The following is a 144,179-nucleotide window of genomic DNA, read 5'->3' as shown; positions in this document are numbered from 1 at the left end:
TCTGATGCATTTATGCATGCTGAGATGCTCTTTGTGGAGATTTATCTTCTTAGGCCTGTAATTATTGCTTAGGATATAATTCTACTGGCAATCCACTGGAAGGTACAAAACCTTCCTCTGCTCTACTGAGCACAGGTAAAGCAGTAAAACACAACAGGCAGAACCAGAGGGAGCATTCCCACAAATTAGGAGTAGGAGCAAAAGTGCTCCTCCGTGATTCCCAGCCTGGGTGTTACACATGCACAAGTCCCATGTTGGGTAGGAAACAGTGCCACTGCGCTGCTTCTCAGCAGCATGAACATCCCCTCTGGACATAAACCACAGGTGTGCACAACGGGGTATGTAAGGTGGCTGTATAGGCTCAGCGGGAGAAGGTGGGGCAGTGCCAAAGTCATCTCTAGTGGAGAGAACAACGGAAGCTCCTTGGAACCTCTCCAAAGTCCTGAAGCTGGTTATTTCTTTTGATGAAAAGAAACTTCCTTTCTTCTCTCCCTGTGTGCGAGGGTGGGATGGCCCAGAGCCTGCTCCCTCTGTCTGTGAGGTCCTGGTGCTTTGCAGGAGCAGGAGATCCCAGCTGGGGGAGGCGTTTGCCCACCGGTGGTCCCACCATGTGCCAAGGGAAGGTCACAGCTCAGCAGGTCCTAGGCAAATAGAGGCTCATCCAACACATCTGCTGGTAGCCATCTGTGGAGTGGGAAGATGCTTGGCTGCTGCCGGAGGGGCATCTCTCACAGTAGAAACTTGTTCTTACCAGCCAGAAAAACCCAAACAGAAAGCGTGGGCTGCTGTCTCAGCCATGTGAGTTGATAGGCTGAAGTGGCCTACTTTTAATAGAAGAGGCACTCTCAGGTGAATATGTTGAATCTTCTCTTCCTTGGGAGAACATGTCTCATTAAAATTTTATATGCCCTTTGGGTCTTGGTGGTTTATAAACGAAGCATTCTCAATGCATAAATGAGAAAAGACTGGATTAGCACGAATTTCTTTTTCCAGGGGAAAAAAAGTAAAGGAAGAAAAAAAAATCACGGATTTACTGAAAATACATGGAAATTTATATACACATTTAGGAGTTTTAGTCAACAGCAATGTTGTTGCTCTTGCAGGGAATTAGAGTAACTGGTAATTTCCTGCGTCATTCCTTCTTTCTCCCTGGGGTGCTTTATAACATGACCTTTGAATTGAGGTCCTGAATGTGTTGCTGGGATAGGTGGTGCAGCCTGTGCAGTGTAGGTCACTTCAGATGGGGTTTTAAGGGAGCCTTCTGAACTAATTATCCATGGCAGGGGGATTGGAACTGGATGATCTTAAGGTCCTTTCCAACCCAAACCATTCTATGATTCTATGATTTATATGGCTACCTTGCATTACATGGGAGAGGACTTGATGACTCAAGTGGTCCCTTCCAGCTTCCCATTAAGGAAAACCAGTGGAAGAAATGTTTGCTATTCTAAGGCTCTTTTTAATTGCCATGAGGAAGCTCTCATATAGTAAAGAAAATAATAATCAGTCATAATACGGCATATCATTCATTATACCTTAATGCTAAAAAGAAGGCTTGATGTCTTTGTACATAACATCTGCCTTTCCTTTACATCAAAAACAAAGCAAAACTTGCTATTTGTGCTGAGCTTTTTTCAAGCCCAACTCTACAAAAACTCATTTCCTAAAACTACAAAATGTGTTTCAAGTCTTTAAGGAAAGAATAAGAGATCTTTGGGCTGGTAATCTAGGGTCTTGCTAGAGACTTGTTAAACTACTCTAGGGTCTTTAAAACACTGCATTAATTCCTGTGCAATCTTTTCCATCCTTCCCCAATATCCTTGTAATGATTCAGATTGCTTTTTCTATCGTGTATGGCTATTATTCATTGTGAGGCATGCTAAAGGAGGAGTAAGGCCCTGCAGTGCTTGTTGTGCTAACACAGAATAGCAGCAGCAACCCCAGCTTAGTTTGTCCCACGGCCTCCACACACTCACACACCCCCATACACACAGACACACACGCTGATGCTGGCATTTCCTAACTGAGGCTTTTTAATCGCAGTGATATTTCTGTATGGTTTTGGTATGCTATAGCCATATTATCTTTGGCAGGCAGTCATACAAAGATCCTGATCAAATGAACACTGCAAGTTCTGGAAGAAAATGTCTTCCTTGTAGAAGAACAAGATCCCTGACTCCTTTGAATAACCCTCTCCCAGCACCCATTGGTGAGAAGCTACTTCCCCATGTCTCGCCTTTCTTAGTATTTAACAGGTACAATCACCCTTCTGGCAGCAATATTGAAGATCTGGCAATTTTCAGAGCCTCTGATATGTGGCATCCCACAGAGCTGCTTAGTGAACCTGGAAGTTATAGAGATCTAAAGATCAGGGAAATGCTTGGAAGTGTGCTTGCTTGGAAAGGCTGGGTGAGGTTCCCATGTCCTGCTTTCTCCACAGGCCACTTGAGATTTGAAAACACTCTGATCACATTGTTAGATCTCAGATGCTAATGTGCTCCAGGTTGTCCTACACCCTGGGAGCTGATGTGTTCTATCACAGAGAGACACAGCAGTAAGTGCTTACGAAAGGGAAACACTGCAAAGGCTACCAGTTGTCATTTGTTCAACCTGCAGAATGGTCAGCACTGGTTATAATGCACCACCACACCTCCAGTGCAATCATAGAATAGTTAGGGTTGGAAAGGACCTCAAGATCATCTAGTTCCAACCCCCCTGCCATGGACAGGGACACCTCACACTAAACCATCCAACACAAGGCTTCATCCAACCTGGCCTTGAACACTGCCAGGGATGGAGCACTCACAACCTCCCTGGGCAACCCATTCCAGTGCCTCACCACCCTAACAGGAAAGAATTTCCTCCTTAGATCCAATCTAAACTTACCCTGTTTAAGTTTGAACCCGTTACCCCTTGTCCTGTCACTACAGTCCCTGACGAAGAGTCCCTCCCCAGCATCCCTATAGGCCCCCTTCAGGTACTGGAAGGCTGCTCTGAGGTCTCCACGCAGCCTTCTCTTCTTCAGGCTGAACAGCCCCAACTTCCTCAGCCTGTCTTCATACGGGAGGTGCTCCAGTCCCTGATCATCCTCGTGGCCTCCTCTGGACTTGTTCAAGCAGTTCCATGTCCTTTTTATATTGAGGACACCAGAACTGCACACAATGCTCCAGGTGAGGTCTCACAAGAGCAGAGCAGAGGGGCAGGATCACCTCCTTCGCCCTGCTGGTCACGCTCCTTTTGATGCAGCCCAGGATACGGTTGGCTTTCAATCCCAGAGGCAGAAACAGAACCCCTGCACTAAATACAAATAAAGTTGAGAAAGGGCTTCTGAGATGTAAATAAATAAAACCATCTGCTAAAAATTGACCTCACCTCTCTAACAAAAGCCCTCCCAGAAACAGAGGGTGATTGCCAAATGTATGCTTGCTGCTTAGGGAGCTGTGATGAGCGGCATTTACAGACTCAGAGTGGATCCTTCTGGGGTCACCGGTTCTGAGGGCGGATCCGTTTTGGTTCAGCACTTGAGCCTGAGTTGTGGCACCCTTCTGGTCACCCCTGTTAGGAGACTGGAGATCAAAAGCAGGCAGTGGGATACCTTTGCTGACAGCAGGCTGTGTTGCCATACCCATTGCAGTAGAAAGATTGATGTGTTAACTTTACCCTGAGGATGCCTGGTGGCCAGGCCCAGTCTCTGGTTTCTTTGTTTTACATAGCATGAGTGGAGGGAGTGTTATTCCCTCCTTAGTACCTTGACAGGACTTCATAAAATCACAGAATGGTTTGGGTTGGAAAGGACCTTCAGATCATCCAGTTCCAACCCCCCTGCTATGGGCAGGGATGCCACTAACCCAACATCATTTAAGTCAATAGGAATATAATGTCATATGAGAATGAGATTTGTGTGCATTGGATACCCGTTGCCTTGTGTGCAGGCTGGGTTTGCTCAGTGCCAGCCACTGTCTGCATCCTTCGGTAATCTAAGCCCTTCAGTTTTCTAGGGATGTCGTAAGGAGTGAGAAGAGATTAAGGAAGTGCGGGGCCAGGCTGGCTCATCAGGAAGTCACAGATATTTGTGATTGAGAAGCCCAAGGCCCATTGTTAAAAAAGATATTTTTTACTCTGAGTCTTTGACTACGATTTTCAAAGACATGTAAGTGCTGAGGAGGACTTCCAAGAGGTCTCAAGCAGAATATAGAACTGTGTCCCGTGGGTGCAGTGGACCTAAGCTGGAACAGATGCAACAGGAAGTAAAAAGAGCTTTCTGATGGCAGGTGTGGAGCGCTTCAAACTCTCTACTGAACATAGCCCCTGCCAGGAAGCCTGGGTAAACTTTGGCTGGAGGATAAGGAAACAGAAAGAGACAGCCACAGGACAGATGTTTTATGATCTTTCCTGGGTCTTTCGCTCTGCAGAGCACAGCCAGAGCACAAGTGATGCCCTGGGGAGGGCAAGATGCCCCATGGCATCCTTCCCCTTCCCGCAGGCTATCAATACTTCCTCCTGGTGTGTGAGATAAACTACACAGGCAGCATGGAGATCAGAGCACTTCCAATAGTCAAAAAGTGTTTTATGGCAATGTCACCACCCAAATGTAAAATGTCTTAAGAGAGGAAACTATCAGCCATGAGTATCTGTGGCCAAAGGCTTTCTTAAGATTCAAAAAGTTCTGAATTGGCCAATAGAGATGAGGGAATAAAAAAATACCTGCCCTTTTCTTGGCCCGATATTACTGGACAATTCTATCACATTTCTTGCTGGAACTTCCACACCTTGGCAGCATGCCCGTGGTAGCATGGGCTTGGCACCCTGGTCATTTGGGTGGCACTTATGGCAAACAAAGTCATCATCCCCCTGTTTCCTGGTTCTGCAATATAGCTCAGCTGACGTGGGTATAACCACAGCTGGAGGTGTCAGCACCTTAGGGTTGAAAGATGAGGATAACTAAAACCTCACCTGCCCCCTTTTTAAAAAACTGATAAAAAATGATTGAGTTGAATCACTTTTGTGCTGGAAATTTTCTCTTGTAAACTTCTGGGTAATAGAGCACTGTGTACCAACATATCTACTACCTCCTCCAATTACTGGCAATGTGAACAGCATAATTTTCATGGCAAGGTCATTATGATTCCTCTTGTTTACTCACATCACAGCCCTAAATTCTGAGTTATGTTTCCAGTCACTACAATCCCCCCTTCTCTTCTTAAAGTATCAGAAATATCTGAGAGAATGATCATCCAAATGTTTTCCAACTGCTTCACTGAATTTGTTGGCTTGCTGGCTAAAAGTGTTTGAAGCCAATATTTGTTTCAGTCACACTGGAAGTTCATTTTCCATCAGTTCCTCACCACTTATTTCTGGCATTTTGTCTACTAAATTTAAACTCCATTTCTCAGTCTGTTTGTAAGATGTTCTTTTTTGGCTTCAAACTGTTATACTAACTAGCTACTAAAAGTAACTACTATGCAAAGTATTGTGCTAAAGCTAAAAATGGGCCATTTGTTTAGAACTGGGCAAACTTTCAAGCCAAGTGATACATTCCTATTAAAACCTTACTGTGTAGAAAAAGTTGTCACAGACTCTGTCTTTATAAGCAGTACAGCCAGCTTTTCTTTTGCTTTTTATGAGGAAGCACGTTTCCCAAGTCAGTGTATCTACAGAGTTGCTCTTGTTTCTATTCAACTCTGACGTCTCCACAGGTTATTTGAGACCCACCAAGTTTTTAGCTTATTTGTTTTTGAGTACTGCTTGATACCATTTCCAAATATCATTTTCATTATTATGCCTCTCATCCTCATTGTACCAGTCATTGGGGAGTTATGCCTCATTGTACCAAACAAGTATTTACTGCAACAGCAATAGGTCTGGAAGTCACCTCTATGTGCAACCTGGCTGAAAGCACCGTGCCGAATTCTGGGTGTTCCCAATGGGATTGAGGAGAGAACTTCCACCACAACTGTGCATGTTCTACATCTTGAGATATTTATCAGTTCAACTTTCTCCTTTAATAATCCTCTTTTTCATCTACTGAATGTTGTGAATTTTCAGCTAAGAAAGAGTCAAATTCTGCATCTGTTCTTTTTTTGGGTGGTATTACCATTATAGAATCATAGAATCATAGAATAGTTTGGGTTGGAAAGGACCTCAATGTCATCCATTTCCAATCCCCTGCCATGGGCAGGGATGCCTCACCCTTGCACTTTTGTTTTCAAAGGCAATCATACTATATCTCTATGCTAAGTGATTGACAGGAAATCCAGTTTAATCCATTGCTTGTGGAAGAAAACTCAACTAGAATTTAAAGTAGATGAAGCAACTGTGAATTATTTTGCTGTTTCCAGGTGGACTGTGCACAAGTCCAAATGAAAAATGTCTTTGAAAGTTGACTTGGTCTTGCTGATACCAGACTGATTCTAATAATTCATCCAAAATACGGGATCTTATTGACATTATCAAGTACAAGGCTTATGTCTATAATCCTCAGCTCCTAGCAGTCTTTACTATCTTACACAACACCTGGGTTTGTGTATGAAAATTCAGGAAAGCATCTTAATTTGTATAAAAGATGTGTTTCAGCCGAAGCATCAGTAGGACATGTCATTATGTAAAGGTACCGCTTCAGACCTCTGACAGATGTCAGCTTTACTGAGTACTCCTGGGTAAGGTTGGGGATCTCCGCTCTTGGGCGATGGTATATCCACGGGAAAACAGCAAATCTCTAAAAAACAGTTGATAATATAAGAAATCCTATACTTTCAGTTAATCCAGGTGTAATTAAAAGAAAAAAACCCTACATACATTGCCTGTAAACTGCTGCTGATCCCATGTATTGAAAAACATGAGTCCAATCTCATAAAATGTGAGATTGATTGAAGTAAAACATTTGGTCTTTTTCTGAAGCTTGTGTTTCCCTGTTATCCACAGTTTTCCTACTTCATTTTCATGTTTGCCTTCCCAGCCACATGGGCTAGAAATTTAAAAGGAAATTAAGACTCTTACACATTAAGTTCACCTGATGGACATCTAAAGAAAATATTCATTACCAACATCTAAAGAAAATATTCATTACCAAGCCACATGTAATAAAATCTTTCTTCAGTGCCACGGTGTATGCAGTGTTGTTCTTCATGGGCTGGCTTCTTTGAGTGTTCGGTGTGCATTGCTCTTAGGTGGCAAATGTTGAAAGCCTATGCAATGAGCACAATGCCATGGACTGGCCTCGTTACTGCTGCAGGTGACACACTTGACAAGTAGTGTTACTTAAAGTATTTACATTAACCTGCTTTCACAAGAGATTCTGCTTATACTTTTGGCCTTAAAACAATGCCTTATTATGTTTTTACTATGACAAACACTATATAATTAAAAATACATTCTTTGTCCTAATACCTGAGACTCTTCGGAAATACCAAATCTATTCTAAGCTAAAGGAGAAACTGCCGACGCAAGAAAATAGAGTAGGCCTTGAACCAATTAGCATCACATGTTTCCATTTAATATATTTATTACAGTTCCAAATATAAAGTCAGCAGTTGTGAGTTACATAATGCTATCATTCTGTGGATAGCAGGACTGGAACTGTGTTTTCAAAATAAGATATTGTTTTGGCTCATAATTCCAAGAGCTTTTTCACTTCTGCTAAGTTTAAGGAAGCAGAATGAGGCTGATCCTGATAGCTTAGAAGGAAACAGGTACAAGTTTTGTAAACTAGTAGCTGAATACTAGTTCTATAGGTGAAGAGACATTCCAGTTGCCATCAAGTTGTGCTGGACACCATTGGTAGAGAAAGTGGAACAAATACACAAATCAAATGACTTTACTGCTGCTTAGGGTCTGCCACAACCCAGGACAGATCCAGAGCTTGCAGCTGGTGTTCTCTTTGTATTTTGCCTCACTCCAGATAATGCAAGCTCTCCACCTCTCTCAGCACGAGCAGGGTATTTGCCAACACCAGCTGATGTCCTTAGGGAAAAAACTGTGTTGTGATTGCTGCTCTCAATGGGGCAACTTTCTCTAGGCTGCAAAGGTGACTGTAGGATGCCATCCTGGAATGATAGATTGGATTTTCCTCAGTTAAAGTTAACTTTCTAATGCCCCAGATTATCAAAATGAAGGCTTGCAACGTGATTTCTCAGCACTAGTGAGGGAGCTTAAATCCATTATACCTCAAACCTTAACTTTTATTACACCTTGCTGGTGTCACAGACCTATTGCTAGTCCCTTAAGGCAATTTTCTGATGGATGGCAGAGCTAGTGAGAGACTGAAAGTCTGAGAGACAAATAATTATCTATGTTGACACTGTTGAGCTACTATCAATGTACATCCACAGATTTATGTGGCCTAGAGAGCAAAGCTTAGGGAAGTTCTCATATCTTAAAAAAATAATGCAGCTCATTGTGATCTTTCCTTTCTCCTTTCCTCCCACACTTCTTCATCCCAAACTTTTGTTGTACCTTCTCCTCCCCTTCTGACGCTGTTTTCCATAATCGGTTACATTATGCTTATGTTTGGTTTTGTACTGGTACATACCATCTCACCATAGACATTTCCGTATATGTTTCTATATAACATACCATATGAATTTCTGAACCTTGATTTACGTGAAGAACAAAAGGAATAAAGTCACACATTTGGTTAAGAAAACTAAAGGAAGAGTACAAATACGGAAAAAAAGAAAGACTGGAAGAAATGACATTTCAACACATCATTCCAAAATCTCCTGTTCCTGGGTTCAACCTGATTCATGGCTGAACTCTTTGTCAAGATCCTTTTCTGAAGACCCACTCTCTTTGCAGAGCTGGCATTTTACATCTGAAAACAAGCACAGAAAGAGGAGTTGTGTTCCTGTTGAACATAAGGCCAATTCCGTTCATTTCCATGGTAATACTTGAGCAATAAGTGACTGATATATATATATGTGTATATTTATATATATATAAAAGAAAAACTCAGATCTAAAATCTGAATTGATATCTCTTTCCCAGTGAAAAATACTTTCGATGTCTGATCTCATGCTGCCTAATGCCTGACAGTGCTAGGGACCAAATCCTAATTACTGGCAAATCTTTTATTTAAATCACCACAAAACTTCAAATATCTGCAAATAGAGTACTTGAAGTTTTCTACTGTTCAGGACAAGGACGATACCCACAATGGGCTGAGCTTTGAGTATATGATTTTTTGGCCGTATCATTCTATGTTAGTTAAATAGAACAGTGGGATTTTGAAGATATTGTCTCTGGGAATTCCCGCAGTAGTTACCGTGGATTAGCACACAACATAAGCACAGTCTTATAAGTGCTAATTGTTCTAAAAAGTAGGATATAGATTATATGCCTGATGCGCAGCCAACTAGAAAATTGCTTTCTTATTAATGCTCTAACCAGAGGAGAAAAAGCCTGTGACTCAGGACTCAGATAGAACAAAATCTTTTCTTCTTTTTGTTTAGTTTTTCCTCCAGTGACAACAATAATAACAACACAGGCTGCTCTTTTCATAAAATTGAATACATTTTCTTGGTTGCAACACAATGACTTTGCTTAGCTTTGCCTGGACTCAGCATGGCACTTGTCTCTGTAGATTTTTATTAGCATTTAAGGTTAATCATCTTTTTTTTTTATGGTAATCAGAAAATTGGATTAATTTTTCTTCCTTTCACGTGAAAGCCCTATCCAAATGAAGCCAATGGGGCATGTGCCACTGACTGCAGCACTAACACCGCCAAATTCAGTATGCTACCCACGTCATGTACCACACAGCACAGTTATGGTCAAGGCCATGGTAACTTGGGAGGTGGGCTACTAAACTGTCCCAGGTCCCTTATCCTTTGTGACCCATGTCTTTGTCTGCAGCACAAGGAGAGAATGATGGACTTGTTCCTTCACAGACATCTTCTCCTGGGGAGCGCGGGGTGATGAGTGCAGGGGTCAAGCAGAGGAAATCTTTGGGGTAAGCATCAACTTAGCTCCAGAAGACCTGAGCTCTGTGGTACTGCATTGACCTCTTAAGAAACCTTCACCAAAGCACAGAGTGCATTTCCTCAGCTGGAGTACGGGAATTGTAACCATCAGGATTCAAAGCTATACAGATTGAAGAGTGCCACTGAAATCTCTCTTCTGGGCTGATCTTGTTTTTCTTTGCTTCACTTAAAGAACGTATCTGGATATGCTTTTGTTACTGGAACAACCCCTGGAAAGCACAGAGTGACTGCAAGTAATAAAACCCATATTTTATTAATGTACTGTGGGTTATTACAAAGACATGGTTGCAAATTTGGAAAAATCTGTTCTTATTTAAATGTGATAAACAATCTGGGCTTGAGATCTGCAAAACCATTTAACAATATTTCTATCTCCAATTGGACATTGGTTCATGCTGATAGATATGAAGAATAACTTTATAGAAGTTACACTGAAGAAAAATGAGTGTAAGAGAAAAACTAAGGAAAGGAATCTGAAGCAGAAGCCACAGCCTCATGGTACTGGAAAAAAGAAAGTATCTGTTGAAACTTGTACGGGAAGTTTATCTTCTGCACTGACAATTTGAGGCTGTAGTTGAGGGTGCTGGGAAAGTAAATATTATTATAGGAAGAAAAAGAGATTGTAGGGTCCTGACAAAGCTAGATGCCAGCAATTTGATTCATTGCCTCAAGTAATACTTGCATGTAAACAGAAGCTCCCAAGCCTACTTCTCCATAGCACTGAAAACGTTCGCTGTTTTCTTTTGTCAGCTGGATGAACGTCATGTCACAGTTTGTTTAAAGAAAAAGCTTTATATTTCAGGAACCATGTTCCCTATTAAGTCATATGAGACCTGCCTGTGTAGCAGAGAGCGCAGCAAACTGAGATCTAGGGTAATCCTCACCCTGAGAATACAAGCGTAAACAAAATACCTTTTCTAACAGAAAAAATCTCTGCCTTCCTTGGACATACTTTGTGATGAAGCCACAGTGATTTTACCTTCTATAATATAGAGAGATCTTTAAGTGGAGAAAGAAAGGCTTCCATTAAAGTTCTCTCTATCGAGTCTGTCCTACAGATGTTATTTGTTCTTTGTCTCGCCACATCCACACCAGCAGTGTTAGAATTCAGTGATATTTGCACACAAACTCTAGAACTCTAGATATCTGTCACAAATGTACTGGTAATATTTTCCTAGGGACTTGTGATATTTTTGCCTTTAAATCCTCCCTACTCCCAATATTTAAATTCACACGTTCTTTGGGATTTGCTATACACATTTCAGACACATCCTTTATCACTTCGTAGTGGTGGTAAAGACAAATCATCCAGAAAAGTCCAGCTCCTCCAAGAGAACAGTAAATAACACGAGTCAGTTTCAATTACCCTGTTGTATCTTGGGAATGTTTTGGATATTTCTGGCTTGGTATTTTCCCAAAAAGTCAAAATTGTCCAGAGACACTAATAAAAAACAAATAAGGAACAATCTGTTTCATTTCTGACTGGAGCAGATCAGAAAACACTTGCATTTATTTTTCTTTGGTCCAAGTCCCAAACAACATCCCTCAACTCTCTGTTTTGGTTCTGTGATGCTAAAGTCAGATAAAGAATGAAAAGCAGCCAGATATTGAACAAACATTTCTCAGGAAGGTGGCTGTGATCTCCTACCCATGATAACCCTATGGCTTACTCTCTTTTTAAACTAAGGGGTAAAGCTTTTGTTATGAACATCAGCCTGTAACAGTTCTGGAATTTCTAAAGCTCTATTAGATACTCTCTGATTAGCTGAAAATAGAATCACTTGAATAATCTTTTTTTCAATTAAAATGTTATTTTTATTAAAAATTGATGTTTCCAGTAAAATATTTTCAGTTTTCTCTCTTTTTTTTTTTCAGATTGGCTCTATGCCTGTAAAGGCAACGGTGTGTTTGTGGGCTGCATGGGCTAAGGCCTGAGACGGAGTTCTGCCAGTTTATAATTCCAGTAAAGCACTTTTATAAGAATATAAGGTACAGACAGACAAAAAAAAAACCTCTATTTTGATGTTTCTGGAAAAAAGAAAACTCATAAAATATGTTGCCCAGGCTAAAGAGCAATGACCAGACTGAAGACATTAAAATCAGAGAAGGTTTCTCACCTTCTCGCCTGGCAAAAGGTACAAGTGAGCAAGGCTTTGCTTTCATCAGATTGCATTCAGAGCACACTCACTGCTTTTCTTGCAAAACAAGACTGAATGCTTTGCAGATAGCAGACTGAAGTTGGCATCTCTCTAAACCTTTGCCACCATACACTAAGAAGATGATCTTCATTGCCGGAGAAAGTAGAGATTGCCTTTCAAACGCAGTCCTCTGAAAAGGCAGCTGCAGCTCCTCACCCAATGATTTCTTCCTGTGCTTCTGAACCTGAGATTTACCTATTTTCTCCTTATTTACCCATTGGAAAAATCTGCTGACTTCCACAGTGAAAGCATTTTAACCAGAGGATGGGAGGAGAAGACAATGAAAGCATAGGGGGAAAAAGCATTGCCCATTTGTTAATTGAGATGGAGGCTGCTAATTGCCTCACACCTTCATGCCATGTGTTTCAACAGAATGATAGCCTTTTCCCCAAACCATGTCAAAGCATCAGTCAGCACAGACAGCTTCCCGTTCCATCACTGCTGTCTCCACAGACCTCCCGTGGTTGTATGAGTGGTGGAACAACCTGCTCAGCTTTATCCCACATCGTTGTTACACTTAGGGGGTCAGAAGTGAGCATGTCATGTCTGAGAATTGCTTTGGGTAGTGAAACTGGCAGGTCTTAGTTCAGTGCCGTGGTCCAATGGCATGGGAGAGGCAAGGTTCATCGAGGCATGACAACCACAGCACCACAAGGATGTTGGTAGACATAAAGGAATACTTCCTGCACATTGCAAAACCTGTGCCACTTTGACAAGAATTGCTATTTTCTTTCACTCTGGAGGATGATAAAGAGTCCCTAGAGCTCACTGGGTCTCCAAGCGGGTGAGCTCATGATACTTTTAATAATCAGAAGTTATTCACACATGTCTAGGCTGATAGACTGACAGCATCTACCTTCAGGGTGGAAATTGCTTTGAAGCTATAACAGCAGCAATGAGGGATTGATGTGGAGAGGTGCTGGGTTTTCACAGCTCCCCCAGACTCTGCAGGGATTGCTCTGTGCCGGTGCAGGAGAAGAAGTGGGAAGAGAAACTGAGTTAGGAACAAACCCAGTGTTTCAGTTTTCTGCCTTGTTTTCCAGGAAGCAAGCTGTCTCAGCCGGGGGCTTTTGCTGGAAAACATTCAAAGCAATGAGGTTATTCAATTTCTTTCTCTTGGTTTGTGCATTTTGGGGATTTAAAGTCAAGAAGAACAGATTTCTGCCTGTAACAGCCATGGCAGTGCAGGCTTGCATGACACAGCTCAGCAGTGACAGCCACCTTGGGGCTTACAGTAGTGTCCTTTGGGGGTCTTCAAACCACCATGGACTTCTAGGGGAACAGGAGAACCACCAGCTGTACCCCTTGGACACTGATTTCAGACTTTGCAAGGAGGGGGAGCTTGTGATCTGCAGCCAGGGAGGCTCCTGAACACAGATTACAAGTTGTACAGACTAAAATCTGTAATTACAGGTTGTAATTTTCACCATTTTCAGCATGTGGATTTTACTGTTAATTTTATTGCTTCTTCAGCTATGTAATTTTCTTCTTATCCCTCGAATTCCCTATGCTTTACATCCTAGCAGGGTGGCTGTACACTTTGTTTATGCTGGTAAATCTAAATTATATTCATTTACCCCATTTGTATGGAAGATAAGTGGCAAAGCAGGCTGAAGAGAGGCGGTAAGTCAATCTGTGAATTAACCTCCTGGTTAAATGACATAGAATGTGACAGGACAAATGCATCATGATCCCTCTTTGGTTTAGAAACGTAAATTTCAACAAGGGAGATGAGCACAGTTTATAATGACCTAGAATGCTTGCCTTAAAAAATGATACCCCAGATGTTGGCAGTCAGACAAGGATTCAGCCTCTAGAGTCTCAACAGTATGCTTGCAATATGAAAAATGTGCTCTTATCAAGGAGCAGAGACTCCAGGCTCAGTATTGATTTAAATTTATGAGCATATTTCAAAGGCAGCAGAGGGTTTATTTAGTGCAGATGACTGGCTGAAAACAATATTTAGCTTGCTTCCCAGGGTCGAGCACAGAGGTATATGTGCAAAACTGAACATGTAAAGCTGTTCCCATGCTGTACTAGGGGAAAAGCACAAATCCTTCCATCCAAATGACAGAGAAGACAAATCACACTTCAGCTTTGAAGGAGCTGCTCTTGCACAGGTTTGCTTTGAGTTCACGTGCGGTACTACGGAATCAGCTGTAGTGACAGCTGCAGTCATAGGATCACAGAATCACAGAATAGTTAGGGCTGGAAAGGACCTTAAAATCATCCAGTTCCAGCCCCCCTGCCATGGGCAGGGACACCTCACACTAAACCATGGCACCCAAGGCTCTGTCCAACCTGGTCCTGAACACCGCCAGGGATGGAGCATTCACAATTTCCCTGGGCAACCTATTCGAGTGCCTCACCACCCTTACAGTAAAGAACTTCCTCCTTATAGCCAAACTAAACTTCCCCTGTTTCAGTTTTAACTCGTTACCCTCTGCGACCGTTGATTTTTCGAGTGCAAGAGCATTTCCCCTGTGCAAGCTTTGAGATGATCAACCCCAGGCTCTGCGCTGCTGGGGAAAGTCGGTGTGGTAGTAATTCATATGGGCTCTATGTGTTTGAGTGGGTGCTGCTTGATGGTGCTCCTCCCTTTGCTGGCGTGCATGCTTGGCCGTGGCCAGGCCCTTGGATCTTCCTGTGGTGCCTTTCACCAGGAGGAGATGTGTGATGCCCCTTGATGTCTGAGTGCTGGTGTCCATCAGAACCCGCGAGGTCCCAGCCGTACTCCCCGAGAAGCTGCTTTGAGGAGAGGGCAAAAAGAAACAGAGAACGGGAGATGACTGACAGCAGCCTTTTAGATTGCTTTTGTTAATGCACCAGTAATAAGATAAGCTTTACCATGAAATGTTCATGGAATCGAGACTTTGATGGAAATAGGCTTCTGGGTTAATATAGTTTTGACAGATAAAGCAGAATGAAATAGAAAGACCAGGGGAACACGAAGTATGTGAAGGCAGACATATTTTTCCATCCCAGCATTCCCGGTCAGTTGCCAGAACCGACAATAAATGCTCGGAGCAATGTAGAGATATTACAGCCTCTCCAGCCAACGACCTGGCTTCATTTGGAGCTCGGCTCAAATGCCTCTATACAAACTCTTGTAGTAATGGGAACAAACAAAAGGAATTAGAGATATGTGCACGTCTACGGGGGTATGATATAATAGGCATCACAGAAATATGGTGGGATGGCTCCTATGACTGGAGTGTTGGAATGGAAGGTTACAGGCTCTTTAGAAAGGACTGGCCTGGCAGGCGGGGAGGGGGAGTTGCCCTTTATGTTAGGGATAGGCTGGAGAGTATGGAACTCTGTCTGGGGGCAGGTGAGCAGTTTACAGAGAGTTTGTGGGTCAGGGTTAAAGGGAAAACAGCCATGGGAGACATTACTGTGGGGATCTGTTACAGGCCGCCTGATCAGGGGGACTCTGTGGATGAAGCGCTCTGTAGAGAGATAGGAGCAGCCTCACACTCACAGGCGCTTGTCCTCATGGGTGACTTCAACCACCCTGACATCTGTTGGAGGAACGGTACGGCCCGGCGCAAGGAATCCAGGAGGTTCCTCGATTGTGGAAGACAACTTCCTTCTGCACGTAATAGAGGAGCTGACGAGGAGAGATGCCATGCTTGCCCTCGTGCTCACCAACAGGAAGGGCTGGTTGGAAACGTGATGCTGCAGGGCAGCCTTGGTTGCAGCAATCATGAGATGGTCGAGTTCGAGATCCTCAGGACAGAGAGAAGAGCATGTAGCAAGCTCACTGCCCTGGACTTCAAAAGAGCAGACTTTGGCCTCTTCAGGAGCCTGCTTAGTAAGGTTCCATGGGATATAGCCCTGGAGGGCAGGGGGGCCCAAGACTCTTGGTTGATATTCAAGGATCACCTGCTACAAGCTCAGGAGTGCTGCATCCCAACTAGAAGGAAGTGCGGCAGGAGGGCCAGGAGACCTCCTTGGATGGATAAGGAGCTGCTGAGGAAAATTCAAAGGAAAAAAGAGGCTTATAAAAGGTGGAAGCAAGGACAGGCGGCCTGGGTAGAGTACAGGGATGTTGTCCAGGAAGCTAGGGACCAGGATAGGAAGGCTAAGGCCAAGTTAGAATTAAACCTAGCCAGGGATGTTAAGGATAACAGGAAGGGATTTTGTAGTTCTACTGCAAATAAAAGACAGACTAGGGACAACATGGGCCCTCTCCACAAGTTTCAGGAGAACTGGCTACCCTGGCTTTGGAGAAGGCTGGGATTCTGAATGACTTCTTTGCCTCGGTCTTCACTGGCAAAAGCTCCAACCACACCACCCAACTCTTGGAAGGCAGACGCAGGGACTGTGAGAATGAAGACCTTGGGCCCACTGTAGGAGAGGATCTGGTTCGACAGCATCCTAAGAACCTGAATGTGCGCAAGTCCATGGGACCTAATGAAACCCATCCTGTTGAATGTCCCATCCAGGCGCATCAAGAAGAAGGTCCGTTCCAGAGCTGGTGTCAAGGAGGTAGAGGCACCAGTCTCTCCCAGCATCAGCAGGCAGGCTGCAGCAGGACGAGCACAGGGCTGGGCACCTGCCCCGCACAGCCACAAAGAAAATGCAAATGACAGCTTTTGGTAAGCCAAAACATTTTGAATAGAAGGGACAATGAGTTTTCTAAGTTTTTCTAGATTAATTTAATAATTTAACAGGTACTTATTTCCATTCCCTACAATTAGGGAAAATCAAAATCTGGCATCTTTTTCAAGGTATATCTTCTTGTTGCAAGGTCATCTGTAGTAATTACAAATCAAAAACCCCACAGGGTTCTTCATGGTGATCTAGAGGGGGGGTTTAGAGAGGCAAAGAAATCAAGATTGAAAACATGGCATAAAAAGTCTAGCTTGTTACTTAACATCTTCATACTAAAGGTCTTTGCTACTCATATGATGTTCATCAGCATGACAGGAAAATACAAGAACTCTGCGCAGTAGTAAGTACAAAGTGTCTGTCTTTTAAATTGAGACATTCTCCTAACCTGAGAAGTGTTACAGCATAACGACACTCCAAAATGAACTAAGCAGAGATATGTATATTATATACTACACCCTATTTTGCAGATAGACCCTGAAGAAAGAATTTCTCACTTAGAGGGAAACTAATTATATGACCTTTGTATTTTGAGGATCCCTCTAGAGAATTTTAATCTCTCAGACAGCATGAATGGTTCAAGTCAGCTCTACTTACAATCAATTACAATGTGCAAGCAGATTTATTGTTAGCACTGAGCCAGCACAGAAGGCACCTTGATAGAAATAATGCTGTTTACACTGCAAGCTATAATATGTCTTAAGATTTATCCTTTTCCTGATATTAATGAGACACCAATCCTGATCAATATATGAGAACAGTAAAGGAGATGAGATGCATAGGACAGAGGCACTGAATGGGGAAATTGCAGTTTAGATGGCAATAGAAAAGGAATACAATGAAAGATCAGTGGAAGTATTATGAAATGCTTGTGTTGCCTCTACTCTATGGAGATTTTATATGTGCATGTCTCTCAGTCATTAATAACTAACAGACTCAGGAAAAAAGCTGTACGTCTTTTCATAGGCTTGCCAGCTAAAGAGTCCAATAAGAACACTTATCGCCTTTCCAATCATAAAATAGATTAGAGATAACTTAATTAACTCTGAAAGGTGTTTTCAATGCAAGCAAGAGACTCTCAATCTTCACCTTGTTCCGCAGAACAAATGTGCAGTTTCTCTTTATAAGGCATCTTTTCTAGGATTTGAATTATTTATTACTTTTGAAAAGTTCTACTTCTTTTCCTTTGCAGAAGTTAGATTTTGCTGTGGAACTGGCTACTCCCAATAGCCATTAAAAGTAGGGCATCAAATTAGAATCATAGAATCATAGAATAGTTAGGGTTGGAAAGGACCTCAAGATCATCCAGTTCCAACCCCCCTGCCATGGACAGGGACACCTCTCACTAAACCATCCAACACAAGGCTTCATCCAACCTGGCCTTGAACACCATCAGGGATGGAGCACTCACAACCTCCTTGGGCAACCCATTCCAGTGCTTCACCACCCTAACAGGAAAGAATTTCCTCCTTAGATCCAATCTAAACTTCCCCTGTTGAAGTTTGAACCCGTTACCCCTTGTCCTGTCACTACAGTCCCTGATGAAGAGTCCCTCCCCAGCATTCCTATAGGTCCCCTTCAGATACTGGAAGGCTGCTATGAGGTCTCCATGCAGCCTTCTCTTCTCCAGGCTGAACAGCCCCAACTTCCTCAGCCTGTCTTCATACGGGAGGTACTCCAGTCCCCTGATCATCCTTGTGGCCTCCTCTGGACTTGTTCCAGCAGTTCCATGTCCTTTTTATGTTGAGGACACCAGAACTGCACACAATGCTCCAGGTGAGGTCTCACAAGAGCAGAGTAGAGGGGCAGGATCACCTCCTTCGCCCTGCTGGTCACGCTCCTTTTGATGCAGCCCAGGATACGGTTGGCTTTCTGGGCTGTGAGCGCACACTGAAGCCAGCTCGTGTTCATTTTCTCATCGACCAGCACCCCCAAGTCCTTCTCTGCAGGGCCGCTCTGAATCTCTTCTTTGCCCAGTCTGTAGCTGTGCCTGGGATTGCTCCGACCCAGGTGTAGGACCTTGCACTTGTCGTGGTTGAACTTCATAAGGTTGGCATCAGCCCACCTCACAAACATGTCGAGGTCCCTCTGGATGGCATCCCTTCCCTCCAGCATATCAACCGGACCACACAGCTTGGTGTCATTGGCAAACCTCCTGAGGGCACACTCAATCCCACTGTCCGAGTCAACAACAAAGATGGTAAACAAGACCGGTCCCAACACCCATCCCTGAGGGACACCACTCGTTACTGGTCTCCAGCAGGACATTAAGCCATTGACCACAACTCTTTGAATGTGGCCATCCAGCCAGTTCTTTATCCACTGAGTGGTCCACCTATCAAATTGGTGTCTCTCCAGTTTAGAGACAGGGATGTTGTGTGGGACAGTGACAAACGCTTTGCACAAGTCCAGGTAGATGACATAGAATCATAGAATCATAGAATAGTTAGGGTTGGAAAGGACCTCAAGATCATCCAGTTCCAACCCCCCTGCCATGGACAGGGACACCTCACACTAAACCATCCCACCCAAGGCTTTGTCCAACCTGGCCTTGAACACTGCCAGGGATGGAGCACTCACAACCTCCCTGGGCAACCCATGCCAGTGCCTCACCACCCTAACAGGAAAGAATTTCCTCCTTAGATCCAATCAACTGCTGTACCCTTGTTCATCAGTTCTGTAGCCCCATCATAGAAGGCCACCAAATTGGTCAGGCAGGATTTCCCCTTAGTGAAGCCATGCTGGCTGTCACCAAGCACCTTGTTGTTTTTCATGTGCCTTAGCATGCCTTCCAGGAGAATATGCTCCAAGATTTTACCAGGCACAGAGGTGAGACTGACTGGTCTGTAATTCCCTGGGTCTTCCATTTTCCCCTTCTTGAAAATGGGGGTTATATTTCCTTTTTTCCAGTCATCGGGAACTTCACCTGACTGCCATGATTTTTCAAATACGATGGCCAGTGGCTTAGCAACTTCATTTGCCAGCTCCTTCAGGACCCGCGGATGGATTTCATCAGGTTCCATGGACCTGTGCACATTCAGGTTCTTAAGATGCTCTCGAACCAGATCCTCTCCTACAGTGGGCCCAAGGTCTTCATTCTCACAGTCCCTGCATCTACCTTCTAAGATTTGGGTGGTGCGGTCGGAGCCTTTGCCAGTGAAGACCGAGGCAAAGAAGTCATTCAGAACCTCAGCCTTCTCCAAATCCTGTGTAGCCAGTTCTCCCGAAAGCTTCCTCAGGGGGCCTGTGTTGTCCCTAGTCTGTTTTTCGTTTGCTATGTACCTGTAGAATCCCTTCCTGTTATCCTTAACATCCCTGGCTAGGTTTAATTCTAACTGGGCCTTAGCCTTCCTAACCTGGTCCCTAGCTTCCTGGACAACATCCCTGTACTCTACCCAGGCCGCCTGTCCTTGCTTCCACCTTTTATAAGCCTCTTTTTTCCTTTGAATTTTCCTCAGCAGCTCCTTATCCATCCAAGGAGGTCTCCTGGCCCTCCTGCCGCACTTCCTTCTAGTTGGGATGCAGCACTCCTGAGCTTGTAGCAGGTGATCCTTGAATATCAACCAAGAGTCTTGGGCCCCCCTGCCCTCCAGGGCTATATCCCATGGAACCTTACTAAGCAGGCTCCTGAAGAGGCCAAAGTCTGCTCTTTTGAAGTCCAGGGCAGTGAGCTTGCTGACCGCTCTTCTCACTGTCCTGGGGATCTCAAATTCGACCATCTCGTGATCGCTGCATCCAAGCCTGCCCTGGAGTACCACATTCTCAACAAGCCCTTCCCTGTTGGTGAGCACAAGGTCAAGCATGGCATCTCTCCTCGTCAGCTCCTCTATTACGTGCAGAAGGAAGTTGTCTTCCACACAATCGAGGAACCTCCTGGATTGCTTGTGCCATGCAGTGCCGTTGTTCCAACAGATGTCAGGGTGGTTGAAATCCCCCATGAGAACAAGGGCCTGCGAGCGTGAGGTTTTTCCTATCTGTCTGTGGAGTGCTTCATCCACAGGTTCTCCTTGATCAGGCGGCCTGTAACAGATCCCCACAGTAATGTCTCCCATGGCTGTTTTCCTTTTAACCCTGACCCACAAACTCTCTGTAAACTGCTCACCTGTCCCCAGACAGAGTTCCATACTCTCCAGCCTATCCCTAACATAAAGGCTAACCCCGCCTCCCCGCCTGCCGGGCCTGTCTTTTCTAAAGAGCCTAAAATACTTTTGAATATCCTGGTTAAGAGCTTAGAGGCTTCGCCAGTGACTTCTACATTCCTCCTGATTAATCATTCTCTTCTGATACCTCTCATTTGATAACATCCAGCTACCTCAGCCATATGCTGTGAGATTCATTACATTATAACTGTTTAGCTTATTAGATGGTGTAACAGATAGTTATGGTTACTGCTTAACAGTATGTTATTATGGGCTTTCTGCTCCATTGAATGTTAATACTTCAATTTCTTATTAAAACACTCTAAATTGTGTTTTCCATAAGGCAAAGAACCTTTTTACATCATCAGAAATGTGAAGTAGGTGCTGGAACAGTTCAGTAAATTTCCCTAAAAGACTAACTGGTCTTCCCCATATTTATAGAGATGACTTTACTGTTCGTTATCAGAAAAGCAAATACTGACTCAGTCCTAACTCATAGGTAAGAAAGGACCACAAAAGGACAACTTAAATCCTTGGTAATATTGGGAGCATCAGACATAGAAACTCTTGCTTTACTATTGCGCTAATGATTAATATAGGTTTCAAGAAACACAAGACAGGCAGGTCTGTATCTCCAACCTGAGTAGATTGGATATCAAACTGAATATATCAAACTGAATTGGATATCATCTGAAACTGAGTTCAGCTTAGAAATGGCAGTTATCTTATTTTCCATACATGACAGATCCTTAGACCTGGACTAATGTTACGCCTTTTCTTTCCACATCAGTCTCTGACCACAGGGGACATGTTACACAATTCCACTTGGACTGCAGGTCATGAATTAAATGAATAGCTTATCCTTGAGATTTCAGTAAAAGATTTTTTGATATTCATCATGTTATCAGCTGATTTTGCAAGAAGACCTTTTCTTTACTATTATTTCAGCTTCAAGAAAAAAAACAAGAAAACATTGAGACTTTCTTATAATTGTTTCAAGACTTAATAACTCCCAGTATGGAGCTGGACAAAACCATTTCCTTTAATTATAACTGCATGCAAAGATATTTCATTAGCCTGGAGATTGACACAGATCCAAAGAGTCTCTACCTCGGCACATCTCTTACGTTTTCTGCTTTTCTGTTGAGAACATGGTGAGACAGGACACTAAGAGATACAAACACCAATAGATGGTCTCTGAAAATTCATATGGGGGTGACCTAAAAGCCTATTTTCTTCTGCCCATTGTCCCTTTGCTATTAGAAGTTTCCATAGCACATTACAAGGCTTTTGACAGCTCTGCCACCATGTTGGAGATGTGTAATAGCCATGGAGCCTGAACATCTTGGCCCTTGTGGAGTCTGTGAGTTGGAAGGCTCTGCAAATCACCCAGTCCCAGATATCTGCATAAATATGGAGACACCATCAGGAAGAATTTTGTGTGATGATTCCCTTGAATCAAACCTGGTCAAATCCAAAAAGGTGAGCCCTTCCGCTTACTGAATGGGCAACTTTGATTTGATCCACTTCTGCGTCCACACCTAAGACCAGAAGTTCTTATTCAGGCTTTGAGATATCTGTCATAGTAATAAAAATAGTAACACATCGCTAGTTTGATTTCATTTCCAGAGACAGACTCTGATGGTGATAGATGTGAGCAAAGACAGTAGGTGGCTAAAAGCAGCCTTTATGGACTAAGCATTACGCAGGCCTTATGACCCTTTTGCTGATCATGTTGAAAACATGCTGGTATAGCTGGGGGCCTTATAGAAAGATGAGTCTTATATTCATATGGGTAAGATTAAATAAATAATTTTCTCTTCAACAGCTGTAGGAAATGCTTAGATGTACCCTTTAATGTCCCTCATCAATCAGTTCAGATTGTTTTTAAATGGGGATCATAGGGGAGCCATATGCTCAGAGATATTCTTAACACATTGTTTAGTTGAACAGAACTGAACTTGCTCCTTAGTGGGCAAATTTTTCACTATAATGCTGTATTCTGATTGAATCTCCTAGCAGTTGGTGGTTGCCTGTTGCATTGTATGACAAGAGCCATTTCAATGATCTCCAAAATGAAGTGGCAGAACAGCTCATCTTGCTTTCTCCTAATTGCTTCAAACATTTCCATATGTGAATGACAGCACAAAGGCTTTGCAGAGAGCAGTGATAAGGGTAGCTGATTAGATCAAAGCAGAAGACTGTTGTGAGATACTGTATTCATTATTTGAAGAAAGTCTTTCTTTTGTCACAAGACTCATAAATGTGTCTTGATCTGCTTTTTGGTCTCAAAGGGAGAACAGGTCCTTCTCAGGCGGGTTCTTACCCCTCTGAGCACTCAATGTCTGTAAGCTTCACCCCATCTTCCCCTTTAAGGTTCTCTTTGATGGGGTTCAAGCTCTGCAACAATAATAATTTGGAGATCATACATGCAGGTCCTGCTTCAGACCCCTTTAAGTGCTTCAAAAAGGAGCAGTTCTGTCTGAAAAGATGCTGGCATCGAAACGGGCACAGTTGTTTTGAGGGAGAAATACTCACAAATGTCTATTTTTTCCCAGCCTTTTATGGCTTGTGAAGGAGGCTCTTGGAAACAGAAAGGGAAGAATCTTCCAAGTTAATTGCAAAGTTTCCAGCTCAGTTCCCTTCATCCTGGAAATGTTAAAGACGAGGGTAGATCTTCATCTGCCTCCTGGCTCAGTGGTTCCAGACATGAGTACAGCACAGGGACAGCAGATACCTAGAGAAGGTGAAACGTGTGCACTCAAGTCATCTGCCATGAAATACCCCAGAATGGAAAATGTTCAGGTTTTCTGATTGTACTCCTTTGTGTGGAGGTACAGAAAGTGTAAGCCCAAGAACATATGTCAAAAGAATCAGCAACAAAGGCAAAGCTTGTGTCCCAAGGCCTTCACTTGCTCTTGCTCTTGTAAGCTCTTGAAAGTGAGCAGGTTTCTGCATGAGCCTTAGCACAATGACTGGAAAAACGTGATATTGCAGCCTTCAAATACATACAGGGAGCCTACAAGAAATTTGGAGAGGGACTTTTTACAAGGGCAGGTAGGGGCAGGGCAAAGAGGGAATGGCTTTAAACTGACAGAGGGGAGATTTGGATTAGATATCAGCAAAAATGTTCTTCACTATGAGGGTGCTGAGGCGCTGGCACAGGGCGCCCAGAGAAGCTGTGGCTGCCCCATCACTGGCAGTGTTCAAGATCAGGTTGGACGGGGCTTGGAGCAAGCTGCTCCAGTGGAAGGGGTCCCTGCCCATGGCATGGGATTGGAACTGGATGAGCTTTAAGGTCCTTTCCAACCCAAACCATTCCGCAATTCTATGATCACCTCAAAGGAACAGGAGAATGAGCAGTCTTCAAGGCTAACAGAAATGCTGGCACTGGGCATTGCATACATATAGCCTGTTTCTTCTTTCAGAAGTGTGTAAATCAAGACTGAATCCTTCCTAAATAAGGGATAAAATATTATAAGCTGCTGTTCACAGAGGAAAAAAGGCAAGAACACTTCATTTTGCTAACGGCATGTGCTCTTTGCAGCCTCTAGTAACAGCTCTCATTATGGGAGATATTTTATATAGCAACATCTGGTTACATAGTGCAAACAAAACAACAATTTACACACGGGCATGTGAAAAGGTTCGACATATGGTATTTATTTATGAATTTCAAAGAGATGGCTATGAGGAATTTACAGTCAAATATTCCCTGTCAAATATCCCACAAACAGGCTGTATAACATTGGATTGTTTTGGTATATTAATGCATGATGCTGAGCTAAGGTAACCTCTAACTGGCAGACTTAGATCAAGCACAGATTAATCACCATTTTCACAGAGAAATCCAGCAATGTTTTCTACAATAAATATTAGCCACAAATTCAGAACTGAGAGAAAAATACCCCAATTCATAGAAAAGGATTATTAACCGAATAATACATGCTTTTTACCTTATTGTAAGAAGCTTCTTGACCTGACATTAAACATCAAACATTAATACCAAGTTTTGATCTAGAAGTGCTATGGAGTGTCCTCCATACCAAAGGACTACCTTACGTTGCTTAGATGGAATATTTATCAAAGCACTTTCCTAATGCTTGCCCTGCCGAGAGAAAATGAAATGTGCCTGAAAATACTGAAATTGTATCAACGTCGGTGATTTGGGTGAGGTCATGATAAACTCAGCTAAGACAAGAGTATTAATGCTCTGCATCTACATGCACATCTGCTCATTCTCGTTTTTATCTTCCACGATCCTGAGTCTATCAAGTGGCCTAGGGAATAAAAGATGCATGACTAAGTAACCTCGTTGTTACTAAATTAGAGATCTCTAATGTTCATTTTGTGCCCTTATGGGAAAAAAAGTATCATTTTCCAGTGATCAAGAACCCTAAATTAGCTGATTTCAGCTACTTTACCCCGAGTTGTCTCCAAATCTTACATTGAAGCCTGAGCTGGTATATCCAAACACTTTTTAAATGCATCAGGCTGGTGAGCTTGAGTAACTGTAAATCCAAAAATAAATGTGAAAATTCTGTGTATCAAAGCAAATTTCTACAATAGAAACATATCAAACATTAAAATTAGAATCACGTTAACCCTCCATCCTCAAAGCATGACATTTGTCATAGAGGAATGAGAAGCTGTAAATTTGGGATGGAGTTTTGTAGTTATCCCTTTTGATCTGTTACACAATACAGGCTAGAAAGGGAGTTTTATTAGGTTATTTCTACCCCAAAATTCATAACTTTTAAAGGCATTCTCACTTCTCTATCACATCTGTCACCGGTTAAGTTATTCCAATAAAGTTTAGCCTTGTTGTTAAAAATTTGCAGCTCATTTCTGTTCTGCTTTTTATTTATCAGTTGGTTTCAGCTACGAGAGCTGGTAATTCCATCATTTGCTGAGCCAAAAGAGCCCTCTGCTGTTGGAAACCTACTTCCACCCAGGGGACTTTTAGCCCACAGCCAAGTGTTCAGTTGTATAGTGCAGAAAACCAAAGGGGATTTTAGTGTTTGGAAGGCAGTATTTCTTATGCTGCTATCCTTCTTGTTGCTCTGTTCTGAAATGTTTCTCAGATTGCCAGCGGTTGTATGGGTTGGCATCGCATACATTGGCATTTCAATTGTGAAATTCAAAAGTACTTTCTCCTCATCTCCCTTTCTCAAACTTTTTAAGTCTCAGATTTCACCTTTAAATAGTTACCCTTCAAACTGACATTGAGAAGAATGTCTCGAGTTAAGTTGCTCTCTTTAGTGTGAACCAGTCAGCCACAAGATGTGTATGTGACACTGTTTGTTCACTCTTATAGAGAAGGCATCTTTCTGCGCTATGGCTGGTGCTGTTTTGGACTGCCTGTCATAGCATAACCACTTGATCCAGAGTAAGAGAATGACATGAAGTTTAAAAAATGTAAGATGATAGTACCTGCAAATGCTGTCAAGGGTAGCAACAGGCCAAAGGCTGAAGCTTTCTCTTTTATTTTCATGGTTCTCATAAATAAATGGCTCTTATTAAAGGTGTGGAAATGAAACTTTAACAAAAGCTCTGCTTCTGCAAAGTGAAAGCATTTTGCTGATTGAAACTTCAGGTTTATGTTCTTTGAATGTGAGCTACGAGAGCTGTTTCTATTCTGGCTGCTGTTGCACTCACCCTGGCGGTGGACTTTAATCCCCTTGGGCTTTCCCTTGTGTACTATCCTGCTATGGGGGCTTCCAGGGGCTGAATTTTGCAGAGCAATCCATGATGAAACTCACAAGGAAGAAACAAGGACCCTTTCAGACAGGCACAGGAGTGCCAATACGCTGTCACAACCTTCTGCCCACCACAGGCATTAAGGGAAGAGAAAGGAGGAATGCACAGGGCAAGCTGGCTGCAGACACATCATTAAGGACAGTCTTTCTCCCTCTGACAGCTTGGAGAGTAAAGTGGAAGCCAGGACTGTGTCATCTATTCCAGCAAACCTAGGCAGCCAGGATGAAATACCGGTTTTCTTTGCACCAGATTTACAGCAATTTATATCTACATGAGCTTCAGTCTTGTATACTACCAGCATGCCTGGTGTACGCAGCTCCGGCAGCACTGATGGGTCTCAGCATGAGCCATGCTGGAGGCTGGGTAAATGAACATGTCCCTGCAGCTGCTTTCATTAGTAATTATAAGGGGCATTTATGTATAATCTCATTTAAATGGATCCATCACATTTGAGATAATTCCAAGGAAATGCTCAAGAAGCTGGAAGTAAACAGGCACCCTTGAGCTATACAAGCTGACCCTGGTTCAGTGCTGTCACTGGTGGCATTGCAGAAAGGACCATGGATCTTACGTTATAGTGCCTCCTGCATTGACGCCCAACAGTTAATGTGAACAATGACCCAGTCACAGGATCTTCCTCACCTTTTCCTGTTGTTCAAAGGAGATTCCAACGTTCTAATCTATTGGTCCAAATCTTCACAGCATGTTAATTGTGCACATGTGATTAATTTTATCAGGGCTCTGGATGTGGTTACCAAATCCCAGTTTGCTTCTCTAATTACCCTGTTTTGTTAATTAATTAGGCTTTTCTATCCATACTGTGAGAACGTTTTCTCTAATAACCTTTGTTCCAGTTGTCCTGGCTCATTGGAGTTTGACAGAGAATATGGAGCCTGCAGAGTTTTAAAGTTACTACTGATTTCCTTTCCCACATTCTTAATTTTATGAAATACAGAGCGCTGATGCTCTGGGTAAGGAGCAGCCCGTAGCTTGAACTGACTTGTTAACATACAACAGCCGATTTATGTGGAGAGATGCATCACGGACAGGTGTCCCTGTCCATGGCAGGGGGGTTGGAACTGGATGATCTTGAGGTCCTTTCCAACCCTAACTATTCTATGATTCTATGATTCTATCATATCAGTCACCATAAAACTCAGTCTCCATAAAACGTTATTAACGATAATTTTTATTGCAATGGGTTCTTATGTAACATGGACTGTCATAGAATCACAGAATGACAAACTGGTTTGGGTTGGAAAGCACCTTAAAGCTCATCCAGTTCCAACCCCCCCAGCACAGACAGGGACAGCTTCCACTAGACCAGGTTGCTCATCCAACCTGGCCTGAGCTTCTGTTCTGGTTTTGTGACAGATATTTGGCCTGATCTTTGCGGTGTCTGTCTATGCACAGCTCTGCTCAGCATTGCCCACAGACTTCAGGTTAATGCACCTTGGGAGCTCCAAACCACTGATGTCCATCTGATGTCCCCAGAGAGCAGCGGGCTGTACACAACAACATACTAATAGAAGAGGGAAGGAAAAAAAGAAGGAAAAGTAGATCACAACTCAGTATTCCAACAACATGAGGGAAATGATGGAAACCTGGTGTTCAGCAACACAAACCCTGAGCTGCCACCATTAGTTGCTCTTGAAACACTCAGGAGTAGCGAAGTGGTCTGAAATAACTGACAGTGACTCTCTACAGCACATTTACCCCAAAGCTTTCACTGAAGTCCTGGTGAAAGCTTGGCATCGTGATGGACAGACAGCACTCTTGGGGAGGCCATCAAAAGCAGACACCCTTGCAGCTATTCCTGCATGAAGACAGCTTCTAGGCTGTTCACTGGGCCAATTCACTGCCTGTCTGGGGGATATGGCAGTGTTTTCCAAGCATCCTCTAAAAATTCCATTTACAGTTTAAATTAATCCATCAGCCTTGGGCTTGTCACAGGATAGATGCTGAGGGAATCTGGGGATGCAAACAGGTCGGGACAGGAGGGATTCTTTTAGAACAAGTATCAATAGAATCAAGAAGCAAGACCACCCCTGGAACAGCATCTACCCATAGGGAGAAGGAAACTCACATATTCTTATTAATGACCTAGGATCACTATTTGCATTGAGCTCATTTGCATGTTATGCTTAAAGGCTGGCTTGGCTGCTGCTGCTGTTTATTTGGTATTAGGATCTGCATTTATTTAGAGATGTAATAGTCGCAATTTAAGCTAATATAGTCTGACTGCTATTATGTGATGGAAGGGTTAATCATTAACTCTCTAGAGCCACACAGAAAGAAGAGTCAATCCCCCAGGCAGTCACACATATCATCCTTCTATTAAGAAAAGAGCTGTCTGATGACATCAGCCTTCCAGAATGTCAACAGACATTTTTAAGAGTTTCTGCTGCTTTTGTGCAAGAGGATTCAGCTCCTCTGAGCTTCTGTAAAGGGAGTTAAACATCCAATTATAACAATTTTTACCATCCAGATCATGAGCCTACTCTTCAGAATTAGCTTGAATTAATGATAAGTGTGGAGAGAGGAGAAGTCACACATCATTATCAGCTGCATGCTCTTCTGGATAAAACCAAATCCCTGACCTCATTCTTAAACCCTCATTAGCAGCACTCATGAAGGAAGTCAATCCACTCTTAATCCCATCGGCAGAGCTTGTCACAGCAGACCAGGGCTGTGCTGGCCATGTCAGAGCATCCATTAGGCTCAGGTAGCCAGTGGCTCCTTGTGGGGAGCAAAGGCGGTACGATTTGCATGAAAAAGAGTTTGGGAATGAGCTCCAAGGCCTTGGTGCTTGACAAGCCCTGGGGCGATGAGTTGGAACCTTGAAGGACAGGGAAGGTAAACAAGCAAGCCTTGGGAGGACGGACCAAGATGTAGTTGTGGCAGGAATCTCGTTTGGAGGCCAGAGGATGTGGTGGCTGTGAGAGGGTCTGCAACATTGTGATTGGACCATTTACCTGGAGAGTTTTAGAGGGGCCAATGAGATTGGACGTTGGATGTATGTGCAGGCTGGGAGAGTACCTAACAAGGGGACAGAAAGGGCTTGGTGGTAATAAAGGAGGATTTGAGTCTCTGCATCAACTTGAGTCCGTGTCGCGAAATGCCACAGCCCCTGCTGCCACACCTCTGGCAATGCCGGGCAAAGGCTCAGCAATCATAGAATCATGGAGAACCATAGAAAGGTTTGGGCTGGAAGGGACCTTAAAGCTCATCCAGCTCCAACCCCTGCCACGGGCAGGGACCCCTTCCACTGGAGCAGCTTGCTCCAAGCCCCTGTGTCCAACCTGGCCTTGAGCACTGCCAGGGATGGGGCAGCCACAGCTTCTCTGGGCACCCTGTGCCAGCGCCTCAGCACCCTCACAGGGAAGAGCTTCTGCCTAATATCTAATCTGAATATCTTCTCTGTCAGTTTAAAGCCCCATTCCCCCTTGTCCTATCTCTACTTGTCCCTATAAAAAGCACCTCTCCAGAGTTCTTGTCAGGCCCTTTAGGTACTGGAAAACTGTTATAAGGTCTCTCCTGAGCCTTCTCTTCTCCAGGCTGAACAAGGCCGATCCTGTATCTTTCTATTAAAACATATGCATGTAACACGCTTGCTATATGCAGAAAATTATATTTCAAGTATAACTCAAATATTTGCATGTTAAATGAAATACCCTAATTTCAGTGCAAAGTATAAACATTCAGCCTCATTTGCTTTGGAAATTACCTTTTACATGGATAACTATTAATATAGCCGGCATCCTACCTAGTGGTTTTCTTTCTCTTCTGTGGCAAAGGAAAACCGTGATCATGCTTTATCACCACTTTAGCCATGAAATTTGCACTGATGTGAGACCTCAAAAGTCCTGTTAGCTGGAAGGAGACTCTTATAATCCCTTTTATAAACAGGATGTCTGTGAAACTGGTTGGTTGTTTACAAGTCATAGGCTCTTCAAGAAACAGTTCAGAGAACAGACTGCAACCAGGTGATGCTATTTGAGCAGATGCCATGATTTTTCCTGCCTTGTCCTTGTCAGGACTGTGGAACTGACCATTTGTAGCCATCTTATTAATTGATGTTCCTAATGTAAGTGTTCAATACTGGAAGTATCTGGTAATATTGAACCTGTGTTCAACAGACAAATGGACATGAAAGCACAAGTGAATAATGCTAATAGCTCTTATCAGATGCTTAAAAATGCAGTTTTTATTAGGAAAATAAACAGAAAGTGAGTTACAGAAATTAAAAGCAATGAGTTTGGGTTCACACAGCGAGCCAGTGTGAGAGTCAATGCTCAGCTCTGTTATTCCTCAGCTTTCTCTGCTCGTGGCTGGACCACGTGTTGTTGCTAGTAAAAAGAAGCTGGACAAAGGGAAAATATGCAAAGAGTATTTCTGTGCCTGGGGAAAAGAGAGAAACTTAGAGAAACAAAGAGTTTTCCTCTCTCTTGAGTCCTAAATCTGATTTTGAAAGAGTGTGGTATTGCTGCTTATTTGTTTAAAGAAGAACACGCATTTCTGATTCCCCAGAATTAACGTCTGATATTTTATTTATAGCAGCATGGTTACAGTCCACTCTGAAGAGACCAGAACCACAGCTGTGCCACTTTAAACCTTTCTTTATAGCACAGACATTTACTTTCTGACAAGCAAATGAAAGAGACTGACAGACCAAGCAGAAATGTCTGTCTGTGAAGGCAGTGTTACCTCGATAGATGGGTTTAGTGTGAGGTGTCCCTGCCCATGGCAGGGGGATTGGAACTAAATGATCTTATGCTATTATAACCATAACTATTCTATGATTCTGTGATTCCGTTGGGCTGAATAAAACCCTCTGGTTTTACCTTATTTTCTTAGCAAGAAAGGTATTTGGAGATGTTTGAGATGCTGAGAAAACCAACATTCTAATAAATGGATTAAAGAGCCACGTGAAATGAAGGCATGGGCATTAAGGACCACGCTACAAAATAAAGGGGTTGCCTGAAAAGAAATCATGATTGAAAATCAGGGGATTTTTAATTGCTGTGTCTTGAAGTAAGTCTATTTTGGCCTGATGGAGCTTGAAGCTGGCTGCATGCCTCAGCACCGCAGGGTTGCCCACCAGGCAGGGCTGCACCACTGGCTGCCGGGCTCCCCGGCACCACAAGCAGGGCTCTGTAAACACCATCTCATTAAAGCTATTTGAAAAGAAAACTGTTGTAAATTAGAGCTGGGAGTGCTGTTTGCACAAGGTTTGCAGCCAGTGGAATTCGCATTCCCAGCAGGTCACAGGCAGGATGAGCTTGTGGTTTGCATCTGATCCCTTGCATGTGGTTTACCTCTGCTGCTGTTGCTGATGAGCAAAAGCAATGCTATATATGCAGGAGTAAGTATTTAAATACTAGAAAGTTTAAATCAGTAGCAACCAACACCCACTTCCAACAATCTTAGCAATTGCAAAGATTTTATTTAATGATTATCAGGGGAATTTGGCTGTCTGTCTGGAATTTACTGGGTCTTGCTTTGCCTTTCCCTACCCTACTGTTTTGTTTTAAGCTTCTGGTGTTTTCCAGGGCATTTTCAACATTGCCTTTTAAGTATTTTTTCTTTCGTGACAAGTAGGCAGGAGGAATTTACACATGATTGGTCGAAATTACAACAAATATTTTCCATTGCAATTACAAGGTTGGCCTCATACAAATTATTTATGGAAAAAATACACTTAATGCCGTTACCCAGATTTTCCAAGATAAAGGAATATGAAGCTAAAGTTGCACTGTAATCCATTAGTCTGGTATGTGTGATGCATCACAGTTAGAAGCGAACCATGTAGAGAGTAGCTGTAAGTGATCCTGCAGCTGACCTGAACTTTTAAAGCTATTTTTCCACTACCAAGGTGAAGATAGATCTGTTACAGCAGAAGAAAACTTTCCAGGAACATCACATCCTTCTTCCCTGTTGTGCTGGCCCTCAGGTTGCTTAGACACAGCTCACCATGCTGCCCTGGAGGCAGTAGATGTTTGCAGATATGGGAAGGCTCATGAGATGGAGCATTTCACACAGGAAAATGACATTGGACACAGGAAAATGACATTTGCCTGAGTGGATTCTTGAGTGCCTTGAATAACTAAACACTATACTGCAGTGAATTGTGGATCCATGCAAGGAGGTGTATGGGCATGTAAAGAAGATGACTGCTGGTGAGCCTCGTACCTACCTGATTCTCCTCCTTATGGCTCAGAGCCCTTCACCCATGTTCACAGATTACCAATTGCTCAGGAGAGTGAAGGACTTTTCCACCCTGCTCAAATAGTGTTCACCAAGGTCTTGAAGCAAAGTGCCTACTGAAGTAAGAAACGAAGTAATTGCAGCCCTGGGATTAAAGCAGGCAGTGGCTGACTGCCCATCTTGTCATAAAAGTTCAGGGAAGATGATCTGCTCCCAAAGACTGTGTTCATATTAATTTATGAAACCAATCGCGACACATACTCACAGCTGTTAAAAAGCCCAGCAGCTCTTAGCTGCAACCTGAATTCCACATATGGCAACTTCATTGGTAGGAAAGGCATTGTGAGTGAAGTTTCCTTTTTCCTCTGCACTTCAGATGAATATATGTGATTTAAATAAAATGTGCCTATAGAAACCCTTCCGTTTGGTGATGTGTTGCCTACATGTCTGGAAGCTCACTCAGGAAGAGCCTCAGGCAGTCTGCCTTCCTCCCCTGCCTGTTAGTATTGCAAAGGGTATGGAAATCAAGCACCAAAATGTTGATGCAGAAATGGCAGCTTTGGGCAGTCATTGTTTCTTGCATGAATATAGCCGCAGTACTTCCCCTCTACACACCATGGGAGACCTATGACACAATATTTTGACCAGGGGCAGAGAGTCTGGAAGACCATTGCAGCCTTTGGGAAAAGGGAGGCAGATATAGAAATAGGAAAAGAAACCCCAAGCTTGCAGCAGGTGTCTTTGGGGGACTTGAGGCACAGGTAGCCTGTGCAGACAGAAAAGATACTGAGCATCATTTCTTCTACATCTCCATTGTATGTCCCTTACAGGGCTCTTCTCTAATGACTGGACAGGATGCCCTGAGAAGCTGTAACTGCTCCATCCCTGGCAGTGCTCAAGGCCAGGTTGGACACAGGGGCTTGGAGCAAGCTGCTCTAGTGGAAGGGGTCCCTGCCCATGTTGGGAGGTGGAACTGGATGAGCTTTAAGGGCCCTTCCAAAACAAACCAGTCTGGGATTCTATGACTTGATGCCTATGGCTGCTCATCACAGTGAGTTCAGTTTTTCTTCATATCTTCTGCTCCCCTGATCTTACTGAGTACCCTTGGCTCTCTTCCACATTCCCAAATTGCTGTCTTGGCAAGAGGATTCATGTGCTTGGGTTGGTCTAAAGCTATCAGTATGTTGAGATACCAGCTAGCTAAACAGAACTGAAAACTGTTAAATCCACAGTGCAGATTTCCATCTCTAGAGTTACTAATTTGGCTGTGCTTTCAGTATTCAGCCAGTTTTCATACTATGTGAGAGGGATTTATTTGCCAACTTGGTTTTTCCGTTCAGTTCAAATGAAATCCATCAGCTGTTCCAGCATCCCTAGGATGAGGGCTCTGCAGATGGACGCTCATCTCAGAAGACAAGACAACAGACAGCCTGGTGACAGTGCAATACAATGGGACAGGCGTTTCCAAAGACTGTAATAAATACGCTATCTTCCACAGGCCTTGAGGGAGCAAGGATGGAAAATGATGCCTCTGAAACCCCCCTGGCAGTTTGAGTTTGTTGGAGATAATCCAGATGTATAGGAAGGGTGTGACATCTTTGATATAATCACATTTCTCACATGAGTGTTTGCAAGCGATTACTGCAATTTATAAAACATCACAAATTCATATGGGTGTAATCTCATTTAAAATACATGTAAAGTACCCTTAAAACCTGAAGCTGTCAGTCAGCATTAAATAATTAAAATATGCTAGTGGATGATGGAGTTCTCTGCAGAGAGGGGAGCTAACTTTTCATTTTTTGGCAAAGAGGCCTTTGGTAATGTGCTCTGCAAGTGATCTGGAGCCTCTTGTGAGCTTCTGTCAGGATTTTGTCCAAAGTGAATAAAATACAGACGATGAATGTGTTTGAAAATACATGTTTATAGTCAGAAAAGGCATCATATTTAATACAGCTTCAAATCACCTGTGAAACTAGGTGGGAAAGATAATTATGGTGCAGTTTTATTCCTAAATAAACATCAGGCCAACCACAAGGCTCAGGTCTGCAGAAGTGCCCATTCCCTGGTGTTCAGCCTTGCAAGGAGGTCTGTTGATCCCATTCCAAAACTACACATCGTCTGAGATTTCCCATGGAATAGGGGCCTGAGACCATGGCCACTGAGAAGCAGAGAGGAGCAATGAAGCAGAACAAAATCACCAGCAGGAAGGCAGGTCTCTGCAGCAAGATTTGTATTAAAATCTGTGATAGTGACACTGAAGCGTCAGGGAACCTGCTTGACTCTAACGCCTCACCCTCTGGAGAAGCAACTTGTTTTACCAGCCCTCTGAGTTCAGCCTCTCCCCTAATATGCTGTGGTCAAAGCCATACAACATCATAGCCTAAGAAGAGGCCCATACAATGCTAACATTCAGGGACCACGGGCAGGAGAGGAAGAGAAGCTCATGAGCAATAACAGCACATAACAGCATCCTTAGAAACACCATGAGAGTTCTGAAATCACTTTGTACCAATTTTGATATCAATCCAGTTATAGCAGTAAAAAAGAAATAAGAAACCCATTTGTCTGGATACTGTTGCAAAGGAGACAGCAGTTCTATCAGTCACAAGTGATTTCTTTTAAAAAACAGTATTATGATTTTTATTATCATTATTTCTGTGAAAAGCCATTTAAGTCCTGATGGATGCTTCTGGAAATTACTCCCTACTCAGCTGACAAGCTTATCTGGTCTCAAATGAAGCCAAGGTATTTTACTTGGACTGTGTTTCCCATAACCAGTATGAAGCAAGCAAAACCAATCTGAACTGCACTGTGGGGTGTACTTGGCGAAGTTTCAGTATTTCTAAAACTCAAGTTCAGTAACCCAAATGTTAGTGATGCTCTTTATGATTGAACTCTGTTGAAGTCGATAATATCTCGAACAGTGTTGATCCCACTAATGAGTAGGATATACAACCACATTGCGAGAAATAAACTGTGTCTTAGAGATCTTATAGCTTAACGTACAACTGGGATTAAAAAGGGAGATGCTGGTCTCCCAAAAGTCCATTTTAATCTAAACTCTTCTGTGTTTTTTGGAAACTAAATACATTGAGATAGATTTAAAACTGCAAGGCAATTTTCATCATCCTACTTCCTTGGCAGAATTAGGGTGGAAAAATCAGTGCATTTCAAATAATTGGGCATTTGTGACATGAGGTGGCAAAATATTCCCTGGAACTTTATGTTATACCACATATTAGGAAACATCTGCATAGCCTTAAAGGTTTTACTCCATCTTTAGAGCCTATCGCTTCACCTTTCAAACATGCTGGCACAAGCCCTTTTTTAATGGCTACAAGCCAGGTTCAAGCAAGTTTATTACACAGCTGTGAAATCATATTGGCATATCCGGTAATGTAAGTGTGACATGAATCTTTTATGCCTTCTGTATGAGAAGTAAAAACTCATTTGAGAGCTTTTCTTTCCCCTAAATCCTGAATTGTCACTGTTTTCATAAGTGAATGCACTATGGAAGAAACTTCCAGCATATTCTCAAAAATCTGTGATTATGAAGATAAACAAAATCAGCTCTTCCCACCTTTAAGCAAATACACTAGCTATAAATAATGAAACATCACTAAATTACATTGAATCTGTTTGGATTTGAACATAAGCTATGCAGAGACATAGCTATCATAGGAAGTATCACATTATGTATTTATTCATCAAGATGAATCACAGACATGAATACAACTTGTATCTGAAAGGAATAATCCCTTGCTGTTCTGTCTTTAAAATGCAATCCTTAAATACAGAAATTTTAAGGACTGCTGGTGTTGCATTTGCCAGCTCTATTGTATTTAGCGTAACAAAGGCTATTATATTTACATGTCATATTCAGTTCTCAATGACTTTTGTCCATGACTTCTCAAGCTACACTTAAGCTGTGGAAATTGAAGAAATCCCAGGAAAAAAGGCTTTTGAGTAGGTTTCAGACAAAATCCGCATTGCATTTCCCTGCTGCTGCCTGGGATGTATTAAACATATTGCTCACACTTTGTGTGGCACACGTACAGCCAATTCTGCTCCAGGAAATACCAGACTGAAATGCAAGAGTCATTACGTTTTGAAATTCAACTGTTGGCAGGTAGGTGATGTCCATGGGAATTTGCTGGAAGTGGCTGTTTTCATACCAGTGAGCTGAAAAGGACGTTCCAGCAGCCTGGTTGTGTGCACAGCGGGGGCATCTCATCCCATTTTCTCCAACTGTTCCATAAAGCTACTGTCATCCAGTCACCTCTGTTGCCTTAACGCTGGCTCAGTCTTACAGTTAAAATAAAATACTGACCAAATTTGCTCATTTTTGAACAATGCAAAATGCTCTAAACCATCAGCTAATGCAGACCTACAGTCAAATGCTGACAGAGCAACCAAAAGTAAAAATATATATTATTAGATCTCCTTTTTGTACTGTTAGGATTACAGATTGCTTAATCACATGGCAGCCTTTTCAGTCTCTTTCCTAGTGATAATCCTGCTGGCTTCGATCCAGTAGTGGCTGCCAAATGCCAGGGCAATGTGTTGTCAATATAAAATCTACAGGCATTCTAGAGCATGAAGAAATATAGTTCCCAGCATAAAAAAAAAGAGAAAAGAACTATGGCAAAAATGCCAGAAATTCTTTTTTGGTTTGTTTATGTCATTGGTTAATGCTGATTTCTTAAAATGCTTTCTTCTCATCTGTTCAGCATGGAGGGGAAAAATAAAGCAAACTCTGGAAAAGAGCAGGTATTTTTCATTTCTCCAGCAGAACCGGACTGATGCAGATGCATCTGATTTAAATATCCCTAAATAATAATAATGATGATGAGTGCAATCTCTGCTCCACATTCAAAGCATTTCTGCCATGAACTAAGCCATCACCTAAGATGATGCCTTCGGGATGCTCAAAACATAAAAATCCCACAATTCCATTTCTTGCTAAGAAAAGGATTCCTATAATGAAAACGATATCATAGCACAAGGAAATACAAGAGAACAAGGAACTTTTGTTTCCATGGCAGTCTGAGCTCTTTCATCAGGCACAAGCACAAAGGCAATATGCTGAATGATTATCTGAAGGTCATGTTGCTCTTAGGAGAAAAAGTTAGAGAGAATCCACTGAGCTAATTTCACCAGTCAGGATGCACGCTGCATTCCCAGCCAGTTAAAATAAGCAATTACTAAAGGAAATAATTGCCTCCATTAATGTAATCTGTTTATTTTAGTTCATTTTAGAGCCTGTTTACCTAAAGGAAAGAGCAGAGTGCTCGTGAGGGAGGGGAGCATAACTGCCTCTTCTTTAAACTCACTTTATTTTGTACCATTACTTGATATGCTCGGTGATAAATGTTAAGATCCTGTGTATTTTTGGCATCCCTCATCTGGTAAAATAACGACATTCCCTTTAAAGTCAAATGCCTCTTAAACATGAGTAAAATGTCTCCATATGAAAGCTTGGCTTTGTTCCTAGTCATTTTTGACATAAGAGCCGCTGTTTTAAGGCCTTATCAACGAGTGCAGATAGGTTTTATATGCCTAGATACCCCAGGGATGCACACAGTGTACACAAGTAAGCAGAAGGACTAGAAGAAGAAGCTAGCTAGTACTTGTCTCTTTTACATATGTAAGAAACAGACATCCAAGAGAGACATAAATGTTAAATACAGCTTTCTTTCTATTTCCCAATGTCAGTTTTAGGTTTCTGTTTCCTCTGTGGTGGTTTGACCTTGTTGACAGCAGGAGTAAATGCATTATGAGGAAAAGAAAACGAGTGCTTAAAAAGTGTAATTCTATTTTCTTGCTCCACTCTGTGCTCCATGATTTACTACAAATCTGAAGTACAAAAGGAACAGAAACTTTACTGGTGTTCGGAAGGAAAGTTATTTTTAGGGTTGTTTTGCTGCCAAGGCATATAGAAACCTTATGTCCTATCTCGGAAAGTTACCGTGGAATTACAAAGAAAGAGGGATACCTATTTCTTAATCTTTTCTTCCCAACCAAGTTGGAAGAGTCACCAGGCACTTTAAAGTCAAATTAAGCATAAATGTGTGATCATTATGTAGTATAAATACAAACGAAGATCTTGGGCGAGGACTGTGCCTACACATACAACTCTACCTCTCTTCACTAAAAATGTGCTCCCGAATCTGCACTTTACAGAATCACAAAATCATTTAGGCTGGAAAAGACCTTCAAGAACAAGTCCAGCTTTGACTCCGGGACTGCCAAGACCACCACTAAACCATGTCCCTAAGTGCCACATCTACACGTCTTTTATATACGTCCAGGGCAGCCTGTTCCAGTGCTTGACAACCCTTTCAGTGGAGAAATGTCTGCTAATATCCAATCTAAACCTCCTCTGGTGCAACTTGAGACCATTTCCTCTTGTCCTGTCTCTTGTTATGTGGGAGCAGAGCCCAGCCCCTCCTGGCTCCATCCTCCTGTCAGGCACTTGTAGGGAGCGATCAGGTCCCCCCTGAGCCTTCTCTTCTCCAGACTGAACCCCCCAGGTCCCTCAGCCGTTCCCCGTCACACTTGTGCTCCAGGCCCTGCACCAGCTCTGTTGCCCTTCTCTGGCCCTGCTCCAGCACCAAAATGTCTCTCTTGTAGTGAGGGGCCCAGAGCTGAGCACAGGATTCAAGGTGCAGCCTCACCAGTGCCCAGTACAGGGGGAAAATCACTGCCCTGGCCCTGCTGGCTACACTATTGCTGATACAGACCAGGATGCCAGTGGCTTCTTGGCTGCCTGGGCACAAGCTGCTCGTGTTCAGCTCCATCAGTCAGCACCCCCAGGTCCTTTTGTGCCAAGAAGGTTTCCAGCCACTCTTCCCTGAGCCCATAGCATGGCATAGGGTTGTTGTGCACCAGAGTGGAGCACTCTCTGCTGATTGTGCCAGCCCTGGAACCACTTGCTTTGACAACTTCAAGAAGTTATGGCTGTTGACAACCAGATAGAGAGAAACACAACTGCAGAGCTGTTAAGGGAAAAGCCTAGTTCTCCCATACACAAACCACTAGTTCCACTAAAGCCATATAGTGTCAAAATGGTACGTGTGAAATAAGAGCTGGGAAACACCACCTCAAGGCAAAAGAAGGGCAGGAAAGATTGGCTTACATGTGCCCTCCAGCTGCTGGCACTGAGCATCTCCAGCTCCAGGGTGACATAAGAACTTGCCAGGCTAAACATAAGTTCTTGCCTGTGTTTAGGGGCAAGGGGGAGCTGCAAGTGCCTCTTTCTTCCAAGGTCGTTGTTGAAACTGGCTCAAAATACACGGCTTGAGAAGTGTTAACCATCATCTTTCAAATAAGTACTTCTTGGGAACAGAAATCAGCCCTGCTCATTTGCAGATAACAGCACATTGTGTTTCACTTCAGCAGGATAAAGATTTAAAGCATAGTGTAGAATGACTTACACATTATCACTGGCGTTAGTCCAGGAGAGGAGGATAATGCTGGTCACAGTTGTTCTATAAAATATTAGTTTGCTCTATCTCCTTCCACATCAACTGCAAGCTTTTTGAAAGCTGTTGTGATACTTCACAGGCAAAAATAATGAACAGCCCTTAGGCCCAAAACATCTGAGCCTTCAGTGATCTTAATACTCCAAGAACTAAAAACACCTTCGTTCCTGTAAGTTGTCAGTTACTCGGATGCTGACAGACAGAAAAAAAACCATCTTGCAGTGAGGAACACAAAAATTCTGCGCAGAGGCAGACTTTTGTGTGGTTTTCCAGCTGGCTGGATGCATGCACATCCCATAAAGAGAGGTGGGTCTGGAACTAGCAGCAGTGCATCCATATTAACAGAAAGTACTAGAATTCAAGAGAAAGAAATAGGGGGGTGGGGGTAGGGGTGATTATTGACACAGGACGAGACTCAGGAATAGATATTGATAGGTAAGTTTGGGTGAATGATAGAATCATAAAATAGTTCGGGTTGGAAAGGACCTCAAGATCATCCAACTCCAGCCCCCTGCCATGGACAGGGACACCTCACACTAAACCATGGCACCCAAGGCTTCATCCAACCTGGCCTTGAACACTGCCAGGGATGGAGCACTCAGAACTTCCCTGGACAACCCATTCCAGTGCCTCACCACCCTTACAGTAAAGAACTTCCTCCTTATATCCAATCTAAACCCGTTACCCCTTGTCCTGTCACTACAGTCCCTGACGAAGAGTCCCTCCCCAGCATCCCTATAGGCCCCCTTCAGGTACTGGAAGGCTGCTCTGAGGTCTCCACGCCGCCTTCTCTTCTCCAGGCTGAACAGCCCCAACTTCCTCAGCCTGTCTTCATACGGGAGGTGCTCCAGTCCCTGATCATCCTCGTGGCCTCCTCTGGACTTGTTCCAGCAGTTCCATGTCCTTTTTATGTTGAGGACACCAGAACTGCACACAGTGCTCCAGGTGAGGTCTCACAAGAGCAGAGCAGAGGGGCAGGATCACCTCCTTCACCCTGCTGGTCACGCTCCTTTTGATGCAGCCCAGGATACGGTTGGTTTCTGGGCTGCGAGCGCACACTGCAGCCGGCTCATGTTCATTTTCTCATCGACCAGCACCCCCAAGTCCTTCTCTGCAGGGCCGCTCTGAATCTCTTCTCTGCCCAACCTGTAGCCGTGCCTGGGATTGCTCCAACCCAGGTGTAGGACCTTGCACTTGGCACGGTCTTAAATGATTCCATAAATCTTAAGGAAAGAATGCTTGGAGTGGAAAGAGAGTTATTTGTGGCAACTGCAAGAAGTGAAGGAATGGGTATGGCACCTCCTGAGGTTCTGCACAGTTCTTACCTGCAGAAGTGGAGATGTGCCAGCAAGCCTGACACTTCTTGAATCCCTTGAGTACCTGCTGGGTACATTCTCATGGGTGACCACAAACAGCTCACCAAGCTTCTCTTCTGGTCCCAGGAGTCACACTTAGGGATGGTTTCTCCTGTTGCCAGCATGCTGATGTGCTGGCCTTTCACTTGGTGAGGAGGCCCTTGCAGGGACTCCCAGCTAACTGCAATGCATGGAAACTTCACTGGGGTCTTCAGTGTTTTGTAATACGCCAGAAAATTCAAAAATCATTAGGGGTGAGATGACAGAATGAGGTGATAATGCTGCCTCTACATGGCTTGGCCCCTAATTTAACTACCAACACCTCACTTAAATGACATGAACATAGAGCAATGAGTTACTGGATACAGGAATGATAAGGCATTGTGGTGGGTGAGCTGGGTAACATTTGGTGGATGTTTGTATCACTTACATATAATTTTTTACATACATGAAATAGGTACGTCTGTTATTGCCAGAATGCTTTGCTGCTATAATTTATGCTGCTATATCTATGTACATACAGCTACTATGCATACTCACCTCCTAAAGAGGTCCAAATCCAATATAATACATTGTCTATATGTACAAATTAAAATATATAAGATAAATTAAAAAAATAAAGCCCACACAATTCTCTCTTTATAGATAGAAAAGTTATTATATGGGAGAGAAAAGACCTAATGTTTACATACATCGAAATTTATACATTTAAAGATGCCAAAAGCAAATAATGTAAAATTCCCCCTAATCACAGTCCTCATTCTTTTTATTTATGTACTTTTGACTCGATATGTTATGAAAACACTTCTTGTTATGTTTGGAAATGTAAATCCTCTCCCTGTTCTATGCATCCTTCAACTACTGCAATGAGTTCATAATTTGCAGCTAAAGCTCCTTTAGTAACTGGAAAAACGGATCATTAATGATGCCATGGAAAAGTCTATTTTTCTGTTACTTCTCTAGGTATGTGAATGTCCACAATACTTGCAAAAGAGTGACTGTGCTGCAAATGGTAACAGGATTATGCCAGTTTTGTGTAGCCTGTGCTCTGCCCTTAGAATTTAAGACCAAGGGAGGAGAGGACCAGGTAATTTGGAAAGGGAAAACAGAAGAAGAACATCTGTGAAATCACTAAAATGGGATGTACAGGATATTCAGCATGCCACCAGATACAGGGAACAAGCAGTCTGTTGCACACACCATATCCAGTGGGTCATAGCTCCCTCATTGCATCCAGTCATTGCACGCTCTGTGCCAAAGGGGACAATGCCGTCTATTTCAGATGAAGCTATCTGAAGAGTTTGATGGGAAGCAGTGAAATCAAAATAAAATAAGCAATTCAGTAAAGCAGTGAAAAAGCAAAGTGTGTTTTATTGTAGTTTTAGAAAATGAAAATTTCTATATCTAAAATAGCAAAAGTCATAGTTTCCAGATGTTAAAACATGTAAAACTGAAGGATGACAATAGAATTGCTGGTGAAAACATATTTTCATTTGTCTTTTTAGAAAACAGTCATCATATAATCACAAAATTGCTTTTGGAGCTAGTGACTAGAAAGGAAGGATGACCATTAAATATATGGGACTGGATCACCACAGTCTGACGCCAAACACACCAAGAGATATAAGAAGCAAGATATGAAATTGTGATTATTACGGTATTAAAGTTATGAGAAACACACATGAAATGTGATTGCAAAGGCAGAATAAAGAGTGGGAGAACAGATGTAATGCTGTCTCTCAGCTGACTGGACAATGGCAAGATATACAATATACATGATGAAAATATAAGCTGGTGTTTTCAACACAGGAGTAAGGATTCATATTTCATGCGAGCCAAGTGCTGCACGTTTCTTTCAGCACAGAAGGCTGTTTTTAGAAGTATGAAAAAGATGAAAGATAAGATTTTTATCTTCAAACAAATTGATTCTATTGAAGACACTGGGTTGCATGTGTGCAGCTGCTAGCACAATACATCCTAATCTGTTTAGAAGATGTTCCAGAGTGAATAAACGTCAAGACCATTCAAAAAGAGTGAGAAAAGGGGCCACTGATGAAGCAAGTCCTTGTTTTTCAGGTGGGCCGAGTCCAGAGATCTCCCATATACCCTAGGAGAAGCCTCCTAAATAGGCACATGTTGAGTTTTATTAGTTATAGAATCAAAGAATCCCAGACTGGTTTTGGGTTAGAAGGGACCTTAAAGCTCATCCAGCTCCAACCCCTGCCACGGGCAGGGACCCCTTCCACTGGAGCAGCTTGCTCCAGGCCCCTGTGTCCAACCTGGCCTTGAGCACTGCCAGGGATGGGGCAGCCACAGCTTCTCTGGGCACCCTGTGCCAGCGCCTCAGCACCCTCAAGGAAGAATTTATTACTAATATCTATATAGATAGACTTGTATATTACTTATATTTTTATGTATATTGATATAAAATAAATACCTAAATACATAGTCATATATAACTTATATTTTTTTCTATATAGATATAAAATATTTAAATATATAGACTTATATATAATATTTTTTATAGAAAGTATGTAAGTCATATATATATATAACATATATATATAATATACAGAGAAGTGAGGCTGAGATGAGTGCTAGAGAGGGATCCTACATTTGTAAAAACTAAGACCTAAAAAATATAATACCATGAAAGGGAATACAGCACAACATATATGGAATGGAGCTCATCTGCCACCGACCCACATCATATGCATCTTCATGTGACCCAGGGTCAAAGCACAGGCAGATGAACCCTGCCAGTCACAGGCAGGGCTCATCCCAGCTTCTGTGTGCCCACCCCATCTGCACAGCGTCTCCTGGGGCAGGAGGAAAACACTTGGAAGACAGGCTGGGAGGCAAAGGCTGGCTGCCAAGTTTACTGTTCTCTGAATAAGTGCTCTCTCGACCAGCTCCGCACGGGAAGGCTGCAGAAACTGTTGGGGGATTCAGCTGAAACTCTCCCGTAACTCTTACTTTGGAAGAAAGCAGCCACAGCAACACAAAAGGCGTGAAAGGCAGCAGAGGGCAAGCAGGAAGCTAACCGTGCTGGGGATCCCACCTGCCAAACGCCGGCGCAGCGCAGCGCTGGTCCGGCTGTCTGGCTGGGGAGCCCGACGATCACATGCATCCCCGTCCTGCCCCCTCCCTCCGCAGCCCCGTCCCGCTGCGCTCCTCGCAGCTCCTGCTAAACTATCCCAAAGCGGAGGCGTTTTACACAGGCGGGATCCTGTAGCCCTCTGCGTCTCCTTCGGGGGGGATTTGCTGCCGAGGCTCTTTTCTCCCTTTCCACATAAAGTTCTGGAGCTTGCAGAGATTGCTGCACGAGCAATTAGTGATAATGAGTGCCCTTAGCAAGAAAGGCTCGTGTACTTCTCAACTCTGCCTCGCTCTCTGCGCCTTTGGGGTGGCATTGCTGAGGGACATGTCCCAGGCGGTACCCATGGACGATCAGGATTATTACCTGCAGGAGATTAGCAACAGGGATCACTATTATTCCTTTCCATATCCCGGTGAAGAGTTTTTCCCTTTCACGGAGCAGCCTGGAGAGGAAGGACCTATCCGTGCTGCAGATAAAGAGGAGCACCCCCAGTTCAAACCGAGCAGGAAAGAGTTAAAAGCGAAGAAAAGCAACAAAAAAGGAAAATCCATTCTTGAAACTCCACCAGGTAACTTTCCACCTTCTCCTCCAGAGCTTGGAGTCTGCTAATCTCATGCTGACTGTGACTTTTAGCATTAATGAATATCCAGTTAATAGCAGTCTTGGTAATAATAACAATAACCGTGGTCGTGGCGATGATGATGACACAGAACAGAACTTTTATAGGCTTTTTAACCCTTTCTTCCTCAAGTAAAGACATTTTAGAGTGGTGATTATTACTTATGCTGCGCTCTAGTTAGTATATGGATTTTGCCTTCTTACTTACGCTTGACAACTGGCTTGCTGTTAAAGTTGTTGTTCTATAAGCGAAAGAGGAGAGATGGATTCTGTAAAAGCTGATTGTATATGTGCCACCTTACTTTGTTCTTTGCCTTTTTTAGTCTATGAGAGGTTCCTGAATTACTTTACTTGTAAACCTGTGAACCTTGCTTTCAGATTTCAGTTTAAAGGCCTCCAGAGGAAGATCTGTAAAGATCTTCCTGTAAAAGACTAAGTCATAACAAGTTCAATTTAATTACTGATCTGTAAAATAAAGAAATTAAACAGCCACAAAAATGACTTACACTAAAAAAGGGCACCCTCAATCCCATTCTCTATTTTCTGCGTTTGATGGGATGAAAATATGCAACTATTAAAGTCTACAGAAACTTGATCAGCTTTTACCATTCAGTTGTTCCTGGAAGAAGAGTAATTTCTTTCTGTGCTTTCCACATATATGGTTGGTGCTTTAATGGCTTAGGATACCAGTAAATTTGGGAGTGAGTTTGGTCCATGACCTTTAGATTCGTAAATCCCTATAGCTGCATTCCACTTTTCTTCAGAAGGAAACTTTTAATGTTAACAGCTGGAGCATAAGGAGCAAAGTTTGCAATTCAGAGCCATTAATACATGGAGTACAGGAAAACAGCAGATCCAGGGTTGTAGAGTGACTTTAGCTTTTGCCAGTTACATCTGGGAGAGAGTAAACAAAATACTTTCCATTTAATATTAACACTAACAAATTAATTACCTTTTGATTAGCAAATAGATGTGCTCTTAAAATAATAAATACTGATAAGAAAATACCATTTCTGAAGTATGGAAAACTGTGGGGTGGGCAGTTTGAATTGCCACTGAAAATATTGCCTGGACCATGACAAGGACTATTTTATTGGCTTTATTATGTAACTATGTGCAACACATGGATTTTAAAGCTACCTAATTAGGTATCAGGCTTTTTCTTCTTCAGTGTGGTGCAGACAATACAGATTTCCAGCCTGCAATGGGATGTTCTGCAGTTCAGCTCTGCTTTCACCTTCCCTATTGGCATTTTCCCGATTTCCTCAACCCCATGGCTTCGCACATACTCCACCAAATATGACAGCAATAATGACAGCAACCAATCTGCGAGGGCAATGTTCATTTCTCTTTACAGATAGGCATCTTCCTTGTTCTTCACCCATGGCAATGAGCACCTTACAAGTGCAAAGAAGGCAGCAGCAGTACCAACAACCACCTCCTTCACTGGGGAACACTCATCCCTTCCAAACCTGATTTAGTTTATGCGCTGCAGGTACAGAAGTACAAAATTCAAACTATATAACACTGCTGACCTACTAGGGGAGCATACTGAGGTCTTGCATGTAGTCTGAATTTGGTTATGGAATCACATTCATTTTTGTATATAGAAGAAAAATAGACCTCCTTAAGCCTTCTCTAGAAAACACTTCATTTTGTGCCAAGCAATTGACATGTGCGGAAGTCTTCTAATTTGCTGGTTTTTAACTTTCACCCTACCTGGCTCTCTGAGTCCAGGGAATCATTTTATTTCTCCGTTCCATCAGGTAAGGCCCTTCCTCAGCCTCCTCCTGTTCCGCAGCATGGCCAAGCAGAAAGTCAAGAGGAACCTGGCAAGGGCTTGTGATGCACGACCAAAAGCACCTGGAAGGAGCTTAGTCCCTCTTGGCTGATGCTCTTTTGAACCAACTGAGCTACCAAGCTTTCACCAGCTGTGTGTAATGAGAGGTTTTAAAGCCTATGAGCTTATGAGGCACTGGAACAGGATACCCAAATAAGTGATAAATGCTCCATCCCTGGAAGTGTTCAAGGTCAGGTTGGACAGAGTCTTGGGTTCCATGGTCTAGTATGAGGTGTCCCTGCCCATGGAAGGGGGTTGGAACTGGATGATCTTAAGGTCCTTTCCAACCCAAACCAGTCTGGGATTCTATGAAAAACAATAGCCAGAGGTGTAACAAATGTCTGACTCCCTCCACCAAACTCATTCCTTGCTCCAGCACATAAAGGCTTGACACCAGCTCAGCAATCTGCCTGTTAGACTTACTTTAATATGGGAAAATGCTGTATTTCCTTGGGAGCAGCTGCACTATTTTAACTGAAATAACCATAATAAGCCCTCAGGCAAACACACAGCAAGAGGATGGTTACCATTTGTTAAAGATGTAAGTGAAAACAGGAGGTTTTTAGCAGGAAGTGCCTGGCGTTTTTAAATGCAGCGTTAAAAGCTCTAGCTATAATACTTGAAATGTCTCCTTTTAACTCTCCCAGATGCAGGTGAGGGTCAGATCCTGCCAGTGCAGTGACCCCAGTGCTTAACGCCATGTCACTCTGTCACCAGGAATTGGTTTGAAATGAAGATCTGATAATCCCAGGTGTCTAAATAATGATATATGACTATAATTTATCACATTTGACCTGTTAAGAGGACAGCTAAAAGTAATAATAGCAGCTATCAAACAGATATCCACGACTAGTAACTCTAAATCTGGCTGTGTAAATACGGGTGCCATGTGTATGTGTATGCTTTAATATGTTATTAAATATATCCAGAACTGGAATCAGTGTATTAGACATGGAATGAGTACAAAATCTGGGGTTTGTGAGCTTCCCTGACAGCCAGGGCATGAGGGATTAATTAGTTACAACAAACAATAGTTTGGCTGGAAGCTGGGATGGAGAAAGAGGAGAAACAAGAAATGTGTGATCTGCCCTTTGGCTGGGCAGCTGGTACTGATCAGCCCTAACTTTGAATCAAAGTTGAAATTGAACATAGCAGTCGGAAGGACACAGCACAGAACAGATGACACCGACTCCATTTATTTGAGCTTATTACTCAAGGTAGAGAGAATATATACATTTTACCTGTGAAAGATTAATGTAGAGAGAAATCCTATTGATGATGTTGGGGTTGCAATGTATGTGGGGATTCAAATAATTATTAGGATCAATATTTGCAAATACTTGATCCAGGTGACAGTTCAAAACATCAGTCAGTCTCTTTGCCCTTTAAACAGCTCATAAATGAAGCGGTATCAGGTCATCCTCGGGAGGTAAGCAGTTGGATTGACAGGTCTCTGTATATACGTATTTCCATTTTCTAATTCCAACCTTATTTATTTAGGCTTCTATCCAAAGCCTATTCAAATCACTGGAAAGAGCCTTGTTAACATCAATATTTTTCTTTTATGAGGCCTTTAATAGATTTAATATATGCCTTCTCAGCTATGAGCTGTGGGGCAGATCCGTATAAACGGTTTGGGAGGTCTGCCTGCATATAGGCAAAAATCACTAGGAGGTTCATGGGGTTGAGATCCATGTGAACACTGCTCAGTGCTGCAGATTGCTGTGGGTTGTGACTGAAAGGTTCCCCCTTTTTAATCCTATTGCACCCAAATCTGCCACAGTTATATCTGTAATTACTTTTATTTGATTTACAAAAATAATACTTATTAGAGAGTTCTTGTTCTGGCTATACCTCTGTACTTAATGCCCTCAAAAATAAAGGGGTAATGTTTATTTGTATGGCAGGATGGGGTTGACTGCACATTTATTTTATATTTCACAGATCTCACAGTATTTTATTTCTGTGTAATCTCTGCATAATGTATGTTTGTATGTAGTTATGATTTCGTAGAATCAGAGAATCCCAGACTGGTTTGTGTTGGAAGGGAGCTTAAAGCTCATCCAGCTCCAACCCCTGCCACAGGCAGGGACCCCTTCCACTGGAGCAGCTTGCTCCAAGCCCCTGGGTCCAACCTGGCCTTGAGCACTGCCAGGGATGGGGCAGCCACAGCTTCTCCGGGCACCCTGTGCCAGTGCCTCAGCACCCTCACAGGGAAGAGCTTCTGCCTAAGAGCTCAGCTCAGTCTCCCCTCGGGCAGGTTCAAGCCATTCCCCTTGGCCTGTCCCTACAGGCCCTTGTCCCAAGCCCCTCTCCAGGTTCCCTGCAGCCCCTTAAGGCACTGGAGCTGCTCTCAGGTCTCCCCTTCAGGAGCCTTCTCTTCTCCAGGCTGCCCCAGCCCAGCTCTCTCAGCCTGGCTCCAGAGCAGAGCTGCTCCAGCCCTCGCAGCATCTCCGTGGCCTCTCTGGGCTTGCTCAAGCAGGTTCATTTGGACAAAGGACTTTGCCTTGTCTCATCTGCTGTTTTCCCCAGGCTTGATGAAGCTCTTTAGATGCACCACTGTTTGCTTGCTAAATATATGTTTTTTTGTGTAATGTTGCCAGCTGCTCAACACTGTAATTCTGAAGGGTTTTGGTTAGTTGGTTTTTTAAATCCATGTAGTGTATAGGAATTTCCTGTCTGGCTCAGGACCTCACTGGATATGTATCTGAGGAGGAGTCAGTAAAGGAAGGCAAAAAGAGGATAAAATGGCCAGTGCAAGCAACCATGAAAATTATCTTGCAGAAAAGATTTGCATGTATAAAAATAGTACTGGTGGTTCATTAATCGAGGCATTTATCAAGGGATGAGATAATGAAGGCTTGGAGAGAGACATCAGTGAGTGACTGAGGAGGAAAAGCTGAATCATAGAGATGTTATTTGGGAAAAACTGGAAAGATTTTGCTGTAAAATGGTGATGAAGACATGAAGAGGCTATGAAGTTAAAAACATGAATGTTTATGGTGTTGCTGGCATTTGAACGATGAATTTGTTCACTGGGATGAAGAGATGAGTGATATATAAGACACTGAACAGATAGCTGAAAGTACTTAAGAAAAGGTCACCAAGACACACCAGGTTTCCAGCTAGAACAGAAGGAAACACAGAAGGAAAAGGTAGCCTGTGAATCAGCAGCACTGCTTGCTAGAATTGTGATTTTGGATGGGTTTAACTAGAGCAAAGATGGAAAAGGGAGCAAAGATAGAAAAGGGGGAGACTGAAAACAGACAGGCAGGCTGAAGTCTTACCTAGAGAGTCAGGAGGAAGTCTGGGAGCAAAGAGAGTCATCAAAGCCAACTTTCCAAAGACATTTGAAGTGCAGCGTCTTGAACTTTGCTGGCACATTGATGGTACGGTAATGCCTCAGAGCTCTGGCTAGGAAGAAGCTATTAGACACACTGGCAGGGTGCCTTCAAGTGATACGCGAGGGCCACAAGCCAGATGGAGTGACTGGTATGGGTCTGTCAGGGAGCAGAGCCAGCAAAGGCTGTCAGCGACGTGTCAGGGAGCTTAGAGGAAAGATGTGAAGGGAAATGGGGCAGGAGCTGGAAGTACAAATGAGATTCAGGGGGAACAGGAAACAGGTTTTTGGGTTAGGGAGCTGAATCAGAGGGTAAAATGAAGGTTGGGGGATGACTGCTTACATAGGCTGTTATTTAGTGCAAGCTGCTTAGTGATAAATGACTTGTATAAGGACTAAGAAGAAATAAGCACAGAATTACCCGTATGCTGGGTAATTACCAGCACTGCTGTTTTCTAGCCCGTTTGTATCACTTCTCTTAAACCCTGTAGCTGGCTCCATTCCTGAGAAGCCGAGAGAAAGTGGAGCACTCCTGTGACCTAGAATGTACATTTTAATTATAAAGCTTTTGCTTATAATTCTTATGCCAGCAACTTCTCAGAATGAACTCCCTGGCCCTAGGTGCATATTCCATGAATTTTAATGTGACCTGTATCACATCCTGATTGCCAGATGTGACAAGCAAAGATGAAAACGTGGCTTTTAATGAGTGTGCTTTCATCTACCAGCTTCTGTTTTTCCCTCAGCATAACATAGCCATTCCACTTAAGAGCCCGTACTTTAAAGAATGCCACAATGAAAGAAGACAAAGGATGAGCAAGACTGAGCAATAAGCAATGCCCTCAAAACTGGCCAAACCTTTTTGATTAGCATCTTTCCTTACTCATGATTTCAATGAATAATGTAACATGAGAAAAATGAATCAGAATAAACACATTTGATTATGCTAGAGAACACTTTCGTACAGTAATTCTCCCATCAGCCTTCTCTGAATTCAAATTTAAGGTGAGAAAAATACCTCTTTTTAAAAGGGATGGTTTCACTGAATAGATTTTAATAGCATGAATCCGAGTCTAGACTTGTTCCTCAAATACCAACATATTGCAAGTCACTCATTATTTGAATTCATTCTTGGTTTTTAATGTTATTCTCTGTTCAGTGAGTTGGTTAGACAGGTCAATCAGACAGTTCACAATCAAATTTCACTTATTTCCTTTGGTTTTGGAATGAACACTTCTGTCAGCTGTGTGATCATAGAATCTGTCAAAAAGATAAAGTAGTGGAAGTGGAAGGTATGGTGCAGAAGAAGTAATTTATTGCTTTTTCAATGTTGGAGCCTTTTTTTTCTTGGGATTTTTGAGCCTTGCCCAATTCATTGTGTTAAAAGCAGACTACCAACAGGTTTGTTATCTGAGTACAGAGCTGAGATTTGGTTCTCATAATCACGCATAACTGTTGCTTGTATTTGTATTGTTATGACACAAAGGCTAAATTAGACTTGGCCTTTTTGTCAGGGTTACGGTGAGTATATATCTTCTAGTACTGCTTGTTTTATAAAGCAAGGGTTTTTAAAATGAACATGTAAATATGTGCCTTTAACACTAGGGTTTTGGGTACTCAAGGAAAATGGGAACAAACAAAGCTCTGATGTAGTCCAAATTATTTGCCTTTTACAATCCAGTGATTACACATGAAAAACATTCAGTAGCCCTAACTCAGTTCAAACATTCACCACAGAAAATAGAAGTTGTAGGAATAGTCACTCATATCGGAAACACACAATCACCTTTAATCTTTCTGTCCCAAGGACATACCTTACTGGACAGTTTGGTCCTATTTAATTTAGTAAGCCATTAATCAGAGAGAGCATTTGAGTTTCCTTAATTTTTGTATGAGATTTCATTCAAGGATGGTCACAGCCATCATATCTGTGCAGTTACATCTCCAATGTAGAAGTTACTTCTCAGTAAACTGCCTGAATACACTGTCCATGCACAGACAAGAATAAAGGGCATGGACAGTAGAATAAGGGCATTTAGAGGACACTGTGGCCAGCCCCAAATGGGTCTCTAACACTGCTGTCCGATTATCTTTCTTTTAGGGAATTCTTTTCCTGAGCCACAGATGATGCTGATCACTGAGCGCATCTGCCTCTTTCAGGGGCTAGCCTTGCTCCTCCAGAAGCCTTTCTCTGGCTATTTTGGTTGACTTCAAAAGTGTTTGGTGGGGTTTTTACATATCCGATCAAGTGATGAAAACCACCACATTAAACCGTTAGCAAAATACACTGCCGTGTTAATTCATTATTTCTGATGCAAGCACATTTCCAATTTCCTTGTAGCACAGCTAACATTTGTGAACATTCGTGATTCCATTCCCTTGCGGTTTTATCATCCCAGTGTGGGAAAGAACAGGGTGCTCTGGGTGTCTGCTGTGTGCTGGAAGGGATGGAACACCACCAAAGAGCAAGGAGGTTTATTTTTCATGCAGTCACAGGCAGTGCTAAATCAACTTGACAGGTGTAAAAGGAAAACTGCTTCTCTTTTCTACCCATAGCTAAAAATGGCAACCAAAAAAAGGTGAGAAAAACAAGAGGGGGAATTAAGAGATGCCAGATGGTGACTCAGAGCCAGAGTGCCTATGAAGCCATCAGCGGAAGTGTGTGGGGATCGTTTAAAGCTTCTTTAGGGTACTTGGGTTTAGCTGTGAATCTCTCTCGCCCTGTTTGAATTGAATTATGAAGGGTAGTCTAGTGAATCTGCCAAGAGATACCTAAGTGCCCTTTTGGACATAAAATACTTCTGGTAGGTAACATATTGGCATTGGTGAGCAAGGATTTGTACCATTATTATAGGCTAAGTGGACACAAGGAAAGATAGGGTTTACCTTCCTTATTTCCACAGTGATCTGCATCATTTTTCTAAGCAAAAAGAGGCTTTAAAGTGACTTTCTGATTCTGGAGGGGTGCTTAAAGGATCTTTCTTATAAAGCAGAATCAGGCCAAATATACTGTAAAGTGTATTTTACAAGAATTTCTTACAAAATATTACATGATATACTACTACATGTCAGAGCTGAGGAAACATATTTTACCCTTGGATTAGGAAAAGTGAATGATTTCCTGTTCCAGCATGAGTGAGCCCAAACCTGCACTGCATGGTCTGTGTGGGGCTGCGTCACTGTGTCTGTTGGGATTTAGATAGTGCAGAAAATCACAAAAACTCTGTCAAGCTTCAGCAGACCATAGTGACTTCCAGTAACTATTGCTCATGGATGGAGTATCTTATTTAACAGTGGAAGCTCCCAGAATGAGGATTAATCCCCTGTTTGCTTGTGGTTATTTAAAGTGTGAGAATCCTGTAAAAGTACAGGTCTGCAAATAACAGTAAAACCAGTTCTGCTCCTGCTTTCACACAAGCATTGGCAGGATACTGTAGTTGCAAAAGTGCTGCTGCATCCAACAGTCCAATCAAGGAATGTAATAGAAGTTTTTGTATACATAAGTTAAGCATAACTCATAGACTGGGAGCTTACATGTCTTACTTCTGTCTGCTACATAGCGCATTTACTCTGTAGTATCTAGCTACATAAAACATATTACTCTCAAAGTGAATAGTGAACCTGATTAATTGAGTGCCTTTGTGGCTTTTGGTTTTTGGTTAATCACAGATTTATTTTGTGGTTTATCTTTTCCTTTGTTGTTTTTAATGAACTGCCTGACAGAATTCTTGTACTACTGTACGTCAGTCTTGGATTGCTTGTGAATTATGTGATGTATGCAGCTGGCAATAGTGTTGTTCTGTAATCAAAATGACTCCCAAGGACTGAGTTCAGCTAACAACACAAAGTAGATATTCATGAAGTCAATATTAAAGGATTAAGTGTATTTTTATAGTTATAAACTTCTAAAAATATGAGCGTTTTGAAAGAGGTATGACTTTTGTGCTTAACAGCAGATTGCAATCTAAGCTCCTACCCTTAGAGATACAGTCACAGGTAGTAATCATTTTGGTGGTGGTGATGGAAATTAATTGATATTTCTCTCTTTCATTCATTGAGTGCTAATACAAATACCAAGATAAGCATCAGGGTAGGATTTCTCATCCCCTAACCCTTAGGTTGGAGACTCATACTCGTCTTTGTCCTCCAGCCTCCATTCAGCTCCTTCTGATGTTTATGAGAAAAGAGGTATCTCCTGCAGCATGGGCTGACAGCACCTTTGTACATCAGTAGGTTGATGCTCACTAACTTTCCCTATGAGATGTGTGTTCATGACAGCCATGTGGGTGCTATAGCCATCTGGGGAATCATTTGAAGTCAGATAAAGGGAAACATCCTGTTCCATTGCCTTGTCTGGTGGCCATGTTGCTCCCAGAGCTTGTTATGTTGGTTAAGTTTGCAGTGTACTGATCCATTCAGGACAGACAAATGCTCAGTTTTGAATCCTAGTACATGGCAGACAGATCTTCACCACCCTACTAGGTACAGCATTCACCTGTTTTATAATGGTACTCAATTGGCTAAAGCACCAGAGACCTGTATTTAAGTTGTTCTTTCTTTTGGACCTCAGTGGCTCATCAAGATAACAGCTAACAGAGCTTCCTAAATCTAATTTGTTTGCTTAGATTGTGGAGTTCAGTGCTTCCTGTAGATGATATCTTCCTCATGTTCTCATGCATCACAAATTTAGTAGTTTTCTTGTCATTTCCCTTCTTTTTGGCTCTACAAGATTGATCCTCCTTGCTGGGACCTAAAAGGAAACCTGAGGGGGAGCCCCAAATGTTCCTGCTTAACTTCTGGTTTTCTTTGGCCTATGGAGGGGGTCAGGAGTTCTGCAGTCTCCGTTGTCCCTAGATTTGCCTTTTACCTGTTTCCTCGTATGAACTTTAGAAAGCAAAACAGTCTCCCATTTCAAGGGGAGTTATGTTTGACATGAGAGCGCAGAGCAAGGCCAAGTATCTCCTTCCTCTAACACATCCCAGATTTACTGTAAACTGCCTGAGTTCATTAATCATCACGGTGTGCTGGGAGTCAGTGTTGTTTGCAATGGGAGCAACTCGAAACCATCTTTCTCATTCTTTCCCAGAAATTAGAGTATTTTTATGTTCTCTTCTTCAGAAATACATTGGTTTATGGTGACAGGTTTATGGCTTCTCTCTACTTTCAGGGTCTTCCTAAAACATCTGTCAAATGCAGGGAAAACTTCAAAGTATCTTAGAAAGGCTGATCTCAAATCTGGATGTAAGCACTCACCATTATAACCACCCTTATGCCGTATTTGCCTTCAATACACTCTTTTTTCCCCCCAAGATAAGTTTCTATAGTGTAATGGGTGTGCCCCATACACATGACAGAGGATGTCAGAACACGGCACCAGATTTCAACCCTCCCAGCAATCTTTCACTGACTTAGAACAGAAACTTCAATTTCATCCAAACAGCCTTTTGTATGTGATTGCCTAAAAGCAGAACCTAAAACTTCAGCTTATAACAACGTGATTTTTCTCTTTTCCCCCTTAATTGCTTATATACTGAGAAGTTAACAGAAAATATTCCAGAAACAGTTAGAATAACATTTGCCATCACAAGCTGGATGGCAAGTTCCCTGTCCCAAAGGATAGACCCAGTTTTATCCCACCGAGTATTTAAACTGCACTTTCTTTACTCACTTCAAATTCAGAGCAAAAATTCCATTGAGAACTCTGCCAAACGTATGTCTGGGTTATAGATGGCTTGTATACATGGCTGGAGGGAAGGCTGCAATTTCCCATGGTAAATCTGGACTCAGATTTGCTCCAAGATCCAGATGAGCCAAGAGCATGGGAACATGCCCCAGTCTTCAGTGCATATCCACTAAGGTGGAGGTGATAACTCTTATGTTGCTAGTGCATAGAGGACTGAGGAGACAAGTAGCCAAGGCCAGTTGTAGCCAACGTCCAGCACACACCCAGGCTAAGACAAAGAGAAAAATGTCTTACAGCCCTTTTGGCAGATATATTCTTCCTCAGGCTCCTCTGGATGCTTTAGTATCCCAGCAGAGGACTTCAGTCCAAAACTCTTTCAGGCTCCTCAGATGAGTGTCTCACATCTGGTCCAGCTACTTTGTGTCAGGTATTTCGTTAAAATACATGAAAGTGACAAAAAACTGGCCCCCAAAAAATCTTGTTTCCATCTTGTAATGGAACAGATGATTGGTGGGTCATAAATAGAGGCAAGAAGCTATGTTCTTCCAAAGACCTTTGGAAATACTGACAGAATGAGCCCAGGTACTGCAGAGGCCAAGGGATGGGTGGGATGCATGAGCTCAGAGAAGAAAATGGATAAATTCCTTAGCTGCCAAACTTGCAACCCAGGAGGAATGAGGGTTGAGGTATCTGGTGACTGAAATCACAAGGTATAGCATCTGTTGTCTGCCTGAACAACTGAATTCTTTAGCTTAAAAGAGACGAAAATATGAAAGATAATATATTCTTGACCCATTTCTTCTGCAAGACTACTGCCTGCTGCTTAGGACCTGAAAACACTTCTACATCAAAGAGAGTGATGTCTGTTTGCAAGCAATTGCTCAAGTCCACAATGAACAATGAGCGAAGCTCTAACCTGCAGCTGAAAGTATTCAGTGTTATTTTAAACTATTAAGCAAAAAGGAGTGCGGAGGTAAAGTTTTGGTAGCATGGTAAAGTCTGCTTTCTCAGTAATCCAAATCGTGATGAGGACTAGTAGCATGTGGAACACAAAATACTGCAGACACATCTGAATTGTTTGATGCTGCAAATACGCCAACAGCAAATATGCACTTCGGGGGGTTTTGATGCTTGAATGCCAGTCAAATGGCAATTGTACATGTGGAGCCCTTATACAGAAAAGGAATAGAATGGGAAAGTTTTCAGATTATGATCAAAATGTGCTGGTATGGAGTTATGCAGCTAAAATACCACAGAGCTCTGAAAAAGAGGAGAGAAAATAGCACTATTGTTCTGCAAAACCACTCTATAATTCTGTTCATTAATCCTGAATCAAACTTTTTTTTCCCAATTAGCAAGTTAAAGATATACTTTTTCAATGCTCAGGGAAGCTTATCTCCAAGCTTTCTCTATTCCACAGCTTTTCAAGTGCAGTATACCTCTGCTTAGTAAATACTTCCAGCTCCGGCGGGTGGGAAGGAGGATGGACTCTCCAAGGCAGCAGTTGAGTTAATGATAACTCCCCAGTTATGACCTGCACTTTTCACATTAGCATATTCATGTTTTGCAGTGGAGGCATGGTGGCAGCATGTATTGTTGCTAGCATGACACCTTTCTCCAGGGAAAGGATGGCAAACCTCACTGGGCAAATAGTACAAACCAGGGTTTATTTGAGTGTTCTCATGAGCAGTCCCCCTTGGGTCCACAGGCTGGTGAATGCATTGCCTTCACTATGGATCTCTGGGCTTTCAGCCTTGAACAAGCAGACATGCAATTTCAAACTCACTTGTAACTCACATTTCATATCATTTGAAGCGCCTGACACACTTAGCATTGAATCAGTGAAGCCTCCTATGTGTTAAATGTTCAGCCTCTGATTACGAGCCTTTGCTGGACCAGGGCTGAATTGTTCAACAAAGCAGAAAGGATGTTTATACAGAATGGATTTTGGGAATCTTTTGCGGGCTGCATAAAGCTGCAAGATTGTAGGAAGCTGGAAGAGGGCAGAAGGACCTCTGAACACTCACTCATTTGAGTTGGATAGATGCCCACCCTGCGAGATATTTGTCTGAACCTTGCTTGAACTATTCAGCTCTGTAGCGTGGAGCTGGAGCTTCATAACAGCTTCCCTGCTGAACCTCCAGTTCTTCCTTCTGATCAGCTCAGAAATAGCAAGAGCCGTGTCTTTCTCATGGTATTTTTAGCACTTTTCCTGCAGGCAGGAAGCTTGAGGCTTGTGACAATGGTGAATGCTCAAAATTAAAAAGATATTAAGAATAAAGCTTCTAAACCCACAGAATCCTGGTGCTTGCTTGGGCTCGAGGCATTTTTCATTTAATCTTATTCTTTAGCTCCCTGAATAGGCTCTTCTCTGTGTAGTCTGAGGGCAGGTAGAGAGGGGGAAGTGAAATGAAGGGCCTATGGTGTGTGCAAAGTGCCATCTTCACAATGGACAAGCAAAACCTAAAAAGTCGTTTAGCAGCTGAAATCCTTGAGGCAGATGAGCAAAAGCTCATGGGAAGCACAGCAGGTGAAATGCAGGAAAGGGAGAGACTGACAGCAGAGTGCGTGTGTTTTATGAGCTCCTTCAAAACCATGAGTAATTCCTTGCTTTTGCAAACTGGGCTCTGTCGTTAGATTTCTTCATCAATGGTGCATTTTCCAATGGGATTCCTGTGCTGCCCTGGGGTTTGTGTCTCCACTGTGAGGCCACATGGCAGTCACAGCCCTGCTCCCAGGCAAAGCATACCTTCTGCATCCCTCCTTCCATCCCAGCAATTCCACTCTGCTCTTTATCATAGAATCGTAGAATAGTTTATGCTGTCTTTATGTTTGTTGGTTTTCAGTCCAGGCCTGGATTTGATTTTCTCAAGTCTTAGAGATGTAATGGTTCCTTGAAGTTTTACTTCCTGATGCTTCAAACTGGTAAATAATCTGCTTTCAGGGTGCTTCTCAAGGGTACAACTGCTTGGACATAGGGTGCTTTAAAGGAAAGAAAAAAGCTCTAAGATGAAAGCTCTGTTATGTGAATTCCCAAATCTTTTGCTTTTCAGCACTTCTGGGTATATCTGAAGAACCTCTAGTTATTTTCTTGGGCATCTGGCCAATTTTTGATCCCTTTGCTGAAAGAGTTTTCCACTCTTTTGGCCCTTAAATGTATTAGCCACTTCTGACTTTTTAGCACTGTTTTAGAGCTAGACTTGGATCAACCATTCATTTAAGAATGAAAAAGTCCAGGAAAAAGAACAATTTAGTGCAAAGCAAACAAGCCCACTAAACTTCTTTTTAATGTGCTCGAGGAAATACAAACTGATTCCCTTTTCAGGGGTGGGAAGTTTGTCTTCAGGTTAATTGTAACTGCACAACTTCATTTTAAATCATTGAGCAATAGCTCCAAGCACTACGGTGACTTACGTGCTTTATGAGAAGTGTTTGGTTTTATTCATTCCTCTTATTATTTCATATGAAATAATAACAACAGATGTGATGTTAGAAAAAAGGTACACATGTCCGAACTTGCTGCTGGAGCAGACACCCCAGGTCTGCATAAAACAGAGACTTGCACTTTATAAAAGGTTTTAAAACCAAGTTGGATTGATTTTAGGTATTTCCTGTCACAGGCTCTCTATATAGGTCGAGTATTTAGCCCAGATGTGCAAGCTGTACAAGGACTAGGCAGCAACTAAGACCAGCCTGTGCAGTGTGACAGGTCACAGATAAACTCTGAGGCTTGAACAATCATTTCCACCCCCAGCGATGCTTCCTTGAAGGAGAATTACTGCTTCGGTTGGAGCAATCCCAGGCACGGCTACAGATTGGGCAGAGAAGAGATTCAGAGCGGCCCTGCAGAGAAGGACTTGGGGGTGCTGAACGATGAGAAAATGAACATGGGCCGGCTGCAGTGTGCGCTCGCAGCCCAGAAACCAACCGTATCCTGGGCTGCATCCAAAGGAGCGTGACCAGCAGGGCGAAGGAGGTGATCCTGCCCCTCTGCTCTGCTCTTGTGAGACCTCACCTGGAGCATTGTGTGCAGTTCTGGTGTCCTTAACATAAAAAGGACATGGAACTGTTGGAACAAGTCCAGAGGAGGCCACGAGGATGATCAGGGGCTGGAGCACCTCCCATATGAAGACAGGCTGAGGAAGTTGGGGCTGTTCAGCCTGGAGAAGAGAAGGCTGCGTGGGGACCTCAGAGCAGCCTTCCAGTACCTGAAGGGGGCCTATAGGGATGCTGGGGAGGGACTCTTCATCAGGGACTGTAGTGACAGGACAAGGGGTAACGGGTTAAAACTGAAACAGGGGAAGTTTAGATTGGATCTAAGGAGGAAATTCTTTCCTGTGAGGGTGGTGAGGCACTGGAATGGGTTGCCCAGGGAGGTTGTGAGTGCTCCATCCCTGGCAGTGTTCAAGGCCAGGCTGGATGAAGCCTTGTGTGAGATGGTTTAGTGTGAGGTGCCCCTGCCTATGGCAGGGGGGTTGGAACTACATGATCCTGAGGTCCTTTCCAACCCGAACTATTCTATGATTCTATGATTAATTGCAAGGGGTAGAAACACAATTAGGTGCTGGGGTATGATGGAAACCTCTGCTGAAGTGGTCAGGCTGTCTTTGAGGGTCTTCTTGCTTGTGCATGGAGGCGTGTTTGCAGCTATGTGTGTTTCTACATGCAGAAAAGGCAAAGTTTAATGTCACTCCTGATCAGCAGCATATTCTTTGGGAAGATCGAACATTGACTAAGATTATTTTTCCACAGAGCACAAGGGGAGCAATGACTCTCAGAAATGATCCTATTAACCTAGGTCTCACTGCAGAATATGCAGTGAGTAGAATATACAGGAGAATAAAATACTTCTACGTTCTGTTGGTAAATGGGTATTTTTAGTTTTAATCATGAAAAAATGAAAGATGACATTCCAGCTCGCAGCTAAGATGACTAATGACTGTCTGCTGCTCATACTACTTCATCACACTGGCTCTCAAGTTTGCTGGCGCACGTCAAGAGCTCAGTCAGAAAGCTAAATGGAAAGAAAACAGCCTACTGTGAAATACAGAACTGACCAGAAAAGTGGTTCTATCTTCATCCCTGATTTATTTGTGTTAAACTTTGGACTGCTTCATCAAAGGAAGCTAATGCAGCTGTTTCAGTATCATTTTCAGCGCATTTTCTGCCTTATAAAAAAGTAAAAGAAACATAGTTTGTATGCTTAACTTGATTAAAAGTTAAGTAATGTTAAGCAGTACTGACCGGGAAGTGGCTAAATTTCTCAAGTGTAAATTTAGTGCTTGGGAGTAGAGGTAACTATAGCAATGGCAATAAAATTTAATGGCTTGTCACTACTAATGAGAACTCCTTTACAATCTCTCAAGTTTTTCTTGCTCTATGTGTGTGGGCTTCGTGTGTGTGCTTAGGAGAGTGAAAACTGGGTCATTTCATAATAGTGCAGTCTATCTCAGCGAAATTAGGTGGGTTTAGTGAGCTGCTCAAGCTGTTCATGAGCATTTCACCGCTCAGTCTACTATAACCTCAGGTGTGCAAATCTGATCCTCATGATGGAGCATATACAGCCCCTTTCTTATGTCTTCCCACTTGGATAGTTCCTTGTGTCACCTGGGATCCCTATTTTGCTCCCAAAGTATGGCTTTACTCCAAAATCCTTAAAGTTGGCAAAATTCTTGGTAGATGTGTATTTCCAAGGTCCAGAGTTATGGACTTTTTACAGGTTATTTATGTATAAGGAATTTCGTGACGATGCTGTCACTCTGTACAACTGCATAGTGAACGTGCTATACCTCACTATGGATACATTTACTTCTGTATAAAGTTACTACCATAGCTTTCATAAAGGGGGAGGAAAATAATTGCACCATGAGCCAATTCCATACTCGCACAATAGTTTTTATGCAGTTTTACTATTTTTAGTAAAATACACTCAAATGGAATTGTTAAAGTGGTTAAACTTTAGCGTTTTTAAGATATCTCTTTTATTGAGACAGGCGCGTACCTTAAGACAGTAGCTATTTTCTGTCTTGATTTTGTACTTGTTAATGGCATTCTAAGTTTCAATGTTCATTTTTAATGGCCACATTTAATTTTCTTATTGTAGAATCTTTGGTCTTGCAGAATATTGCAGTGATTTGATATTTTAAGCTATTTCTGGCATGAAGACATTGGACAGATTCATGTTTCTAATGGTAATTTTAGTCCTATACCCAGCCATTGTGCAAGTGGTCTGTCTCAGGGTTTTTCTCCATTGTTGGCTGAATCCATTTGTTTGGCTGTGGGGAATAAAAAGGATGGTTCTCATTTTTGATGGCTGTACTCAGTTTTGTGGCTTTAGCTGGAATTGCAGGAAGCCTTCATCCTGTGCTTCAGAAAAACATCAGAGGAGACGTGTTAAAATGAACAGCACAGAATTCAGCCTTAGTCAAAACTCATAATAAAAAGTTAAGTATCGATATGATATTTTTGAGGCTGAGGGTTTTTTTGTCCCTTAAAGGTAATAATATGTCTCTTTCAGAATGACTACACATATTCCTTTGTAGAGAAAGCGGAGGACTTGTCAGGTTTGGATACAGATCAGAGGGTACCTTGTATCACAAGCATCTGGAAACCTTTCCTGGAGCTATGCCTACAGTGAATTCAGACTGCACTGAATGCAGCTTGTCCTCACATTCTTTCTTCTGTTAATGGCCTGGGAACCATGGCCAGGTTTGCAATATGATTCCCATCCTCATTCTTTCCCATATCAAGTCAGCAAGGTGATGTTCCCATGGGCAGCAAGACAGGAATACTGGGTTGACTGCATGCACCTCCCTTTCCTCTGCCTTTCTCTTCTCATAAAAAGGCATGGGGAAAGAGAAATGAAGGCAGTTTAAGGCATACAAGAGCTATGGACAATGTTTCCGTACCTACCGACCTGTGTTCAGCTGTAACTTCTCTCTACCTGGAGGAGGCTGATGCCTTAGGCATGTATGTTGTGGTTGCTTCTTCCTCCTGAGCAGGACCCCAGGCAGCAAGAAACAGAGTCAGGAGTTAAAATGGGAGATGCTTCTTGTGCCCAAGCATGCTGACTTTGTGCATATGGGATCAGGCTCCTGCATTGTCCACATCATAAATCAGATTGTCTCCTAAACAGGCCATACAATGGCAGCAGTGGGCAGCTCAGGGAATGTGTGTGGTATCTGGAGTCTGGATGAGCCTCATGAGTCTGAAAGTTTGGCCAGCAAACTCACAGAGAACAGGCTTTCTGGAACTTCCTGCTTCCAGCTGTGCCAGGAATAACAGAAGCTCTTCCTGCTAAGTGTGCTGTTTTGCTGTATCTAGAACCAGCCACAACCTGGATTTGTGAGGGAGCAAAAATGTGAATAATAATGCAATAAAAAGTGCACTTTCTGGATCTCGGAAATGCTTGGTTTCATGTCAGACCTGACCTAAAGGATCAAGATAATTGTTAATTTATTCTTTATTTGCCTTTAATCATTGCATTTTCCCTCAACCATGGAAGGAGGAGAAGAGACACTTTTACACTTGTGTGGAGCCTGTACCCTGCAACTTTTCAAGTGATGGCTGTGCCCATTCCTTCTATCTGGTGCACTGTGTTTAGGTGGCATATAGAGAGCAGGAGGTGTTTGGTGTCTGCACCATGGGAGAGCGCCTTCCCTGTGTGGGACTGGCCTTTTGCCATCAGCCAGGAGCTGTTGGCAACCTCTCTCTAACTCCCTCCATTCTTAAAGAGCTGGTTCAGTTTTTGAAGCATGGATAGTACCCAAGACATGAAAGACCATGGCAGCAAATCTTCTGATGGGAGTCTTAGCAGGGAAAGGAGTGCGTATACCTGGAAGACAAAGCAGTGCCTGGTGAGCAAGATACGGTTAAAAAGTGTGTCCTCACAGGCTAACAGGATGTCAAAGCACAGCCCCTTGGCCCAGAAACAGCCCCTGGAGAAGATGGTTGCAAATAAGAGGCATATTAATAAGAGGGGAAAGGGACCTGGGGGTCCTGGTGGATAGGAGGATGACCATGAGCCAGCAATGTGCCCTTGGGGCCAAAAAGGCCAATAGCATCCTAGGGTGTATTAGAAAAGGTGTGGTTAGTAGGTCAAGAGAGGTTCTCCTCCCCCTCTATTCTGCCTTGGTGAGGCCGCATCTGGAATCTTGTGTCCAGTTCTGGGCCCCTCTATTCAAGAAGGACAGGGAATTGCTGGAAAGAGCCCAGCACAGAGCCACAGAGATGATTGAGGGAGTGGAACATCTCCCTTATGAGGAGAGGCTGAGGGAGATGGGTCTCTTTAGCTTGGAGAAGAGGAGACTGAGGGGTGACCTCATCAATGTTTACAAATATGTAAAGGGTAGGTGTCAGGATGATGGAGCTGGGTTTTTTCAGTGATGTCCAGTGACAGGACAAGGGGCAATGGGTGTAAACTGGAGCATAGGAAGTTCCACGTTAACATCAGGAAGAACTTCTTTACTGTAAGAGTGACAGAGCACTGGAACAGGCTGCCCAGGGGGGTTGTGGAGTCTCCTACGTTGGAGATATTCAAGGCCCGCCTGGACAAGTTCCTGTGTGATGTACTGTAGGTTACCCTGCTCTTGCAGGGGGGTTGGACTAGATGATCTTTTGAGGTCCCTTCCAACCCTTGGGATTCTGTGATTCTGTGTGATATCTGATCATCAAAAGCAGCTCTGAGATGTCGAATGGGTAGCATTCATGGGACTCTCACTTAGGCTTTTTCCTCACCTAGAGCCGATGAAAATGTTCCTGTTGACTTCAAGGGGCTTTGGGTCAGACCTCTGACAGAGCTGGTTTTTGTGGCTTCTAACCAAAAGTGTTTGTGGGTTTTGTTGGGGCTTTTTTCTTCAAACCTTCAACAGCAACCATAGGGTAAGCATATATTGCAATAGAATATTAACATAATAGAAGATTAATAATAATACTAAGATAATAGAATATTACTAATAATAGAAAAAATGTATGTTGCAATGCTGTGATAAATACTGCCCTTCCTTCTGAGTGAAGTCCCCAAAGTCTCAAACCCCTTGCAGTATTTGCTACTTGTCCTAGAAAAATATACAGCTTTGATGCAGCATTAGAGAACAATTAATGTTGACTTAGGAGACAAAATTTTGGCATCTGTTTAATCTTTTATTTCGTCTTTGATCTGAGAATATAATTCAGTATTTTGACTTCTATATAGGGGATTTGTTGTAAGTGCACATTGCTTCCTCTGTTCTTTTAGTGCCCTGGGAATGAGTTTATAAGAAAAAGCAAATAAAAGCAAACTGTGTGTGCTTGAAGAACCTTCATCTGCCTGTACTGCTTCAATTAATCTGGGGTACATGGCAACTGGTGGCCTGAATTCAGGCCAGAAATGAAACCAGTATGTATTGCTAGCAACACATCGGACGTGAACAAAGTCAGAGTACTGCTCAGGCTGAAATCCATAGAGCTGTTTCCAGGGAAAAGCTGAGCCATACCACGTATGGAGTGTGACTCATGGACATCTGTGGAAATTTCACACTTCCACAGTTGCATTGTCAAAACAGCAAGTTTTAGCTAGACCGTGTTCCCCCCACAAATGTCCTAATACTGTAAATATAACAAATTATATAGAAAATGGAGAACCTTGTTCTGTTTAATTCAGCCCCCACAAAGACTGTCGCAGAACAGCAATGCAAAGGTGTTTTCAGCAAGTGGCATGTCAGCACAAATGTGTTTTTGCTGTTATTTCACCTTTCAGGTGCATTGCAATTTTAAAATACTTTGCATACCTGAGGCTTAAGTATTACTTAAGACAAAGCAATTGGACTGATGGAGTTTCCTTTAAAAGTTTTGCTGTTGAAAAATGAATTATCAGCCATATTTTTCATAGGAAAAGCTCTAAAAATAGATTTTAGGGGAGGATTTATAATATTGACCTCACTAAGAACTTTTGTCAAGATTATAAATGTCAAAGAATAATATGAATAGCATGAAAAGCATTAAAATCTTCATCCACCAGAGTATATGCGCAATCGTGTTCTTAACTTGCCTGTATCAGTAGCTTAACAGATTTGCATCTTCATCATTAGCTATATATTTGTGTTGCTTAAACAAGAGCTAAATCCAGAGATTGTCCCCAGAGAACAAGGTCTCCAATGAAGGGACAAGTTTATAGCCAAGTTTGATGAGCAAATGGGTTTAAAGAAAGAAGAAACTGGTATTAATTACAGTGATAGGTTGTTAGTAGAAATAGAAGTAGCATCCTAGAGGACATCATTCTGGCACCTGCTTCCCCTCCCAAGTGACAGATCATCTCTGTTGCTGTAGATGCCTGTTAGCTACTGTCATCCACTGACTTAGCCAAGCTCCAGTCACACTAAGGCCAAGATTTGCAACAGGGTTTTGACTCCCTAAACCGACCAGTGAGACAACCCTGCACATGGCAGGGGAGCTGGAACTGGATGATCTTAAGGTCCTTTCCAACCCAAACCATTCTATGATTCTATGACAGTTTTTAATGCTACTACATTGTCTGTTGCTGTTGAATGCGGTGTGATAACTTGGGATGTGCTGTGTTACTGAAAATCATACTGGTAGTGTATATTTTTATGGAAATGCATTAGTTAAATTAGTTACACTGGAAGAGTGATAAGGTCTTCATATTTGTCACAGTGATGCTCTGTTAAATTAGGTGGTGCAAGCTCAAGCCTCAAATGCAAGGCTACAGATACCAACAGCAACAAAAAAATCCTGGAGCTAAACCCATTCTTTGCATAGAGAAAATTCTGTGTTACCTCACTATCAGCTCTGCCTTGACCTCCTCTTGTCCTCTCTGAACTTCTGTATCTCAGCAGTGTAACATCCTTCCTCCCCAAAGAAATATTTTTAAATGCAAGGGGATTCTTCTGTATTTAAAAATGACAAAGTTCTTGGAGCTAAAGCATATTTAGAATCATCAAAAATAAATAGTCAGAGTACATTCTGCCTACAAATATCAAGGAGACTGTCAGACGACACAAGACTGATATTTCTCTGTTTCTAGATTTGAGTATCGCTGTGAGTGAGACAAGCACAGACTTGCAGGAATTAAGAAGGATTATGAGTATGGCTCTTAAAAATATAACTGAAGAGGAAACACGATGCTTCTTTTCTTCTTTCCATTTGAGGAACTAACCGTTCCTAAATTAATTCCTAAATTAATGGGAAATATTCTTTATTATTTAAAATCATTTGTCTGATGTGCCTCCGAAAAAACAGTACAGACCGATATCTTAAATGCATACTTATTAGATACAAGAACTGTAAAGACAATCTGTACTTCTCTGACAATCTTTACTTAGAGCAGATGAAAATAAAATAAATTAATAATTTAGGCAATAAAGATGAACAGAAGTGTTTTTCTTGCCCTGCTCATCCATACATCTTCTACCTACGGAATTAGTGTGTTTCTAAGAATGCCTGCTGATACAGTTTTATCATAAAGAACAGCTACAGAGCAGCTGTAATTACACCACAGGTGTAAGGACAACCAAGCTGGCTCTGCAGAAGGTGGGCTTTTTGACCACTGTCTTCAGTGGAAGATGCTGCATCAGTAGGACACAGCCATTCTGAGGCTGAAACTGCTCCCAAACCTGGGCTAATATCCTTGTACAGAGCCGTGCTGAGATTGCAATTTGAGTCGATGCTGTCTTGAGAAGGGCTAGCTTTAGATAGTGCTCTTAGTACAGGCAAAGCCTAAACTATAACTGGTAAATTCAGATTTCAGAGGTAAGATTGTGACTGAAGTAATCTCAAGTGTTTCCTCTTCCTGACTTCAAGGGAGAGGTGATTGCTAGCAGTGTTGGTGTATCAGAAATGCTTTGGTGTCCTTAGCTCCGATTCAATCTCCAGTCTGGCTAATAGATGCATAATTGAAAATAATGGGCACTGAGATACAGCTATTTAACATAGCTAATAGGAAAGCAATTTTGAAATGGAAACCTCACAATAACACTCTTCAAGATACAAATGTCATGAAGTCTAAATCCAAGCTCTGTGTCTTTTGAAGTCTTGGAATGAATTAACTAATTTGAACCAGACATCTTATTAATGGCATGTTTCTAAAGTGAATACCTATTCGTGGTTGCAAATCACATATGAAATCATGGTTGGATATGGGCCAGGATGAGAGAAATGTCCATACTTCAGGCTCTTCCCTGCATCTGCAAGCTTAATGTTTGCTTTTCAGTTGCTCTAAAACATAAATGCATTAGCTGCATTATGTTAGTAAGTTTTTAGGTACATAGAATGTGGTTTGAAATGTCTTTGAAAGCCATATTTGAATTTCCTATATTGTATAATGATTGTGTTTTCAACCAGTTAAACAAATGACCAAATAACTTGGTCATTTCCAGTTGTATCTATGAAGTATGAACTGCCCTGATTATTTATGCTACCAAATACCTTTAGCTTCTGCAAGGGTTTTTCAAGCTAGCAGGGAGAATACAAACTCAATCAGGAAGTCTTACTGATTGTGTGGCAATTTTCATTGTTATAGCAAAGATTTCTTAAAGTTAAATAAAATACATTAAAGCAATACTTTGATAGTCTCGATGAATGCCAGGAATCAGTTTCTTTTCCTGTATGCTTTTCAAAAGCAGGTTGTCCTGGTTATCATAGAATCATAGAATAGTTAGGGTTGGAAAGGACCTTAACATCACCCAGTTCCAACCCCCCTGCCATGGGCAGGGACACCTCACGCTAAACCATGTCACCCAGGGCTCTGTCCAACCTGGCTTTGAACACTGCCAGGGATGGAGCATTCACAGCTTCCCTGGGCAACCCATTCCAGTGCCTCACCACCCTTACAGTAAAGAACTTCCTCCTTATATCCAATCTAAGCTTTCCCTCTTTAAGTTTTAACCCCCTAGTAGCTTTAAGAAACAGGAGACACACACCCCAACAAAATAATATAGCTGAAGTTAAATTCACAGTATAACTCAGGATGCTTTCTTTTCTGTAGTGAAATGACTTCAGCTGGGTTGTGTTGAGTAACTTGGAGTCAATCAGATGAGGCTGTACTGAAAAACTTCCCCCAAATATTTTTGTGCATTCCAGATTGATATTTTTGTCTAATATGTTCCTCTTTTCATCCCCTTATGGATGCTGGAATTCATATGCATGTGGAAAAAATTAATATGCCTAATGTGTTAATAGTCAAATATTATGGCTATGAATAGAAGACATAATTTCGTTTAAAAGCAAAATCAAAGGTCTTCTCTTGTGGAAAACAGCACAAATTCCATACATCAAAGCTACCGAAAACAATAGGCTTGATGACTCCAAGAATATCATTCCTGTGCAAAGCTGCGCAGACGGAAACATCTAAAGGTCAATGGTCTTTTATGGAGAATCCTGCTGCTCTGTTCCTGGTTTGGGATGGTCACTGGAAAAAGAGGGGCTAAGGAATGCTTTCCATTAATTTTCAGTCAAGTACTGGAGCAAAATACTTGATTTTTTTCTTACCAAGTTGAAAGAAAATAAGGTCTTTATGTGATTTGGTATGTTAGTGAAGTTCCAGCTTCGAGTCTAGTTCACTTCAAGGGAAAGCAATTTAGGTGTTCTCCTACTAGTTTATGTAAATAACAGTAAAAAATAAAATCCTGGATACCATTGAACTGATGGTAAAGATCGTAATGATTTCAGCTAATGTATTGCAAGGCTTGACCACACTGAGAAAAGACAGCACATTGTTAACAACGTATTGCAGAGTTTTCATCAAAGGTATCTATACTGCATATCATAGACGGCTCTTGCTAATCTTAAAGCTCAATCTTGCTTTCATTGAAACCTCTGGTTAAATTGAGCATTTCATAATATTGGCCTGTTAATCTGATGCGTTCACAGACAATACACATAATTCATCCTTGAAAAATAAAGAGCAGTCAAGCATGTTTATCTGAGATCCATAGAACATTTTTGAGTCTATTATTAGGCTTCAGTTTCTCTAGAAACAGAGATAATACACACAAATACATGCAGGCAGATTTTCCAGCCTGTAAATACTCATCTTGCAGTCTAAGAAACCCTCCCTGAAATCCACAGGCAGCCCAAGAATATGCCAGTTTTCTAGTACATTGGTAACATTTCAGCCTGAGTAAAACCAAACCGGCTTCTTGTACGTAAACTGCCAGGTGTATGTCACGGCAGGTCACTTTGGACAGGAAGCTGGCAGGCTCACAAATGGTGCGTTTCCTACAGGTTTCATGAAAACAGGTCTTTGTGCCCCAGAGAGCAATGGAGCAGTGATGTGCTGGCTGTCCCCAGGGCAGCTCCACAGCCATTGCTTCTGCTCAGTAGCAGAGAATAGGGTGTGAAAAACAATGTGGAAGAGACCCAGCTTCAGGGGATCCATTGCAGATGGATCTGCCTGTTCTCTTTGTTTCTACTCTTATTAACTCCTAGCAGTACCTATAGATTGCTCCTCAGCCTTGTTAGGTGCAGTATCAACATGGCATTAAATGATATTTTATGAGCTGAGTATATAAAAGCAGCTTGTTTTTCTTTTCAGCTCCGGCTTGGTGCAAGTACTTCTGAATAGCTTTTGAGTGCCTGGGAATGATGACACTGTTCACGGAGCAAAATGCACCAAAGTGCAAAAGTGTTTGCGGGATTACACCATGAGATTGATTTCTAAACCTGTCTTGAGGTTCTTGTTAAAGAAAGGCAGGCGGTTCCCATCTATGTAATATATTCCCAGTAGAGACCTATCAGAGCCTGAAACTTCTTCCACTTGGAGTATGATGAAAGACAAAACACTCTCTAAGGAAATGCAATTAAAACAATCATCCAATGAAACAAAACTCCAACAAATTATTCCTTCCTCTGGCCTCCCTTATACATCCTGTCTCTTCTCTGTTTCGGATAATCAGATTGAAAGCTCTTCAAAATGAGGAACTGTCTACGTTTTGTCTCCTGTGTAAGGCTAAGATCATTGTTGGTACTTTAGAAGATACTTAAATATTTAGCATTCGTCTTTACTGGCTCTGATGGAGACAGTTGGCCCTGGATTTATGCGCCAAATCTCCTACGGATGAGCAAAGAAATATCAGGGTGAACTGACAACACGTAACATTTTTCCTGAGGGATTTTAGGTTGCTATGTGCTAAGGAGGAACATATGAAATACCATACATTTTTGCCAGTTTGTACATAGTGATCCAAAACTACACCTGACAGGCACAGCCAGGATGAGATTCTCAGGTACACATCCTCATGACGTTTTGGTGAGTGATTAAAGATATCTATGTAAGTGGCACACAGGCATAGAGCGCAGGATTGGGCTCTTTACAAGCAGTCTTCCAGTACCTAAAGAAGCCTACAAGGAAAATAGAAAGGGATTTATTATAAGAACAAGTAGAAGTAGCACAAGGGGGAATGGCTTTGGGGGTTTTAGATGGGATCATGGGCAGAAGCTCTCCCCTGTGAGGGTGCTGAGGCGCTGGCACAGGGTGCCCAGAGAAGCTGTGGCTGCCCCATCCCTGGCAGTGTTCAAGGCCAGGTTGGACACAGGGGCTTGGAGCAAGCTGCTCCAGTGGAAGGGGTCCCTGCCCGTGGCAGGGGCTGGAACTGGATGAGCTTTAAGGTCCCTTCCAACACAAACCAGTCTGGGATTGTATGGTGTTATCCTATGAATTCTCCAGCAACTGCAGCACAAAAGAGATTTCAATCCCAGCTGTCAGGCAGGCAGTGAGAAGGCATGGATGGGGAGGGCTGGCTTGGGGATTGGAAGTGTGGCCTGGGATCCATTGCTGGTGTTCAGCTTCTGTCTCTGTCACAGCCTGTTGTACAAGTTACAGTAATCCTCCCACATTTAACTGCAGAAAAAATCTGTCCTCTATCCAAGCCCGGAAGTGGCATAGCCAGAGCAGTGCAAATCCTAGTCTAACCTAACAAGTACCTGATCTAAATAGCAAGTATGACGCTGCTTTCCACCTCTGCCCCACACAGACTTTCCTATTCCAGATCATGCTGATTTCACAGTCTCTAAATTATGCCTTGTTGTCCTACTAAGGTGCTCCCAAAGTGTTTCTCTGTGGTTTTGTTCATCTGTGAAACCCTGAGATGCATCTTCCCCACCTCACCATGTGTTTTGAGGACAAATATCCTAAGCACTAAAAGGGACTTAAATACTGTGGTACTGGGGTCATTCTGGAGCAGGATATTTTTCTGATAATCGTGAAGCAGACTCTTTCCAACTTCTGGTCTTCCAAAACCAGAGCTCCAGGCTGGCTCCAGCTGCTGGAGTAACATCTGCTTTTCTTTCTTCAAGGCTTTGCACAATTTGGAGCTGAGGTGGCCCCTCTTTCATAATTGCCCTCTTTGTCCTTAGTCAAGCAAGAGCCTGGCTGTCCCCAGTCCCAGACCTCTGGACCAGATGCTGTTGTGCAACATGTACTTGAAGTTTCCAGAACAGATTTTAATTGGAAACATAACTTCATACAGTAGCTTGGAATGAGTACGGGGGAGAATAATCAGAACAAGAGATGAAAAAGTAAATGCCAAAAGGGAAGAAAAATAAAAGACCATTTTACTGGCATTTTGTACTGAAAGGCACTAGGCAGGAAATACTGTGCATATCCATGAAAACTTGAAGCATGTAGCAAGCAGTAATAACTGAGACCCTCAAAAAGCCAGGTCCTCCGCTGGTGTAAATCAGTAGAATCACAGAACCATAGAATAGTTAGGGTTGGAAAGGACCTAAAGATCATCCAGTTCCAACCCCCCAATCCACCTCACACTAAACCATGTCACCTAAGACATGGGTATTCCTTCTTTGATTTTATGAGACCTGCCGTTTCTCATTGACTTCAGTGATGCTGTGCTCATTTGTACCAGCCGAGGACCCCAGCCACTTTGGCACAACTGTGATCCAGAAACTTTGCATACTTGTTCTGTCTCTTTTTTAACTAAGTTTTAATCAACCTTTTGTTTTGTAGATTGCCCTCCACTTGGACTAGAGACATTAAAAATTACTGACTTCCAGCTCCATGCCTCTACAGCAAAGCGATATGGCCTTGGGGCCCACAGAGGAAGGCTTAATATTCAGGTAACATCCATATTTTTTTCTCCTAAGTGGGAGAATGGCTTAAGGTTGTACTGTTGTATAAAGAGAACCGATGGATGGTTATTGGTTCTGACTACTTTGTCAGCTCATGTAATTCAAATGAAGGGGAAACACTGGAATTATAGGAGTGAATAAGGTTGATGGATAACCTGCAGATTCATGGGGCTTAGTTAGAAAAACTCCAATCTTAGTGTGCTGAGGGTGCAAATCCAAACAGACCTCTATGAGCAAGCAAAGGTGAAGGCAGCCCAGAGCTGCTCCCTTAGCAATCAGCCTGTAAGGAACTTACACAGCAAATTGCTTTTTTTGTTGTTTGTTAATGACAGTGCTTAATTAGAAGTGTGGTTTCAAGTGAAGCACTTGCCCCAAGGCAGTTTTTCAGAAGCAGTGATTATGCTACCAAAAATTGCTTCAGTTCAGAAGTCACTAGCAAGCAATCTAGTTTAGCTTCTCTTATTTAATATGAAAGATGTGCTTAGCTGCTTTGCAGGACCAAATTCTATTTCCCCCATTTCTTGTTTCCGTTTTCCACTCTATTAGTGCTGTTTTCTGAATTACAGACTTTTTCAATGTGAAAAAGCCACTTTGCATAGTAAAACACAACATTTAACACTCAAAGTCATAAATGGGATACTAGCACCAAATCAACAATGAAAAATCTCTAAAGCTTTCTTAATCTATTAGTTACCTATTATTAGACCCTCCATTAGACTTCTTTGTTCTCCAGCTGAAAGGGTTTGCTAGTTAATGAACTAGGGGAGTTAGGCTGGGACTAGGAAGGATGAGCTCTAATCAGCAGAACAATTTCATATGGTGCCTATGGCGATGTAATGGGGGGCAGCTGCTGGAAGGCGGGACCACTGTTGGTTAAAATGCCATTATGCAAGTGCTTTGCTTCAGCATCTTCTAGTGGCTCTGCTATTTGAGTTTGTCTATGGGGAAAGGGGAGCTTCTTATTTTCGTTGTTGCTTGTTTTAATCAGTTAACATTAGTTAGAAAGCTATTTTGCTTTGCAGTTACATGTGCAACAGAGCCAGCTGGAGGACTTTGTATGGAACTTCTTTTGAGATCTGTGCAAGGTAGTTTGTGTCTTTACTTCATAGTGTTTGCTAGGAATTAAACCCTCATGAACACAAATCTTGGTATGCAAATGATATTGAGGTTGGCTCTATAGGAACATTTAATTATTCTATTATCATTTTTGTTATATGGTGGCATAAGACCAACTGCAGTGATGTGCGTTTCTGAAGTCTTTGGTTGTGGTTCCTTATTTTTCATGCTGGTGTTAAAGTTCAATTTATTTGAAGACAAGAATGACCGTTCTGGTTTAGTTCAGTAGTCTGTCTAGTTGCGTGTCATGTCATCACTGGTAATGCTGCATTAAGATAAAGATCGGTAAGAGTCTCAGCCATGGATGGTGTTTCCCCTAAAGATAGTCCAGAGCCTGCAGTAAAGCCAGGAGTACAGCCTTTTGCAAACCGAGTTTCTGCTCCTCTCCATTCAGAACTCATAGTTTGTTTTCTTTTCCTGTGAACAGAGGTTTCACAATGTCATACTTCTGCTTCATATGGATTTTTATGTTGTCATTTTCCTGAGCTGTATGAATTCTGTATGGATTGATTCTTATTATTATTATCCAAAAGCTGCTTTTCATTTTTCCTGGTATAGGGACTTTCCTGGTATAGTCCTGATCCCAGGACTGTGGCAGCCTCATCTACAGCTAACCCAACCACCTGGCTTATAGTAAAGTGATTTCTTTGGCTTACTGTTCTTGTCTAAGTGTATCCCTTCTTATTTGCTATGTCTTTACCTCTAATAAAGATATTTAATAATGTTTGAATCAAAACCTTTTACCCTTACCGAAATCTTTTCTCTATGCTATCCATACAGAAATTCATAGAATCACAGAATAGTTAGGGTTGGAAAGGACCTCAAGATCATCTAGTTCCAACCCCCCTGCCATGGGCAGGGACACCCAGCCCCTTGACCATTTAGTGTTATAATGACTGTCAGTGTTCAAAGTGTGGGCTTGCATTTATTTCTCTTTAGATACTATATCCTTTGGGATCAGGTTAAAATTAGTAGCACTTTAGAACTGTTCAAAGCCACTTGAATTTGCAGATTTCTTCCCTGTCACTTAGAGTTTAGGGCTTAATTTTATTTTGTGCGAAGAGTTATGAATTTCAGTCTTAAAATTTTTACATTTAAAATTTAAGTATTTAGAATTCTAGTATTTAAAAAGATATGTGCTTAAAACTGAGAAGAGGTGCTATGGAGGACTGATGTGTCAGGTGTGCAACCTGGTCTCTGGGGGTTTCTGTTTGTTGTTTAGAAGGGTGGTTACGATGTGTTGGGCAAAGACAAAAGGCACTGACATTTGGGCAGCTATGTTTTCATGCTCTTTAATACTACACATGAAGTAAACACTCTGCCCAAGTCAGACTCAAGCTGGTGTGCCTCTGACGTTTCACCAGAGCACGATACTATGTGTGTGTCGATCGGCAATTTTGTGGGCTGGTGGCCTGGTCTGGATAGAACCACAGTGCTATCACAATATTCATGTTTCTGGAAGAAACCATTGTGTTTCTTCCTGAAATAAGACAAAATCTGCTCTCTGCCCGGCTTTATCATCTGATGCAAAGTCAGCTGAGGAGCTTAGGGCTCACCCCAGGTAGCTGGCAGTACCTCAATTCACAGGGAATTTGTAGAATAATGAAGTTTTACAAAGGCTTTTGAGGGTTATTTTTTTCTGATTAGATTATTTGCAGTGTATAACATTAATCAGTCAGAGGAAATTCTTTCCTGTTAGGGTGGTGAGGCACTGGAATGGGTTGCCCAGGGAGGTTGTGAGTGCTCCATCCCTGGTGGTGTTCAAGGCCAGGTTGGATGAAGCCTTGGGTGGGATGGTTTAGTGTGAGGTGTCCCTGTCCATGGCAGGGGGGTTGGAACTGGATGATCTTGAGGTCCTTTCCAACCCTAACTATTCTATGATTCTACAATTCTAAAGAAGGAGAAGCTTATCAGGGCTGGATAAGACCTTCTGGGATCTGCGTTTCTTGTGACCTCACATTGTGTGGGACCTGATTTTGCTTCTGGTCCTGTATAAGTGCAGTGATTAAGCTGGGACCTCTGGCAGACAGGAGCAATGAGATCCAGCCAGCAACTGCAGTAGTACCATGAGTAGTAATTCAGCATCATGAGGAAAAATCATAGCATAGAATAATATTCATTGAGGCCCTTTGCCTTCAGGGCTAAAAGTCATTAACATTTGTCACTTGCCCAATAATTAGCAGTGGTTAAGTCTGAAATAATTAGTAGAATGATATTTCTTCCACTTCCTCATTTTCCTGATTGGAGAAATCCAGCAGCGCTGAAGATTGAACAAAAGTAATACAATTGTGTGTATGCAGATAAGCAGAATGTATTGCTTTTTGCCTTTTCTTTGTTTCATTAGCTCCTTTGGGAAAGCTCCATTCTCAAAACATAAGCAAAAGGCACAATTACTGAAGTTACATTTCCAGCCTCCGTGCTTTACCTCTCCTCTACTGGCAGTGCTTGCTATAAATAGCTGTGATGAGTAATGCTTTTCTATTTCTTATTTTCCTTCTAAACTTCCTATGGTAAAATAATTTTGTGATCACCCTGCCAGGAAAAGGGAGAAGAATTTAAGCGGAAGTGGTTTGGTGTTATGTATATTTCTGCTGGTGACTTGTGGCAGCAGACTGAAATTTCTTTCTTCATTTAAATACATTTTAGGCAGTAACATCATCTTGTTATAGAATAAGGCTTTGGGAACAGTGATAATGTGCTTTTTTCTGTTTTACACATATCTAACTCTGAAGAGGGATGTGAATTAAAATCATAAGTCATCATTGGTAAGGGAATCATAACCTTTTGATTTCCCTTCATCTTAGCTTCTGGATACATAATAAGCAGTTGGTTTGTTTTTATTTGAATTGTGATTTTCAACAGTCACATTTATAGAGGACTTGCTTAGGAGTGACATAAAAGAAGTCCCTTATTCTATATCAAAAAGGTATTTTTTCATACTGCATAATCAGGAATATTTTAGCATTTGTAACACATAATCTGGGTTAACTTTGAGTTGTTCTTGAAAACCGAGTGATGGAAATAAGGGTTTGCTTAAGATTTAATCCTTACTTTCATTTTTAATTAGCTACTTCACTCCTACTTATAAAGACAATTTAGGTGTTTAAAATGCATAGCTTAGTTGGGTGTCATAACTTTTAATTCATAAGATTATAATTTTGTGTCATAAATTTAATTATCTCCTTTAATTCACTATACACGAATTATACAAATTATAATTTAATTCATACCTCCTTTAATTTAATATACAACTTTTAAATTCAAGTCACCATCTTACTGAGCCAAGGTATCTGGATCTATATCCTTTGATTGAATATTTGATGATGGCCGTTCTCATCTTTCAAGAACTAACATTTGTCCCCAAAGAAATTTAAATATCTACTAAATATTTGATTGCATTTGTAAGGGGTTTTTTTAGAAACAGTATTTTGAAGTGGCTGTAGGGCAAATTCAAGCACCTTAAGAAAAAATACAGGCTTGAAAGCTTGAAAAGATAAGTTTTAACGTGTATTTATTTCTATTCTTTTCCCTCAGAAATATTTCTAACAAGAAAATCTCATTGATTAAACGCCTCTTTTTCACATAGTGCTCTGTGCTAGTTATACACAAACACCTGCTTCCTTTTACTTAATAAAAACACTTTTTGCTTCCGAGAAGGTAATAGCAAGAAATAAGAAAGCAGGAGCAAGTAGCAGCATCATTTCTTTTCTTTAATGCTCTCTTTGCCACTTTTTAAGGCCATATTATTTTAAGATGTGCATAAGTGTAAGCATGTTCTTTAGACTCCCCATATTTGATATGCAATTTAAACATATAGAATCATAGAATCATAGAACAGTTAGGGTTGGAAAGGACCTCAAGATCATCCAGTTCCAACCCCCCTGCCATGGGCAGGGACACCTCACACTAAACCATCCCACACAAGGCTTCATCCAACCTGGCCTTGAACACCACCAGGGATGGAGCACTCACAGCCTCCCTGGGCAACCCATTGCAGTGCCTCACCACCCTAACAGGAAGGAATTTCCTCTTTAGATCCAATCTAAACTTCCCCTGTTTCAGTTTTAACCCGTTACCCCTTGTCCTGTCACTACAGTCCCTGACAAAGAGTCTCTCCCCAGCATCCCTATAGGCTCCGTTCAGATACTGGAAGGCTGCTCTGAGGTCCCCACGCAGCCTTCTCTTCTCCAGGCTGAACAGCCCCAACTTCCTCAGCCTGTCTTCATACGGGAGGTGCTTGTCCAATTGAAACCATGGAGATTTTAGTAAGTAAATTAGGATTGGGTTTTTTTTGCATATAAGCTTTTCTTTCTCTCCTCTGTTTCCCACCTCTCACAGTAATGTAGAGGAGGGGTTTACACCCTGATGAGCATCACACCAATGGGAAATATCCTCGGTCTGAATGAAGGCCAAAGATCTCAGTTGATGCAGTGAGAGATACAGGTACTTGATGCAGATAAATTGGTGGAGTTTCATCACTGGGAACGGGATTATCATAATGCTGGTTCAAGGTGCTCTGCAGATCTTAATGCTTCCTGGCAAGCACTGGTTTTAAACCCGAAGGCTACTTCAAATTTCATCTTATTTTAAAATGCATTGAAACTTTTTCTTGACAAAGGTTATTACTCAGGTCAGTGATCACATTTGTATTCCCCTCTTTTCCCATTGTTCAGTTCTCCTTGAAAAAATTTAACTTTCATTGTTAATAGAGGTTTTTCCTTTTATCTTCAACCCTTAAGCAAACTTCATTTTAAAATTATTGAGTTAATACAAAAAAGTAGGTGGCTTAATGTAATTTCAGAATTTAGGAAAACAAGTTGGTTTTAAGCTGCTCTCACTCAGATTTGAGTACCTGAGAAAATAAGAAGTTTTGGGAATTGAATCTGTGTCTGTTTTGCAATACTTCCTTCAGGTGCCACCAGGTTTGTTGCTAACCTCTCTTCTTCACTTTGAGTTAGACCCACACAATGCCCATTTTGATGGAAATGGTCATTAAAAATGTCAGATCTCTGCCATTGTGACACAGCTATGACTGTAACTAATGCTGCTCAGAGGGAAGCTGAGGGATAATTCAGTGAATTTAATTGACAGTTGTGCTCTTGGGTACTTCATTTATGTTATACATGCACACCAGCTGAAAGTTTACTGCTGAATAGACACTAGCTTTATACCAGGGCTTTAAGATACATCTCTAATATAACAAAGTTTTCCAGACCCTTCTTTTATATCTGGGACATATTTAAGGATATGTTTTCTTAGAATTCCATGGATGGCAACAATAAATCCACATTCAACACAAATAGATTATCATAAAACTACATGTAGCCTCAGAGAACCATATGGAAAAACTTCTGTGCTCTCTATGGCAGTAGCTGCTTGGTGCCAAAAATTTCCTGGGCTTTAGTAATAAGATAAATATCTAAATATTTCAGATGCTACGTTTCCTTAAATATTTCAGCTGTATTTGGAATACAATTTACTCCAAATACCTTGCAGCTATTTCTCTGAAAATATTGAGAGGGATTTTTGTGCTTGTTTTGCCAGAATAAATTGTAATAAAGACTCGTGTACAAGTTGAAGTACAGCTGGGCACTCCTGAATTTTTAACCTTTGACACCCTTATGATGAAAATTAATAATTCTGGGACTAAAAATTGATGGGAAATAGTAATATTACCTCCATAGGCCCTACTCTCCCCTTTACCAAGGGAAACGACATTGCTCCATCACTGACCATTATTTACATGGGTTGGAGCTGACTTTTTAGGACTTTCATAACTGTGAAGACCATGTGGATCATTTTTTCTGGATAAAGGCTCTATCAGGCCACAGACAGGTAGAGCGAACTGGAGCCCTATTTATGCTTTCTAACCCTAACTTGAATTTATACGTAATGGTTCTTAGTTTTCAAAAGGACTTTGCAGAATTTCCCTCCCTGCTTTGAGTAAGGAAATATTGTGGTGAGAATGACTGTCCCAGGGGTCTTAAAGTGGTGCCAGAGGAGTAAGTGGAATGAGTGATGACTCCGTGTGTTCTTTTCTTTTTTCCCTTTGGTTTCTTGGTTCTGATTTATAAAGACAGTTTCCCCCTTCTTTTCAGGCAGGTGTTAACGAAAATGATTTTTATGATGGTGCTTGGTGTGCAGGAAGAAATGACCCATATCAGTGGATTGAAGTAGATGCTCGAAGGCTAACAAAATTCACTGGAGTCATCACACAAGGGAGAAACTCTCTCTGGTCGTAAGTACAGGCTTACTTTTCTCCATGAGATTCTGAGCTTTCAGACAAAGGAATTCATGCTGTATTTTGTGTTGTTTCTTCAAGGAAATAAAAGAAAGAATGGAAATGCTGTGTGGCATCAAATAATTGCACAGAGAAATAGTAACAGACAAAGTGACTATATGATTATATATGGCAGAAAATATATGTTTAAAGGAAGAAAAGTTCTTCTACACCTGGCAAAGGAATCAACATGATTCAGTCAGGTTGTGCCTTTGTATTCATGTTGTCAAATTTGTTTGACTTAAAGGTCCTAATTCTTTCCCAGTATTTGAAGTGGTTAGTTTAGATACTAGGTTTGTTAGATATTGGTTTAGAATAACCACTCATCTTTGAGATTGCCTGATGCATAGGCAACCACCAAATAACTGGTAAAACGTCAAAACAATGTGGTTTCTAAATGAGCTGTTACCGGATTTTATAGCTGAATTGCTTTTGTTCCAAAGAAGAACTAATATAACCAAAACCCTGCATCATGTGTGGATCAGGACTGCAGTGTTTGGTAGCAGGCATGTTGTGCTGTACTCATGGATGTAAGCAAGACTCCATGCAGTTCAAGCCAGCTTCCCAAAAAGCTTTTAGGAAGGAACGCTTGCTATGAAAGCTGCCTTGCTGCATTGGTCCGAGGGGGAAGTGCAAGCACACTTAGCTCAGGAGCTCAGCTTTGTTCTGAAAGTGCTGCCCACTTCCAACACTGAAAATATTTGTGACCTCTTTGGTTAGTGCTTGTGTTACAGGATGAGTATATGGCACTGGGAAATAACTGTTGTGCACAAGCTTGGTTGCATTCGCGCTTTTGGGACCAGCTTCTGAGTGTAGATGAACAGATCACTCTATAACGCAGCCAGTGTGAATGAGGTGAGAATTGTCTATGAGGAATAGAGCAATCAGCTAGCACAAACAGGAACTGAAGGCAATGGTTTGTTTTGTTCGTGATCTTTACAGTGTTTGTTCAGTCCCTTAATTTCTTGTGGAGTCTCACTGCATTATGTAAGCAAATACTCCCACTTGTGCTACTAGACCTTTTGACCAAGTATTCGGGAGATGCACAGCCTTAGATCCATTCTGGTCAGAAATCTCCCTGAAGAAAAGGAATGTGCCATAGAACAAAAGGCAAAGCAGAAAAATACCAGTATATTTAATTAAAAAAAAAAAAAAAGGTAGTCTTTATTTTTCTTCTATCATTTCATTTTCTGGAGCTTTTAATTTTTTAACACCACTGTGGGAGTAGGAGCCTTTTTGGCAATAAAAATTCTATATTTATTCCACATTGTTCTGTGTTAGGTAGATAATTACTGTAGAAAAGTCTTTTTCTTTTCTATATTCATACCCTTGACATTGCTGTTCCTCAATACCGGTGCTGCATGGCTTCATCTTGTCATATTGCTATTTTCAGTTCAGCTCTACTGCAAGTTTACAGCAGGATTTGATGCTCTATTTATAGCTGGCATTCACAGTCATCTTCAGTTTTCTTGGATTTTAAATTGCTAAGTCTTGCTTTTGCCCTCTTCCCCCACAAAGAGTTGGTGGGCAGAGCCCTAAAGGTCTGCAGAAAGAGCAGGGCTGGTACTGGGAGAGGAGGTCCAGGCTCCTCCTGGGTCATTACTCAGATGTGTGGAGAAACAGGCACGTTGCTGCCTCATAGGAGCAAAGATGGTTTCAACTGGATCAGCTCTGCTGTGGACCAGGCTAATGTCTCCTGGTAAATACATCTAATATCTGCCCTGTAGAAGGGCCAGAGGTGTGGGGAAAAATAGTCCCAGGAGACGGTGTCCTCTTTCCCCTACCTCCAGCTTGCATACAATGAACTGTCAAGGAGGTGGCTTTTCTTGTCAACATGTGATGGCCTCCATCCTACTTCCCATCTCTTCATACAGCTTGGGCTGTGGGACTGGCTTTCCTGGAGTCCACTTCATTTTCCCTCTCCCCTCATCAAATTGAGGAGATAAAACCAATGTGTTTGTTTGTGTGCTCTGCACACAATACTACTTGGATATTTCTAAATACAAGGTGGTACTCGTCAAAGTGCTTTTAAAAGAGTTTAGGCTGATGTATGCAATCCTGTTCTGGGCCAAGATGGGTGTCCTAGTGTTCCCAGAGTCTGAGCACCTGGGAACATCACAACCAGGAAGATGGCAGATGCTGCTTTCTGAATTCTTCATGTCATTGCATCTGAAAGATGATTTCAGTATGCCTTTCTACCCCAATTCCTCAGTCAAGAAAGGAAAGAACCGTGAAATCCTGGTGTGGAGGAGAGCTATGCAAAGCAAAACTGAATTCAAACAACAGCAGAAACCTTGAGTTTGGAGCAGAATCTGTCTTAGGCTGGGGTTCAGAGGCACTGGTAGATGTTTTGGTGCTTGTGGGAAACTTAGGAGGCAATGACCTGACTGTAGTCGCAGGGGTTGCATGCAGTGAATTGGCTTTAGAAGGCAGCCTGGCATAAACACATCGGTAGGACTTTTATTGGTGTGTCAGGTTCTTTTGAGACTGTTTTGCTATAATAGGCATTAGAAGCACAGCAGATACATTATCCTTCTCTTACACTTAGATACTGACAGTGATAGTATCAAAAAGACCTATATAGGATGAAAGTTTGCACAAGATGCCATTCTGTTACCTGAGGCACTTTCCCAACTTGATGAAATTGTGACAATAATATAGTGCTTTCATAACTAATATAATCATATGTTGGAGAATAAGCTGTTTCAGGCAGGAGTGAGCTGTTTCAGGCAGGAGTGCCAAAAAACCACCCCTCTGATCTGTGTTGTATTAGAAGCAAAAGCCTGCCAAGGTAAGATTTTTATTCAAGCCTTGGAGACTTTCCCACTATTATATTAAGAATAAAAATCAAGACAGTAGGATGCATGCAAAGTTCACCAAAGCTATTGTGTGAGAGGGATAAAGAACCAGAAAAGCAACCTTTTTTCCCTCCTATTTTTATTGAAGAAGAATCTTCAACAAAGTGGAACAATGTACTTAACCAAAAGTCCCCTCTGAGCTTTTGCCTTGATCAGTTTTGAGCCTCTCATGGTCCTTTTAGCTTCCTTGTTTTGACTTAATGAGGACATGTAAAATGAGCATGGGGAGGGCAGACAAGGAGACCCTGCTGAATCCTGCATCAAAGAGCTTTGCCCCTCACTGCAGGGTTGCAACATTTGAGTTATTAACAGTCTGGCCTTTGATTCTGCTTGTATGTCTGAAGCTATAGCCAGAGCTAGTATACTGGTGGTGGAAGCAACCCTTTGTTCCTTTACAGCAGCACTGGCAACCGTAGTCTGGTTTTGCTGATGTCCTACTCTACTGAGAGACAATCTATTCACATCCAGCCTTGCTTGCTGGGGCTTTTTTGAGCTTTATAGGCAGTGATGAGTTGAAGATTACACTTGACACACTGCAAACAACACACAAATGCGTGGGGTTGTCACTTTGTGCTGGCCGGAATTGCTTCACCTCAAATATTTCTCTCCTAATCTCGCAGGGAAAGTTGCTGTTTCTTGTCTGTCTTCTGCTGTGTGTTATGGCTCTGCTTGACAGTCGGGCCTCTTGGGCTTGAGGCATGAGAGCCTTGAGGAGGAAGAGGCTTAGGTACAGAAACAGCTATTTGGAAGCGCAGATGACCTGACTAGAGAAAGAAGGAAGCCATCCCTGGTTAGTAATGAATACTTGAATTATTTAATCATTTCCTTTTAAAGGAAAAACACCGAGTCAAACTGTGTGCTCAAGTTGCCTGGCTGTGAATTCCATAATAGTCATGTGGAATCAAATCTTTCTGTTTTTCTTTTTTCCTCCTGTAACAAGCAAAGTCAGGTTTTGAACAAAACATGCTGAAAATGAGGAGTTCTTTTTGCCAGTTAAAGCAAGCACATAAGCTCAAGGGGTGTTGCTGTTCAGCTACCTCAGTCATTCTGGGGACCCCTGAAGTCATGGCAAAGCACTCTTCTACTATTGTAAATGGCAAACTGTGCTTATATTATTGAGAAGATCTGCAGGCTCTAAATTTCATGTATAAAGTGGGGCCCAGCTGCTAAAACCAGGACTCTTCTTGATTTTTTACACTGAAGATATCCAGATCTTGGGAGTGCCACAGGTGTTGGTTGATCCAAATAAAAGCTAACACCTTGAGAGCAGGCAGAACATCAGTTCCTTTGAATGAACTTGGAACATCTGGAGGTTGTTGTCTCTGGACAGTCACTACTCTGTTTCACTGTGTGGTTGATAGATAGACGTCAGTGGCATCTTTTTGCAGAGCTGTTTTGTTTGCCTTCTCAAGCTAGAGAAAGTTGTGTGAATGATGTGACCTTTTAGAAAGGTATGTGATATTCACCTCTGAGAGGTGGATGGTGCCATAGCGAAGGGTTTATGTCTGGATATTTTGGGGAGAAATGCAGCATGCAATTCTTTGTATTGCTGCCAGTACATCTTTCAGTTTCATGAGCCAAGTATCTTTAAACAACTGTTCAAGAGTGTTGAGTGGGACACTGGAAGCATCACCATGGAATAGTGCCATATATTTAAAGCAATGATGTGATAGTTTAAAATATGCACTCCCTTGACAGAGGGAAAAGATATTAATCACTCTTAGCAGTTTGGCAAGAACCTAAGACATACAGGAAACATGTTTCCCAAAACCCAAACTATCTTTTGATAATTTAACACCACCTTTTGTATCAAGAGAAAACCCACATGTCTAAATATATTACAGTATTGACTGTAATATAAAGCTGTACATGGTTTCAATGCAGATGTTTTGATTTTTAGAAGAGGATGCAATATGTCAGTGAGTAAAATGTGTTTGACTTGGTGCATTTTCTTAAAATTAACCTTTCAACCATAGAATCATAAAATCATAGAATAGTTAGGGTTGGAAAGGACCTCAAGATCATCGAGTTCCAACCCCCCTGCCATGGACAGGGACACCTCACACTAAACCATCCCACACAAGGCTTTGTCCAACCTGGCCTTGAACACTGCCAGGGATGGAGCACTCACAACCTCCCTGGGCAACCCATTCCAGTGCCTCATCACCCTAACAGGAAAGAATTTCCTCCTTAGATCCAATCTAAACTTCCCCTGTTTAAGTTTGAACCCATTACCCCTTGTCCTGTCACTACAGTTATGCATTGTTGCTGCATGTCATGAAATAACAAAATGACAACAAGAAACAAAAGCATGGATGAAATTGTGCAGAATGCTCAGATTCCAAGGGGAAAATCTGAAATCTTTAGAAAAGTAAAAGAAAAATGATTTCCATGTATCTCTTTTCTTTAAGACTTTTCAGCCTCATTGAAATACTAGAGGTTTTCTTACTTTCATGTAAGATCATAGAATCACAGAATGGGTTGGAAAGAACCTTAAGATCATCCAGTTCCAACCCCACTGCCATGGGTAGGGACAACTCCCACTAAACCATGCCGCCCAAGATCATAGAATCTGACTCCTAGAATGCATAGGGTTGGAAAGGAACTTAAAACCCCCTGCCATGTGTAGGGACGCCTTCCACTAGAGCAAGTTGCTCCAAGCCTCATCCAGCCTGGCCTTGAACATTGCCAGGGATGGGGCATTGTCTTTATGAAGGAGCAAAGAAAGAAAAAGGGGGATGTGGTCATTTTCAAGTCTGATTTACGTAGAGATGTGTCCACACGCAACAGCACTTTAAAGGTTAGTTGTTTGGAGGAGACAACAAATCAATGGCGTTGCTGGCTGAAAGGAATAATTACAGTGACCTGAACATATTGCTTCTAAACTGATACATTTTAAAACTTGTGGCTTTTGTTCATTGCTGTTGAAGCTAAATTTAATCTAGAAGCTGTGTAGTCACTATTACACATTCCCTACTGTGTCACTTGTTTGATTTCCTTGTGCTACTCTGTAGGGATAGCACATAATGAATATCCAGCAGATCTGGATTTTTTCTTTTGTCTAATTCTGCTTTTGTTAAAGGCAGTTTATTTGTAAATGAATAGGGGAATGAGTTTGCTAACTGTTTTCTTACAGTACACCCTCATCCTGCTCTATGTGCAGTGTAGCCTTCCATGATCTCCCAGAACCCGTTCTGACAACCTGTCCTTAGGGAATTGTAGCCCTGGAGCAAGTTGGGTACCTTCCAGAGATGTTGTTGAGAATAGATTTAGGTCAGTGCAGTATACTTCTAATTTTGGTGTGCAGTACAGAAAGAGGTGCAGCTCTTTAGTCGCAAAATGAATGTATTGCCCCAGATTTTAATTTATTGCTGTACTCACTGGCAGTTCCTCAGGAGCTGAGATTTGTTTTTATGGACAGTCTGTGAGGATTGCAAGGTGGTAAACTGCCTTGCTTGCAAGAGGATGAAAATCCTTGCTTCCTTCCCAGTTTATCACTCGTTCATGGTATTAAGATCATGATCTCAGCAGTAAGGTTGTCTTCATGAGGTGATAATCACATCAGCATCTTCAGTATTCCAATAACAAGAGTATAAAGAGCAGTGATAATTCTTTCAGTGTACCTGCATTGGCGTTTGGGAAAGTGTAGTGATTACTCATAGGTATTTGTGTTGTTTCTACTTATACCTAAGACTTTTTCACTGCAGATATAGAGGGGCAAAATGCAACAGCAGTGCAATACTGCTTTGGAAGCATAATAGAATAAACTGTAGAATAAATCCTGTCCAGCTCACGAGGGCAGCAGTGGTACTTGGTGTTGGCTTTCAAAGCAATACCCATGAAAACCCACCTTGATGAAACTTCAGCAAATCTGGTGAAAATGTCTCTATGTTTTATCCAAATTGCATAATAAAATAAGCAGCTGCTGTGTACAGACTTGAATTGTTATGGTGCATTAAATCAGTGCAAACTGTTATTTGCCCTGACTGGATGACAGGACTGCAGAGGTTATTACAGCTTCCCTGAAGTCAGGCTCTCTTAGAGTGGATTGCTCTAAATCCACTGAAATCATATCAAGTATATTGATGTGCGTTATAAAACAGCCTGAATTTGGTATAGAAAAAGCTCCCCTGATATATTAATGTCACTAGTTACATATTATACTAGTGTTTATGATTGGCTTTTTTTGTTATGATTGGCTATATTTTTCCATTAAAGTGGTGGAGCCATCTCATGGGCTTTCAGCTGCTGTGAAGCTCTGAGAGTTAGCCCTTTGGCAGCTTCAGCCTTCAGTGCTTTCCATTTATTTGCTTAATTTCAATCCCAGTGCCATGTTCATCTTCCACCTTGGTTCTTGTACTCCATGCAGGACTTTGGTACAGCATTTTTCACTGCTGATGAGCAGTCATCAATGAGGAGCTGGGCTTGTGAGCAGCTCAGATGATCCCATGTAGGTGGGATTCTGACAGCATGCTCAGAAGTGTGTTTATATTTTCATAAGATTGGCAAAAATGTCAAAACTCTTATTCTGTTGCAGGTGTGATTTGTCACGGTGCTCTTGCTCCAGTTATGACTCTTACACCAAAGACTTGGTGACTCATGGTGAAGCACTGGAAGGGAGCAGGTTTGAGTCATAAAATCACAAAATACCTAGTGTTGGAAAAGGACCTTAAGATCATCCAGTTCCAACCCTGCTGCTGTGGGCAGGGACACCTCACATTAAACCATGTCTCCCAAGGCTCTGTCCAACCTGGCCTTGAACACCGCCAAGGATGGAGTATTCACAACATTCTTGGGCACCCTGTTCCAGTTCCTCACCATCCTCATAGTGGGTATAAGTTCCTCATAAGGAACTTATTCCTTATATCTAACCTGAACTTCCCCTGTTTCAGTTTGAACCCATTACTTCTTGTCCTATCACTGCAATCATAGAATCTTAGAGTATGAGATTGGAAGGGACCTCAAGAATCATCTGGTCCAACCTTCCAAAGGGTTGTGTTGTGTGGAGAGAACCTGCTTTGCTAAGTGAGGCTCACAGGGGTTGCTCAGAAGAGGAAGGAAATCTTCTTAACCTCCTTGGAAGGGCCTACAATGGGTAGTTAGAAATCAAATGAGCCAAAGCCTTTAGGAAAAGGATACATCAAATGAATACAGGCATCTACTTGCACTTATTAATCACAGCCTTGATCTGTATATTTTGCATGTGCATTATGACTTGTTGCAATGAGAATGATTGTGTATGGGGTTACCTGGGGGCCATCAGGCAGCTGCTCCTTTCCCCTCCTTTGGTGCCCTTCATCACTTCTGCATGCACCAAGCGATACTTGGCCACGTTTTTGTGTGATCTTGGTAGATCTGAGCTCTTTCAGCATTACTTTAAATGTGCTCATGGCGGTGCACACAAATTACAGTATTTGCTGTTTACTGTCAGAGCTTTTCATTTTCCATTACTTTAATATTCATGAGGAGACAAAAGAACATGGTGAGGCAGTGCCTGTATAGCTGAGATTTTTCTCCTCAGACACATGACTGATTTACAAAGGTGTAACGGGCATAAAGAAGAATGGTAAATTAAAAACTTCACAAAGGGAAGTTTAGAAGAAAAGGAATCACGGCTTGGTTGTGTTTAGCAGATACAGGAGACGTGAAAGGGGAGGATCTGGTGTAGGAATAATTTCAAACACAAGCAGGTCTCTTTGCAAAGAGTGGTTTTAAATGATAGGTGCTAAGACCATAAAATGTCTGGGGCAGAGGAAGTCTTTGAACCCACAAAGGCACCTTCAAATGTTACTATCTGACTGTACAAGAGCAAAAGGAAATAACCCAGCTAACACTGGGTTTTCTAGAAAGATCAGAATGTCAAAGACCAGACTCTTGTCAAAACCTGGCTGTAAGTGACAACCGTCAGGTGGGAAACACATTTGCAACCCCAACTCCTGCTCGCTGAGGAGGGCGCTGTGAAAACCATTGCTGAATTCGTTCCGCGCAAGTCAAATTCTGGCCCTGAGCTTTTCTTCACAGGCCCCTCTGCAGGGCCTGATTTCAGTGTATTCATTTAACCCAGATAGAAACAATTTTAAAACTTTAAACTTTCAAAATTTCAGCTATTTAAAAGAATTACCCTTGCTTGCTAGTCAAGCTCCAGCTCTTAAATCATACCGATCGAATCAGCTCGTGAAGCTTGCTGGAATACCTGTGGTGAGCCTGAGCATTTTTTAATTTGGCTTTCTTTTGAAACTGCTTGGCAGTGGGTGATTTAAAATTTTATCAGCATAAATATTATTATAGAATATTAATGTCAATGGCTTTGCATTCAATTGCATGAGACTACAAATTACTTCTCATGCAGAAAGCCATTTAATTGCCAGCATGCTGATTCTGTTGCATGAGTACGGTTTAATCTAAGGTTTGCCTGGCATGTTGGTTTTTGTGTAAGTATTGTGCTATTTCAAGTGTTTTGGCTTGTTGATTTATATATTATTGGTGGGTGCACATCTATGTCTTTGTCTGGTTCTGTTTTCTATTAATTCTCTGTAATGCAGAGAGGTGAGACTCTCATAAAAGCAGAATAAGATGTTCAGCTGGAGCCAGGTCCACTGCAGATCATGCTAACGTGAGCTCTGCCAATGTTTGCTAGTCGCATCCCCAACATCTCTTTCACTGTTGCCTTTGACTTCTGCTTACCAGCACCTGACAGCCTCCTTGTCTCAAATAGTGTGAGGTTTTAGTGATGCAGAGAAGCATACTTAGAGACTAGGATAAAAGTATCAGATTTATTTCACTTGTCGCTTATTCAGCTTTCCATAATTGAGGAGCTTGGCCTTAAGGTGTTATATACAGCAAGCACAGTTCAAACAATATAAAACCAAATGCAAACAGTCAGAAGTCTCAGCTGATGTACTTACCTGGTGGAAGCTGGGCAGCCAAAAGCCTGGTATCCCTCTACTGCTTCTCATCTAGCACTCACCGAGTGCTGTGCTGGGTTGAAATTCTTCTAGGTGTCTAATACACATAAAGAAAAGTAAGCAAGTTATACTGGGAAAGGCAAGGCAGAAGGATGTTTTGTTGTTCTGGTGCCGTCATGATGTCTTTCCCTACACACTGTAGCCTGATGCTGCTGCGGTTGGATAAAGAAAAGCTGATTCTCTAGGCAGGAAGCTGCTAAGGCTGTGGGAGATATGTTTTTAATTCTCCATTTTGATTCAGGTTTCCTCTGTGTCCCCGGACAAGTCACTCGATCCCTCAGTTTGTCTTTTTCTTAAATGGGAGTGGACAGGCTGGATATTTCCATGCATCTCAGGAAACTGAATTTAAAATCAAAGATGTTCAAATAAGCCTTGTCTAATTGCATTACATTTAATTGCATACATTAAATTAATACATTAATTACATTAAATTGCATACATCTAATTGCTAATGCATTACAGATAAACCCCAAGTAATCAGTAATAGTTAAAAAATTCACCACGGTGATTTTGAATCCTATTTTGATTTTTGCATCTGCTTTCTGTGAAATGACTTGATTAACGTTGGCAATAGGTATGAGATTTTCCTGATGGGTTTCTCAGGAGGAGATAAGGCTGGCATAAATTTTATAAAGGATTATTAACTGAAAGCACCTGAACCCAAACGGCTCCTGCCAAATCTGTATCTCATGATCCTTTTCTAACATTGGTGAAATAAATGAGGTAGTCATGTAAGCAGCACTTTGCTAGAGCATGATGAACTAGAGGTAACCTGAAACACTTCTGAAGGTACTGTCATGTAATAACGTCTGTATTGCCTAGCTTCCTGCCAAGAAAGAGCTTAATAACTAGCACACTCTTCTCTGAATGTTGGCATAGGAGTTCCCTGAATGGTGTCTCCTTGACTCTCTGAAACCAATAAATACATGTATTTTGTCTGAGGCATATAATGGTAGGTCCAAGAAGATTTCATAGAGTGAATTTGGAAGAGCTTCTCAATAGCAATTGTAAGGACATCCAAAGTACTGGAAAGCATTATAGCTTTCTTTCAGCTTTCCTTAGATAGCTCCATTGTTCAGTGCTGATTCCCTGTGATGTGCTGCAGAAATTAATATCTGCAAATCCCAAACCCAGTGAGATGGATCTCCCTGTTGTCAGATGGCAACACGGATGGCATTCCCCAATACTACTGCTAGCAAAAGACTTTGCCTTAGCTATCATGTTTCTGTGATGGATTTTCCCGAAAACCGTTAGATTTCTGTGTCTACATGAATAAACAGAGCACTGTGTAGATATTAAGCTCTTCAGTTCCAGGAAGAGCTGTACTTCATGTAAACAGACTGGTTGTTGATTTGAGCATGTGCAACGTAGCCATCTGCTTTCAATGAGCATCAGGACCTCCTGTGCTGCACATGTGTAGAAAATCTGCAGCTTTTGAGATGTTCAAGGCCAGGTTGGATGAAGCCTTGGGTGCCATGCAGGGGGGTTGTAACTAGATGATCTTAAGGTCCTTTCCAACCCTAACTATTCTATGGTTCTATGATTTAGTACATTGAATGCTATTCTGCTGGTCTGTACCTGTAGAAATATCTAGGACTTAAAAATACCTGATCAGAATACCTTAAAAAATACCTGATCATTAGTACATTGATCATAGTACATTAGATCATTTAGTACATTGAATGCTATTCTGCTGGTCTGTACCTGTAGAAATATCTAGGACTTAAAAATACCTGATCAGAATACCTTAAAAATACCTGATCAGTGCCTGATCAGAAGCTTCTGCCAGTTTTCCAGATACTCTGAACACACGAATGCACACAGAATTCCCCTTCCCCACAATAGGAACATGACTTTAAAGCAGAAGATGTCCTTTCTGAGGTAAATCTGAATTTACAGTAGCCTTCTTAATATTGGCAGAAACCATTTTTCTTGTGATGCTGGAAGAAAGGGGAAGAATTTAAGTCCCTGAATGCAGTTTTGCATTTGCTGCCAGTGGGAGAAGGATCTGGTCACCCATGACGATTTTATTCTGCATCTCAATAAATACAAAGTGGATGTTTAATCTTTATAGGCAAGCACATGTAACAGGATGTGGTGCGTGATCTAATACATTACACTGATTTTTTTCTTGTTCCGTGGCCCTCTGTATTCCTCCTATACTGCAAATGTAAAAGAATGGATGTAATCCAATTTGTATCTTAATTGGCAGATATCCTTTGAAAAGCACGTTGCCACTCAAGATGGTAAATGTGTACGACTGACAAGTATGCATTCTCTTTTGGGAGAAGTTTGCACCTTTGTAACTGTGGGGAATGAGAAAATTAAAATGCTGGAAATAAAACCCCTATCTTGAAAATAGCAGTGCAACAGCAGCAATTTCTCATGCCACTAAAATGAGCTGGTTCTGTTAAAAACTTTGATTCCCATTTTTCTTTAATCAAAAGCCATGAGTTTCTTACAAAATTCTCAATTATGAAGAATGTCCACTGCTGTCTTGGTTTTGTGACTGTGGTATTCTCTTTGGATTCATTTTCTAGGTGTAATGAATGTATTGCTTACTCTTCTGATCATATTTGTGCAACTGAAGTGATAAAGGTTCTGGAATGTCTCGGAAGCAATGATGTTTGATTTGTGACATTGTCATTTAGTCTGATTTTGAAAACTGGCCAATAAAAATAATAATAAATCCAAAAACCAACCACCAAAACAACTAAACCAAAAAAACCCTCACCATTTAATATGCATTGTATATGTACACTACCACCACCATCCAAACCCATGAGTTTTGCTCTGGAACTTGGGTGGTTGATTTCAATTTCTGGGTGCTTTTATTTTTTCCTTTCTTGGTTGGTTTGTTTCCAATCAGAAAAAGCTATTTTTCCTCTTCCTGGAGTTTTGATGTTGGCCTCCAAAACTTCTAATTTTCATGTCTGCTAGAAGTACATTCTCCTTCTTTTAACTTACACAAAGAAGTTGAAGGAAAAAAGTTGAATTCTTCACAAGAATTAGTAGAAACCTGTGTAACATACTGATGTCACTCTCTATTTTGTTGTACAACATTTTACAGACTTAAGATGCCAGCATGCAACAGATCCCCTGTAAATCCCTTACCCCAGGAGATCTTTCACTGACAGGCAGACAACTAGTATTTTCAGAGTGCTGCTAACTTGTCACAGTTGTTTAATGAGCACTGAAGTAGTGTGTCCATCACAAGTCATAGGTATATTCATCTGTTCATATGATAACAAGTTCAGTCTGCTTGGCAATAGTCAAGAATTTTCCATTCAAACTAACAAAAATGGCAAAATCTGTTACTTAAAGAAGGCTGGTGGAAGATTTGCAAAGGGCTGGTTTAGTGTGTGAAACAGAGCTGGGTTTGTTCAGTCATTTTTTTGAAGATCCCATGATACCTCCTCTTTGACTTTGTACAGTATTAGTATACCTACATACAGAAGTGCTTTTCTAAATCCTACTAAACACTTAATCTTTGGATTTAGGTGCCATTGTAAGTCTGGACATCAGTTTGAATCTTTTATGCAAGGGGCACCACTTTTGACTTCATTTTATTTATTTTCTGAGTAAAATTATAGATATCTTGCTGCCATGCATTTACTTTGGCATCATCTTAAGGTCACTATTTTGTACAAGATGAAGGTGAGTGAACTTGTGCTGGTCTTGTGGCTGATGATTTTGCTCTTGTTCTGCCCGAATCCTTTTCTTGGTCTTCACCAGAAGCCTGAATCTCTTAGTGAACACATAAAGGCTAATTTGTCCCTTTAAATATAAGCACAGTGGAGTCAATGTTGTATGTCCATAGGTAGTTTACAGGTATTTGTTGATTTTTAAAAGATCAAAAAGCAAACAAAGTTGTGCTTGTACGGGTGCGCTACAAGGGAAAGTTGCTCTTAAGTGTGTCTGTCCTTCCAGGTACTCCTTAATCTCTGTTTCATATGCTCTGATGCTTCTCCCATAACTGCCCAAATTGCCCCTATTCTTCTTTCTAGTCCTAAGAGCTTTCCTTATCCTGGTTTCACTCCCAGCAATCTGACTTTGTAGCTTAGCTGAGAGCCTGTGTTCAAGACTGCTCTAGAGGACTGCTGGTGACGCACAGTTTTATTTATACGAATATAGAATTTAATCATCCTGGACTGAGTTTATAGTACAAATGCACCTCCAAGCCACAGTTCTCCTCCAAGTCAGTGCCTGATGAAACCAGGAAGGTGCTAGGGAAAAAAGAATGTATTACTGTTGCCTTTTCAGGCCAACATATATGAGAGGAGAATCAGGGAGTTATCTTCTCCATAGCTGTATACACCTTACTGCAGGGAACATCCAGACAGTATAAAAGCTACACAGCTTTAAATTTACTCAGAATATAAGAAGCAGCATTCTTCTACTCTTCTTTAGGTGAAAAAAAAGAAGGCGAGGCACAATTTTGGTACAAATGGAGATTCTGCTTTTTTAAGTTAAAGGGTATTTTGCTGTAAATCATAGAATCATAGAATAGTTAGGGTTGGAAAGGAACTCAAGATCATCCAGTTCCAACCCCCCTGCAGGGACACCTCACACTAAACCATCCCACCTAAGTCTTCATCCAACCTGGTCTTGAACACCGCCAGGGATGGAGCACTCACAACCTCCCTGGGCAACCCATTCCATTGCCTCACCACCCTAACAGGAAAGAACTTCTTCCTTACATCCAATCTAAACTTCCCCTGTTTAAGTTTTAACCCGTTACCCCTTGTCCTGTCACTACAGTCCCTAAAGTCCCTAAATCGATTAACAGGCCACTAGAAAGATCAGCCTACTGAAGATGGATGTAATATTGTAGCAGTGCATTAGTGCTGTGATCAATTGGACTCTGCTGTGCAGACAGAATTGTCTCTCTGTTCCTACCTATTGCTAATAAATACAGGAATGACTGCAGGCTCCAGTCATTCTTGTATTGGAAGAAATGGAAATTTTTCTGGTTGAAATTCACAGGCTTTTCTTCCTAGAGGATTTATTACATTTTTTTCCATCCTCTCTGATAACAGCAGAAGAAATAATATATGTTCTGTAGCTGAAAAGGTAAGATTTCTGAACCCTGGGTGCATCTGTTCTCGATAAGCTATTTATCCCAAATCCTGCATGTAAAAAGAAAGGAGAGCAGTAATCCCTCACCTCCTGGAACCCCAGGATATTATCTTGCTGCTTATTTGCTTCTATGTGCTAGGCTGCTCTAATGAGCTGTTGAATCTAGATTTGCATGTCACTTTTTCAGCCGGGTGTTGACATGACTTTGCCACATGGGGTTTCCATTGCCAGCAGTCTTACAAGCTTTATTACACTAAACACAAGTTGCAGTCATTCTGAGTTATGAAAGAAAAATAACTTAGTTACTCTTTGTCTTTTTCAAGGAGTAACTGGGTGACCTCTTACAGAGTATTGGTGAGCAATGACAGTCATGCATGGACTGCTGTCAGAAACGAATCTGGAGATGTGGTGAGTATCACAAAACAGAAGTTTTATGAAGAGCAGAGCTGGGAAAGTGGGGCTGTCCACATGGAGTTTTCATTTGCCAGATTGGTCTGTTAAAGACTACAAAGCAATTTCTCTCAGTCGTCCCCCTAATTTTAAGAGCAAATCACATAATAGTGAGAGGGGTCCGGAATACCCTATATAGCAAACCTGCATCTGTCTGCCTATGGATGTGAATGCCACCCTGGCCGTGGTCTGGCCTATGATGTGATGTTTCTTGTTGCATAGCCCATGTAAGGATTCGCATCAGTCTGATGATCCCTGAGGATACCTCATGCCCATGAGGTGCCTATTGCCAGAGAGAGTGTAGAATCCCCTCTCTGAGGGGCATGGTGGGGGGATTGTGCTCTTTGGAGAGCAGTTCTGGCCTGATCCACTGTCAACATGGGGCTGCATCAAGTGACTTTGTTTCTATTACCCCAAGTGCTAAAAGACTCTTTGGAGAGCTGATCTTCCACTTTCATGTGTTTGGCCTGCATAGATATTTGAAGGAAACAGTGAAAAAGAGATCCCAGTTCTCAATATGTTGCCGGAGCCACTGGTTGCTCGTTATATCCGTATAAACCCACGGTCCTGGTTCCAAGAAGGTAGCATCTGTATGAGACTGGAAATCTTAGGTTGTCCTTTGCCAGGTAAGAGTCTTTCTCAACTGATGTTGATGTCGCTGCCTATAGCAAGACTCTGAAATTTTACTTCCTTTGGATATCTTTGCTTTTGACACAATACCTGTAAGTACAGTTATGCAGAAAGAAACAAAAATATCTGTCCAGGTACAAGACCTGTATCAAGATAAATCTTCAAATGCAATCACATAGTATCTACAAGTGGTTTTATTACTAAAACAGCATTGTGTGGATGATCTAACAAGATTTTCTGTGTTGTTTGGGCTGAAGTGCAGCACAATTAATCTTACTGAGTGTGCGTGTACTGGGGAGGCAATAGGATTATGTATCAGGACTGTCACTTGCAGATGTCTTGAGCTTCTCAGGCAAGAAAAAAACACTATATTATGTAGAGTATGATGATTATTTATTATTATTATTTCATACAGACCATAGGACTTACCTAAATTAATTTAAAGGCAAATAATGGAACTGAACTAGTGCTTATCTTGTTAGAGGGGAAGGAGGGGAATTGGGGATGTAAAGAATTTCTAGCATATTTCAAGTGCTATCAAATCCAACATGATCCCTGGTAAGTCTCAGGTGAAGGTAAATGGTCAGGTCCTTGGTAAAGACTGGAAGAAGCTTTCAAACCTTTTCTCAATTGTCCACTATTCATTCCACATCTCTCATTTTCTTTGCTTTATTTTGCTCTTTGGTCTTAAATTCCTGCACCTTGGGGACAGTTCTTTCTTTGGGTTCTTTTTTGCAGAGGACTACGAATAATATTTTCAGAAATACTAGAGCTAGAAAGAACTGCCTTTCCAGAGCCTATCATTACTGCTTTATCTGGTCCTGCTGCTGATTAGAGACTTGCTGCCTCCAATTCCACTGTCCACGTAGGGTCTTCACATGCCAAGCAGAGGTAGCCTGATTTTTGTCTTTTAGGTGTTTAGATACACAGGAAGCAAAACCAGTCTGGGGCACAGAGGGGATAATTCTTTATCAAAGAGAAGTATAGGGCAAGTATTTTCATGAAACATAGTAGGTGGGTGTCCTGGGTTCAGCAGTAGCAGTCATTTTTCTCCTTCTTAGTAGCTGGTGCAGCATTGTGTTTTGACTTTCAACCTGGGAACAGAGCTGATAACACAAATGTTTTAGTCTGACCAAGGACTTTGTGAGCCTCATGCTCTGCCAGGGAGGAGGGGAAGCCGGGAGGAAGCAGAGACAGGACACCTGACCCAAACTGACCAAAAAGGTATTCCATACCACAGCACGTCATGCCCAGGGAGGTAACAGAGAGTTACCCAGAAGGGCTAGAGGACTGCAGGGTTGGACGAGGTATCGGTTGGTGCTCAGTTGGAGTGGGGTGAGTTATCAGTTGGCTGGTGCTGAGGTGTTGTATTCTCTTCCCTTATTTCCTTTATCATTCTTATTGGTGGTAGCAGCAGTGGTTTGTGTTATACCTTAGTTACTAAACTGTTCTTATCTCAACCCAGGGGAGTTGCATTCTTTTCGATTCTCCTCTCCGTCCCTCCAGGAGTAGGGGGAGGGCAAGAAGTGGGGGGGGGAGTGAGAGAGCGATTGTGTGATTTATGGCTGACTTTGTTTAAACCACAACAGTAGGTATATTACTATGAAGCAGTAAAATTTAGCAGCACTCAGACAACTGCTTTTCTGTAGGTAACAAATGTATCCTGGAGTTGAATGGCAGTGACCAGGGTGTCCTGTGTATGTGAATATTCATGTTTTCAATAGGATTCTGATTTCTTCCAACCATGGTTTTAGAAAACTTCAACTTTGTGGGTTTCTTGTCCTCCGTTATAGCTTTTACCCTGAAGGGGCAATTCCAGAGCTAGTATTTCCCCTCCTCTCTTGAAAGGACCAGTGGGCTGTCGGTTAGTAGTGTTCTATCCCAAATTCCTGTGTTAGTTTGCAGAGGCTCCACTCTATAACACAGGGCAAGAGGCTCGAGGAAGACCATAGGTACTTAAAAAGGAAAGAGAAAAAAATGCTGATATTTGAAAAAGTGATTTTTATTAAGTGCAGCAGTTATTTACACTTGATTCTTATTTGAGCATGCAGCCATACAAGGCCAAACTCTGCTTTGCAGTGTTAGCATTTGTCACCCTTCAGCTTCACAGGGCTGTATCAGCGGGTGAAACTGCTACCAAGGTAAGAACATAGCTGCACTTCCAGCACCACTGCAATGAGTGCTATTCCAGCTTGTTGCAGGTCTTGGATTATGGATTAGCATAGAGACTTAATCAGTGCTTCTTCCTGGTATTCATTTATTGAGTTAATTCCCTGCAGTGGCTGATTCCATTTATCCCTGAAAGAAAATACCAGAATCATTCATTGAGAAACGCATTGGGAATGGGGTGTGATTATTCAAAATGCAATTGGACTGAAAGAACTAATAGGTTTTGATAAGCTGCCTACCCATCCTTTTAGTTCAGAAAGAACTGATGTTTCTTTCTTCTAGCTCATTTTATTTATCACATACAAGGCTCCTAGAGCAAACCTGTTCCTCAGGTTGCAGAGGCCTGTTTTCTTCCAGTAGGACATATATTTTATAGTTCCCTGTAACTGGATTCCTCACCCTTTATTAGTGTCTTACTTGTTCCAAGTTAGATAACTCACTGGTGTGATAGCGCTGCTCTGATACGCTGTATTGCAGTGTGACTAGAAATAAAGGCTTCTTTTCTGACAGAGGTTTCCGCTATAAAACTGAACAAGTCTCCTAAATCCATCAAAATCAGGAGGTGGAGCTCTGTCAATTCAAGCACCTCTGTATTTTCCAAAGCCCAAAGACCTATGAAAGAAGTTATGTGATGCTCAGTTTCCTTGAATACCTGCCATGGGTTTGATTATATTTGCATTCTGGGTGTGAACATACAAGAAATCAAGTTGTCAGGAGCAGCAGTTTGGATGTGGTTTAGAGCTCCCACGCACAGTGTCCTGCGGCAACAACAGTGACAGGCACATATAGGGCATAGGGAAATACCCCAAGAAAAAAGAGGGTGAAAGGAAGGAAAGTAATTTTTCACAACTGTGAAATTCTTGTGTTTTAAACTCATAATGTTAGGGTTTCTATCTTTATTAATCCCTGAGTAAATGCAGCAATTTGCATCCTGGCTGTGCTCTAGATCAGCTTTCCATCGCATGGGCTCACAAGGGAGGGTAAGAAAGGAATACCAGATAATGGATAAACCTCAATAAGGTATTAATATTCTAGGAAAGCTTGTTTGCATCGACCGAATGTCATGGAAATGGTTAAGACCCATTCCTGTGGCTTGTGAATATACCTGCTGCCTACGCAAGGTGTACCAAGAGTCGGAAAAATCATGAGAAAATACTGTTTAGATAACTGGAGCAGAGAAGATACTGATTAGATAATCTGTATTATATAAGATGATTGTAATTTTGATCAGTGAAATACTTATATACTACTTATACTTTTTTGGTCTATTGTAGGCTAGGCTTGACAAACAACCTTTTTCTAGCCTATTACAGGAGCTCTACAAAAAAAGCTGTGTTATCCAACTGTGTCAGCACTGTCTTTCAGATGAAAGAAGTGATTTGCTGTTTCACCAAGGGAAAAACATTTAGCTAATGCCAGAAAAGAAAAAAAGGAAAGATGCCATAAAATCCTACCTACAGCAGACGATCAGAGGTGCCATTCCTCACTGGGGAAAAAGAAGACAAAAGCACCAGCATTTAATCCCCTCTCCAGTTTCTCAAAATGTTGGTATTTACATAGACGTAGACTGATACGCACAATCTTTTGCAGTTGCCTCGGAGGGATGGATGTACTTTCCGTGCCTCTTCTTTCTTGAACCTAAGGAAAATCAGAAAGAAAATGCGAATGATCAAAAGTACCCAGAGATAGGAGAGAAAAAATTAGCTGAGCTCTTCATGCATTTATTTATACTGTACAGTATTCAAGGCAATGGGCAATTATTTTAATGGAATTAATTTTTTATTAGATTTAATTTTTAATAATTCTTATATAGAAAGCTATCATTGGTATCACGATTATGCCATCACTTCCAACCCATGATAAAAAATGAACTCTACTCTGTAATAGAGTGAGGTGTTTTGCAGTGGATGCACCATTTGGTTGTACTTTCCTTGCTTGTCTCTTATTGGCAGGCTACCCGGTTGTCTAGTGCTCACCTTGTGTAAAATGGTGACTTTCTGCAAGTGTCTTTCAGTATAAGTGATATTGCATAAATTCAGCTAACTACTTGTGAGTAGAAATTTGTGCTTAGAGTGACAGTCTGCACTTATCTTCCGCTTTGTCATTACAAAGCTAAAGCTTAATATTGGGCAATGTAATATTTTGGGGGCCATTTGCTGGGTAAAAATGAGACCATATTCAACAATTCTCCTGGGAAAGGCAAATGTGTTATGGTTTTCCATACTTACCAAGACAGATGTGTAGCATCCCCCAGTAATGCAGTGGTTCCCATTAAAAGGTTTTCTTTCATATTTTATTTGCAAAATAAAGTGTGTACTGTTTTGATGAATTAGAATGGTTTGGGCTGGAAGGGACTGTATCACCTAATTCCAAAATGAATTCTGATTGTTATTATAAGATTCAAACTGTGGGAAATCATTAGAAAAATCAAATGTTGGCAGAAAAATTTAAGGAGCAACTACTGCAGGCTAAGAGTTTGGATTTCCTCTTACCCATTATCATCATTCCTCATGCTTAACTGGAATTATTTGTTTGGTATCTGACTATGCATGAACACATATAGAAAAGATTCCATGTATGGTTGAAGAATATCATTTCACTACTGATTTAGTGTGTGATGTTAATGCTCATGACTGCCATGAAATAGATCATGTGGAAAAAAAACCTGAAAATCATCTGAGTTGTCTGACAGCAGATTTTTTTCAGGATTTTTCCATGTGTGTTGTCTGTGGCATGTTCAGTTTTGTGAAGACAAGTCAACTTTACTTGTATTAAATGGAAATGAAAGCATCAGTCATTTGCAAAATGGCACGGTGAGATTTTTAGGGCAGTCTGAAGGATTTAGACTAGAGTTTTAACTTGCCTAAATCACTTGGATTGACTTCAGTATCTTACCCACTTGGAGCACTGTATGATTGCCACTTGGGAGCTTGCAAGCTCCATTGGTATGGCACCATACAACTTAGTGCAGGACTTCTGTAAGAAAGAAGCACATGAATAAATCATATGGGGAATGGATGCAGGATTTACTTAGGGAATGAGAGCATTTTGACAATATTTTCTGTGAGTGTTAATTTCATCTTCAAGCCATTGTAAAGCTCATAACTTTCCCATGCCAGTTTAAAGCATACTGAAAACTAAAGGAGGTAAAAACCGACCAACACCCATTGTTGTTTTTCGAGTAATAACTGGAAACCCACTGGAAGCGTTGGGGCTCCTCCTCTTGAGCTGCTGTGTAGAACTGCAATATAACAGAAAATCCGTTCTATATGTCAAACTGATGAGCAGTCAATCCTCTGGTACTTTCATGGGCAGTCCCTAGAGCTCTCATACTAGAGAGTGGTTGGGCAGTTTAGAGCTTACTAGGCACTTCTCCATACTTACAAAGAATAGAAATATGAAGGTACCTTTACCTGCAAACTTAATTATATCTAGTGCCTAGTAAAGACACATTAGTGAAAAAACAATATTCCCCTGTATAAACGGGAGTGCCACAGTTTTGCAGGATCTTCTCCTGAGAAGTAGAAAGGACTGAGTTAGTTCTGTGAATAAATGAATGCATTTCCCTTCTAATCCTTCCATGGTTCAAGTTTCTTAATCTCTTATTCTCTGTCTTATTAAAGAAAATATTTTTTGCCAAAATAGACCTAACCATCTGTGCACAAGACTCGACATTTTAGATTTTAATGTTTCTACTGCAGCAGGAATACAGTGATCCAAGTAGACTGACAGTAGAGCCTGGCAAAATAGGAGTGTTAATTCTCTAGGGAGCTGTCAAATTGTGCACTGTTTTTGAGGAAGGACCAAAGTTACAATCATTCTCACTGTATAATTTTTATACTTATTTTCCACCAACTCTACGGCATTCACAGTCATTCCCATGATATTAACGTTTGACGTATGGAAAAAGTGCCAGACTTTGAAAGGAATGGGATTAAAGTATTAGGAAAAAATATCGGCTGCTGTATATTTTGGCTCATGGTGATAATAAAAAGCCTTCAACATCCTGGCAGTTTTATGATGTTTATTTTTATATTGTTACAAGAGAGATTTTTACAGTGGTGAAGATATTCTGTGTGGTATTAAACACACTGCCTCTAGAAGAGGAGGGGTTTTGTGATTTCCAACCCTAACTGTTCTATGATTCTATGATTCTATGATTCTATGATTCTATGATTCTATGATTCTATGATTCTATGATTCTATGATTCTATGATTCTATGATTCTATGATTCTATGATTTACATTTCTCAATCATCAATATATTAATGAATAATCTCTATGAATTACTACGGGTTGACCTTTAAGCATTTGGCATTCCAGAGTCATCTGCAGCAGTAGTGCAGCATCATGGCTGTCAGTGGGCTTGCATCAATTCAGCCTGCAATTAAGTTGGAAAGAACACCTGAAAATGCAGTTGAGTTACATGAAACTTAACCCTCTGGATTCTTTGAAACTTTGTTTTTGTTTTAATAAGCAAAGAAATCTTATTTCCTCACCTGATTAGGCTCTAATTTAAATCCATTTCCTGGAGGTCTTGTTACAGAATAAGTTCATTGGAGAGGAGAGTCTGCATTGAACAAGCGGATTTTGTTGAGGCAAGATGGGGTTTTGACATTTTTCAGTCATATTTTGGAGTAAAGTTCAACCTTCCATCATTTTTGCTGTAGTTTAGAGGATGAACTGGAGACAAGCATGTGAATGAAGAGTAAATAAGTGGTAGAGAACATGAGTGATGTTATAGTGAAGCTTAATGGAACTCGCATGTTTCATTTCATAAATAACTTAAGTAGTTCAAATTTTGCTTTCTTTCCACATAAGAAAAAAAGAAAAAAACCCAACAAAACCCAAACACTTTTATAATTCCATGGAAAGAAGAAATTTGAGAATTTAGAGGTCTAATGTAAGAAATGTGAAGCTTAAAAATGTTGTTATAAGGTATTTTTTTATAAGTTTTCCATACATTCATTGTCTTGTTACAGGATGTTATCCATGAATTCTTGCTACTAATCATTTTGCTTATTTTCCCCAAAACCAATCACAACTGATGGGTGATACTGTTTAAAAAATAAGCAGCCAAAACATTTTTCTGCTCTAGAGACAATGTTTTTTGATTGTGTCGCAATAAGGCAGGATGATATGTAGGCATTCATATTTGGCTTTTTTTCCAACAATCTTAAATAAAAATGATATTCCGCAAAGAGAAATTCTTTCCTAACGGCCTGACAACCACTGGTTTCACAAACTCAAAATTCCAGACACAGCAAATTAAGGAATGTGTCCAATATTTTCCAAATAGACTTGTTTTTTTCTAAACCCAAACCATAATAGATTAGACTAAGGAGCACATATACAAAAATGAGCCCTGAGCAGTCTTAGCCTGGTTTGTTTTGATTTCCAGGTGAAAGGCTTGGAAAGGCAAGGCAACAAACGTTTTTATTCTATCCACATGTTCTCCTTTGATACTTCAAGCACACAAATTATAACTTGTATCTACAAATTAATGAATATGCTAATTTTAAAGTAACAAAGTGATCCAACATCTGCAAGGAAATGTTTAGGAAAATAATCAGGAATGTTTAATATTCACAGTAGAGCATTTCTGTGTTTTGCAAGCAGAGCATAGACTCTGAAAACACTCATCCAGAAAGCTAAAAGATAATTCCTTGTAATGGCAAATTAATCAAGTAGACAAAAAACCATTTACTGGGGCTTTTTCTTGTGTTGTGATTTCCACCCACCCATCCTTTATCTTGTGTCTAACTCATTTTGCAGTGTCTTTTGCTCTCCTCTATAGCTGAAAGATGCCCTTCTGCTTTTCTGTTGACATTTTTTGTGCAGACTAGTTCTCTAGCAAGCTGATTCCTTCTGTTTCCTTCCTTCTGTTTGAATCTATAAGAGATGACTTGTGCAGTAATTAGAAATATTTCAACTTTGTTAGGTTTTTGAGTTTTGCCTTTGGAAGATGTTTTAAATACATATAGGCATTTGGAATTCAGATTTCCACATTCTTTGAACACACTATGATGGCTAAGCATCTTTAAATCTGACATTCATAAGCACATGAAAATCTATTTATTTCTTTTCTCAGACCCAAATAATTATTACCACAGAAGAAATGAAATGACAACCACAGATAACCTGGACTTTAAGCATCACAACTACAAGGAAATGAGGCAGGTAGGCAGAGGCTGGAGTGTGACCTCTTTGGTGGAGAGTGGACGGGTGCAGGTTTTTGACTTGTTATGGAATCTGAATTCTACACTGTTAAAAATATTACTAAACAGCGTTTGAAAAAGGATTAAAAAACTTTTCCCTTAATTTAATCTGTTAAAATAAGTAATCTATTAAAATCCCTAAGTCTTAATTTGCACATCATTTAACCTAAAACATGGCAGGGGAAGTATTTACACATAATGTGCCATCATTTTTCTTCTATCTATATTGGAGTGGTGAATGTTAGGGATAGGCTGGAGAGTATGGAACTCCATCTGCAGAGAGGTGAGCAGTCGACAGAGAGTTTGTGGGTCAGGGTTAAAGGGAAAACAGCCGTGGGAGACATTACTGTGGGGATCTGTTACAGGCCGCCTGATCAAGGAGAACCTGTGGATGAAGCACTCTACAGACAGATAGGAAAAGCCTCACGCTCACAGGCCCTTGTTCTCATGGGGGACTTCAACCACCCTGACATCTGTTGGAACAATGGCACTGAACGGCACAAGTAATCCAGGAGGTTCCTCGACTGTGTGGAAGACAACTTCCTTCTGCAAGTAATAGAGGAGCCGACAAGGAGAGGTGCCATGCTTGACCTTGTGCTCACCAACAGGGAAGGGCTCGTTGAGAATGTGGTACTCCAGGGCAGGCTTGGATGCAGCGATCACGAGATGGTCGAATTTGAGATCCCCAGGAGAGTGAGAAGAGCGTGCAGCAAGCTCACTGCCCTGGACTTCAAAAGAGCAGACTTTGGCCTCTTCAGGAGCCTGCTTAGTAAGGTTCCATGGGATATAGCCCTGGAGGGCAGGGGGGCCCAAGACTCTTGGTTGATTTTCAAGGATCACCTGCTACAAGCTCAGGAGTGCTGCATCCCGACTAGAAGGAAGTGCAGCAGGAGGGCCAGGAGACCTCCTTGGATGGATAAGGAGCTGCTGAGGAAAATTCAAAGGAAAAAAGAGGCTTATAAAAAATGGAAGCAAGGACAGGCGGCCTGGGTAGAGTACAGGGATGTTGTCTGGGAAGCTAGGGACCAGGTTAAGAAGACTAAGGCCCAGTTAGAATTAAACCTAGCCAGGGATGTTAAGGATAACAGGATGGGATTCTACAGGTACATAGCAAACGAAAAACAGACTAGGGACAACATAGGCCCCCTGAGGAAGCTTTCGGGAGAACTGGCTACACAGGATTTGGAGAAGGCTGAGGTTCTGAATGACTTCTTCGCCTCAGTCTTCACTGGCAAAGGCTCTGACCGCACCACCCAGTTCTTAGAAGGCAGACGCAGGGACTGTGAGAATGAAGACCTTGGGCCCACTGTAGGAGAGGATCTGGTTTGAGAGCATCTTAAGAACCTGAATGTGCACAGGTCCATGGAACCTGATGGAATCCATCCATGGGTCCTGAAGGAGCTGGCGAATGAAGTTGCTAAGCCACTGGCCATCATATTTGAAAAATCATGGCAGTCATGAAGTGTCCCTCAGGGATCGGTGTTGTGACTGGTCTTGCTCAACATCTTCGTTGCTGACATGGACAGTGGGATTGAGTGCGCCCTCAGCAAGTTTGCCGATGACACCAAGCTGTGTGGTCCGGTTGATATGCTGGAGGGAAAGGATGCCATCCAGAGAGACCTTGACACGCTTGTGAGGTGGGCTGATGCCAACCTGATGAAGTTCAACCACGACAAGTGCAAGGTCCTACACCTGGGTCGGAGCAATCCCAGGCACAGCTACAGACTGGGCAAAGAAGAGATTCAGAGCGGCCCTGCAGAGAAAGACTTGGGGGTGTTGGTCAATGAGAAAATGAACATGGGCCGGCTGCAGTGTGCGCTCGCAACCCAGAAAGCAACCGTATCCTGGGCTGCATCAAAAGGAACGTGACCAGCAGGGCGAAGGAGGTGATCCTGCCCCTCTACTCTGCTCTTGTGCGACCTCACCTGGAGCATTGTGTGCAGTTCTGGTGTCCTCAACATAAAAAGGACATGGAACTGCTGGAACAAGTTCAGAGGAGGCCACAAGGATGATCAGGGGACTGGAGCACCTCCCGTATGAAGACAGGCTGAGGAAGTTGGGGCTGTTCAGCCTGGAGAAGAGAAGGCTGCGTGGGGACCTCAGAGCAGCCTTCCAGTACCTGAAGGGGGCCTATAGGGATGCTGGGGAGGGACTCTTCATCAGGGACTGTAGTGACAGGACAAGGGGTAACGGGTTCAAACTTAAACAGGGGAAGTTTAGATTGGATCTAAGGAGGAAATTCTTTCCTGTTAGGGTGGTGAGGCACTGGAATGGGTTGCCCAGGAAGGTTGTGAGTGCTCCATCCCTGGCAGTGTTCAAGGCCAGGTTGGATGAAGCCTTGTGTGGGATGGTTTAGTGTGAGGTGTCCCTGCCCATGGCAGGGGGGTTGGAACTGGATGATCTTGAGGTCCTTTCCAACCCTAACTATTCTGTTATTCTATGATTCTGTAATGTTAGTGGTTACTCCTTTCAGATTTGACTCTGACTTAATCATCAGAATTCTCCTACATTTCAGTGGGCTTAGAAAATCAGAATAAACCATACAGGGTCCAATTCTGTTTTCACAGTTGTGAAAATTGATGCAAACACACACAAAAAACAACCACTAGGAAAAAAATCTTCTTAGTATTATTTTAAATGTACCAGCCTTCTTATTCTTGTTCCTTTAGCTCCAAATAGGCAATCATCTTGTTGTTTCTGTTATTGTTTTTAATCTCGCTTCATATCACCACAGGCATAAGCGTGGGTTGTCCTAAAGAAATATTTCTGCCCACTTTGTCTTCAAATGTAAAGTTAATATGTTTGGACTTGAAGTGTGTGAATCACTTGCTGTGTGCTGAATTTTCAGTGTATTTATACTGCATGAATCACCATTCATTTTTATTGAGCAATTGTGTACTGAGTCACATTTATTTCGGTAGAGATTTCATGGCTTATATTTCTTAGCACAAAGATTAGACAAATAGAAACTCAATTGGCATAATTACTGTCAAAAACAATAAAATGAAGTGTATTTTACATTCCTGTTGCAGGAAGACAGGTTGGTCAGGTTAAAAATACCTCCAGGAAAAAGCTACAGCTTTAAAATGGAATGTTTTTCCACTTTTTATATAAGTAGAAAATTTGCCACTGTGGCTGAGAGCTTGTCAGTCGTGAACTGGCTTTGACTGTGCTTTCCCAATTGCTGGCTCTCTCTTTGTCAAAATAATGGATTTATTTAGAGCTTATTGGATTCTACTTCAGTTCTGCTGCTGCTGGTAGGCAGGATACTCTGGGTTGGGTTGCAACAAGTCTTATATTCCAAAAACTATCCTTGGAACTTCATAGTTTCTGCCCTGAGAGGAAAATGGAAAAAATAACTGTTGATATCTAGAGTCAACTTGTTTACATACATATATATATATATATATATATGTGCATTATTGTCAGTTTTATTAGCTACTTCACTACCAACCAATAGGAAACCGCTGTTCTTTGAAGTTATTTGTCATGAACAGTAAAGGAAAAAGAGAGGATGTTCCCTGGCACATGTTTTGGAAGCATGTATTACGTTGCAAGATGTCATGTATTTATGAGAGGGAGACATTTCATCAGTGCCAGATTATTTTAATAGAACTCACTGTTTAGGAAGAGGCAATTTATAATAAGAGTGCATCTAGTACATGTAAGAGCGAGTAGTGATAGGACAAGGAGGAATGGTTTAACCTTGTCTCCCTCAAGGGGAGACTGAGATGAGCTCTTAGGCAGTTTTTCCCTGTGAGGGTCCTGAGGCGCTGGCACAGGGTGCCCAGAGAAGGCTGCCCCATTCCTGGCAGTGCTCAAGGCCAGGTTGGATGGGGCTTGGAGCAACCTTCCTGGGTTGGAATTGGATGAGCTATATAGGAAACTGTTAAACTGGTTGATAAATAACCCCAGAAATAGTTTGAGATGGATATTTGAGTACAACCTTGTCTTTGAACAACAAACCCAGATCATACGTTTCTTAGGAAATGGGATCACTGATTTTTAAATCCATACAACTAGATGTGACTTTTACCTTTGGACAAGCCACTCCAAGCACCCCTGAAGTCTTGTGTTACTTTTCATGGTCACCTGTGACTATGGACTCAATGTAATCGTAATACACAATGTCAAAGACCACTGTGTGTATTACTGATTGAGCAGGTTTAAGTGTGAAAGAAACAAATGTAGAAGACCATACCCAGAGAGCATCCTAGGCTGCATGCAATGCCAGGTTGACAGTCGTCTCTATCTGATAGTCTCCAAGCTCAAGAAGGAGGTACTTTTTGTTTTGGCTGACAGCAGAACGAGAAATACAGAGATCTTGATAGTGGTGGATTAACAGTTGGACGTGATCTGAATGGTCTTTTCCAACGTAAATGATGCTATGATCTCCAGAGGGCATAAGGAATAGCCGTAACCTGAAAGGCATTGACCGAGGGTCCTTTTGCCTCTTCTAAGTGTAAGTGGCACTTAGACCTACGTTTAATACACCTCTTCTGCAAAATAAAGGAATTGGACCTTCAGAAACCAGTGTTACAGGCTTCTTCAAAGGCTGCATGCAGTCTTTTCCTAGGGTGCTAATAAGGTAAATAATTGGTAGTGACAAACAAATAAGAACTGTCAAATAAGAACTGTTAGTGATCGCAGTTGTGAAAGTATTTTACAGCCCTGTTGGTTGTTAATAAAGCCTTGAGTGACTGTTATCATCAATTGTCTTTGACAGTTTGTACAAAGCACAAAGAAAACACTGATGTTTCAGGTGACCTATTGTGCCGCTTGTAGGAAAACCAGAGATGAAATATGTTCATTTTTGGTACTGTATTTACATATAAACATTCAACTACGTTACTATATCCATACTGTTATCAAAAGAGCCACAGTCAAGTCTACTACATAGGCCCTGATTCTTTGTTTGCCTCAGAAGTAATCACATGGTTGCAATTAAAGAGGTGACGGGGAGTTTACTGAGGCCAATAGAAATATTTCCAGTACCTAATATAATTTGAACTTGGTTCTAGGCATTTTTCTTGCTTATAATGAACTTTTAACATACTTTTAACTGCTTTCCTAAATTGACGTTCTTGGTGTCCTCTGCACACTGAAGTGACAGGCATGTTAGGAAAGCTTTTGCTGTGCAGCTTTATTTCAGAAACATCTCTGACATGACAGGCACAAGCTCATCTTCCTCATTTTATATCCTGGGGAGATGCATGGATGCAGCGATACATCAGCAAGGACGAGTTTCCTGCAGTTTGAAGAGGTTGTATGGAGACAAATTAATAAACACATGGCTGAGAAAATAGCATTATTTATACATTACAGACAGCCATTTTTAGCTTCCTACAATAGACCTTCTTTTAACACAATATCTGTACTCATTGGCAGAGTGAAAAAATAATATTTATCTCTATTGGAGGAAAACACAGTATTTGATCCAATAATAATCCTTTTCATCTAGTTGCCAGAAGGACATAAGCTAATAATCCCCATGAAGCAGACCTTGGCTAAGTGTTGGTCTGTGATGCTTTAGAAAGAGCTCCATAGCTCCATATCCATCGATAGTATTTTTGGTTTATTAAGAGTAGGTTGACCACAAAGATTTAAGGCAGTATGTCTCAGAAAGTTAGTAAATAACTCATTTATATCAAACACTAGGAAATGTGAGTGGCCTCTGGCTTCAGCTTTGTGTTTCAGCTAGAACAAATGTTGAAATACCCACTTCTGCATGCCCAGAACATTAAGAATTGTTCCATAGAAACAGCTGGGTATTCCATAATACCAGCACATTGATGATGATGGTGACAGTGATGAAAAAAAACAGATATGAAGCTAGACAATACACTGAAGGAGCAGAACTGACTGTATTTTTTAAACAAGTGTTGAGTTTAGATTTGCAAAAGAAATTGTTTTTTACATGTATAAAACCAACATGTGAGATGAACAAACATACAGGAATAGCATCTTTTCAGTCTCTTTGCAACATGATTATAAATAGAAGTGAAGCTTTTTATGAGAGGAATTTTAATGATCTTCCCAATGTGAATTGTGCTTCCGCTTAGATTTGCTAAATGTTGGCATGGGAATCAGACACATCCAATAATTGCATTTCTTTAAAATCATCAGCCTTGTGATCATCCAATATTGTTTCTAAATGAGCACTATGTGAGCAGAGAGTTTTGTTGTGCTACAGTATTTCTTCATTAATGTATGCTCCCTTGTTTATAAAAAGATTGTCTAATTAATACTCCCTAGGGTTCCAATTTACAGTAAAGTCTTTATTTCATTAATGCCTTCCAATGAATAAAAGTAGAGACAGACATTCTCATCATTTACAGCTATTCACAATAACTTACTATTAACACAGACATTTCTAGTCTTGTTTGTAAATTTTAACATTTACCTGAAAAGCCACAGTGAAGTTGTGTGACAATTTAGACTCCAGGTATCCTTACCTGGATGACACTCATATTACCCCATTGGTTTAGACAGAACTATACCCTTAACCATGACCTCCCAAGTGCACTTCAGTAATGTCCTGGGTTCAGTAAGCACTAAGGCAATTTGATTATATTTTGACTATATGTCATGCAGTATCTGCAGAAAAAGTGAATAGAATAGATTTTGATGGGATGAATGCCTTCAGACAGGCTATTGGCATTTCCATTATTACTTTTAATTTTTTTTGCTGAAACATCATAAGCAAATTCTGAGGAATCCGTTATTTACTGAAGGTGTACATCCTGTTACTGGAGTCATCCAGATTTTATCTATTTCACTATTTTATCCACATCAACACTGCCTTAGTTAACAATTTTTGCACATGAGGTTTCACGTTGTAATAGAAGGGTGGGCTTGGTTTCTACCTCAGTGGATGTGGGTGTAATAAGAATTTACTGGGAAAAACAGGTTTAAATCGATGATGTCCTTCTCTCTTTGTTTGTTTTGAATTAAATCGCTGCTGCAAGGGGAAAAGGAGAGAGAAACCTCCTTCACTGGGCAGTGTCTGTGGCAACCTACAATGCTCATGAAACACTGAGCCACTAAACACCATGGGGCATCTCAAATCCCTTAGCTATAGTATGCCCACAGAGAGCGAAGAAAGGAATGTTAAAACAGCTAATTATCCTCCATTGCATAATGTTTTTGAAGTGTGATTTACTACTTCTTGATGGTAAAGTAGTATGTTTTCACTGGTTTTATTCCTATTGGACTTCCATCTCACATCCTTAATTTTGTGAGAATATTACAGATACATCTGATAAGAAAGACCTGGAACCTCACCTGTGCTGTGGTGTTTCAGCAGACAGGATTCAGCTTGCTCTGACTGAAAAAGCATTATGGTGTATCGTAGCAGAGCTATCAATTCATTAAACAAATATAAGGCTTTTGCAACTAAGAAAATAATTAGAAAAGAAAATTAAGAGGTTTTTTCCACAACCAATATGGAGTGAAACAATTAGTAGTGGATCTGTTTTGATGCGGCGTTGTCTAACTGTATGTCTTTTTTTTGTTGGCAGCTGATGAAAACTGTGAATAAAATGTGCCCGAATATCACACGGATTTACAACATTGGAAAAAGCAACCAAGGACTGAAGCTGTATGCTGTCGAGATTTCTGACAACCCAGGAGAACACGAAGTTGGTTAGGATTTAGTCAAATCTGTTGAAGGGTGTTAGGATTCGGCTTTTTTTTCTCTCCTCATTCTCTGTATCTATAGTAATTATCACTGATGGGATTATATTCATGGCAGCAAAGATTTCAAATGTGTGTGGGAGGAACTTCGGTGCTGTATTTCTAAATTGGGAAGAGGAGGGTGAGCACAAATAGAAGGCATTTTGAATGTGGGATCAAATTCTTTAATGATAATAAGTTTTATTCTTTACAATAACAAAATAAAAGTGAACTTTAGTACTGGAGAATGGATTTTAGTTATGGGGATTTATGTATCTTTGGATAGAAATTTACCTTTTTTATATGGGTTGAGTGCATTGCAAGTGAGGACAACTCAGATCTCCCAAATCATCTTTCACTGGTCAGTGTTGGGGTACAATTTCCTACAGTGATATAATTCTTATTCAACTCATTTGGTCTTTTGTCCTGCTGTCGAGAAAAATAAAGATCTCACTACAATTGAGCCCGAGGCAGATGTTGGAATAAAGATGTCTTGTGCTTTTCCATGTCCATAAATACCGGGATATGTGTTTGTCCTACGCAAGGAAGTCAATAGACTTGGGACTGGTGTTAGACTGCAGCCTCTGAATCTCAGATGTTAACACCAGAATAAGTCATCTAGTTTGCCTTGTCCTCTTGGCTTATTTTTGAGAGTCCTGCAGAAAACATGCAAGGAGTGTACCATGGGTCCAGACACACTGGGAGGGTGAATCCAGCTACAGGGACAGGCAGTCAGGGTCTCTCCTGTTGATGTTTGGGTGTGTTATTCATAGAATGGACAGCTAAAATATGGGGTTTTTCTTAATAACTGGTACTATTCCTAATCGCATCTGTAAAATGGAGAAATAAATTGTGAATGTAATTAACAATGGAAAGTGGGCTTTGAAGGGTTTACGTATTGGCTTTAGGTATCACTGATGCATAAATCTTCTTCTAAAACAGCAACAAATAATTACCTGTTTCTGTAAAGTTATATGGTCATCTATCATTTCTTCAGTTAACACATTTCTCTAGTTCTCTATAAGTGAAATGTTGCTGACTGACATCAATGAAATCTGGTTAGATGCTTGATTTCCTGCTCTGTCTCCACTTTCTTCTCCATGTGTTTTCAACAGGTGAACCAGAATTCCGGTACATTGCAGGAGCTCATGGGAATGAAGTGCTTGGACGTGAGCTAATCCTTTTGCTAATGCAGTTTATGTGCCAGGAATACCTGGCTGGGAACCCACGCATTGTACATCTAATTGAGGATACCAGGATCCACCTCCTGCCCTCAGTCAATCCAGATGGATATGACAAGGCGTATAAAGCGGTAATACGATTATTTGATGAATGAAACATGCTCCTGTTGTCGTTATTTTCTTTTCCAAGGATCATATTTTAGAAGCAATCAAAATTAAAAAGTGATTAAACACATCGAACATAAACCACTGAAACAGGACAAAAAAAGCTGAAAGAAACATGAGTCTATGTGACATTGGGTAACAAGGTGTATGCGGAAAGGATGGTCATGATGAATGCCAGAACAAACCATACTGAGGTGTATAGATCAATGGGAACACTGTTATGGAAAATGGAAAATTCATGCAGCCTGTTTCCCATGAGAAACCAAGCTAAGCACATGAAAATTTGCATTCCTCCACAGCTGAAACTTAATAGTGTGTCTTTAAGGAGAGCACAATGCGTTGGGCATCATAATAATTCAGTCTGGAAGAAGGCAGACACCAGGAGGAAAAGTTGAAGGGGCTGGTCAAAAGCACTGGAAAATCTCCCAAGGCAGTCTGGAGAAGACTGGAATACAGAAGTCACACTCACAACCATGGAAGGGAATATATGCTATCTCCATTGCCACCCAGTGGAAAACCAGTCTGAAATAAAAACCACAACATTTAGGCTAACCCCAAGTAATTTGTCATGGGTTTTGTTTCACTTTATACAAGGTTTCATACAAAATCAAAATAAGTCAATTACTCATTTCAGTTAAGTAATTAATTCTTCTATTTCTCAGTATAGGATTTTCTCTGAAACATCCCCAAACACTTTCCTGAGGGCTCACACATTTCTATATTCTTGAATGAATTTTTACATTGTTTTTCCCTTTGTTCTTTCTTTTATCTAAGGGTTCAGAATTAGGGGGCTGGTCTTTGGGACGATGGACTCAGGACGGCATTGATATCAACAATAATTTCCCTGATTTAAACTCTTTGCTCTGGGAGTCAGAGGATCAGAAGAAGAGTAAAAGAAAAGTTCCAAACCATCACATCCCAATCCCTGACTGGTACCTGTCTGAAAATGCCACCGTGAGTAAGGCCAGAGAGAGGGAACACAAAGGCTGGGGCATGTTGAAAGATTGAGCTTTACGTTTCTCGATAAATCAATAACTCGCAGGCGAAGTTACATACATGATCTAAACTACTTGCCTAGGCTTCTTCATTAGTCAATGGAAATAAAAGTGCACCATGAAAGTACTATTCACCACCGTATTTTACAGGCAGTTCGAATGGGAAGGAAACTGCTTCCTGGAGGATTTTCTGTTCCCCCTGGTGTTGTGAGAACCTGGATGACTCAAGCCTGCGAATCAGGCTTCTCCCTAGTTCTGCAGCATAGATGGGCTCTATGCAATCTCAGTAGCCATAAAGAAGTCTCCTGGGGTTTTCTTATTTGTTCTTATTTGAAACGTATTCTTGTCTGAAATAACACAGTAACTGCTGAGGTGTACACAAAACCAATGCAGTGGTTTATGCTAAAGTCGTTTATTGGATTGTAATGCTAAAAATTTAACTTATTTTTGCATGGCCTTTTAAACATAATGGCCACTATTTATAGTGGCTGAAATTCCCCAAGCTTGAGGGGAACCATTGCGGTTCTGTGGGCTTTAGAAATATTTCTGGTTTAAAATCCCTTACTTTCAAAACTCATTGCAGCTGATAGCAGGGGGAGAAGTGCCAGGATCTGATCACTGTTGGTTGCTGCTCTTGACCTTACTCTACATAAGTGTTCCTGCTGCATAAATTACCAATATTAAGGTTTTGATAGCTTTTATATCAGAGATTTCCAAGGCATGGCTGGCGTGCACCATAATTTGAGGAAATCTCCTTGGCCATATCTCTTGTACTGGCTGCTCACTCTAAGCTAAAGAACTCACAGCAGGTCTCCTGCTTCTGGTCTGCCTTTGATAGAAGATTATCCAATATCACAGCTTGAATCAAAGCTGCTGTTTCTTTTCCTCCCAGGTGGCAGTGGAGACGAGGGCAATAATAGCATGGATGGAAAAGATTCCTTTTGTGCTGGGTGGCAATTTGCAGGGAGGGGAGCTTGTGGTGGCATACCCCTATGACATGGTGCGATCCATGTGGAAAACCCAGGATTACACACCTACCCCAGATGATCATGTCTTTCGTTGGCTTGCATATTCCTATGCCTCCACACATCGGCTGATGACAGATGCGAGGAGGAGGGCATGTCACACAGAGGATTTCCAAAAGGAAGATGGCACTGTTAATGGAGCATCCTGGCATACCGTGGCTGGAAGTAAGTGCCTATAGAAACAGCAATTAGCATTACCTTGCTGAATAGGATAATGCCATCACTGCCTGGTTTATGTTGCAGAGGCAATGGTGGCAAAATATGTCCTAAGAGGAATATTGCCCTTTCTGAAAATCTGTTTACTTTATTTCAAGTATCAGTATTGAAGGAAACTGTGTCACTGATACCTGGCAACCAATTTCATTTACAGCTGAGGTTTCCAAACGAGCATGTGCAATACATTAGTTTTACAGATTCTGTACATTCAAGAGAATACGCTAAGAGAAAACCAGCCCAGCCCAAACCCACCTGGGGGAAACCTGTCAGCCTTTGCCATCTCACAAGATGCCAACAAAAACTGCCACGAAAGGTGTAACCAGTGTCAGAGCAATAGCATTGACTCCACTGAGATATTCCAGTGGTCCTCAGATGAAAAAATGATGATTTCAACCTCCTGCTTGCTGCACTCAGCCATAGATTCAATCCGAATTGTAAAAACATGCCACAAAATGCTGCTCTCCAATTTTTAAACTCTCTGGACATCCATACACTTAAACTTTGCATGGGCTCCATTGCTTCTGGCATTTCTTCTGCCAGAATAAATTACAGGCTGCATTATTCACCATATGCCCAAGCCTGTCACCCTGTTGAGGAGCATGAAAGGGAAGCTGTCTCCAGCACTGCAGACAAAGCATCAGTTTTTAGGAAAGCCCAATTAGAAGCACATTTTTAGCAGCATAAGCTTAGTTATCTGTATGGGTGAGCACTTCAAGTAGACTCAAAATCAGGCACTTTGTTGATTCATCACAATCCTGCTCAAAATCTTTGTTTTATATAAACCCATCAGTTAGACAACATATTCTATGAAATTAAGAAATTATGTGCATCTCCCATCACTTGAACGACAATAACTGCAGCAGTAATGGCAAACAGATGCAAGTGAGCTTCTGTGCAGACCAGGTTTATTGGAACTGGCTCGTGTTTGTAACTTGCAGGTAATTTCACTGCATAAACATCTCCAAATTTTGGATATGGCTTTTATGGCTCTTATGTTGGCCCCTGTCAAGTTAATCCTGGCCAGTCCTTAAAGACTAGAGCCAGGAATTAACTTCCCAAATATTTCTTCAGGAGGTTGAAACGTGTTGGGTGAATTTGCGGGGGAAGATTGAACTCTTAGATCGCAGTGCCAATACCTGACAATGCATGTCTACAGCTTTCTGCTAATTCCCAAAATACCCCCTCTGCATGCTAGCTTGACTGCTCAAGTATCTCATTTATAAGTTTGATTTCCCTGACTGTTATAAGAAACATGATTATGAATTGGTCCAGAAAAGATGACATTGGCCATGTCACTAACAGATGCCGGACTGTTGCAATAAGTAATGATGTACAATATAGATCCTCAGCAGTACCTTGATTTCTTACTAAAAATTGTATGTTGGATTATGTTCATCTGATTTGTTATATTGATTTATAATATTTCTCAATATACTTTACATCCTGCTCTCTTACATTGCTGTAAGACTTCCAAGATTGTCTGCGAGAAAAATGCTGGAATGTTGCTTTTACACTCAGTTCTTTACAGCTTGGATTCCAGACTTAAACCTCAAAAGATGTGGTTTCCATTTGAACTCAGCCTCCAACCTGCAGGATAGTGTTAGACTTCTTGTCTACTTAGACAAATGTAGGAGAGTGATTTGTATTGCAGGTATATATACATATGCATACATATGTATGTATGTCTATATATACGTAGTGTAGTGATAGGACAAGGGGTGATGGGTTAAAACTTAAACAGGGGAAGTTTCGATTGGATATAAGGAAGAAATTCTTTACTGTAAGGGTGGTGAGGCACTGGAATGGATTGCCCAGGGAGGTTGTGAATGCTCCATCCCTGGCAGTGTTCAAGGCCAGGCTGGACAGAGCCTTGGGTGACATGGCTTAGTGTGAGGTGTCCTTGCCCATGACGGGGGGGTTGGAACTGGATGATCTTAAGGTCCTTTCCAACCCTAACTTTCTATGAATCTATGTCGACTGATACTTGATCAATGGCACTTGTACTGTAAAGGATTGTCCAAATAGAATTCCAGATTTGAAGACAAATTTTACCTGGTTTTTTTTTCACTCTGTAATTCCATGACTATACAGATGTAGTTTAATTGCTCCACTTTTACTATTTCTTTACATTTCAGATCAACATGTAGCACTTTCTTCTCCTAAGCCTCTGCTTGCTTAATGTTTGACCCAAAGGTGACACACCAATATGCTGCTTGTAGAATGCGCCTTGGTGTGGGTGGCACCTTCTTGCTGTGCCACAACTTGAAGCCACCCATCCTCTCCTCATCCACCTGCTACCTGGCCTTGCAGTTATCATGCACATAAACTTTTCACTGCTGATGACATGGGAAAACTTATAAGGGATTTTTCTAATTCCTTTTCAGCACCAGAGAGTCCCTAGAGAAGTATTTGCACCACAGATATCTTGCACGAACACCTCTGTGTTGCTTTGAAAACCAGCCTTGCTATTTCCTGCACGTATTTTGGACCGCAATCAATGCGAGTTCTTTAGCAATTATACATTAACGTTTCTGCAGTGAGTGAACTGCACAAAGGCAAAGAACAGATGAAATTTGTTTTATTTCCAGTGTTTTCAAGGCTGTGTTTGCATGTTCAGACACTTCACAGAGTTACTCTTGGCAATGTAAAGCCGTTTTCTTAAATACATGTATTTAAACTGAGCAATTACTGTGTACTGCAAAACATTTCACAACAGATTAATCAGGATGTGATACATTATGTGAGGGAAAATAATTATATCTGTTTCTCAAACAGAGGGGAAGCATGTTTATGCAGAGTAGCATATGCCACTGTCTGATATTTAGGCTTTCCTCATCCACAAAACTGAACAACTTAACATCTGCATTATACAGTCCTCTTGCTCCTTATCCAGAAGGCGCTGAAGGCTCATTAAATACCTGACTATGGTAACTGGATAGGACTAGGGGGGTTTTAACTCTTTGCAATCAGAAACACTTGGTGTGTTTTCTGCTAATCTTTGCCATTTAAAATACAATTCATGATCATAAGTAAACATGTTTGAAACTATATTTTTATTAGAAATGCAGGTGGAATAGGAAATGAATCTCACATTATTTATTCCTCTGGTGTTCATGTACTTACATTATCTGTGTGATTGTGGAGAACTAATAGATGGAATTTCCCAAGGGAAAAATAATTGTGAGAAATGGGAGAGAAACCTGAGAATGGAAATGTTTGAGATCTGTGTCTAAAGACAGACTACCTTAGTGCCCAGGACCTTTGCAAAGGTCGCAGTGCTTTTTGTAACATAGACTTAAACTGCAGCTCCTCAGAGGTCAGAGGCATTGCGATTCCTGGGTTTTGATTAGGACGTATTTCTAACGGAAATCCCTGTTGCAGCACAATAGTGCAATTCCAGTCCTCTACAAAGCCGTAATATAGTGTGCTGGTTTTGGCTGGGGTAGTGTTAAGTTTCTTCACAGTAGCTGGTATGGGGCTACGGTTTCGAATTGTGCTGTAAGAAGTGTTGATCACAAGGGAGTTATTGCTGAGCAGTGCTTGGAGAGAGTCAACGACTTTTCTGCTCTTCATCTCTGTCATGGTTTAAACCCACCCACAAAAGCTCGTTCACTCACTCCTCCCCACCCCACCCCCCCCCCTTTTCTCTTTCTCCCTCTTTCTTTCTTTCCCCCCTCCCTGCCCTGACCCTCCCCGCTCACGGAGGGATGGGGAGGAGAATCGAGGGAATGTAACTCCACGGAATGTATCTCCCATGGCTGAGATAAGAACAGCCCAGTAACTAAGGTATAACACAAACCACTACTGCTACTACCAATGATAATGATAAGAGAAAATAACAAGAGAATACGATACCACCACTGAACGAGTTTGACAACCCCTTAAGAGAGACCATGCCTTTCCGGGTAACTCCCCGTTACCTCCTTGGGCATGACGTGCTGTGGTATGGAATACCCCTTTGGCTAGCTTGGGTCAGGCGTCCTGTCTCTGCTTCCTCTAGGCCACCCCTCGTCCCCAGCAGAGCATGAGGCTCACAGAGTCCTTGGCCAGAATAAACATTACTTAACAACAATTAAAACCAATCGGTGTTATCAGCTCTCTGCCCAGGCTGGAAGTCAAAACACAGAGCTTGCACCAGTTACTAAGAAGGAGCAAAACGGCTCCTGGTAAACCCAGGACAATCTCACCAATGAGGAGGCTGGGTGTGCTCAAGGAGTTCAGGGACACAGTCAGGACAGCTGACCCCAACTGACCTAAGCAATATCTCACACCTTATAGGATATGCATAGCTCAGCATATAAAGCTAGGGGAAGAAAGAGGAAGGGAGGGGGATGTTCAAAATGATGGCATTTGTGTTCACAAGTTCATCAATAGAATCACTGAATGGATTGTGTTGGAAGGGACCCTAAAGCTCATCTGGTTTCAACCCCCTGCCATGGGCAGGGACACCTTCAACTAGAACAGGTTGCTTGAAGCTCCATACAACCTGGCCTTGAACTCTGCCATTGATGTGGCAGCCACAGCTTCTCTGGGCAATCTATTCCAATGTCTCATCACCCTCATAATGAAGAATATCAGAGAAACTTTATTTGGAATTACGTTCATTTGTTTGTTCCTTTGTTTTCTGCTAAATTTCTATTTCCTTCAAGTTTTGTGATGGCAAAAGGACACCATTCTTTGTGGCAAAGGAATTGGGGATGTGGTGCTGGGGTGACACAGTGCCCCATCCTGTCATGGTGTAATAGTGTGAGGTGTCCCTGCCCAAGGCAGGGGGGTTGGAACTAGATGACCTCCAGGTCTTTTCCAACCATAACTATTCTATGATTCTATGATTCTATGAATATATTCTATGTTTTGAATGTGTTGATGGGATGCTGCCTTTAGAAAGTCTTCTTTTTTCACATGTGTAGCTCTGATGTTATTCTGATGCTTTGATACAGGAGATGTAGCATTTCTAAAAATCTTTTCCCTGCTATCATGTATGCAGACTAAGCCGGCTATGTAAATAGCCAGTCTGTGTTTAAATAAGTTAGATTACTTTGCATAAAGAAATCAGGTCTGATCAATAGATTAAAAGAAGATATAAAATAATTTGGTTTATACCCCCCATTGACAGGCATAAATGACTTCAGTTATCTGCACACAAACTGCTTTGAGCTGTCCATCTACGTTGGCTGTGACAAGTATCCCCACGAGAGCGAGCTGCCTGAAGAATGGGAAAACAACCGCGAGTCCCTGATTGTTTTTATGGAACAGGTATTTGACAGAAGAGTAACTTCTGAGTAATTTGGTGACTCCTTTCAGAATGAAAGGGAGTTTGAGGTTTCTGATATTTTTCTTACATAACTAATTGCATGATTATTGGTGTTTGTGTTGGAAACCTTACTTACAAGCAATACTAGTGTATCACTTCAGCCAGGCTGGTTTGACCTGGAAGAATAAGACAATGACTCTTGTTAAAGCTTGATGTGAGTGAAAAGCTTGCTACAAAGGATTGCCAGAAAACCCCTTATGTCTGCTGCTTTATCTGCTTGTTTTATCTACCTCTTGAATTTGGTATCTCAGGAATCCTACCAGAATTTGTAAGCTGATTCACAAGTAGTTAATGCCCAAAAGGGTTATATACTGGGTTAGTAATGCTACTTCAAAATTGTGTAAACTGTAATATATGTAATTGACATATGGAATTATATGTCCCAACTCTTTTTAACAATAGTAGTGACTGTGCTGTGCAATATTTGCTTGTCTATTCTTTCAATAGGTTCATCGGGGCATCAAAGGCATAGTAAAAGATGCGCATGGAAAGGGAATCCCAAATGCTGTTATTTCAGTAGAAGGTGTTAACCATGACATTCGCACAGGTAAAAAAAACCCTCAAATCATCAGTGCAAATTAACAGATTTATGGTTTTAAAACAAAATGCAGAACCTCATTGAACTTTGAACTCTTTTCTGAGAAAAGCCAGCAGATAATATTCGGTCCAAGGAGAATGTTGCAGAAAGAGTGGCAATAGGACAGAGTTTTCGTAAGGGCAGAGTCACTTCTTCCCACGAAGCAGCTGCGTAGACAAGAACCAAACTATGGCTTTCTTCTCTAACCCTCTTCCTCTTTCCACCTCTTAAAGTATTGAGAAAATAGCCTTTTATCTGCCAAAAATCAATAATCTGAGAAAGGCTGAGTCCATAACACTCTTATTGCTCCTTTTCTCATGTAAAGGTAGCGCAAATCAGAGTAATTGTAGCCCTGAAAACCAAGAGTGTAGATAAGACCTTGTTGAGTGAAAAGCATTCCTCTAGCTGTTAGCAGTTATAGGGCTCTGAATGTGTTGGAGATGTGATTTAGAGCTGTGTCCAGAGGAGAAAAAGCTATTGCAGGGAAAGAGGAGTTTCACAACCTAAAGTACCCTGTAAAACATCACAGCTGTATAAAAGATCATTTAATGGGGCTGAGCAGAAACACTGCTTTGCACAGGTGAATTTCAGCCCAAAGTATGTATAGTTTAAAAAATGCTATTTGTCATGTTAGCACAGTTCTGATCTACACCCAGACACACGTATGTATACTCAGAGTAAACTCTAAGCCTATTTAAATAGCTTGGAAAGTAGATGTGGCACTAAATAAAGAACTGCTTTAAATAGACACTAGCCAATTACAAGATTAACAGTAATACCTGAAAATTGCTGTTGGGAGGCAGCGGCTGGGACAGAGCCCAGAACTCATTTTGTCTGTGTACTGTGATTTAATACACGTAGTCATCAGGGATACAGCAAAGAAGGAAGAATGAAGAAAAACAGTGAAAGATGCCATCATGCGTCTTTAGTGATTGCACTCAAAGTGCTGGTTGCAAAAGGTTAACAAGCTTTCTGTGGACTTTTATGGAAAAATAACATCATGGTAACTAATCAGAGAAATCTTGTTGGATAGTCCAGATTTGGTTCAATATTAGAAAGAGGAACACTAATTTTATATCATTTCTATATCTGACTGGCATTCTGGGCCTTTCATTTACTGCCATTTCCATGTGCTTTGCCACTGAGGTACGGTACATCACGCTTTGACAGGCAAAGTGATTTCAGGCTATGGAATATCATAGAGCTTTAGATAAGAGACTTCCAAATCTTTAAGGTTTGCTACAGTAGATTATCTGAGCCATTAATAAATCTTGGGATATCTAACTTAGTTTATGATTAACTTAATTTCAGCTCTACTCTGTCTCTGTTGTAAAAGAAAACACTGAATGACAGATAGCTAATTAGGCAATTATGATTCTGCCTTAAATATTTCAAAATGGGACCACTGGGAAATAATAGCAGGAATTAAAGCAATCAGTTGTTTTTCCTCATTGTGGAAGTCTTGGCAGTCTTGAAAGACTGCCATAAATTGTAGTTTGCATTACCCTGGTAACAAAATTAATATATGCCTCTGGTTGAGGCTGAGTAAATGCAAAAGGTGATTAACCTCCAGCTTTCAGCACATTGGATTGCCACATGGAAGAAAAATCAACAGTTTCAAGACAGCAAACATGCATACGGGAAGAAGACCCAATGACATGTGTAATAAATACACAAGATCCCCAAACCCACCTTGTAACACTGGCAAAATCTTGCAGCTATTTACATCTAGGCCTAGAGCTGAGCTCTTATGGCTCAAAGCCATCTGTGCTTGTTAGTAAAAATAGAAGTACTTATTCTTTTTAATTTTTCTTTTTAATGAGACATTTAAGCTGACACTGTTTGCAAATCACTTTGTAGATGGGAACATAAAAGGTCTATTTTGTTTTATATTACACAGATAACAATGTATGTCTCATTAGTCTTTGAAACTTCTATGTCTCATTAGTCTTCGAAACTAGAGAATTTATGTTGGAACCAAAAAGCTAAAATGACATGTATAACTCTAGTGAAAGAAGGCGAACTGTCAGCAGTCTACTTTCATTTATACCTTTTAAATTGAAAAATGTATCCATTTAAACCTCTGTGTTGCCTTGATGTAAAAATAGGCCAAGCAGGAGAAGAATTATGGCCACTATTTCTATTCATATAAGGTTTTTTTAAAGCGAGCTAAGCTGCTATCTACTGTTTCTTTGATACATTAACATGGTCGACTACCCTGTAGAGCCAGACAAGAGTTATCTGTAAAGGTCCTCTAATAACATTTACTTGTTTGAGAAAATTTCTCTGCTTCATCCCATGGACAAAAACTGCATGGAAAGCACTCTATTTTTACTTTCTCTTGGATGTATGATATATTTTATGGGAAGAGAGGGTTGCTGACACTGAGCTAACAGTATTAATAGCCTAAGTGAAGTCATTGATTCTGAAAGTAAGAGCTTTGTGGAAAATTATTGCATTTTCTGTGGATGCAGATGTAACTATTGATTAAGTTTGGCTGATTACATGTTGTTATGATTAGATGTGAACTGTGCTTTATAAGATAACCTTTGGAAAAGAATTCATCAGTCAGATGAACAAATGCACCTGAACACCTCTCTCCTCATGGTGCAAAGGCAGTTTTGTGTGCTGCTTCCTGTAATTGCGTTTTGGGAATGTCACAGCAAATCTTGATGAAGAAATATGCACTTTCTTTCTAGTGAACAGAGTTCAAATACAGATGCACATTTCTGTGAGGCTTTTTTTTCATAATTGCATAATACATATTATTATATATATTCTTAAAATATATTTTTTGCACAATTTATAATAATAAAGCATATTTAATATAATTTCACGTAAGGTGCAGATAAATTTTTATCAATATTTTGATGTTTCATATTATTTCAATATATATTATCTAACAAACCCCAAAGATTTTGAAGAAGTATTTAGTAATATTTAATAACATTAGCCTAAGATAAGCATAATTCTCATATTAAACTCCATCCTCATTCGTGGCTGCCTGTTCAGTAGAGAAAAGTTAAGTAGAGAAAAAATAAGGTTTAGTTGTTACATGCGTTGGGTGTGCAGTACTATGGCTAGCTTTTTTGGAGAGTCTTTTGTAGGTAACAGAGCATTAGGATAGATTTTTATAAGGTATTTACATCAGTCAAATTGGGTACATCTAAGCATAAATATGACAACTGTAACAAAGGTCTGTCCTTCCAGACTCAGAGTATTCCTCTTAATTGACAGGTTTATGGAGACATCTGACACATTTGAGTTATAATAATATTATAATCAGATTTTTGTGCATTTTTATTTTATCTAAGCAGACACGGCAATTCTTTTCCTGACCCAATAGATGGAGATAGATGTAGTCTGCCTCCAACCTGCTCCCACTGGAGCCTATTCTTTTAGCAAACCTATTATTTACTACATTTATCTGTATTTTTAATTGTGTTTCTCTTGCCATCTGCTCTGAAATTTTTTATTTACTGCATTTAATCTGATTTAAAAAAAAAAAAAGACCTTTAAGCCTGGTATTAAATTCTGGGCAATGACAGCTGTCAGAAATGCTAATGGCTGCCTACTTGTAAATGGAGAGGTAAAAGGCATCCCGCTAACAGCTTAATATTCAGCTTTGCAGTAATTTATCAGTGGTATGTGAATGTGTTGCTTTTTTTCTGGCCTTATGTGGGGCTGTGGTGAAGTGCTTGTTAAATGTGTCAGAAAATGTGGGTCAGTTTTGAACACCAGGGGCTAAAACCAGCCTCTGAGCAGGGCTGCATTCATGGCCACACACCGGGTGATCCGTAGCCTTTTGCCAGCCCTGTAGTATCACCAGAGCATTTACAGCTACAGATGAGTCCTTTGGGATAAATTCAATAAACCTGGACAGCTTTATGTTTTGTCCTTTGGTTAAGGTGCCAGCAGACCCAATAGTTAAGAGAGAGCTGAATACATAGCTTTTCAGAGAGCTCTTCTTAAAAATGCCTGAGCCCTGAGGAATAGAAAATCTGGATCTTCATCATCAACCCAATTGGGGTCAAAGGGGCTGAAAGAAAAACCTAAGCAAGCTATGCTTGTGTTCAGAGACTGCAATATCAGGGTATAGTTGATAATCATAGAATCATAGAATAGTTAGGGTTGGAAAGGACCTCAAGATCATCCAGTTCCAACCCCCCTGTCATGGGCAGGGACACCTCACACTAAACCATCCCACACAAGGCTTCATCCAACCTGGCCTTGAACACCGCCAGGGATGGAGCACTCAGAACCTCCCTGGGCAACCCATTCCAGTGCCTCACCACCCTAACAGGAAAGAATTTCCTCCTTAGATCCAATCTAAACTTCCCCTGTTTCAGTCTGAACCCGTTACCCCTTGTCCTGTCACTACAGTCCCTGACGAAGAGTCCCTCCCCAGCATCCCTATAGGCCCCCTTCAGGTACTGGAAGGCTGCTCTGAGGTCTCCACGCAGCCTTCTCTTCTCCAGGCTGAACAGCCCCAACTTCCTCAGCCTGTCTTCATACGGGAGGTGCTCCATTCCCCTGATCATCCCCGTGGCCTCCTCTGGACTTGTTCCAACAGTTCCGTGTCCTTTTTATGTTGAGGACACCAGAACTGCACACAATACTCCAGGTAATGCTCTTTTATTAACACTTGCAGTTCACAAACATGGTTTTTATTTTACCAACCCTTCAGTTAAAATCCATTTTCTTTACACAGAGGTTAGTCTGCTCTTTTCCTAAATATAATATCGTTATGCAAACCATATTTAGGTTTTTGTAACACACTGCATTGCAAGGAATCCAAAGCTGTCAGTTCTCATCAGTGCTAAAAAATCTCCTCATACAAGAGGTGGTGCATTTTTATTTATATATAGAATTGCACATTTGACTATGCACTTTCTTTCACAGTCGGTTTTTCCAGGACAGAATGCAAAACTAACTTTAGATAATAGTGTTTCACCTGTTTTAGTCCACAGCTAAGCATATTTGCGAATTAAAATAATACTTAAAAAGAGGTCTAAAGTCATTCTTATGTATGTATGGGTAATCTGAGATCATTTATGGGGAAGAAAGAAGAAAACAAAATCCTGATTCAGTAATGTATTAAGATATATCTTGCTTTGTCCATGACTAATTTAGCTGATTAGGGTTATCGCTGTTCATGTGTTTACAGGTAAGCAAGTGTTTAAGTACCTTGATGAATTATACTCTGTAGGAAAATCAATGTAATAAAACTCAGCGCAAGATTTTATAGAGGGGGATGCTCAGATCTCTGAGTTGATATTAAGAATTCATATGCTTTGCATTCTAAATAGCATCAAAACATGTGTGTCAAGGTGGTCTGGCCAGGATCATGAGAGTGATATGGGTACCTCACAAATTCTTTCTATTCCTTCACCAGAATTAGTGTGGGAAAGATCTTTTATACCCCCTTAGGAATCATCAGCAAGGTGACCCTTTGCCTCAAGATGTTTTCGACTTCATCTGACAAGTCTTAAGAAAAATCAAAGCCCATTGTCATTTTTCATCATTCGGAAAACTTTTGAGGTGTGTTTTCCTGTGGAGTTGGCAGGATGAAGAGCGCTGTGCGTGATGGGGGACAGCATCACTGACACCCTCCTGGTGTGAGGATGCAGGGTTGTTGCCTGGGGTGTCATCAGTACGCAGGCATTTCTGTATTCTCATAAACAGCACCTTCCTCAACACTGTCCTGAAAGCCATCTCTTTTCCTACCAGGAGCCGATGGGGACTACTGGCGCCTTCTCAACCCAGGGGAATACGTGGTGGCTGTGAAGGCAGAGGGCTACACCACCGCCACCAAGACCTGCGAAGTCGGCTATGACATGGGAGCTACCCAGTGCGACTTCACCATCTCCAAAACCAACCTGGCAAGAATCAAGGAGATCATGAAGAAGTTTGGGAAGCAGCCGATCAGCCTGTCCATCCGGCGGCTCAGGCAGAGGGCTCGGCAGTGGCGGCAGCAGCGATAGACCTCAGCCCAGGCAGAACCACAGCATCCATGAGCTCTGCTTCTATCAGCCTGGCTCTAGTCGTAGTGAGAGTTACATAGCTCCTCTTTCGTACATATTTCTCTGCACGAGGCCTTTCTGTTAGTGGAGCTGGATGAATAATGAGGGGTTTCAGTTGGAAAAAAAAAAGAAACAAAATTCAATTTGAACCAAAATAAGCCCTGGGTTGGGGAGAGAGGCAGGAAGAATGCGGAAAGATGTTTTGAGTTAACCTGGAATGAATATTTTGCTTATTGGGTAATTTTATCCTTTGTAAATCTGTTTTCTTTAAAATAGAAAAAAGAGAGACTTATAAAGAAGTGTTGTTTTGAATGAAAAACTGTAAAATGTTGCTTCTAAAGTATAAAATTGGTATATTTTTGCCTTTCTGAAAGGATTTTACACTCTTTACGTTTTGTTCTCATATGAGAGAAAAGGAGACAACTTCTGTTGAGTATCATTAAAATTTGTGTCAACATTTCAGTTCCCTCTTCCCTGAAGTTCCACCTTTTGGCAAGCACCATTATACTTGGGAGAAAAAACCCGATGCAACTAACCCAGCTTAGCTCTCCTGCTTGGGTTGTTTATATTTCAGGATGTTTTGTGGTTCCAGAGTCTAATGCCACAAATATTTTTTCTTCTCTGGATTTTAAGGCTGAGTTTTCATTCTATTAATTAAAAGCAAAAAAAAAAAAAGGGCATGGGATGAGGACCGCTTCAGCAGTGTGGCTTTATGTCTCTCCTCTAACCTGGGAAAAGGACTTGAAACGAAGCCTTTCTTGTCAATACAGCTGGTCGTATCATGGGTGAGAGGACAGGCTTGGTCATGGATATGTGTAGAGTTCAAAAATCCACTGATATATTTTGTCTTGGTTTTTGGCCTGCCTCAGTTCCTCTGTGCTCATGCACACTTTGTGCCACTTTGTGCCACTGACTTCCCTGACACGGAGAGGGTTTTCAGTTCCTCTGCATGCTCTGCTCACCTTGCCACTCCAGCTGCTGCTGCTTTTCTGGCCTTACAACTCCATGGGAGCAGGATTTGGGCTTTATTACTGGCTTTTGAGTAACAAAATTATACACCAGGATAGAATCAAGGTTCAGGAAATACGCAGTTCAGATCTGGGAAAGAATGAACTAAGTAAACACAAAGTATCAGCTGGTGAAAAGCAACTTTGCTCCATTAACTTCAAAGTTATGACCTTTATTACACCAAATGAAAGGCCAGTTGCATGATTTTAGCCAGTCAAAATTCTAGGGCTAAGTAAACATCTCTTCATACGCTTGGTAGAAAGACTGTGGCATACATTTCCAAATAAAATTGTTTAAAACATTTGAATTGCTATTATAGTTGCCTATTTGATCTGATTCTTGGAAAAAACATTCAGAGTGTCATTAAAAACGGAGGAAAAATACAACGCAAGTAAAAAGCTTGCTGTAAAAATACCATGTGGCACTTCTATTGAATCTTTTTTTCTCGTCAATGGATCTTGTAAACACATAAAAAGATTGCAGAATGAATAATATAATCATGAACCTTTCCATAATAGACAGTTTTGCTCTTAAATTTCTTAGACAACTCCAGCCCATGTTTGTTCTGCAGATACTGTTAAATAAGAGCAATGTATTTGGCAGCAAGGGCTCAAAGAAAATAAAGAGTGCAGATGTAATTTTCTATAACTGAAATTATGGGACTCCAGCTCCCAGTCAGCATCATTTAAATTAAGTAATAGAGGTAAGCAAATAATCCAGTCATTACATTAACATCTGGAATTCTATTCTACTCATTTCATTGTATTTACCACCCTTACAGCATTCTATACATCATATATCTTTGTATAGGAAACATAACAGCAACTTGTTGAGAAGGGGCTTTTTTGGCAGCTGGGAAGGATTAATGATGTCTTTGTGCAGATAGTGATGGGAAATGATTTTGGAATAAGGAGTAACGACAGTAGACAATTTGTTAGCATTTGGCTTGTTCATTGGCATATGTGGATTTTATTATCACCACAATAGATCAGGGTCATACATGATATTTTGTATTATGGGCTGAGTTTCTGAGGTGGATGTCTCTCCCCTCCCATGGCTACTGAGTCAATGGGGTGATTGGCATGCACAGACAAACAAGGAACTAACTAGACAAATTTAAATTGCTCTGATAATCAGATTGAAGGTACAAACCACTATCTTATTCCTGACAGGTGAGTTCTTTCTACCTTGTTCCAGACTGGTTTGAGACTTAGTTTACAAACCTAGAGGTCCCTAGGATTTGTTCTCAGGTATGAGGTTGTCTCCATAAGTTATTTTGTTTTATTTGATAGCAACAGGTGTATTTGATGGGAAAATCTTTGGTGTCTATTGGCTAAATTAGATGAATTCTGGTTGAAGACCTCAGTAACATCAGATGCTGAAGGCTCGGTGCTCTTTACTGGCCACGTCTAGTGCTTACACATACTTCGGCACAGCAGAACTATGATTAATGCAGGTGACCTTACTCCATTTTAGCTCAGGCACTGCTAAATAAGTGGCCTAATAGTTGTCAAGGGTACTTGTCTGTGCAATTATTTTTTGACAGTCTGGCACCTTCACACTGGGAAGCACTCAAGTTCAAAGGAGTTTTACTGGCAACTTCAGGTGTGTCAATGTCTTATACTGAGATAAGATGCGTATGCCTGCCCTGAGTATAACAATACTGAACTAATGCTTGCCTTATGTAGTGCTCTAGTTATGCACTTGGGAGTTAAAATGTTTAATTTCTTTGTAATACCTAGTATAGCTATTTAACCTTTAAATAGATCCCAACCACAAAATATTAAATCTGGTACCAGTGTTTTCTATTTATTTACCTTTTCCACATCTTTTGAATAGGTCTTTTTATTAATTTTGTGCTTTTAATCCCTTCTCCTTTCAGTGAGAAAGGAGTTCGTTTTCCTAATCTCATCAGGAAAATGAGCAACCCTGCAGAAACAACAGGAGATAAAACTCGAGGATGGATATGATCCTTTTATAATTACAGAGCCATTTTAATAGCTACTTACATGAAGAATTTGCTGAATTTGGATCATCCCTGTTATGAAAGAATAAAAAATACAATCTCTTCTAGTAATAAGAAATTCAGCTGCACAATCTCACCTACACCTTAAAGGTTAAACAAATAAAAGGTTAAAACAGGACACATTCTGTTCTTGATAATACCAACCATCAGTCATCTGCCCCCATGCAGAGCCCTGACAGTCATAAAATACAGTGGGAGTTGCTGGCTTCTCCTTGACTACCCATGCCATGCTATCCAGTTATTAAATTTTTATCTGTTTAATTATGATAATTTTCATCACCCTGTATCTCAGTTTTTCTCATCCATTTTAGTAGTTACAAGATAACCTCTTAAAGACAGACCTCGGTATCTGCAAATTAGCTTGGGAATGTTGAAGCCAATAAAACTGTATCTACTAAAAGTATTTCCACTTACGTTGGCGTAAGTGTAGAGAATCTTGGTAATCCCTAACCCAGATTTGATCTATTGACACCAGAAGACTGTTAAGGGTATCGGAGTATTGCTTTTACCAGGATTTTGACCTCTGTGGGTAAAACACACTGATAAAACTCAATGTAAATGAAGTTGTTGACTATGCTGGCGAAGAAACTAAATAGATATTTTAAGCCTCTCACATACTTCCATTTTCTGTCACCAACTACTTTCTTTTCTTCTACTCATGTATAGTTGTGGGTTTTTCCTCTGTCTTCAGCTCATTATTTTCAGTGAATCTGGGACACCTTCCAAAGTGTGGACTTCGGCAGTCAGTGACAAAGTTTCATAGTCAGATTCACTCTTTTATCATGGTGTGGTAGGTGGCTGACCTTTGCGAAAAGCACCAGAACAGAGATGCATTAGCTTGAAACAGAGTAAAAGTGGCATCCCTGAGAGTGGTCAAGGCCAGATTTGATGGGCTTTGGCAACTTGGTCTAGTGGAAGATATCGCTGTCCATGGCAGAAGGTTGGAACTGGATCATCTTTAATGTCTCTTCCAACCCAAACCATTCTATGATTAACCTTCAAAAATTGGCATATGATGTGTTTATTATTGGTGTGAAAATGCATGAGTCTCTGTATAAATTTAGTCAGGTTGTAGCCACAAGCCTCAGGGATGAAGTGTAAACTCACATACAAGTTGTACAAATTGTGGTAGCATCACCTCCTGCTGCAACACACTGCTGTAGCATTACAGAAACACTGCAGGAGAAAGAGCTCTGTGCCCACCTACCAACTATTGAGCAGGAACCCAAAGAAGCCCTATTTCATATTCATTAAGAGTATACAACTTTTCAAATGTCATTTCCCTTTCTTACTGGAGCAGTTGCATGCATGGAGAGAGGGGCAGTGATTTTTACAGTTGATTTTATGGGTAATTTTAGTATCACTTTTACCTGTGCTTCTTTGGGCTATCATAGTGGCAAGCAATTTTTTTCAGTCCTTTCCAGTCCTTAATGAACAGCTATTAATGCTTTGTGGCTTCAGGTGTTTAATATAGTAGTTTTAGATCTTTATTCTGGTAATTCCTTAATTTTCCAAATTTAACTCGCATTTATACCCTTAGTCTAATGTGCTTATTTGTTTTAATTTCTTTTTTGAAAGTCATTTAGCTTGAGATTACTTTTGTATTTCACAGTAACACTCTAATATGATTCATTAGCAGCAAAATTTATGTTCAATGAAGCCATCACAGTGAATGCAGTTTTGTGCCTGGAACAATAGGTCACCAAATAACCATTCTCTGCCATCTTGCACTGGTATAACCACCATTTCACGGCCTGCATAGCCAGTTTATACCTAGCTGAGACTTAGAAACCCACCAAGTCCACATTCAGCTTCGCAGGACAATGTGTCACTCAGTTGTTGTGGTGACTTCTCCATCCTCTTAACCTGACAAGTTACTCATATTTATTTTCATGGAGATTTGAATTATGGCTTCACATGAAAACTTTCAACAATGCTCTCATGCTCATTATCTGCTCCTTGCTCATTAGGCAGAAAAAATGACATTTTAAAGCCTTTCATAAATATCAGAGGGGCCATATTGACTGGACATTTTTTGGTATAACATTTCTGCACGTAACTACATGAAATGAATACATTTACTAGTAAAAAATGCCAAGAATAGGATTTTGGAAAGCCAGTGAAAAACTTTTAGGCAGTGAACATAAAGGTACTTTATAGCTGCATGTTTACATACTTAATCTGCCTTTTCAGTTATGTGAGTGCCTTTATTCATCTGCTGGAGTGCCAGGCTCAGAGGTTAAATCCATCTTCTCCTCCCCTGTGTCTGGTGGTTTGCGCAGGCTGGATTAAACAATTTCCCACAGTTTTCTGCTCAGGCTGCTTTGCTTGTCTCTTTACTAAACTGATCTTCAGAGATCTTTCAAACAGGGGCTCCCAGATGAAGAGCAAATCTTCATCTGGGAAGGTCATCAGAGCATGGCTGGAACACCAGCATCTCATCTGGAGGCAATACCAGGGCTCTTGAAGGTACCTCAGCACTTCGGAAAGTAGGTGTTTTTCAACAAAATACTACAAAGGAGCATTGCACTGCTCTGCAAATGCCTCCCTTTTTAGCTTAATGCTTATCTAAGAGAAGGTGTGGGCAATTTAGGAAGCTTTGTTGTCCTGATCGGGGCATAAGCAAAGAAAAAGTTGATGGACTGATGAGTAGAGGATGTTAAAAAAAGTAAGATTAAATTATAGCTCCATAAGGAATCCTTTGCATTCAAATTTTACCATTTCTGCAAGACTTTATGACATTATAGAAGTATTTAAAGTTGTCTTGCAACACCAATGAATACCATATTAAAATGAATACTTTCCCCCAGTGACTTAAATAAATCATTCTGCCCTTCACTCCACACTGAGGAATTTCAATGTAGACTGGGGCTTAAAGCACCTGAAAGATACTGTCTCAGAGGGTAAAGCACCAGTCTGTACAGTGGGTTTCCAGGCCAGAAAAGGGTATATGGAATAAGAAATACGCAGATCAAAGAAATATATAGATATAGAGACCCAATATGTAGCTTCAAGCATGGCAGCTTATAAGTACCTATATGGAAAGAGCCCAACTAGGCTTGTAGTTGAAAATATACATACAGAATGAGATGAAAACCCCCACACATTCCCTCCTACACCCTCAAAAACATAAACAAGCAAACAAACAAAGCACAAAACAAGCACACAAAAAAAAAACCAACCCAAAACAAAATTTTGCTTTTTGCAAGCAAATTAAGCAAGCAAAAAAACCTCTTTTGCATGCTTGAAACAATACTTATGAACAGTAATATCAAATCACAATTAGGAACAGAAAGCTTTCTCTTTTGAATCCTTTTCCATTCCAGATCAGTACTGTATATTCTGAAATACCGATGCTGTTTAGAGAGAGCAGTTACTAATGATTCCCACTATTATTATATGAAGTTATATCAACCACCTCATATTCTAATCATTCTAGCCATTAGCTCTCACTTAATTTGCAGCAGCTGCTTTCTAAAATTCAATACACCACTTATGTCAACAGCACAAATGACTCTTATTAACTCCTTGCAATCCCAAGAGCAACAAAAAGAGCATTCAGAATAAACCGTTATTTAAAGATTTAAGAAAATTCAGCCAGCCCTATTGTCAGCAAGTAAAAATATGAAAAATAGAATTACTCTGTGGTTTGATGTTACAGAAATTCAGTACCTGGGTTAATAAGGATCATTGGCAGCATAAACTCACTTGAATAGACCAGGGGGATTTAAATTTGAGATCTAGCTCTTACCACAGAGATCTGGATCTGATTATATAGCTTCAGTGTAAAAGGTGTTAAAATCACATTCTTATTTACTATAGCTTTCTGAGCCATTTAACTCACAGGTGAGTGGAATCATTAATTCAGTTGTCTCTTAGTAACATGCCCCAGCTCTGACCCAGCTCACAAATCAGCTTCTGGTGACTGTGAAGTGAGATCAAGTTTGCACAAATAGAACCAGAAGCTTTACAATATAATCTGGAAAGGAGTGGAAGGCTGACAGTAGGACAAGGTGTAATTGGTTAAAACTAAAACAGGGGAAGTTCAGGCTGGAAGAAGTTCTTTACTGTGAGGGTGGTGATGCACTGGCAGAGGTTGCCCAAAGAAGTGATAAATGCTCCATCCCTGGCAGTGTTCAAGGCCAGACTGGACAGAGCATTGGGCGACATGGTCTAGTAAAAGGTGTCCCTGCCCATGGCAAGGTGTTAGAACTAGATGATCTTAAGGTCCTTTCCAGCCCTGACTATTCTATGATTCCATGCGAATGGAAACCCAGTCTCTGCTTCTATAATCTATCCTGTATCTGCCTAAAGAGTTATTTTTCTGTATTTGCCTGATGACCTGTAGAGTCACTGCAATTGAACATAATGGTTTCTGGCAACATTTCAGCTCCCTGTGGTTGCCCTGAAGAACTAAGACCATCAGCTCAACAGCTCCACCACAAAGTGTAAGCTGTTAAATCTACCTATTCACTTTAGTTCTAACTGGTTTTGTAATTATTTGTTGTTATATTGTAATTTCTAAGCACTAAAGTTCCTTGACTGTTAGAACTTTGAGAGTTAGTCTTCAGAGACATGTGGTATCTGGTTTTACTGACATTTCACAGCAGTGTTTCCTTGCATACTTTTGCTCTAAGAGGGCCAAGGATCAGTTTAACAACTGCACCACTGTAAATTTGAGTACTATGGTACTATACTGTCAATGATCATGCATTAAGCATTAAGTGGAGTGCAGAACATACATGATTTAGAGAAAATCCAACACTACAGGATCAGTTTCTCACCAATGAAGGTGTTCGTACAAATGAATTGATTCATTTCCATCTTGGCTTTGGAAGCAATCTATCATTCTTAAAGCAGTATGAGTCTCCTGAGAGTACTTTTCAGATTATCGCATTTCTTAGATTTATTATTAATTCCTTGTCTGCTGGATGATTTGTTGTTAGCAGGCTGAGAATCAAATGTAGTAACTACTTGAGAATGATGGGGTTTCACCCTGCCACTTGCTTGGTGGCTCGCTGGTACTAACTCTGGGGACAAGAACTTTCCATACTCTTTAAAATGCACCATTAATACAGATTAAGAAGAAACATTATTGACCAGATCTGCACAAAATATAGAGCTTTGCTATAACTCATCCATGTAATCTACAGGGAAACCATTAACTTCTTAGGTCTAGTGGCTGGGAAATAAGATCAGAAAAAGCATGAGATTGGGGTGGGAGAGGGAGAACCACTTTTTCAAAGAAAAACTGAGGGATGGAAAAGAGGATTCAAGTTGAAATCTTCTGCTCCTCTTTTGTCCTGAATAATCTTCCCTGAACTTGCCTTTTCCTGAATTTTCACAGAATCATAGAATCATAGAATAGTTAGGGTTGGAAAGGACCTCAAGATCATCCAGTTCCAACCCCCCTGCCATAGGCAGGGACACCTCACACTAAACCATCTCACACAAGGCTTCATCCAACCTGGTCTTGAACACTGCCAGGGATGGAGCATCCACAACGCCCCTGGGCAACCGATTCCAGTGCCTCACCACCCTAACAGGAAAGAATTTCCTCCTTATCTCCAATCTAAACTTCCCCTGTTTAAGTTTTAACCCGTTACTCCTTGTCCTGTCACTACAGTCCCTAATGAAGAGTCCCTCCCCAGCATCCCTATAGGCCCCCTTCAGATACTGGAAGGCTGCTCTGAGGTCCCCACGCAGCCTTCTCTTCTCCAGGCTGAACAGCCCCAACTTCCTCAGCCTGTCTTCATACGGGAGGTGCTCCAGCCCCTGATCATCCTCGTGGCCTCCTCTGGACTTGTTCCAGCAGTTCCATGTCCTTTTTATGTTGAGGACACCAGAACTGCACACAATGCTCCAGGTGAGTCCTTAGTTTTAGAGCAGTCAGTGAGATGACTAACAAAGAGCAACCTAAGCGTTGGCATTTCAAGATTTCCAGTCAAACCCAGAGAATTCAGAAGTAGGTGCTGGCATATTTTTTTTCCTCAAATGTTGATAACTGCAGTTTTTCAAGCAACAGAAAATTACTCTGAAATTTGGGATCTGGCAGGAAGAAGACTGGGTAATTTTCACACCAACGGAAGCAGAAGAAAGCTGGTAAAAACTTGGGGTAGGAAATGGAATGGTCAAAGAAGCATTCCTTCAAAGAGTTTGTGATGTGACACAAATTTCATGTTTGTTGTGAAGGAGAAAATGGTGTTATATCCTTTTCATGGTAGGAGGGTGGAGCATGTGTGAAATAAGCCAAGCCAGGGCTCTGTTTACCACCTCCTGTCCAGAGCATTTGTCCCATAGCAGGCACAAGCACAGCTCTAAATCATCACTGTCCCAAAACATACAATCTGGAAAGAGGTGTTGAATATCTAAAAAGGTATTATGAAAGTGTCATGAACTGCTGAGGATGTTGAAATTATCCATTCCCAATTTAATATAAAATAATTGCCCAGGGAGGTTGTGAGTGCTCCGTCCCTGGCGGTGTTCAAGGCCAGGTTGGATGAAGCCTTGTGTGGGATGGTTTAGTGTGAGGTGTCCCTGCCCATGGCAGGGGGGTTGGAACTGGATGATCTTGAGGTCCTTTCCAACCCTAACTATTCTATATTTTCATATAGCGGGTTGTAAAGAGACTTTAGAAAGGAAACAGGAACAAACTCTCATCTGTTGAAGGCATACAAAACCTACTGCCATGAAGATAAAATTGCCCAGCCACTTTGACACTGCTTTTGATGGAATTCCTTATCAGTAATTCAAAGGCAGGTTATGGCTTGCTAAGAGTTAATATTTATTTGATTCCTACTGTGAAAGTATGATGATTTTCTACATCAAACTTTATGACTCATCCACACTTGAATGTTTAGGAAAGGTCCAGCATACTGTGAGGGCTGCTGTAAACACAGTACTAATAAAAAGATGTCATTTGAGCTCTGGCAACATGCTGCCAACACTGGGATTTATACAGATGTCCCTGGAAGAAATTCAGCTTTTGGTTGCTTTTATTTTAAAGCCTTCGGAGTTTTAAAAGAAAGCCAAAGATCAGAAGTTTGTAAGCATCTGGAGAAAACATGGTTAAATAGAATCATAGTCAGGGTTGGAAAGGACCTTAATATCACCCATTTCCACCCCTCTTGCCATGGGCAGGGACGCCTCACACTAAACCATACCACCCAAAATATCAATGTCCTCAATTGTATTTTCTATTAATTTCATTATTTTTAAGCTAAATTCATTACTTTGCATGAGCCAAGCTAAAAATATTTGAGATATTGAACGGGTACCACGATGAGGATATTTTGATTTTCATTTGTTGCTTCTGTAGACTGCAGTTCTCAGGAATTGTGTGATACACATTAGCACTGAGCTTATAACAACATTTTCTGTACTTACAAGGTCACTTTAATCATGGTATGCATGGTACCCTCTTGCCTTTGCCCTTTCTTCTGTCTCTAAGTTGCATGCATAGTATTTTAATCAAAAAGCATTAGTCTCCCAGAGGCAGGCCCCTAGCCCAGGTCACTGCTGCTGTTTTCACCACAGTGAAAATCACCCTGTTTTGGTGAAAATAAGCTTTGCAATGCTGTTCTGCTGGCAAAAGGAAGAAATAAAGAACCGCAACCATCCCCAAGAAATAGAGAAACAGCAACTCCCCAAGGAGACGAGGGGACTGATGTGAATAGCTGGAACATCCAGCATTGTACAATTAGGGTTTGTATAGAAAACTCCCTGAAATTCAGCTGTAGCTGCCTCTCTTCCTCAGCTAGTTATTTCCCAGAAGCTGTTTGTGATTGTGTGGGTGACTGTAAGAGAAACTGTGTAAGGGGCAAGAAAATAACAAGAGAAAGCCTGAAACACGCTGACAGTATGTTCATACAGAATATCCCAGAGGGAGAAGGAGGTGAGAGAGAAGAGTCTTGGGAGCAAGGAAATGCTTTCCTTGTTTTCTGTTCCTCCTGTGTTCAGGCAAACAGCACTTCATGTACAAACAAACCGAGTAGCATCACCAGTGCTTGTCTTTATAATGACACAAAGAGGGAGGGGATGGTGGCAGCAGTAGTCACAGCAGTGTTCGGTACTTCTCAATTCACTGATATGTTGTTTCCAAAGCAAAGGCACAATTTTCAAACTTCTGCAAATTCAGTTAGCTTTAACAATGCACATATCCACATGTTATAAGCAAATTCATGTTGGAGAAGCAAAGAGACTAATTCAACAGCAGGACTGCATTTCTTGAGTAGAAGTTCTTAGGATGCATTCCCAAGTATGAGACATCTTCTTAAACATATAGAGCCTTTCAAAGCATAGAATCGTAATTATTTAGGTTGGAAAAGACTTTTAGGATTGTTGAGTACAACAGTTCATCCAGCACTGCCAAGTCCACCACGAAACCATGTCCATAAGAGGCACATTTACAGGTCTTCTAAATACCCCCAGAGGTGGTGACCTACCACTGCCCTGGGCAGCCTGTTCCAGTGCTTGACGACACTTTAAGTGAAGAAATGTTTCCTAGTATCCAGTCTAAACCTGTCCTGGTGAACTTGAAGCCATTTCTTCTTGTCCTGTCACAGAGACCATTTCCCACCTCACTACAACCTCCTTTCAAGTAGTTGTAGAGAGCGATGAACTCTTCCCTCAGCCTCCTCTGTCCAGGGTAAACACCCCCAGGTCCCTCTTCCTCATACAACTTGTGCTTCAGATCCTTCAGCAGTTCTGCTGCCCTTCTCTGGACACTCTCCTGCACCTCAAAGTCTTTCTTGTACTGAGAGACCCAAAATTGAACACAGGATTCAAGGCACAGCCTCACCACTGCCAGGTAGAGGGGTACAATCACTGCAGGGCCCTGCTGGCCACACTATTGCTGATACAAGCCAGGTATCATATTCTTGGCTACCTGGGCATGCTGCTGGCTCAGCACATTTCTTTCTGCAAGGCAAAACCCCCAAATTTATTGAAACCCTGATATAAAAACAAGTTAATTTAAAAAAGAGAGGTCTTCACGCTCAGCACGGTAATTTTTTTCTTATTGCTGATTCTTAAAAAGTACCAGAAGGTATCTGAGTTTGCCATCTTTATCCCTTTGCTCCAAGGCAGGGGCAATGCACATGTATATCTATTCTGTCCAGGCAAGAGAGATATTTAAAACAAGCAGTTACACCACATCGAGTGACACTAAATGGCTGCCTGGAAGATCCCTTGTTTTATGTATGTCAGCCAGTCGGATCAGAAGACTGAAGAATGTAGTATGGAAAGACAAAAATGTACAGGCTCTACATAAACAGGACATACATCTATTTTGAAGGCTTAATGCTTCGCTGTTCTATCCATAGAGGCTGCTGCTGCCAGCTTAGTAATGAGGCTATTTCTGTCATGCTGCTGCTGTAAGAAGACTCTGTGCAACATGCATTAATGATGAGAAAAACTGTGATAGCCTACTGAAGACCAGGCATGTCACCAGGTTACATGTTAGCCTGCAAGGTGCCCCATGGCATTTTAGAAGCAGTAAGCTCAGATCATCTCAGTATAAACAATAGTGCTCATGCCCTCCCAGCCCAAAGTGTCTGGAATCTCTTGAACAGCATCAAATTGAAATGGAAGGAAACAGCAGCCTTGTAAAAATTAACATATCATGACTTTGTACGTATTAAAAACTTTAAATGACTGTCTTCTATTCTCATAAGGAGTGGCTCAGCAGCTCCCTATAACTGTGAACAGGAAGTGGACAATGGGTAAGCAAACAGAGCTCAACTCAATCAGCTGCTCACAACACATAATTTGACCAACTTGATGTGTGCAGATTATTTTAATGTGAAAATTATGGCAAATACAAAGTCACTTCAATAGGATGATTAAGAACTGCGAGCTCTTGGGGAAAGCATTTCAGCAGTGTGTGCACCTGCATCTATTAGAAGAAGCAAAACAGACAGAATAACAAGCAATAACTTGTCAGCCCATCTGCAGGTTATGGCATGAGATGGTAGGAACTGAGATAGAAAGAGAATATATATTGTAAGGCAGCCTGGAACAAGGACGATGTAATGATGGTTGTGAGCATAATGCAAAACATAAAAGGGTGTTGCTGGTTCAGGCCATGGTATGGAAGCTTATGCGTGGTTTAGATGAGCCAAGCGAGGTGCACAAGATCAGGAAGCTGGAGGAACACAGTGGGTACTTGCCTCTTCTTGGGACACTTTAAAATTGACAGATATTTTGGAACACGCATGGAATTTGGGTTATGGAGGAAGAAAAAGTAACTTAGAAAGGCACAGCTAGTAACTTCGCCACCTAATAAATCCAATGTAGTCTGCTTGGTTTTACTACACGCAAGAATATGCCTCCATCTCTAGAAGAAGCCTGAGCAAGTCCTCCAAAAAATAAAGGAAGCAATCTAAAGTAACCATAAGTTCTTCTGAGATGATGAGCTCACTGCCTATGTGTGCTTGTTTTTTGCCGGCAGGCAGCAATATTCTTTGTGTCCTCTTGATGCAGGAGAATTAAAAATAATCATAATTTTAGAATAGTGATGTTTTTAATATAAAATTTGATATTTTTATCAAATAATAGATTTCATTGGTTTCGTACTATTCCTTTGGATGAATATATTGTAAATCATACATATTTATATGCAATATAAATATAGAAGTATGTAAATATGAAAGAAGTATAGATATATATTCCCTTCCTCTTCTCTCTTTTGCATTGCAAACGAGGAACAAAGTATGAGTACAAATATCTTTAGGCAAATGCTGCCTAGCTCTACAGTGTGGTCATACATTGCTCACTCCAGAATTACAACAACATGAGCAAAACAAGGCCAGAGAAACTTATTAGCTGTGTTTATACTCACCCAATTATTCTCTAAAGCTGACACATAACTTTTCACTGATGAGACATTTGGACTGCACACATGCCCTGCTTTCTAGCATCCTTTAAAAAACCTCTTTTGTAAGTCAGCACTTGGCTGGCCGGACTTGCTCCAGGAACTGAACTTGCCTTTCATGTTCTATTGGAAACAGAATACTGGGGAGGCTTGATTTTTCCATTGCACTCGTTCACATGACACTGGCATTAGGCAGCTGAGCAGCCTCCCTGGAAGCACGTCCAAAATTGTTGATGATACTTTTAGTATTATGTTGATTTTTTCCCACCAAATTAGAGGCCAGTTACTACTAACTCAGACTACATTGCAAATAACCATGTTAAGGCTACCAAGGTCACAAAACAAGGTGATGTTTTATGTGATTACCAGTGATAAATGTAAAATCTAATGTAAATTTATTGATAAACAGAGTTGTAGCCATGGCCAGGAAAGTGAGGCAAAGGCCCTTCAGTACCTAGAAATTGATAAAGTGATTTCTCACCCAAGTAAAGGTGGCTTCTACATCCTTTCTATATTGGATGTATGCCTTTGAATTATCAGGCAGTTTTGATGGAACATCTACCTGCAGCTAAATACACCATCTAAATAAGAGGCTTAACTAATACACCTCTAAAGAAGAGAACGGTCTGAGTTCAGCATCATTTACATTTTCCTTTAGATTTAGATACCATCTGCTGTTCTGTTTTCTTTGCCTACAGTCACAGTCGTAAGCATGTAATTACCATACTCCTACTCATTTTTTTTCTTGTTCTTTTGCATTACAAGCTTAATTTCAGTCAGGTTTTGTCTTCAGCTTTCTTCAAATATGCAATTATTAGAACACACTTAATGAGATCAACAGCAGTGTTTCATGCTGCACAGATATTTTTGAAACGCATTAAATGAGGACAGATAATAAAGCACTGGAAGCAATCTTTTTATCAGAAAATTGAAGGAAACAGCAGCCTTGTAAAAATTAACTCATCATGACTTTGTATGTATTAAAAACTTCAAATGATTTTCTTCTATTCTCATAGTGGTAAAACGAGAATTTATAATCCTGAAGACGTGTAGATCTTCATAAATAACCAGTGCAGCAAAGCACCATCCTGACTCTTGCTTTTGTGTCCAAGTTCAGAAGAGGCACAGCTTGGATCAGACCTATGAGTACTGGAGGTTTGCTGTTAGCTTCTGATTTATTCTGCTGTTGGCATTTGTGTAAGGTTGACTGTTGACTTTTGCGGCATCTTCTCTCTCGGAATCCACAGTGTGCAGGTGGATCTTTTCCCAGCAAAAACACCTTGTGATAATGATTTCAAAAAACATCAGATTTTAGAATTTTTAAAAAGCACCTGCTTCTCATAATAACTATTTTTGATATCCAGAATAGCCTGGAATTTTTAGCATCTCAAACTGCTGAGAGGCCGATCTGACAAGCAAAGCCAGCATGAGGACTGTGCTTTGCTAAGAGCAGGGATTGACTGAATTTGGACTGAACATAAAGAAATAGCTACTTAGAGGGTGATTCTGCAATGGCTCCATCCTGGGGACTGTGGCATGCAGGGCTGGCCTGGGGGAGCAGGAGCCTTGTTCCTATTCCCCCTAAAGGGATGTGGGGTAGAGCCCGACAGGCACATTCCTCTTGTAGGACTTTGGGTTGGGTGTATAGGAAATGGTTTCTATTTGAAGGCTTGTGTTGCTCACACATCTTTTAAAACAAAGGGGATAGAGATGTTTTAAAAACACACGGAGGAAAGGGGAAGAGATCCCTTTAGGCTATGCTCATTCCAATTAGGAGTATTTACGGAAGAGCACTCACAATGGGATTCAGAGTAAGGAAAAGGATATTCATTATAAAATTGAAAAGGATATTGATGATAAATTGAGAGATATGCAGTGTTTCAGGACCAGCCTGCTGGCCCTGGTATCTGGCACTGTTCAAGGAATCTGAGGCTTGGTTGGGT

General features: G+C 41.3%; 1 protein-coding gene across 2 annotated transcripts; it reads left to right on the top strand.

Annotated features, from left to right (window-relative positions):
- The first annotated feature begins 44,952 nt into the window (after positions 1-44,952).
- On the top strand, positions 44,953-129,693 carry CPXM2 (carboxypeptidase X, M14 family member 2). Of its 2 annotated transcripts, none has more exons than XM_065672965.1 (13): positions 44,953-45,405; positions 73,273-73,382; positions 80,609-80,748; positions 96,019-96,100; positions 96,618-96,768; positions 105,033-105,121; positions 112,680-112,803; positions 113,949-114,145; positions 114,954-115,133; positions 116,067-116,364; positions 121,532-121,671; positions 122,177-122,276; positions 128,037-129,693. In XM_065672965.1, exons 1-13 carry the CDS (start codon positions 45,078-45,080, stop codon positions 128,288-128,290), a joined length of 2,193 nt encoding a protein of 730 aa, XP_065529037.1. In that variant the 5' UTR covers positions 44,953-45,077; the 3' UTR covers positions 128,291-129,693. The 2 variants fall into 2 exon arrangements, with proteins under 2 accessions (XP_065529037.1, XP_065529036.1); XM_065672964.1 differs by having other exon boundaries at positions 96,016-96,100.
- The last annotated feature ends 14,486 nt before the right edge of the window (positions 129,694-144,179 follow it).

The sequence above is a fragment of the Lathamus discolor genome, chromosome 3 (assembly GCF_037157495.1).
Source record: "Lathamus discolor isolate bLatDis1 chromosome 3, bLatDis1.hap1, whole genome shotgun sequence".
NCBI lineage: Eukaryota > Metazoa > Chordata > Aves > Psittaciformes > Psittacidae > Lathamus > Lathamus discolor.
This window is presented reverse-complemented; position numbering and strand designations above follow the sequence as displayed.

Excerpts from the sequence above, each read along its gene's own strand:
- CPXM2 (XM_065672964.1), top strand. The coding sequence starts at position 45,078 with ATGAGTGCCCTTAGCAAGAAAGGCTCGTGTACTTCTCAACTCTGCCTC. Across the intron at positions 105,122-112,679 it reads ACTACAAGGAAATGAGGCAG|CTGATGAAAACTGTGAATAA; the intron begins GTAGGCAGAGGC and ends TTTTGTTGGCAG. Across the intron at positions 114,146-114,953 it reads ATGACAAGGCGTATAAAGCG|GGTTCAGAATTAGGGGGCTG; the intron begins GTAATACGATTA and ends CTTTTATCTAAG.